The sequence below is a fragment of the Vanellus vanellus genome (genome assembly GCF_965231255.1).
Source record: "Vanellus vanellus genome assembly, chromosome: 1".
NCBI lineage: Eukaryota > Metazoa > Chordata > Aves > Charadriiformes > Charadriidae > Vanellus > Vanellus vanellus.
Genome location: NC_138905.1, coordinates 49985372 through 50129550, shown reverse-complemented (window position 1 = coordinate 50129550; position 144179 = coordinate 49985372). Strand labels below are relative to the sequence as shown.

General features: G+C 38.5%; 3 protein-coding genes across 3 annotated transcripts; all 3 read left to right on the top strand.

The window, feature by feature from the left end:
• Positions 1-38239: 38239 nt before the first annotated feature.
• On the top strand, positions 38240-79551 carry DCN (decorin). The gene is made up of 8 exons (XM_082495698.1): positions 38240-38395; positions 42519-42751; positions 59955-60067; positions 70151-70364; positions 70553-70666; positions 71897-71990; positions 76465-76603; positions 77700-79551. The coding sequence occupies exons 2-8, from the start codon at positions 42547-42549 to the stop codon at positions 77892-77894; spliced, it is 1074 nt and encodes a 357-aa protein (XP_082351824.1). The 5' UTR covers positions 38240-38395; positions 42519-42546; the 3' UTR covers positions 77895-79551.
• A 17719-nt stretch (positions 79552-97270) lies between these two features.
• LUM (lumican) lies at positions 97271-108959 on the top strand. The gene is made up of 3 exons (XM_082487369.1): positions 97271-97423; positions 100501-101397; positions 107923-108959. The coding sequence occupies exons 2-3, from the start codon at positions 100521-100523 to the stop codon at positions 108075-108077; spliced, it is 1032 nt and encodes a 343-aa protein (XP_082343495.1). The 5' UTR covers positions 97271-97423; positions 100501-100520; the 3' UTR covers positions 108078-108959.
• A 13630-nt stretch (positions 108960-122589) lies between these two features.
• Positions 122590-129135, top strand: KERA (keratocan; the record flags this gene model as incomplete). Its single annotated transcript, XM_082498785.1, has 2 exons — positions 122590-123475; positions 128963-129135. 2 exons carry the CDS (start codon positions 122590-122592, stop codon positions 129133-129135), a joined length of 1059 nt encoding a protein of 352 aa, XP_082354911.1.
• Between the last annotated feature and the right edge of the window lie 15044 nt (positions 129136-144179).

The following is a 144179-nucleotide window of genomic DNA, read 5'->3' as shown; positions in this document are numbered from 1 at the left end:
TTAGCAATCTCCAAGTCGAGCCCCAACTAAAGACAAATCCAAGTCATGTCCTTTTGATCTCTTCCCGTCTCATTCTTGAGACCACTCCCTTGATGTTCTGCATACCTTGCGTCATATGAGCTTGCATGGTAATAGAACTTCCCTGCTTTCAAACAGGGGTTGATCAACCCCTCTTGACGCCAAAATCAGTAGCGACATCTTTGAAGGGAGGGTCTGCATGTTGATTAACCTTCACCACTCTTCCCTTTGTAAAATCAGCACTCTGGAGAAACAGTGAACAACAGCCTTTAACTCTATGACAGGAATTACTAAAGCTAGACCAGTGGGCTGACCAAGCATTTGTTTTCAACAACATTTTTGTGGATTATCTGTAGCCTTTCTTTATCTGCATCTGTAGTTCTGTGAGTTGGCTACTTGAAGGGAGTTAAATAACATCGGTGATCAGGGTCTTTCTCTACTCTCAACTTTATTTAAGGTATGTATAATTGGCTGTGGAATGTTTGTTGTTTTCATATTAAAAACAAAACCAAACCAAAATCAGTGTTATGCGAGCAATTTAACTGCAGAAGTCTTTCATGTTTACTGCAGTTGTAATTAGAGTTTCAGCAGACATTTTCAAATATCCAACTGCAATCAAGGAAAAAGTAAAACCAGATAGAAGGCAGTGGAGAAACTATACAAGCAGAGGTTTTCATTCCCATGCAGCATATCTGAAAAAAAGCTACCACAGCACTGTGGCAGCTTGATGTTAGCGACAAAGCCTCAGAGTGTAGACCCTCAGAGTGTAGACCTGCAGGAGATATCCTATGTGGTGAATATCCCTTTTTTCTTTTTTCTGGTTTGCCATTTAACAGTGAGTATTTGAGAGCATTCTAGACCAGTCTGTCCCCTTTGAGAGCGATACTGGAGGTGGCTTTCTGAAAGAAACTGAGGTGCCACAACTGTGAAATCAGAGTATCAGGGCCTGCTCCTTTGCAGCAGGGTTTTCATGATCTTTTCCAGACATGAGATCACATCCACTGCGGAAAGATGGCTAGATACACTGTCCTTGATATGAATGATTGGGTGAATTACAGAACATGAGGGAATGAGGCCCCAGTATATATATATGTACATACATACACATACACATATAGATACGCATATGCATATGCATACGCATGAGCATATTTGTTTTAAACACTTCTTTGCAGAACTACCTTTGCCAGCTGTCCTTGTGTGCCTCGATAAACAAGCAGAACCACTGATTTCAGATCTCCCTGGCAATATGTATCGAAATACAACTGGCAGAAAGGCCACAAGCAGCTGAAGAGCTGCTTTTAATTAACCTCAGTGCGAGACGATAAGGGAAGCACATTTCTCTTTTCCTGTTAAATGAAGATGCACTGATTCAGCAATAATTGAACCCTAAACACTTCGTAAACTTCTTCTGGGAGGAACTGCAAGAAACGCCAGCAAAGTCATCTGTGAGTCATTAGGAGAAGAGAGGCCTCTATTGAGGCCAGTCTTCCCAGTCCCAGATCACAAAGGGAAGGCAGCGATAGTGGCTGGCCATCTCGAGCGTTGTACTTGGCATAAACAGGCCATATTGTGAGTTTTCTGAAGGTAGTTGTTACGAGACAATAGGGTAGTCTGATGTGGTCTAAGATTTCTTAATCAAAGACACTCTCTTCTAACAGCTCTTTTACCCGTTACAGTAGAACTGTTTTTAAAGCGCTTATGTTAGAAAAGCTGGACTGCATTTATGTTTCTGCTTTGTGACTGCCAGAGCCCTCAAGTGCTTTATTATAGTACATTGCCAGTTCTGTTGTAGCTAAGGTGGAGAACTCCTTATGTTTGCAAGTTTGTTTTTTTTTCACGAGTCCATAAACTCTTGCTGGTCTTGCCTGGACTTGCACGTGCCTGTTGCTGATGCCGGATTGCTTTTGTGGTCCAGACCTCGGGTTCGGTGGGCAAGAGGTTCTTAAGATACAACTTTCTGAATAAAACATAATTTCTTAGAAGAAACCTACTGCTGTGTGTACATATGGGCAGCTGTGTAATTCCCTATGGAGAGTCACAAAGCCTGGCTTCACTCCTACCCCTGGTACTCTCCAGCGTGCACTGCAGACCTGCTGCTTTCATGGGAAACAAGGGAAAGAAAGATGTAGGGTTTTAAATAAATTAAAAAAAAAAAAAAAGAAGAAGAAGAAGTAGAATAAAGGGAAAGTGATTAGTCTTTGCAGAGAGGTATGCCTCGCTGTCAGGCACCAGATGAATTAGAGTGAGCACTGGCAGGCAGAATATCCCAGCGAGTATCTCCCCATGAGCCAGGGGTTATATGAACTTAGTTGCTCAAGGGAACATACTTTGGTTGCTGATTCCGTGTCACACCCTAGCAATGTAAACCTGAACCTTGCTCTTGGCTGAAATCTGAGAAACGTCCGCAAGCGTTTCGCTAAAATCCAGCTCTGCTAAAGGAAGGAGGCGGGGTGTGTATGGAAGAAATGTAATCAGAGTCTACTGGCTAACCCAAAGCTGGTTTTGAAAAGAAAGTGCAACGTGCGCATGCTGGATGGGAAGTGATGGAGGAATATCAAGCGGCAGCTTTGGGAAAGAAGGAGAGACTGTGCAGAGAGAATAAATGGAATAAGAAGTGAGGAAGCAGTTAAAGAGCAAGGGGGGCTGGGAGTTCAGGGCAGCAGAAGGGGGAAGGAAGAGGGAGAGGGAGGTAGGGGGATGTCAGATGTGGTTGGGACCAGAGATTGCTTTGCTCTTCCTTCACAGATGTGTTCTGGGTCACAGACCCTGGTCACGGGTCAACAGGGCCCTCATCCTGTCTCCAGTTTAGACAGAAAATTGGGCTAGGGAAGAAGCAAAGTGACAAAGATCACATGGATTTAATCTTTAGAAAAGGAAGTCATTTAAATGTAAGGCGTGGACAAACTGAAGTATGCTGGTGGCCTGGCTGGCATGACATGAGTGGGGAGAGGCCTTGGAGGTGCATGGATCAAATGGACCAAGCAGAGAAGAAAACTGACTGGAAAAAGTGCAGGATTTCATTTCAGTGATGTCCTAGAGGTGGTCTGCTTCTATGACAGCTCCATAACCCAAGAAAAGCTTGATATTGCTGTTATTTCTAGCATCCTCCACAACAGAGGATGCTAAAAAAAACAAGCCGTGCCAACTGGCTCCCCCAGTTAGTTGCTCAAAAAGGAGGGAGGCAGCAAAGGAGGGAGGGATGGATGAAAGGAAAGAACTGACAAAAATAGGCAAATTGCAAGTAACTTGTGGGGAGGGAAGCAAAGACGAAGAAAGTGAGAGACCGTATATTTGTACTTTCCCTACCATGTCTATTTTTCATGGAAAATGAACATTTTCTGGTAACGTTTGGACAGATCTTGCAGATTTTCTGTCAGATAAGCAGTTACCTGACAATGCTGGCAGATGAGATGTGATTGCTCTCGGTCAGAAACTCCAGCCAGGCTGACATGTATATTCAGAAGTCTCAGGAACATCCCTAAGCAACTACATGGTGCAATATACCTACAAGAATCTGGACCTACTTTGTATCTGCTTCATAGATGGGCAACCATGCTTAATGTCACTGTCCTGAAATCCTTACATTTACCGTGCATAAACTAACAGGCTAAAATGTTTGTAGTGAGTAGATCCAACACATCCTGAATGCACAGACAGCACAGACACATGTAGAATCATATAATCATATAATAGTTTGAGTTGGAAGGGACCTTTAAAGGTCATCCAGTCCAACACCCCTGCAAGGAGCAGGCACACCTTCAACTCGGTCAGGTCGCTCAGAGACCAGTCCAACCTGACCTTAAATGTTTCCAGGGATGGGGCATCGACCAACTCTCTCGACAACCTGTGCCAGTGTTTCACCACCCTCATTGTAAAAAATTTCTTCCTTACAACTAGTCCAAATCTACCCTCTTTCAGTTTAAAACTGTTACCTCTTGTCTTATTGCAACAGGCCCTGCCAAAAATTTGTCCCTGTCTTTTTTATAGACCCCCTTATTGAAAGTACTGAAAGGCTGCAATAAAGTCTTTCCGGAGCCTTCTCTTCTCCAGGCTGAATAACCCCAGCTCTCTCAGCCTTTCTTTATAACAGAGGTGTTCCATCCCTCTGATCATTTGTGTGGCCCTCCTCTGGACCCACTCCAACAGGTCCATGTCTTTCCTGTTCTGAGGGCTCCAGAGCTGGATGAAGTACTCCAGGTGTGGTCTCACCACAGCAGAGCAGAGGGGCAGAATCACCTCCCTTGACCTGCTGGCCACACTTCTTTTGATGAAGCCCAGGATACAGTTGGCCTTCTGGGCTGTGAGCGCACATTGTCGGCTTATGTCCAGTTTTTTGTCCACCAGTACCCCCAAGTAATTCTCAGTAGGGCTATTCTCAATCCCTTCATCCCACAGCCTGTATTCATACAGGGGATTGCCCCGACCCAGGTGCAGGACCCTGCCCTTGGCCTTGTTGAATCTCATGAGGTTCACATGGGCCCACTTCTCAAGGTTGTCCAGGTCCCTCTGGATGGCATCCCATCCCCCAGGGGTGTCAACGGCACCACTCAGCTTAGTGTCATCTGCAAATTTGCTGAGGGTGCACTCGATTCCACTATTTATGTTAATGATGAAGATATTAAAGAGTACTTGTCCCAGTGTGGACCCCTGAGAGACACCACTTGTCACTGATTTCCATCTGGACATTGAGCCGTTGGCCACTTCCCTCTGGATGTGACCATACAACCAATTCCTCATCCACCAAACAGTCCACCCATCAAATCCCTATCTCTCCAATTTAGAGGGAAGGATGTTATGGGCAACCATTTGAAAGGCCTTAGAGAAGTCCAAATAGATGACACCATGTACTTCAGTAAAGGAATACTTGGAGAGAAATGTGGCAGCCCCCGCATAACAGTTCTCTTCCGAGCATTTTAGTTTGCTATAGCTATTTACCATGCATGTCTGTGATTTATCTCAGAAACCTTGTTAGGAACTGCAGAATGTAGGCATTTCCCTATCATCTCACCCCTTGCCACAGTAGAAGATGTACTGGAAGATGTAGAAGTAATTAGGACCCCAATAGCAACCATGTGGCTTAGAAAGAGAAATATTACATTAGCACCCTGACCCCTAAAGAAACAGGGAATTAAGCGTGACAGAAGGTGCTTACACTCTGGGAGAAACATGTCATTTTCTTCCAGCAAGAACAGGGATTTCTCCTCCAGCTCACTGAGCACTCTGGGGTGAGAAGAGTGTTCATCCCACCGCTACTGTGGACCTCCATACTTTCTTTTTAGTAATGCACGAGGTGGAAACTTTGTTAAGAAGGTTCATGAAGTTTTCTGGAGCAGGTGCCTCTTTCCCTTGCAAGTTTCTTAAGACACTTAGCATGTTATCTTAGGCACTTTCTTCCAGCATTTAGCATGACCGTATGTAGGTAAAAAATCATCGTAGGACTTCCTCATCATCCTGCTGTCCACAGCCTGTGATGGATTTAGAAAATCACTTTTTCTTCACACTCAGGGGACCCTTTTTTCCCCCTCCCCAGGGCTGTTCTGGGGCCAACGGGCAAGCACCCTCTCATCTTGCTCTCCCCGCAGCAGTGATGCTAGCCATCAGAGGAGGCAACCCGCAGCACAGGCAGGGGACAGGAGAACCAGCTGTGGCTGCCCGCTGGGCTCCGCACAGCGGCCCCCATCCGGTGTGAGGCTCCGTTCGTGCTGGGGGAAGCTCTCTGGCAACCCCCGAAAAACTGGGGCTGTCCGCAGCCATCTTCTGGAGACACGGTATGCTGTGTTGTGGGTTGAGTCAGTTTTATTGCAAGCAGCCCATCTTCAAAACTTAGGCAGCAAGCTTGGCTGCGAGCGGCCCTGCATCTGTGAACAGCTGGCTGCAGTGGTACGTGGATGGCTCCGTCTGAGGGCTTCTGCCTGCTCTAGTCAATACGGACACACGTGCCGTTTGCTGTGCGTGGTTCCTAGACAAGAGCGAGATCCAAAAAAAATCAGAGAAAGGACAGCTGTAAGGGGAGAAATGGCACATCTTGATGGGGACTATGAGACTGCAAAGGTTCTATGCTGTCAGTACAGCTAATTGCTGCATTGATCACGGTATCAGTGACGAACACTGAAACCCCATGAAGCAAAAGGAGCAATGGTGCCACGAAGTGTGAAGCAACCCTTGGAAATGCTGAGCAAGACACTTACTGTAGCATGGAAAGCATCAGGGCAGACTCAGGAGAAACCCATGAGATCCTCCAGCTTTTCATTTTTCTGCTTTCAGACTTAAGTTCCCTTTACTTTGTGCAACTGAAATTGTCTGGAGGGCTGTAGAGAGAGACAGGAATCTGGGAGGAGAGATTATTTTTCAACATAGTAAACCTGGTATTTCCAGAGTTCCCTTGTATGCTCACCATCTATCCGTCTGAGACTATCCAGAGCACTAAAACCCTTTACGCATAAGAGCTTTTTAGGTGCTATGAAGATATGATATCCCCTTCTGAAATTTCCTGCCAGTTATCTTGCAATATTTGATATTACCTTGTTATTTGTGGTACGTAGATAATAGAAGCTTAGTCCTGGATTTCAAAGTTAAGCCTGTAAGATGGCCTGTGGTTTCCTACTAAACAGACATTTGGAAAATAAGACTTATGTGGAAAAGCTGAGAGAGCTGGGTTTGTTTAGTCTGGAAGTGAGGAGCTGTAAAGGCAAATGATAACAGGTATGCCAAGACAGCTACACAGAAGACAGTGACTGATTGGTTCCCCAGATCACAGGGAATAGGACGTGCAGAAACTATTTTGCAGCAAGATGGGTTTAGATCAGAAATTAACTGAACACTGGTATAGCTACTTAGAGAAATTGCAGAATCCCTTTAATCCTCTAATACATGTTCTTTCAAATGCACAGATGTCTGTATGGTGTAGACAGGCTTGAAGCTGCCCCTGAACATGGGGATGGGCTAAATATCTGACCTCTTGAGGCATCTTCCAGCCACCTGCTTCTGTGATGTTACCATAAGAAAACATTAACGTGACAGCCCCTGAAACCTGCCGGTGCTGCAGGAAGGGTGTTTCTAAAGATGTCACTCTACCTGCACTGTCATCTCATGGCCATCAGGACTTGATGTCAGGCAGAGATTGAGCACTGAAAGGGTGGAGGGTTTGGAAACCATGATACCTAAAGCAGTTGAGATGGTCATCAGAGGGAGCAACAGCAGCACAACAGCCCAGTTGCCCATGGTACATGGTGCTAGTGAAGCTCGCTACGAGTATGCCAAGTAGTAGGCTACTGTTGTCCTGTGGAGCCCAAATGGGCCGTGGCTTCCCCTGCCACTCCCACCCACTGCAGAAGGTGGGCATAGGAAACCATATGGGGAAAAATGAGTTCTTCAGGAGAAGAAAGAGCACTGTCTTCCTGCCTTGGCTGCCTCCCATCAGTAGCTCTGATGCCAGAGGAAAGAAAACCCTCGGCTGTTCCTGCTGTGCCACTGTAGCTGTCTTGTCCTTCTCATGTGTCGCCCTCTGCTCCCCACACAGACTCCACTTCGATCATTCCAGCATTTCTTCATTTCCTGAGGTCCTGTGGGTCCTCTATGGGGCAGTTCCAGATGTTTTCGTTTCATGAAGGCTCTAGATCCTATCTGGGTAGAAGTCCTCAGTATCGCCCTGCTGTGGATGGTACTGTGGCTCTGTTGTCACAATAATGAGTTACAGGCTGCTATAGGTGACATGCACTGTATGAAGACAAAATGACTCAAAGACTCAAACAAGTTTGTGATGCAGAGGTTTGGTAGAAGTTTCTTTAAAATCCTTTCTTCCTGTGCTGATGGTGGCTCTGCATTTCCCAATCTTGTACAGAAGTGGAAATTCCAAAATGCTCATGGAAAAGTTTTTCTTGTGGTCTATGACCAAGCCATAGGCATAAAGTACTGGAAACATTGTGAGAGCATTTTACCCGTTGGCTTGGCAAAGAGTAGCAATATTTATTTATTTATTGCCTAGACTGGCTCAAGCGTTTCAACGGTTAGCACCAGGACTTCCCAGACATTTATTTATAACATTTTTTCTATTCCATAAACAAGAGAGTTTGTATTTGTGACTGCCAGCATATCCTTCTGCACTCTGTACTAGTTCAGTATTCTCTTAACAAATCACCCAATAAAACACCTTCCAAATTTCTGAACTAGTTTTGCTTTCTACCGCATCGTAAGTGAAAAGCTTTAAGAAATTGTTTGTGGAATAGGCCCTCTCTTTCTTTTGGGAGCTTTTTCGCCAATGAAAATTGTTCATATAGTATGTGGATTATGATTATTTTTAATTTTTTTTTAGTTTTCATTGTTCTTGTGTTCAGTGGGCTTGAGTCTGGGCCTCAGCACTACTCTCTTGTCCCAAACTACCTTTGGTTAACTTCAAACTTGTGAAACCTCTGTAGGTGTAAAATAGGACCCAGTGCTTCAGATTTAGGGAGGAGTAAAAAGTTTTATAGTGTCTTTAGTTTGCCAAAGACTGGTTAGGTTTACTGATACATGCCAAATAAAAGGAAATAAAAATAAATTATATAAAATATTCCCCCGCTGAATTTGTGCTCAAGACATCTTGTAGCTGAGCTTTGAACTAACTGCAGTGTCAGATAGAGAGGAAGAGTGAAAGGTTGGCATGAATGCAAAATAGAGTTTGGGCTAGTATTTCTTTTTTAAAAATTATGGATATGAACCCTGAGTCTCCACTGCAATTTCCTTGCTCTTGTGCGGTGTCAGCCATTTTATGGTCATGTCTGTGAGAAGGGGAATGATACTTTTTTCTTTAAAAGTTAACAAGAAGAAATTTAAATTTTAGCAGTAGCACACCACAATGAAATGTGCAGTTTCTACAAGACATTTAAAGACATATTTGCTTTTGGTTGGTCTTTCTTGGTGGGGGTGGACTAGATGATCTCCATAGGTCCCTGCCAGCCACAACCACTCTGTGATTCTGTGAAAATATGGACAACAATTTCCTTTTCCTCCTGACAAGACCTTCTGTTCCTTCCCTCTCCTAGAATTCACTTGGGTGCTCACTGGAACTTCTCCGATGGTTATTCTCTGAATTTGACTTGGCCTTTGATATTCTATTTATTTCCCTATTCTAGCTGTGTAAGAAATGTTATGTAAAAATTTATGCAACATCGTTTCATTACTCTACTACTTTCTGCAAAAGGATTTCTTGTCCCATGAAATCTGAGCAGTTAGCCAATATTCAGGGCTTTTTTTGGATTGGGTTTTTCCCCCCAATAAAGAGGACATGATTTCATGAGACAGAAATTTCTTTAACCCAGTCTAGTCTATTTACAATGAATACTAAGTCCCGTTTGCTTGGAAAATAAGAGGTAGATGGAGACGATTTCCTTGCTCAAATTTTCCAAGTCTTCAGTCTTTCTCTTTTAGCACCTTCTCAGGGCCACACTTGTTTCTCTTACTGTTTCCAGACTTTAGTTTCGATCTGTTTCAGACAAAGCAGCCAGTTTTGACCAAAAAAAATGCCCAGTTCTCTACTCTCATCAGTTTGTGGAGACATCTCCACCCATGTTACTCAACCTCTGCTGAGACATCGCCCACAACTGGAGCTCTGGCTTTGAGGGTGACATCTGTCTTATTCTGGGTAGGAGCTCAACAGCTTCTTCCATTTGGCCAAAATGAAGAAAAATTCACACATTCACAGCTTATAAGCATATTTGCCGGCAGCTCTCCATTACATCTTTGTGATTAGTGTATGAAAGATGTTGATTAGGCTGACAGGTATAAAGCTGACATTTAATTTAGCTCCAAGAGAGGTGTTCATAGCGTTTTATTGTCCAACGGAAAACTTAAACATTTCAATTCATGCACAGCTGATGAATGGATACCACCTCTGACTCCCAAAAGCTAACACCCCCCTCCCCCCATCCAGTCATCAAAAAAATGCACAAAAGACAGCTAGGGCCTGATTTTAGTTCAGGACACTTCATTGTGTGAATTGAAAAATTGCACACACATTTCACAGATGAAAAGAGGAAAAATGTGATAATTAAACATTCTAGTTTGGCAATCAAGGTTCTTAAAATCAAGCTGAGTGTCAACAGTTACAAGTTCTTTTGGACTGATATTGCAGCTTCCATCTCTGTGGAAACAGCTGTCATTATAGGCATTGTATTGAATCATGAAAGGAAGGCATGAACTCTGAAGAAAGATTGATTTTCTCTCTGGAAAATTGCAGAACTTTCCTTTTCTCCCAAACTGAATTAAACCAGCAAAACCACAATTAGCTCAAAAGAGATCCCTTTTTTTGGAAGTAAATCTTGCATTTCACTGGACTGACACCTCACTATGAGGTCTGCAATGCCAGAAAAGAGGTCTGTTGACTTTTCCAAGCAGAAAGAAAACACATTTCCAAATGACACATACCTCCTTTCCACCACATATAACATATGTTCTCATCTCTATTAAGAACATTCAAATTAATCTATTGTATTCATGGGAAACATTTATGCAGGCCCTGCACCCCGAAGATCTTTACTTTTACAGTTAGCCTGTTTTCCATGGTAGACATGGGATACGTTATTCTTCTTTCCCGCATAAGTCACTACATATGTAAAATATCACCGGAGGTTCCTTCCTTTCTTCAAGCTGACTTTCCCTGACTCTCCACATTAGTTTGGCTTTTCCAGCACTTCTAAAGCACTCCATATGTTGATGAATAAACCGTCATTTCCCACTTGTAATGAGATTACTCAGTCCTTGGGAGCAGATTTATTAGCTACAGTTATTTCATGTCTAATCACAGCCTTACTTTCCATAAAGAAAACGAACAGGCATAGATTGCATTTGAGAGCTTGGGGTCCTAAATGTTTGGGTTACGTCTATGTAGACTTATTTAGAAGGGAAGCAAAAGGAAACAATAAAAGACAGAGGGAGAGGGCTTTTTACAAACCTACGCTAATAAATATGAAAAGCCTGTCAATGGACTTTCTGCACGTGCTTTAGAGTTTTTACACAGGCTGAATGCACCTTCACCATATACTTGTCCAGCAACGATGTCATCTGTTATGAATAAATGATGGGTGGGAACACAAAAATGCAATGGAGGGAATATGCTACAACAGTGGAATAAACAGGCCTTGTTGTAACTGTGTGGTGAGAGGGAGACTGTGTGTGAGGTTTCTACCACATTTCTACCAGATGGCATGGGCAGCTGTCCTGGAGGAGAAGGGATATGATGGGGCACAGCTGTAACTCTTACCCTCCCAAGTGTCACTCTGATCCCAGAAACATGTAAGAGAGAGTTTTGGGAAAACTAAAATTCAGGTCATCTTCTTCCTTTCCTATCCATTCTGCAGGGTGAAATTCAGAGAGAAGATCCGGTCAGAAACTTCAGTTACAAGGGCAGCTCCAGATGTAGCCTAAGGAGGATTCTTTGAGCATTTGGAGAACTTCCTTCCTAGGGGAGATTTAGACCCGTAATTACGATGCACTGACTCAGCTCCATCTAAGCCACAGCTGCTTCTCTTACTGCTGTCTCCCCTTACCCTGTGTCATTAATCTCTATTCCTTTCAATGTTCCCCTTTGCCTTATCTTTCCTTCTATTTAGTGTTTTCCTACAAAGTATCGCCCCTTTCCCTGACGTTACCACCAACCTGATGTCTACTGCCACTCCAGGGGTCATGTTTGTGGTGTTAAACCCATTCAGGAGTCTCTCTATCTCGCCTGTTTAGAGTAGATGCTTTTTGCGGCAAGCTGCAGCTGTGATTCTTCCGGGACTACCTTCTAGGTTGACGCTGATGTATAGTCGTACTCTGTTGCTAACACATAAATAAATAAGGAACCAATAAACAAGAAATCAATCTTTTTTCAGTTCCAGAGTCCCCTTGTGTGTCTTATTGTATGGCTAGTGCAGTTAGGTGTGATTAAATAATAAAAAAGATAATTTTCCAAGCATGTTAGTATGGATGTTCACTTTTCACCGTTTCCCTTCTCTTAATAAATTTATTGTTGCAGGTTTTGAGAGTTAGTGCTAAAAGTTACCATTTAGTTCAGAATCTGCTATTGTTTGGGAAGAAGTAGTATATTTGAATATAGGCAAATGAGCTGTAAATATTTTTTTCACCATGGAAACCTTGGTTTGATGATGACTTCACTCCTACAGAAAAGTCTAGTGATCTTCTCAGTTTTCAAGGGAGGCATATATTAACAAAAAGATCCCGGCAGTGCTATTGGGATTTGCAGGGCTCGCTGGCTGAGACCTCTCTCACACAGTGCCTCTCTTGCCAAGTTACATGAGAAAAGCAGTATAGTGCTACGCTGCTACAGTAGCATACAGTTATAGTGCCTGGTGTATTTGATACTATCACCTCAATTCAACACATTAGTATATTTGAGATTAGAACTAGGAACTGATGTGGATGAAATGGACAGTTCTGGGCATTCTACCACAACCCAACAAGTAGCTCATGTTTGGTTTTCAAATAAAGGCCAGACCCCCAGCTCAGCACAGGTGGAGAATGTTTGGAAGAGAGGTGCTTTTATGCATCCTAGGAATCAGAGAAGCCTGAAGTCTGCTCTACTGTGGGTGCCTGCAGCACTGCCCGACCTGCGTTCAAACCTGCAGTTTTCTGAGAAGTAGGGGCTTTCAGAGACCGCTGCCATTTTACAGTCTCTACCCAGACCTGGGAAAAGATGTAGAACACGGTATAAGTATTCCACTTCTAGAGTATGAGATGCTTATGAGTTGAGTGCTTAATGCAGCTTCAGCAATGCAGTACCTGCAAGTACCATGTATTATGTACTTTTTTGTAGTCACTTCACAAAAGTTGCTCAGCACACAGTAGGAACAGTGGATGCACTAAGATTGTATCTAATTATGGCAAAACTTTAATTAACCTGCAGTTGTCAACAACCAGGACACTAAACATTAATAAGCCAAAACCCACCAAAAACACCTCTTGCCTTGTAGCAAGGGGAACTAGAGGTGATGTGCATTCTTTCAGGGTTCCTTTCTTCCCTTTTCTGCTTTACAAAAACTTTCCTCACAAAAGTCTCTAGCATCTTTCTCTTAAAGGAACTCTGCTCAATCACATCATGCTTGTCCTTCCTGCTTTCTTAATCCCTCTGAACAAGACTCTCCCTTTCTTTTATTGTTCCCCTTGCTTGCATATGTTCTCCTCCTATTAATCTGCTGACCCAGTTGCTGTCCTTCAGAAGTACTCCCTTGTTTCCATTGTCCTGTTCTGTCATTCTCTCTCTTATGGCTCTTTTATTCTTATCCTTAGTTCTACATATTCTTATCCTTAGCAATATGAAATTGTCATATGTCACTACTTAGTGGTATTATAGTATTTCTTATTTGTATTGTGGTACACTTGTACCACAATTGTACTTGGTGCATTGATCACAGGTCTTGAAACATTAATATAGGCCCTGTGCAAATATCCCAAGATAGACCCCAAGACGATTCCTATTCCAAGGAATGTAAAAGTGGAAGAGAAGAGGCAAGACAAGAAATTAAGACAAAGAGGAAAGGAAGGAAGGAAGGAAGGAAGGAAGGAAGGAAGGAAGGAAGGAAGGAAGGAAGGAAGGAAGGAAGGAAGGAAGGAAGGAAGGAAGGAAGGAAGGAAGGAAGGAAGGAAAGGAAAGAAGGAACAAGAGCACAAGAACTGTAGTGCCACATTGCTTTATTCACTTATCACTGTCTTTTCACATTGAAAGTTTTCTAGCATCTTAAAAAAAAATGGAATCTGAGTTCCTTAATTTTGCCACGTATCTTCTTGTTTTTAGTCTCACAAATTCTGAAAATCCCAAACTACACCAATAAAATTTAACACACTAGTTTCTTTCAAAAGCCAGACTGTGACCAGATTGTCCCTATATAGCATTTGTGGCCGAATTCTTCTGCTTCAGCATGTTGAACCTAAAGGTAATGTAATTCATATAGTTAATTTTAGTTACATACACCAACCATCACCAGGAAAATAAACATAGTACCTCTCAAATCTCACATCTTTTTACTTAAAATAATTTTCCCTGTAGAAACATGTCCACTTTCAGGGTGTGAATTGTTCCTAACACCTAAAAACTAATGAGAAAACTACTGAAAATTATCCCATAGCTGCAGCTGAGAACTTTGGGTTTCATACATGTGGACATGGCAGAGTGGAATTCCAGAGATTTCTGAAAACAAAATTTGAGGTTGGAATGACAGACAGTTTGTGCATTAATGCAAACAGCATGGGCTAAACTGAGTGGCATGTCTGCTTTTTTGATTAAACTGGAATTTCAGCAGCTGTAGGATACATTCTTGATTTTGCTTTGGGAAAAGAGAGTTATCATCTTCTTTTAATTAACAGCGACAGCGTGCAGAGACCACTGAAGAGATTTGCTCTGTGCCAAAAATCTTCATAGGGCATGCAGGGTCTGCTCTTTGAGAAATTTGAACAGAAACGGATAGCATTAAGGGCAAAGTCTACTAAGGGAACATGACTATAGACTCATGAGATGGTGGCTACAGCTGCAAAACCAGGATGGGAAGTTCCCACCCCTCGTGTACTGCCTTTGGTCACTAATTCCTCTCCTGTGCTATCTCGGTTGTGGAGTTACAACTGGTCATGCTGTTAAGCTGTCAAAAGATGAAATGTTTTTATTCTCCACTCTGATTACATCAGTGGTCTTGGAGATGCAGAGAAATGAATACAGGGGACATTCAAGCTGGTTTTCCTGTCATGGCCAGTCCCCTATCTGATTAGATATAAAAAGTCCACCAAGCAACATACAGAAATTTCTTAGGTACCACAGAATGTGTTTTCTCTGTGCAAAGACATCCTTGACTGAAATGATTGCTCAAAGTTTAGCTCGTGCCAAAACCCAACCAGCACTTAGAAAAAAGCCTGCCAGTGTCTTTGTGAAACCCAGCCTGGTAGGTGTGCTCTGAGCAAACCTGAGAGATATTGTTGAGTCCAACAAGAAGTTAGACCTTTTTGTTGTTGTTTTTTTGTTTGGGATTGATTGTGGGGCTTTTTTTGGCAACTATGAAGTTGGAAAACTTAGACTTATGCTTTTCAGTTTGATGGGATTCAAGATTACCTATCCTGCTTTCCAAGGTATTGCTTAAAAGCTTTGTCCAACCATAAAGACCAAATTGGAGCTACTCTTGCTCTTCAGTAAACCAATTTATTGGAATGGGGAAGCTATGAGGGGTCTCAGATCTCAGCGAGTGCAAGTACTACTGAATAGATCACTGACTTTCTCGGGGTGATGAGGTCCCTCTTCTGCATCTTTATTTTAAAAGTGTACAGTTACCTCCTGAATGCTAAATAGAAAGCAGTATCTGTTCCACATCTAGGTTAATGTCCTTATTGCCTCCCTCAAATAACTGGGAGGGGCCACATTACTACCTCTGTAGGTCATCATGCTAGGCTGAGTTGGGGAATTTAGTAATGTCCCAGGAACAAATATCAATCTGCTGTTATTTAAGATGCATATTATAAGCTACAGTAATAGAATAATTAGAATTCTGTATGTCTAATAATTTCTTCTGTCTGAACTAAGCAGCTTAGATATTTCAGTTTTATAAAAGGGATTCTTTGGCAAACTTCTCTGTTTGAATTCCTATGTCAGCTATTTTTTACAAAAAATTTACTTCTGCATATATTTTTGAAAGACTTGAGAGGCTTTTGGCTTGGCATTTTTTCCTCTACCCTACTGCTTGCAAAGATAGTTTGAAGTACATTTTAAAATGTAATTATTTAAATGTCACTCAATAGTGTAAGCAGTGTGCCTGAATACCTGTGGCTATGTAGTCACACAGCTACACAAGGGGGAAAAAAAGAAACCATGGTAACACTGTTACTCCGAAATAACACAGATTGGAATAATCATTTTAAGAAGGAAGAATATTACAGGAATTATGCAATTTACAGATAGGCTAGTATACTACCTGCCAGCAGGCAGCTTTGCCCAGTTCTGTGCAGATATGTGTGGTTACTATCTTTATGACCATCAAAACTCTTTGACAAGAGGCACTATAAAAAGAGAGGCACTAAAAAAAGAAAAGAACAATTCTAGTATTTTATTAATTACAGTAAGAATAATGTCCTCATATTAGCTTCACTTAATCGTTAAAGAAAAGTTCATTTTCAGACACATGGAAATAAATTTCAAAATCCCTCTTCTGATAGAAAGGCAGTACAACTAGACTGGACATTTTTTCACAGTTTGGCATTTTAAAGCCATATTTGAAGCCTAAACTGGTGATTTTAGAGAACTGCTTTTGGTAGAACTTGTTAAGAAAGTAATCAAAGAGGTTAGTAAATGCAAGAAAACTGAATACTGTTGAGCAAATTAATAACCCGCTCCTTCAATCCATTTAGCAAGAATGGCACTTCTAGCTGACAGGAGAGGAAATGGACTTGGTGGTACAAGTTTTTTCTTTTCCTCATTTTGTCTCCTCTGTTTTTCCCAGTTCCTGTACGCTCCCCCGCATCACAGTTCAGAAACATTTTAATGGGATTTTAAAGACAGAGTAAAGACCTCTAACACTGAAATGCAACATTCTTCATGTGACAAACGAAGCACACCTCCAGTAATGGTTTTCATACTGGGATGCGTGAAAGAGAGCAGTAGATATGATTCCTCTTACGCTTCTGAAGAAATGAGGCAAGAGAGGAAAAGACTGCATTTTCAGAGGGCATTATTGATGCTTTATTATTTTTAGATGTTTTTACTTAATTTGATACTCCTTCTCACTTAGCCATGTGCCATCCGCAAGTCTCGTGAAGTCAGCTGGTAGCAATAAGAGCTTAGCACCTTGGAAATTCTTGTCTTTGAGTATCTAACAACTATCCACATTTAATACAATCTTTCAGTATGAGGCCGTGAGGTTTAGCGTAATGCAACAGAGGGCTTCTGGTGCCTTTAGAGGACACAGTTCTCCACTAGCAACTCTCCCCATTTCTTCACACCTTTTGGAGAGTGGTATTCTGCCACACTGCTGCTGCTTCGTCTTCTGCCTCCTCCTCCTTCTCCTCCTCCTCCTCATGTCACAGCAACAGGTTCCTCGATTGGCTCAAGGATCAACAACCTGTTTCTGTGTCAGTGATTTGCTCCCTTCTGCCACCAATACCCCTTCTTACTTAGACCAAGGGCTTTAATATAGTGAGTCCAAATTCAGGCCCGAGAAGAATAAATTTTGCCAGTTTGAGATCAAGTAAATAGGAATTCCTCAATTATCAGTTTCTGCCTTTAGACCGAGGGTGTTTTTTTCTTATTCTCTTTTGACATTTTAGCCTTACCTTTATTTTTCAATAGTTTTCCATCAAAAATTTCCTTCCTTTCGAGAACTTGCAGTTCAGCAACTGTATATAAGCAAACAGAAGAGGGAGGTCCTAAAAACAGCATCAGACACCTCTCTCTGTCTTCAATATACCCCCCCCCCCCGCAAACGCAGCTGTCTGATGATAGTGCAGCATCTGATCACAGTACTATGAGCTTTTCTAAGAGGTGAAATGCTGTATAAGTAGTGAGAACAGTACATTTTCCATTTCGCTTTGGACAATACAAGTTTTACAAAGAACTTGTACCTATGCTGCTGTTTTTACTGGACTTTCTGCCTTCACGTCTACTGAATAGCTTGAGATCTGACTACTAATATGCAGGAATCAGCTGAAAGTTTCATTCGAAACGACCTTTTTGTCTAAAGATATCATGTTACTCCTTAGAGAGTGCTTTCCCATATGCTCTTCAAATTACAGCTGCTCAGACAATCCTTCTACATCCAAGTCATTCAAAACAATGAATATTGTACTCATACTATTGAGGCACAAAATGTCTTTCTATTTCATCAGGAAACATTTTAAACCAATAAACAGACAGGCAGAACGTTCCTAATTAAGGCTGCCAATTTGTCCTCAGTTCACATATTTTTTTAAACAAAATACTATGTTGTTTTTCTGAAGGAAAAAGAAAAGGTTGTGCAATTAGATGTGAAGCCTGAGGTAGCTGCAAAGGAAACCGAAGCTGACTCTTCTGGAACAGCGGGTAGAGGTTTTATACAGTGGGTGTCACTTCTGCTGGCATTGCCCTCCTCCCACAGACTCAGAGATGCCCTTGGCCCTAGTCTGAAAGTATCACTTTTGCTGTGACAAAGGTTTTTTTAATAACTTTTGTTTTGGTTTGGTTTTTTTTCCCCACAGGAATGCAACTTCAGTCTCCTTTTGAGCAGCAAACTCAGTCTCTCAGGTTTGGGTAGTAGTGCTATCATCTTGACTCCTTTCCTGATAAGGAAGAAATTGAACCTCTGATCATTATACTCACTTGGAATATAGCACGAACCCAAGAATCGTTTCACTACGATAACTACTATTAATGCTCCTCCTTAGTAGACATAAGGGAAAAAAAAATGTCCTTAAGGGGCAATATTCATTTGAAGTCTATTCAACTTCAAGAAGTCGAGGGAATTTTCAGTCCTCTTCCATTTTTGTTAGCTTTGCAATTTTTAATTTCTTGTTTCTCTTTTCCTGTAGTTGAAAAATGAAATTATCCCATTTCCCATAGCAACAGAAAACAATGGAAAGCTGTCTGCGTATACATGGGAAAAGGTGAAATGATAAAAATTTGTGTTTAGTGACAGAGAACTCTGAATCAATAATCAGTATAAAAAGTGTTTGGCAGAAATGATGAAATAACTCACTTCTTATGGCACCAGGACTAAAAATGACAAAACAGAGCAGACCACTACACCCATAGAGAGGCCAAGGTCCCCTGCTTATATCTGCAAAACAACCCCCCACTGGAAAAGAGGACAGTGGAACATACCCATTCTTCTGGCTTAAATTTAAATTCATTTTTTATCTTCTCTTAGAATTTTCTGACTGCAGTTATATTTATATTTATACTCTCTCATGCATAAATTGCATTATTCTGCTAAATATTTAAACAGCTGTCATAGTACTAGTTCTATTTTATGATTCTTGATAGCAGAGAGGAGTAAAACTGCCTTTCATTTGCCTTCTGTTAATATTTCCCAATTTTTTAACTCTACCTTTAACTTGTCAGCTGTTTGTTCTCTAATTAGTTTTAAGGGAGCATACAGAATGCTAATATAATTTTAGTTAGCAACCCCAAGCACTGTTTAGTAAATTCGCTTTCTTTTTGTGTCTATTTACAAATGATCGTCATACAGGTTCAGTAGGATTAGCAGCAAAACGTTTCCGAAGGAAGTTTATAGAGACAGCATGTTTGCAGTGCTAAAGGTGTTAAGCCAGGCGTTTTATTGTCTTATCAGCAGAATTTATCTAGCCATATCATATACTTCATGAAATCATGAATGGTTTGCAGCCTTCCATCTGTCTTTTCACCTTTTAATTTTTTGGATGGCCTATGGAAGTAGGCTATCATTCCAAAATAGCTGTAAAAAAGCAGCTGGCACCTAATAAAAATGAATACAAAAACTTCCAAATTGCCTGTTCCTAATTGCCCAGAAAGTGTGAATTAGGCTCTAATCCTTTGGGTACTTAGCTTGCACTTTACTGCAGGCATGAAGGGACCCCAGAGAGTGCCGGATGGTGGACCAGACCCCTGGCTGTGCCTGGTGCCCTGGTGGCTGCAAGTGCAGCAGCTTCACTTCGTCCACCTTCTGCAGGTGCAGTATGGCATCCCCAGGCGACCCCAGGCAGCCCACCTCGCTCCCCCTGCGGGTGAATGCACCCCCTGTGTGTGCTGCCGAGGGGGTCCCCCGGAGAGGGAATTGGCACTGCTCCCATGAGCAGCCCCCAGCTGAACCCCAGACCGGACTTCTTCATTCACAGCCAGGAAATCAAGTTTTTTGGGACACCCCTGGCTCTTGCCTTTTCAACTTTCAGCATTTTACCACGACTTGGAAAGAAACTGGGAAAAAAAAAAAAAAAAAAAATGTGACTGGCCAAATTTAAATGGCAAAAATAAAATGCCCCTAGGACTAAGATATACCTTGACAGTTCATATCTGTACTAGCAGTACACAGCTGGAATATTTATACGTTAAAGATCTGGATGTAAATTCAATTCTTTACTCAGAGCACCTTTTTTAAACCAACAGTGATGTGCTCACAGTAGTCTGAAGAAAAATTCTCTAGCTCTTAGGTGAAATAAAGAGAAATAATCTATTCAATGGTCTTCTCAGCTGTTAGGAAAGCATGAGGAAAATGCCCAAATTATCAAACAGGATTCGATTGTGTGAAATAGTCCAGAACTACACAGAACTAACAACAGCACAAACACAGGATAGAGGGCAAATGGCTTGGTACTAATTCTGCAGAAAATAAACTTGGCACGAGTCGGCTATGTCATGTTATAGGAGAAAAGGTAAAAAAAAAAGAAAAAAGAAAAAATGTCTGCGATATGTATACAGGAATACTACCTGTGAGGTATAAAAAATAATTTTTATAACCTACAGATATAGTCAGCATTGGGAAAGCATCAGCTGGAGTTCAGTTTTGGGCACGGCATTTTAGCAAGGGTGTGGACCCATGGCAAGACGATGGTGGGAAAGATCAGAAGGCAAGAAATCATGGTCTCTGATGAAACACTGACAGAGCTGGGGGCTAGAAAAGCAAGTTCTGCACAGATAAAGGCCTACAAACTACTAAGATTACCAAATGGACTAGCTTGTCTCCTTTGCAGCAGCGGTAGAAGAGGAAGTGATGGGCTCTGCTGTAGCAAGAAAGCTTTGGGGTAGACCGTGGGAAAAAATCCTTTCCAACTACCCAGGAAAGGTCACTTCAGTGCTGCTGGAATCAGCTGCCTGTAGAGCTGTAAGACCTCCTTTATTGGATGCCCCGGGCTGAGCGAGGGTGTCTGGGGTGGGATGTGGTTACAGCTCCCCTTGTCCTCCAGCTCTGGGTGGGAATGGGTTTTGCATCCCTCCCAGCTGCAGGTTTCTTCATAAAAAAAGAAACTGCGGTTCTTACCCACAAGCCAGGAATCATTGCACAAAAGACATAGATGGTTCGTAATTGATGATGCTTGTTTGTTTAGGAAACAACATCAAAGAGTCAAGTATAAAGAAGATTTTCCCTTTTTTTTCATAATTGGGAGTTCTGAGGTACGTTTCGATGTCTGGAACAGACAGGTTTTATGAGGTTGTTACAGGCCCCTTCTCATTATTTACTGTTGGCTATTGCGCTCAAGAAGCAGACTTCAAGAGTTTGGTCCAGCAGGTTTTTTTAGTAATGAGCAAAACAGTATTGAGTTAAGAGTTCAAGCAATATATCTAATAATAGACGGTTTAGATTTTAGCTATGTCTTTTATCGGAGAAGAAAATTATTCCCTGCTAACAATTTCAATTCCGTATTACATCCGCACTTCTTGGATGTATCTACAAGGTGTATCAAGAAATACGAACGTGCATGTCAAGACCAGTATGTTACCTAATATTTACAGTTAGTGGGTTGACTAATATTTATGACCATCTTATAAGGTATAATTTTAACCCAGAATAATGCAAGCAATAATTTATCTGTAGGATCCTAGAGATTGCTTGTCTTCATGAATCATATCCAAAATCTCAAACAGCTGTAAGCATATTTAGAAAATGTAAAGTTGTTCGTAAGAAGAGTCAGCACCTGTCTGTAGATAACTCTATATGAAAATGTGAGTTGGAAATTTCACACACCTACTGTAAATAAAAACTATTTAAACTGGATTGAGTTCTGAGTTACCACTATATTTGGGTGTGTACAAGGGCAAAATATTTTCAGTGTTGGAACATGTGGAAGTTGGTTGAACATGTGGAAGTTGGTTGAAATGAATATCTGAATGTTACCTCCAATAATTTCTCAGCCCTTTGCTCAGTAGAAATTACAATAAATGTCAATATATTTTAAAATCACTGACAGTGAACAATTCAAAGGCAAAAATGATCCATTTTTGAAAGACAAGTTATTTGCCAAGAATGTGACGTAAGTGCAGTGATTTTTGTTGTTTTCTAGTTGCTGCTTTCATCAACATCCCTATACTTCCATGGGTGCTGCTAACTGGAAACTAATGGCATATTTCAAAAAGATCACATGGATGGAACATAAAAATCAGTCTTTCAAACGTCACTTGAATACATACCATTTTAATATTACAATTTATAGCATAGCTCCAAGAGATCTGAAATGACAGCTAAGCCTTATTTTCTTGTTACTAGATAAGCACCTGTTAAGAAACACGTCTGGTCAAAGAATCAAAAGCTTTATAACTTCAAACTTTTAATTGTTTCAACATTTCAGATGGCAGAAGTATGTTTTCTGGCATATCAACCTATACTACTTGATATTTAGAAGTACTCCTAGTACATTAAAAAGCTATCAGTGATATTATTAAGAAAGAGGAGTGCTGCCAAGAAGCCTGTGCGTTCTCTCTGGCTAATACACTGAACGCTAATTCCCTAGCAGTGCCTGGTACTCTGCCTACTCTGATACTCTGCATGTATGCTAATAAAATCAAACTCAGCAGCAACTAATGAACAGCAGTATATTACATGCTATTTCCCAAATATTCCCTATGCAAAGAATGTCAGACCAATCTCATGCCAAGGAAAGATAAAGTATTAGATACTGGAGCTGCGGAAGGCTAAATGGTTTTTTACCATTAGTGGAGAAAAACGCAGTCTGGACAAAGTCCGTATTAGTGAAATTAGTGGTTCTTCTAAATGTGTTCTGCAGAAGTAAAATACAAACCTTTATTAAAGTGTATGTGAGCCAACACTTTTTCAGTACGTGAAATATCTGATTACTCTTCCCGTAATGTTTTATTCATACATGATTTCACAGTAGCTTAAATTTTCTAATACAGTTCCCAAAATACATACTTGTATCCAGATATGTGGTCTCATTTTAGAAGTGCTGAATTCCCACATCTCCCACTGAGCAAACACAACTGAGTTGATGCACAAAATTGACCTATTTATTTATGTTCATATCCAACCTACACTGAAATTAAGGAAGAAAATAATTCCCTTGTGTGCAGTAAGATGAACGAGTTTGCTAAGGCCTTTCACTTTAAGCATCCACTCAAACAAAAGTTTATCAAAAGAATCTTTAAAATGCAAAAAGCAGAATTTGGTAAAAAAGTTTGGGTTTAGAGGAAAATGCTTATTTCTGATCATTGACAGTTATTTTGGAAAATGTGTTTCTACGCCTTTTCTACCGTAATGGTTGTTGATAAAGAACAGTGGCAAAAAAAAATCTGTGTTACAATATTTCTTATTCAGAATATCACATGGATTTTTCCTTCCAAACTATTTGGGAGAAAAAAAAAAAAATCTTATTTTTCAGTATTCTACCATAAGGCAAAAGAGGTGTATCTGGAGAATAACGAAAACACCCTTGAGTAAATGCACTAAAATAATACTATTCAAACTATTTTCATATCTCAGCCTATTAATACAGGCAGTTTTCTCACGGCCTCTCATATAATCTATTTATACTGTGTCTGTCTGAACAATATGTGACTGAGAATGGTATTTATTTTACTTTTACATCATACTGGGAAGCGTTCATTGCCCTCTGTTAAATAAGCATTTAGAACTTCCTGTTTCTTGTGGAAAAAAAAAAAAAAAGTTTTCTTTTAAATTACGGGCAAAGCTGAATGAATTTGGAGGAAAACAACTTCACTTATTGAATAACTTGCTCCAAAGACCATCATTATTTGTTAAATAAAGGAAATAAATATTTGAGTCAAAAACCTTATGTAAAAAAAAAAAACAAACCAACTACATAGCGCATATCTAGTAAACAGGTTTGCCTGCTACTTTATGAACGCCAATAAGCCTTGTGCTTCCTTGGGGGCCCATCCTAGATAACCTACACAAGCTTTCCGACATGCCTGTGACAGCCTTTACTCTTCTGCTCTTATCATACCCTGCATAACCCTGGAACTACACCAGGGCAGCCCCGCTGAAATATTCGGGTAAAGCCCTGTCGGGCAGCAGTCAGTGAGCAGCCAGATTGCTTTTGGTGGCCTCTGTGCGACGTACAATCTTGAAAGGAGTTTAGTGCTTAATGGTATTATTCCAGTGTTTAAGCCACGCTACCTGTCATTTAGAAATTTTAAAAAAGCCCACATTTTAATTAAGTTAAGAAACTTTGAACATAGAATTTGCCTCGTAACAATACAGGTTCCTTTTTCTAGAAGGGACTGAAGAAATTTCTCAGCGTTTTAAGTTAAGAAACTTTGAACATAGAATTTGCCTCGTAACAATACAGGTTCCTTTTTCTAGAAGGGACTGAAGAAATTTCTCTCTTTTCTCAGAGAAAGTAGAAAGAAGTATAACCCTGTGGGAGTGTTCAAGCATACATATTTCTTAAGTCTCGTTGGTGAATAATGGGAAAAGATGTCAGAAAAATATATGTGCTAGGGGAGGAAAACTTTAAGTGATTCAGTCTGGCGAGCAATAGGCGTAGCCTGAACTTTAATCTTTCTCCATCTAGCACTCTCCTTCCCCTTTTTGTCTTATGTTTTTGATTTTCCCCTCTATTATATTTAATATTTTTATTCATTCACAACCAATCTTATATGAGTGAGGTATTATTTTTTTTCACAAGAGATGCTCATTCCCAGATACCACTCATTATTTGGAGCACTATGTACTAGAGCATAAACTTTTCAGATATTCAAGCGATACATATTTTTGCATACTGGAATGTCTTACATAGTGGCATTTAATACAAAAGAAAATGAATGTAACTACTTTGCCTTTTCCATATCCACCCTCCAAGAATGGCTTTCACAAGAAAATATCTGGATTGCAACCGGTCTCTTCAGTGCCAGAAAAAACTTTGCTGTCTCTATATGACTCTACAGTCCTGTGAAATGCAATTTTAAAGTTGCCTGGCTATTCTTTCATTTCTACAAATCACATCATTGTGTGTCCCAGTGTTAATATGTTCCCTCAGTAACTGGTTCATGTGAAATGGATTGCTATAAAATTTGCATCCACTTTTTTATTGTACCAGTGAAGAGGAAAACCCAGGCTCAATGGCATTGCAAATTTACTCCGTAATTTTTTACTTCAGACACATTAAAAGATAGAAATCTTTTGCTTGGACCAAATTAAACAGACCACGAGGTTTCTCTGAAATAATATGCACTTCCCATGAAATATTTACAAATGGTCTCTGCAAGGGTAAAAAGAACTAAATCAGTCAAATTTAAATGACAGCTGTAAACCCAGTTACAGTAGGTTGAACATAGTCTTATATTAAACTTTAATCTGCAATATTTACACCAGACAAACTGAAGAAATCCAAGTCTGGATTCCTGCAAAGAAAACAGTAATTTTTATGCATGACTTTTGTTTGCACAGTCTCAGAAAGATTTGCTACTTCAGACATTTGAAGTAGATGTCCAGTTTCATTCATTCGCTGTTAAACGCAGAACAGTGTTCAGAAATAACATCCAGATTATACATATATTTTTCTTGCTGATCTCTTACTGTGCCTCCAAGACACAACGGAATTTGGCCTCAATCTGATCAGAGCTGTTTTTGCTGGGTTCTGCTTGCGTTAACTGATGTGCCCACACAATCAGTACACAAAAATAGACAAAAGCAACCAAAATAAAATGTTACTACCCCTAGTTTTAGAATAGTTTTCAGAGCTTTGGCACTGATATTCACCGTCAGCCCTGAAGAGGGTATTTAGACATTAACCTTCCAACGGCTGAGCTCACGTTTGTTGATTCAGCCAATCCTGTAGTCTACAGAAAAGCCAGGAATTCAAGATGGTCACTTTTTACACTGTTTTAACTAGGAGATGATGTGTCCAATCTTCCTTCTTGTTTCAGAATATGTAGTCACCTTTTTGATTTGTGAACTATTTTGTTGGATTCTGAAGTAGGAAAATTATCCGCCGGATGTAGATCTTGTTTCATTACTGCAAGTAAGGTAGTCAAAGACTGTGAGGAAAGGCCAGACATTCAAATAATCCACCTCACAATTCTTTAAAATGTGATTATAATGCCACCAAGATGTAGAAACCCTTGGCAAGCTCAACAATACTTTTCATAGAAAGTCAGTGTCGTCATTCTTCCGCAAAAGGGGAAATCAAGCTACAAGATGTCATAAAGTCATCTGAGATAATTTGTGATTTTCACGCGGTAGGTGGTACAGTGCCTTTGTATTGGATATGAAGGTGGAGGTTTGCTCTTTTTTAATCTATTTTGAAGACATGTAAAAGAACATAACACAAGGAAAAAGATTTTTTCAACCAAAGGGCTGTTCATACAAAAACAAGTTTTGCTTTCAATTTTTTAAGGCTAAATATAAGAAGAGATTTAATCACTTTGAAGGAAAAGGTAACTAGACCAAGAGTCAATCCTTTTGAAAAGTCTTTATTTTCAATAAATATTTCCACAGAGATAAAAGTACAAGGCTTTCTAGTGTAGCATACAAGGCGCAGAGGATGATTGCTCAACTCTTCTAGGCTTTAAAGAAACTCATTTAAGGTGTTAGGTACCCCATATTAAGATCAAATTAAGAGAATCTGTGCAACAATAAATGAATCATCAGAAGATTGGGAAAAAAAGTGTGACAAGAGAAAAGGTTAGAGGGTCAGCAGTTGTTTAGAGAATTCTTAGGAAGGAAATGATGACGCTCTTCAAGTATGCAAAAGGTTGCTATGAGAAGACTGGGATGAGTTGCCCCGCAAGAAGGAGAATAAGGAGTAATTAGCTTTATTTACAGCAGAGGCTCATGTTTGATATTAGGAAAGCTTTAATCATCAGTGGAGCTGAGCAACAGTGCTGAGGAGCGGAGCCCTCCTGAATCTGCCTGGGCGCAGGGAACAGAAACAGACGCAGTGGGAGAATCAGCATCTCTGAGAGGTGTTTTACTTGATGCGGCCTCACAGCAGGAGGGTGGACTAAATCATCTCCTTTGTTTTCTCTCCTGCATTACTATTATTAATGTGAATTTCATGCTACACTTTGCACAAGCTTCCAGGGGAATACCACTACTGAGAAAATGGGTGCTGGAGATTCTGTTCTGCAGATGTAGCATGCAGTTTATATACTGTAAAGTGCTTCTGGGTTATCAGCTCAAAAGCATATCAGCATCAGAAGAATGTTTGTCACACTTGTGACAGTTTTTACAGATCTGCAACTCATGACATTTATGTGAGATTAGTTGTCTTAGCTTCCCTTAGATAGAATATACTTTTTTTTTTTCTTTTCTGGAAATTAATGAACACTGAGGGAAACCACTACATTATGCTTGGCAACCCTGTAAACACTAAGTCATATTTACTATGCAATATATAGCTGGTTAATGACTAATGTACATTTAAATAAAAGAGACGTGGGACTCCAGTTTACAGTCACTCTTATTGAAAAATCTTATTGAGTTAAATAGAAATAAAATAAATGTGTTTTTACAGAGATGACTCAACACCCAAGAGAATCAAATAATGAATGAGATTCTTTCAACAGAATTTTTACATGGAACAGGATGTAGAACAGAGCTCTACGGTAAGAATATAATTTTCTGTTAATTTTCGATTTGATTGTGTTGGCTGTTTTAAAAATACTATACAAAAACAATTTTGTTTCCTGTTAATTACTTTCGGACTTTTTCATACATGCAATTCAGACAATCAGATTTCCTATCTGATGATTTTGGGTCTTTTTCTTTTCAAAAAGAGATGGATGATTATAAAGACAAGCAAAAGGATATTTTGTTAAAATAATTTAATTCTTAAGCTTCTAAATAAAAATACATGTGGATATAAAGCCATTGCTCATAGTGATAGAGAATATCCTTGTGTCTAGTTACTGCCTATATTGAGTACACTGTTCTCCAAAAGGAAAGAGACTGGAAGAATTATGAAACTGATGCACAGTTTTCTGCGCCTTATGTAATCATGAGGTGATGGGTCTTGGACTTCAGAAAAACTAACACGGAAATCCAAAATTCAGCAAGCAGTAGATCTAAACCAAAATCCAGCTTTTACACTTAAGATAAGCCTGGGAAGTCTGGGCATAGGGCACACTGTTGGTCAGAGGTTGGTAAAGCTGTTGCATATGTACCATCAGTCACTTCTTTTCACCAGCTTTATACAAACAAAATGAGACTAGGAAAAAAAAAAAAAAAAGAGGGTAAGATCCTCTGTATGTCTAGAAATGTCGTATTTAATTAAATCACATTTTGTACTAATTTGTCGTATAATTGCCAGCTGCCCTGACTCAAGAGTTTATAATCGTAGGAATCATAGGCTCATCACAATATTTTTAATAGTCCCACTTAGCACCCAGCACAAGGCTTATCTCTCCTCAGTATCAAATGGCAATTCTTTCTCCTTTAGAGTACAAAATGGCAAATCCTTAAGTGCACATCACTTTTTAACTGGACAAGATGAAAATACACGCTTAAACATTTGTTTTGGTGAAAAATGGGAATATGTAAAAGACAAAATTCACTTTTTTTTTTTTTTTTTCAGAACAGGCCAAATAATTCTCAGACTGGTAAGGAAACTAATTCCAGCTATAATAAATATTGTTCAAACATTCATTATAAAGCAGTAACTTAATTCTGTTTTTCCTTGATGAAAGATATCTGACATTATTTTTAGAAGCTTCAGACCTGAAATACAAGAATGTGAATTTTCATCTTCTACAGCCACCAATCTTTTATTATAAACAGAAGGTCATATTATGGTTTGATTTTTTTTTTTTTAAATAAAATATCCTGTGGTATAATCTTATGAGAGAAACCTTAAAAAAATAATACTTTCAGACAGGCTGAACCTTCTTTCAAGATTTAAAGAATACTTTTAAAAACTACAAAAACCATTTTGCTGTCTCCAGCATATTTGGCTGTTGCATTTCACACATTTTGTACTTTTTTAGTGCCACCAGTTTTGCTTTCCTTTCATCTGAAACACACCATAATAAATTACCAATTCCCTATTTGAAAAAGAAACCATACAAAGAAGTTTCTTGCTTTGGAAAACAGCACCAAAATGTCTCAACGAACACAAAATCTGAGAGGTTGTGGGGAGATTTGCAGGAAAGGAGGGGGAAGTCCAGTAGATGGTAGGAGCTCCATAACTCTATACTAAATTCATATAAAATGGCTGGCCGGGAACGTTTGTGGAGAGTCAGAACACACTGAGAAATGAAGCAATGTAAAGTGGAGGCAAGGGGTGAAATAGAGACCTGCCCTCAAAGGCACATGTTTTCTTGTCATTATAGTTGAATATTTGAGCTCATCAGACTGGTCAGGCCATTGAGACTCTCAGCCCAGCAATGCCATCACCTGCATGTCCTGGTAATGCTTATAACGAAGGGTATAAGAGATCCCAGTGACTTCAGGTGACCTCAAGTTTAGCACTTCAAGGCCACAGAAGAACAAAAAAAAAGTATTAGTCAACCCTAAGTAACCCTAATTTACTCCTGCAAGACTGCTGTAATCCATAATCCAGAGGTTTATTCTGTTGGAACTGGGAGAATGCAGCGTCTTTGGGACCTGGAAGAAGAAGTGAGATTACAAAATGGACTCGCTGTAAACCACATAGGTTTCCATCCTGGATGTGCGCTTGAAAAATAGATTATGATTACTAGACAGGCACTTCAGAATAAATAGCAGGTGTCCTTTAAACTAAAATATAACCTAAATTGTATCCATAGTTGGATAAGTGAAAAAAAAAAAAACAAAATAAAGGCACAGAAGTAAGGCTTTTGTGAGGCCTGAAAGATTCTGTGAAGTCCTTTAAATTATTAGAAATTTCTTGGATGTATCTTTAAAAGTTGTTTTTCTTTCTGCTATCCTATAATTTGAAAAGTAATTATTTATTTTTGTGATTTAATTCCATTGTTTCTTTTGCCAAATGTTTCTCATTTTAAATTAGCACCAAAATGGCATTGCAGGCTTGAATGGGTTACATAGAGTGTCAACCCCTCCTTGGGGTTTTTAATTTAATTTAATTTTCTAATTCTGACTGAAAGATAGGTAATTCTTCTTGCAAGGCTGATTCAAACAATTGGAGTAGACACAGAGCGCAAGAGCACAGTGGAAGACCTTTAACAACATGACAAATAGACTGTTCCAACCTGTCTAAGTCTCAAGATCCAATTTGCACTGGTTTTGGTTTTATAAATCAAGAACAGTCGCTGAATAGATTTTTGCTTGCAAGCATATGTGTGGCTTCCTCAGAGGTAAGCTTTCCATCTTGTTATAAAAAGCTGATACATTCGTTTTGAAACATCCTATTTAATTATCACATGTATGGTAAAGTAACTCCATCCTTAAATTTAGTTGGTAGATTCAAACCAGTTCAATATACTGAGATTTTCAAAAGTGGTTAGTTGGTGTGGGTGGCTGGCTGTTTTCTCTCTCTATCCTCCAGTACGTTATGCAATACCTGATTTTCAAAACCTGCTCTTTGAAAGTTTCTTTGAAAATCAGATCTGTTAGAGAGATTTTGAAAAACTGTTAATCACTTTTCCAAATCTTGACTTAGATCTCTAAGGGTTTGTATTCCTGATGTATTATGATAGATGAAGATAAGTCAAGAAATTCAGTGGCTAAATTTTGAAATGGCATAAATCACAGAATGCTGCAATTTCAGTAAGATGGTATGGTTTATGTTTCCTGGGGGTGTGTCCCAGCATGCTCATAAATTCATCTATTACACATGCAGATCTAAAAAAAAATAATCAAAAATCCAAAAGTGAGACAAACAAATGCAAACCAAGAATATTCATAATCAAAGTATAGTTTAACTTTTATTCAGCTGCAATACAATGGACATGTGTGTTATCTTCTAAATTAAATTATAGCTGGTCTTTTTGGAAGAGAAGGTTGCTCCAGGAACACAGTATGGAACAAAAAAGTAACAGAAAAACATGTTGTAAAGAAGGAACTAAAACAATGAATAATGCAGAAAAAGGATAGCCTTCATTTTTTGAATTACCAATAGAGTAAACATTCCACTGTAATTCAATAGCTGAAGGAATTGCCATCACATTAAAAGTTTTTACAAGTAGAATTAAACTCTGATTTGTTCAGAAAACCTCACGATGTTTTATCTAGGTTGACTATGGAAAATTACTGTTGAGGAATGTCAGTGCAATTACTTGATCAGAGGAATCCTTTGAAGAGATTATTTATAAGAATACAAATAGAATATGCTTTAAATAGTAGTGAAAAGAAAGCCTGTATCTGGTTAATAGCAAATTAAAATGAGTGACTCTTCAAATACTTAATGAAATGCAATGGATATTTTGAAGACTATTCCCTGAACAATAGTGTAACCTGTAAGTATTTAATGGCTGATGACTCTAATTCCAAATGATCTTGGAAGTGGAAGAAATCTGATTCTATGTTGGTAGAAAAACATTTAAAAATATTCAAGAACTTTTTTTTTTTTTTTAATTCTGAGCTATGATAGTGTGAAAATGAATTTAAAAACTTCTTGTTGCCCTTTTGTTTTTATGAATGTCCATTTCACCACTCAAGAGACTTGTATTTTACTTTTCCATGTCTTCAAATGAGGTAAAATTTGAGTACAGTGTATAGTGTTCTCGTGATCCCTTCTCCATCCTGAATGCTAGATATTGTCTATGCTATTTGGACTCTGCTCCCATATCATTATTTTTCTTTATTATGTTTTTAAATTTTCTCAGTTGCAGTGAGTTACTTCAAAGGTTCAAGAGTTACGAAAAGCACCTCCTTTTCATTTGAACCCCACAGGTCACCCCCTGTTTAGACAGGGCTGATTCTCATGTAACTCATCACCATCCACCTTAAGATACTCAACAGTTCCTCTCTATAGTGAGGTCACACAATCCAAACAAAACTGGTAAGTTTTGTGATGTCATTGCTCATATCTTCAAAGTCACTGTTTCGTATGTTTAGCTGAAGTTAGAAATTATTTATTTCCTCAGCAGATTGCCGACATACAAAACTGAGCATTTTAATACAGGCACACAGACACAAACCCTACAGTAAAGGTCCTTTTTTCCTATTCCATTCCTTTTTTCAGGACTTTTCTCAGTAATACCGTCACTAGCTCCCCCTGAAAAAGTTTACTGTTTGTGATGACTAAATTGGAAATCAGGGATGACCTGCCTATTCACATGTTTTTCATAATCTGGGAATAGGCTGTTCAGAGCTGCACAGGATGTGTCTCATTTTGAATGCTGGTTCATAACCCCTGACTAACAGATGACATGCAAGGAGTATAGTTCCAACATTTGCATGAATTACTGTCATCCTTTTCTAGGGCATTGTGTAATCCAGCTGGGATGATGAGTCTTGTCCAGAGCATGACCTAAGGGCCTTCAAAATGAGAATTAAGGTTTGGATTTTTCATCTGAACCTTGAAAATGGTTGGACTCCAACCCAAGATACTGCAAAATATAAAGAAAGGCCAAAATCTGATGAAACAGCTGCTCACTTGAAATTTCATCTCCTCTTACCTAAACTAATCCTCTTTCCTCTCCAGTCATCACTCCTTCTTGCGTGACCCACAGTCCCAGTGACACTCTTTCCTGGGAAGGTCTTTTCCGTAAGGAGTTGTGACCTCCTGGTACATTTGGTGAGGAGCGTCTGCCAGCCCACACTTCATGTAAGAGATTTTCTGGAGGTCAGGAGACTGCTGACACTCATGCAGAAGCCAGGCAGGAGAAAATATAATGCTGTCTATCATTGATACACAGCAAATGGAGCACCTGAGTACTAATACAGAGGTATATCGGTATGTATGATAGCAAATGCTTTTGCATATGTTTTCTTCACCATTAATTAAAGGCGAAGAGGTAAAGTCAAAGTGAGGTTCTGGCGTCTTTGGTCCATGATCACTTTTACTTTTCTCTCACTTTATTTCTAGGATGGTTAGGAGTTAGGAGGACTCATACAAAGTCTTGTTTTACTTATTTGTTGCATTTTTGAGGGAGAGAGTTAACAGTGGTCTCAAAATGTATGTCTACACAACAAAAGTGTGAGGAATAGTTAGGACAGGCTTCCTCCTGAAGGGTGGAAGTTAAGTTCAGAGCATTTCATAGAATCACAGAATCATTTAGGTTAGAAAAGACCGTTTAGATCATCAAGTCCAACTGTTAACCTAACACTGTCAAGTCCACCATTAAACCATGTCCCTCAGCACTACATTTACAAAAAAGATTTGTAGATGTAGTGCTGAGGGACATGGTTTAGTGGTAACTTGGCAGTGTTAAGTTAACAGTTGGACTCGATGATCTTAAAGATTCTATGATTCTATGATTCTACATGTCTTTTAAATGCCTCCAGGGATGGTGACTCCACCACTTCCCTGGGCAGCCTGTTCCAATGCTTGACAACCCTTTTGGTGAAGAAATTTTTCTAAATATCCAATCTAAACCTTCCCTGGTGCAACTTGAGGTCATTTCTTCTTGTCCTATCGCCTGCTATTTGGGAGAAGAGACAGACCGCCACCTCATTAAAATCTCCTTTCACGTAGTTGTAGAGAGCAATAAGGTCTCCCCTCAGCCTCCTTTTTTTCCAGGCTAAACAACCCCAGTTCCCTCAGCCGCTCCACATAAGACTTGTTCTCTAGACCATTCACCATCTTTGTTGGCTTTCTTTGGGCACTAGCATCTCAATGTCTTTCATGCAGTGAGAGACTCAAAACCAAACACAGTATTCAAAGTGTGGCTTCACCAATGCTGAGTAAAGGGGAATGATCGCTCCCTTAGTCCTGATGGCCACACTATTTCTGATACAAGCCAGGATGCTATTGGTCTTTTTGGCCACCTGGGCACACTGCTGGCTCATATTCAGGCAGCTGTTGACCAACACCCTCAGGTCCTTTTTTGTGCGACAGCTTTCCAGCCACACCACCCCAAACCTGTGATGTTGCATGGGGTTGTTGTGACCCAAGTGCAGGACCTGGCACTTAACCTTCTTGAACCTCATGCCATTGGCCTCAGCCCATCGATCGAGCCTGTCCAGATCCTTCTGTAGAAACATTCTGCCCCCAAGCAATCAACACTCCCACCCAACTTGAGGTTGTCAAACTTACTGAGGGTGCACTCAGTCATGCCGTCCAGATCATTGATAAAGATATTGAACAGAACTGGCCCCAGTACTGAGCCCTGGGGATCACCCCTTTGAAATCATAGTGAGTAGTAAGACTACATCGATATGTGGTTAACTCCTGCAGCTGCTGGGTACACCTGGACAAAGTAACTTAATTCAGGAGAGAATGGAAATGCCAGTGGAAAGGAAAACCAGTGTCCAGCACAGGAACAGATTGGCCTTTCCAAAGAAAAGAGACCAAAGTAAAGGACAAGATCACGCATTGGATACTTCAGCTGAGGACAATTTTAATTTGTTTCCTAGAGTGACCTGTAGATCCCACAGAGTCCCTTCAGAAGAGAGCAGGGAGATGATTGGTACACAGGGGTACATACTCGTGCAGAGTGGGGAAGGGAGAGAAGGGAAGACAGACAGTGATGGAAGAGGCTATTTCTCCAAAGAGAGGGCTCTCTCTTTTGAAGTTTGGTTTTATTTTGTTCAAACAGTTATACAAGAAGTGCTTTCACAGCTATATAAAAATAATGCTACTGGTAGCACATGTCCAAAATCTGATACATTGGTTCTTTTGATCTATAGAAATGTCAAGAATTTCAAGACTATAATTTATGAGGTCACAGAGCACTGAAGGAAACTTTGATACTCAGAATACCCAGAAATTACATTTCTGTCTCTTTAGCTACCTTGTCAGGCTGTGCCTGGGTCAATATTTACCTGGATCAATGTTTACTAAGCTTGGGACAATATTTACTCACATTTTTAGTAGAGGAACTCCTTTGCTATGGTAAATAACAGATTACTACAGGTGATTGGAAGAAATTATTATAAATAGTCTAGAAAGGAGAGGAGGGACAGGCAGTAGTATATTAGAGAATGTGGAGAATGCCATGCTAGGGAGCTAGTAAAGCCCAGGCATGAGATATCAAGATAGAGGATGTGAAGAAGGCCCCTGAGAGGCAGCCAAACAGAAGATCTGGTTTCATCCCTTCCTGATGGGGATTGGCACTTACCTAGCTGATTCATGAAGACTTGGAGGCAGATTTGCCTGCCCCTCTTCCTGACCACAGCAACCACAATAACGCTAACCAGTCTTTGATCATCAAAGCTGGGAACTATTAGAAGGCAGTCCAAAGAGAATGCCTTTTTCTGTAGTGGAAACTTAGAACGAGGAAGAACCTGAATCTCTGGGCCACCATGTTCCTGCAGGACAGATCCTGTTCTCCCGCTTAGGTTTTATTCTAGTAACATTCTGGATTGCAATAAATGCTACCTTTTTTTTTTTCCCCCAAGCTCCCTAAAAAAAAAAGCCTTTCTTTACACCTCCCAGGGGCAGATTGTGCCGACTCCCCGTTCTTCTGAGGAATCTGCAACCTGTGCTGGCAGTGCTGGGCTCCTGCTGGACGTGCGTCTCTCCCAGCCCAGCCCCGCGCTCCAGGAGCGTTTCCCCCAGGGTATGTTTGCTCCTTACAGGGCAGCTGCTCATCTCCTTCCTGCAGAGACTTCCACTGGACCCAGGCAGAGAAGTCAACAGCAGGCAGGCTTCCTGTCTCCTCTGCCACCACCGCCCTTTGAAAGGTCCACAAAATAAGCTGTGAGCAAATGAAGCAGATGCTATCCATCAAAATTTAATAAAAAGACTGTTATATAAATAACATTAACATGCAGTTGCCTGTAACTTTCTGGGAATCAGTATTTGGAGCAGCATGTAGCCCTATAAGTTTGTTAAATTGAAGTAATAAAATCATATAGAAACCAAGTTTGTTCTAATAATGAATTTTTTTTATATTGACTAAGGCGTAGTCAAAGTATGTCAGACTGAGAAGGAGAGTTTATCGGTGCTAGGCCCTGTGTATGGTCCTTAAAATTACATAATGACTTAATATTGTTTATGGGTTGTTTTTTTTTAAAAACATTATTTATCTTCTTAGTGACACAGCAGGGGCCAAAGAGTGGGGTTAAAGGAATACTTGTACCAGAAAGGAACCCACGTTCCCATAAATGCACACAAATGACTGAAAACGATTAATAGGGTACTGCACCAATATTTGGTGTCATAAGTCCTCTCCTATTCAGTTGCTCAGTCCTCCACATACTCCACTTTGCATTTCGGGAGAGCTTGGATGCCTAACACACACCCCTTCTACCTCTGGGTATCGACAGGCAGCGTGTTTTCATAATCCCTAAAGGTGGGAACATCTTTTGCCCTGTGAGCTTCTTGGGATGGACTTTATGGCAGAAAAAGTAGGAAAATTCTCCCTCTACGGGCAGCAGTTCCTCAGCAGACAGACTGGGAGCCCCCAGTCCACCCAGCAGGCACCGTGTGCTCCACCTGCTCTCACTTTGATCTTCATGTTTTTGTTTGACTCTCCCTAATGCCTAAGACAAAAAAGAAGGAGAGATGGCTGTCCATCCCATCCTGTGCCTCTAAAGAGATGACTAAGCTATTAAATTATAACACCTTTCAACCCCATAACAGATATCAGAACAAATGTATTATGATTTCACTGGGAAAGGATATGAATGGGTTTTGTGAAGCAAACTGACAACAAGTTCACCCTGACCTGTTCCTCATCAAAATCTTGCTTTGAAATGTTTTTAAACACCAGATGCAGCTGGTGACCAAGGTTCAAATAACTGACATTACTAAGATGCAGCCAAGATTTCAGCAAGCCTCATGGCGACACTTCTGGACAAAGATAAGGCTTTGTTGTAAGCATGAAAGCTTGGAACACCACTAATCATATGTAGAAAAATGTCACAACAAAAATCATTAGCAGTCTTGAATCCAGTGGAGAGGCAGGGGAAAGAAGTTAGCCGGAGGACTAAGGGTGAATAAACGATCCTTAGCTTTTAGAGTGAACTATATAAAGAAGCTGTAATGTAAGATGTCTGATTACACCTTTGTGCTACACTGACCAAAACTAGCAGTCAATTATTCTACCATGTTTTCTTCCACCAAAGGAGAGCAATAATAAGAGCTGTTTTAATGGCTCTTCTTGAAATTAAATGAAGAGAATAGCTGAAATTTCAAGCGTTCATTGTGTTTCTAAAAATTCAGACTTCTTTTAAACATCATTTCACATTTTACAGGCTTTAATTCCAGATTTGCACCTGGTCTTAGCCTAGGGGCAGAAATAAAAGGATACAAGTCAAAACACAGAGACACAAGACTCCAGTATTTATATAGGACAGCTAACAGCACAGGGAAGCTACACATGTTCACAATGTGTTTGGATTACTAAATAAATAGCAATTATTGTATTTGCTCTCCTTTCAGTTTGCTAGACTTTTAAAATTGCTCAGGGATAAAGAAACTGCATTTTAGCTTCCACTGACATTTGCATCAAAACAGAAATTACTAAAATATAATATAAATCTGAACGAGTCAGATACATTTTTTCCTTTCATGCTTTAAAAAGTCTCCACTGTCTCTTAAAAAAAAAAAAAAAAGCAAAAAAACAACAATAAAAAGCCACCCCAAAAAAACCCAGTTAAAGCTAATTTCCCCTCTGCTTTGCTGTCCTGGTAAGAAAGCAGTAAAAAAAAAGCAAAGTTTATATAAAGCAGTTCTAACCACAAATGTTAGAATTGTTCTACTAATGAAAACATGATTTTCATATATATCAAAACCATGCTGTAGTTTGAAGAAATACATAAAAACTCTATTATTAGACAGGATAATAGTATATTACACTATATACTACTTGGTTTGACAGTGATTATAGCATAAGCAAAGGCAGGTTACTATCTGTTTAAATAGTTTTACCTAAAGCTACCCCCTTTTTCTGATATTAATCTCCACTTTGACTACGTCCAAGATTAATTTTATATCATTTCCTTGACTTACAAATACTATAAACAAGAGGAACAGCCAAAAATTTTTCTCAGTAATGAGTCAGTAAAAAAAACATAGTTAAAACCAAGAAAACTTTCCTAAATATATGTTGTAGGGACATAAATAAAGTAAGTAAGATGAATTAGAGCTAAGCATCTGTCTTATAGTGTACAAGTAGTTCGGGATTCTAAACATATGAAAAAGAAATAAAGCAAATGAAAAAGAGAAAGGAGGAAAAGAAAGCAAAAGAGCTGATAAAGTTTCTGGCTACAATACAGGAGACATATCATTACCATATGATCTAATGTGGGTGTCAGCCTGGATTGTGTTCATTGAGAGAAACCTTATTTTTTAACTGTGCTATGGAATAGAAGCAGGAGGGTTTTCCACCAAGTGACAGTCACTGAGCTGAACTTACCCCCTCCTCCTTTCCACACCTGCAAAGCCTTTTGCCTGGGTTGAATATTTAGTTTAATTACATCTCAGCTTTGAGAGCTCCTGTTGCAAATCCCTGGATTAAAAGGTACGGTTTTCAGTAATTCTCCTGAACTATGCTGCACTAATAAAACTTCAGGCAAGTCTACGGCAAGAACTAGTTGAATTTTAAGAGAAGCAAGGAAAAAATCCTACTAAATGTCTAGCAATGTTAAGTTTTGTATCCAGCACTTTTGTTTCTTGGGAACATGAGAATGCATTCTCAAGGACTGTGCAGATTTCCTACTGTTTATTTGACTGTTCTGTCTCTTGTTTTGATTTGTATAAGCACTGCTATAGTCCTTTCTTTTTCCTTACTGTAAACTTTTGCAGCAGTATATTCTCTGTTTGCAATCCAGTGTTTAGAATCGGTGATGGAGTGAGTGTAAAAAATGCGTGAGTTCTTACATTTCTGTTTTAAACTGCACTTTGTGATTTCTTTTTCATTCGGTTTTCTCCGTGTATATTTCAGACATTAATGAATATAATTTTAATTGCAGAAAAAAAAAAAAATCTTAGTAGTTAGTTAAATGGGCTCAGCATTTGTAGTGCCTTTGTAATGTTAGAAAGTGCTATGTTACAGTGTACAAACATTTAAAGACTGTTCCTATGAATGAAATAGTAGAAAAGAAAATTCCTGGAGTTGAAACTCCTGTTAACAGAGTTTGAATCTCTTTAAAACTTCCAACTCCTATGTTTGCACTTCTAGACTTTATTACACAAAATGGGTAAAACATATAATGTAGAGGATTTTTTTTTTGAAACTGCACGTATTGTTTAACTTGTCTTTTGTGGCATTTTGAGAGGTTTCTGACAGTAGGTGAACTAATATTTAAAACTTAATATTAAGGTAAACTGACAAGAAGACCACCAATACAGTGGTGACGTGAACTGATGAAGCACATTTCCAGTGGTATTTTAAACTGAAATGTAGCCAAGTCTATGCTATAGTTTCCTCTGTTTGTGGAAAAGTCTTTCTCATTGTAAACACATAATTAAAGCAAATTTAAACAGTTATGTCCTGCAGACATAAATATTGTTTCACAGACCTTTAAGAATTCAGATTTTTTTCCCTTCTCTATTTTTTTCGTAAGTGAAATGTAAACTTTTCTTACTAGTACAGTTTTGTATATATTTTTTCTCTAACTGTTTATATTAATTTACACATGCAAACAATAGGAACAGATGTGTGTGCCTGCAGTAAGAATAATTATACGAATAAGGATATTCAGACACATATCTATTCCTATTTCCTGATTAATATGCAGCTTGTGTGTGCTATTTGCTCTGTTTTGTCCTCAGATTAGATGCTTTATATCCTTTGTTGTCCTACAGTTTTCCTCTATACACAGCTCCTACTGATTTCATTATAGTTTTGACAAAAGTGACACCAAAGGAAAAGGCCTACTACAGGCTTTAACTGAGATAAGTGAAATCATCAATATTAATGTGAACAAGAAGTATAGTGTGAAAACACTTCCAAAGTGCCTTTGAATTGTTTGGTTTTTTTTTTTTTTTTGAGGGGTAGTAATTTAACTCCAGGATAAAATCCTGATTGTACATTCTTGGGATGGACGGTGCTTCAGCAGTGCCCCTGGGGAGGGAGCGGGGGGCAATACAAGTAGTTTTAAATATTTTAAAATGTTTTTTAAATATAGGAATATGTAAAAAAGAGCTGGGGAAGCTCTTCAAAAAGTACTGATTGACAGGGCCGTGCCAGGGTTGGTGTGCAGCATTCCCAATGTTTATTGATGTTAATGTACGTTCTGAAAAATAATTTGTACTGGGTAACGTTTTATTGATCGTTTTCACAAGGCAGCTTGTTACAATGTAGGGTGACGATCTAGCAGATTTTGTCTTCCTGTTTCAGACTATTAATAAATCACATTGTTGTATTACAATAATTCATACGTAATAACGATCATTTCAAAAATCTTGTTTTAGTTTAAACCGTGGTAAGAACTCGCCACCGTGTATTAACACCACTTTGCTGTGACATCCTCGCTTGTCTGTGTGTGCTCTGCGTGCATCATGGGGGTGTTGCTGGGGACGGGACCCAGCCCCAGCGTCGGTGGGGGGGTCAGGGCAGGAGGATGGCCCACATGGGGACACAGCCTGCCTCTGCTACATGGCACGGGTTTGCGCAGCACTGAGTTGGGCTAACAGGACATGCCAAAATGATCTGACCCTCGAGCTGACATTGAGGTCTGCAAAACCCCTCAGTGCATGCAGTAGGTAATATGTCTGCTGCAGGAATAGAAAATGCTTTTGGGTCCAGTTAAGAAACCAACTACATCTCTCAAAGAGGCAACAGAAACAGTGCTTTACCTCATGTGAAGTCACTTTGAAGACTTTGGGCCATCTGAAGATGTTAGATACCTGTCTTCCTGTTAGGTAGATGACAGAATTGTAAATTATGATTCTAAAACACTCGGTTATTTTATGAGGTAAACTTACTATCCTCTCAAGACTGAGCCCTAAAGGTTTCTGCAGAGTTGCATTATTGGCATCTGTAGGTAGAAATTCATAAAGGAAATGGAACCCAGGCACAATATAGATTGTATCTAATTCCAGACCAGTGTTTTTATTTATTTAGCTCTTTTTTTTTTTATACTAACCGCTCCTGTTAGAATACCTGGATGTGGTATTCTAGAGAGACAGGCCTCTTTCTAGAGTGTTAGGCACTTTCACCTAACTTCAGCTGCCCATGTTAGTCATCTGCCTGGTAGGTTCCATATGTCAATGCAGAGAGGGAGACATTCCTCTTCCTCTGCCTCTCCCCAGGTTTTTTATCTTTCCATTAGTCAATATGGAGCTGAGAAATGCTATACCACGCCCCTAACTTTTAGATAATTTCTGCTAGGAAAAAAGTAATCCCAGCTAGCACCCAGAAAAGGCATTTCAGATGTTATTGACCTGACCTGAAGAAGCAAGTGAACATTTTTGCTTTCATTTCAAAGAGCAACATCTGTATTCAGGACTATGTCATCCATTTAAAGAAAAGACTTCTAAATAAATGACAAGTTTGCCTTTCCATCACTTGGCAACTCGAAGGCAGGTTTCTTCATATTTTGTGTTGTGGGCTGTTTTGACACCCACAAAAGTTTGTGAAAGAGAAGCTTCGTTATTTAAAATAAATAGTAAAAGAAAATAATTTTCAGAAAATTAGTTGATCTATACAACCTTAATACAAAACCCGCAAACAGCTGTTTTGTAATGTCTCCTTAGCACACAACAACACAGGTAGTGTACAGTGTACGGTGTATTGAAATACATTTAGGCCTATGTTCTGAGAACACATATTTAAGCAGTTTTCCTTGTTAATGTCTATGGCAATACATACTCGTGTAAAGTCGCTCCTGAACATCAAAGTCTGCAGAGTGATGCCCTGAAGTCCCATCAGACAGTGTGCTGACAATACTACAAGCACCAATTCATATGCATATGCAGTGCAAAGCAGAGGATTTTCAGGGTGCATTGTTTATATCATAATATCCCCTAACCAAAAATTTCAAAAGCAAGCCAAGAACATCCAATATAACACAACATCGTATTCCATTTTATTGTGCTGTTTAAACTAGGAAAGAAGTATAGCTCATTTAAACAAGTAAAGATATTCCCTTCTCTCTCCACCCTGTCACTAGATCCTACTCTTCCTCTGTCAGTTTTACTAGGCTATAATTTAAAACACACAACAAGCTGGCACTTTAATAAAATATTTCTCAAGTCATGAAATACTGCATTACAGTGATTTTGGGAACCTCAGGTTTGTCCCCAGGAGACAAACCCATTGCTATGAAACAAATGCTAATGAAATCAAATAGACTGTTACGTTGGCAGAAAACAGACACATGGAAAATGTGGCTTATTGTTTTGACTGTTTTGCATAACAAAGTTGACAGCACTGCCTGTTCCTAATAAATATTACTCTAAATATGCAAACAGATGTGTTTACAGTTGCCTTTAAACTGCTCTGTAAAAAAACCCCAACCACTATTGACAAGCAGTTACCAGACTCCTATCACATAACTGTCCTATTTTCACATTTCAGTTTTCATTTATTGAAAGGAACAGTTATGCAATTGGTGGATATGCTGGACCTCCTTCAGCAGGAACTGTGCAACTATGGGAAACCGCTACTTTTGTTGTAAATCTCCTGCTTTGGTCCCTAGGTTCTGCCCGGAGTTGATGAACTAAGCCATGAGGCTGGCTCTTCTCTTCGTCCTACTGCTGCCAGCATGCTTGGCCAAGCCGTTCCACCAGCAGGGCCTCTTTGACTTCATGCTGGAGGATGAAGGGTCGGCCGATATGCCTCCAACGGATGATCCCGTCATATCTGGATTTGGACCCGTGTGCCCCTTCCGCTGCCAGTGCCATCTTCGCGTGGTGCAGTGCTCTGACCTAGGTAAGCCCAAGAATATCTTCATAGGCTATATGCATATTCTAGCCACAGGTTTGCAGCTGAGATGGTGAGGCTGCCATGCACTGCCACTCCGTAACTAGGTTTTTGTCAAAAGAAATGTGCTACCGCTACTGTTAACTAGAATGTACTGTATGAAGTAGGCCATAAAGCCCTGACAAGATGGACGTTTGTTGTGATCACAAAGAGTGTTTGATTTTTTAATGTATGTTTTGTGTATGTACATTTCATTTGTTCTTTGAAAAAACACAGACTTCTGTTGTAGAGAAAATAGCTTTTCAAGGCTATTCCTTCAAATGCATATTAAATAAATTCGGTGAGGTCAGCTGTGGGGATGGAAACATTTTAAAAGGTTCTAAATTGCATGGTCCAAGCTCCAACACCCTTAATCATACTGTCTAGTACCTCAACACAGAAATCATCCCATTTCCATTGGAATACATGAGCATGGAATAACCAGCCCTGAATCATATATGTTGGAACCAGTTCTTGGAGGAAAGGGCTTGGAAACGCTCCAAAACAATGAACACATTTTGGAGTTCCTTATTAAATGTCTTTCTTAGACACTGTTCAAGCTGAAACCATGAGAACCTTTCTCACAAACTCCCCTTACTCCCTCACGTACAAGGGCTTGTCTGCACAGTCAGACCAGCAGGATGTGAAGCCACGCCTGCATTCACTGTATTTGACTTTCCCATGCAGAAATCTCAAGTAATGAAGTTGATTTCAGTGAGACTGCTTTTGGTTAAAGCCAGTATTATTCAGTCTAAGTCAGTGTGCAGTGCAGAAAATCAATTCAAATTGGCTTTGCTCACAGAGAAATTAGGCAATTTATTCAGTGGACAGACAAATAACTTCTCTTATGATTTTATAGAGTTGGGGTTTTTTTTTAAGTCTTCCCTCAGCTGCTTGAATGTATAGCCGGGTGTTTCTATTTTCCTATGTTATAGCACTGGCTTCGATAATTACTGTAAATCATGGCACAGATTCACCAATTAGGACCTGGGTCTCATTGTGGTGGGTGTTGCATGATTACAGAAAGGAGGGGGAAACATTAGTTACATCCCTAGAAACTTCTGTGAATTTATTAAAGCAAGCCACATTATTACGCAACAGAAACGTTTGGCAAAGACCCAGTGAATAATCCAAGCCAAATTGCACAAATGAGCATGGACTAACCTAGCCATGCATTCATAAAGCTTTCACAGTACTGTCCCTGTTGAAAGGTGTTTTCTTTTTTTACCATTTAGATGCCAGATAGTAGCAAACATGAGGTGGGGAGTGGAGAGGAGGTTGCCCCACATGCCACGAAGGTCTTAGATTTTATTGTTGTTACAGTGGCTCATGCTGATGGAATTTAAGTTATTTTGGGATCTTGTCCCCAGTCTGCTTCAATTCTGCAGAATGTAAGGAGTTTTAACTTGGTAAAAAAGTAGGGATATTCACACAGGGACCCTTTGTTGCTGTACTTGCTCCCATGTTCATTCAGTCCTCCTTCACGCACACATCGTTTCCAAAGGGTTGCACTACAGTCCACTGCCTACAGATGCTTCTGGGTTAATACTGACAAGGAGACTCAGAAATACAGCAATTAAGGCCCCAGGTCTGTGTTTCCCAGATAATTTCAAGAGAGGTGATAAGAAAGAGATATATTTTGAGCTTGGTTTAAACCCGCACGCTGCAGATACTGCAATGAAAAGATTGTGCTTTTGAAGTGGCTGAGCTGATAACATCCATCCTCTGGGCATGAAGGAAGAGAGATCTCCCTGAGCTTAAAATATGCAGCCCTGAAAAATAAATAATATTTCCCTGGCGGAGCTCAAGGAAGTAATAATCATTCAGCGTTCCCCAGCCTTGGCATTAAGTTTCATCCATCCTTGTCAGATGTGGCTACAACAGCCCCTGATGGGTCATGGCCCAAGTGGGAGGATCACCAAGGCACGGGTCCGATGGCCGCTCCTGCCAGCAGGGACAGGACAGCTGTGTGTGCTGCCTGCTCACAGGCAAATCTGCCCTCCGCTCTCCTCTCTTCTAACCTTGAATCCATTTCTGTGTGACTCAGAGTCAGCTTTACCTACTGACTGGAGGAAAGCTGGGAGCTGGCCTCAAAAGCTCAAAACGTTGTTGCAAACTGTGGAGGTCCTGCCAGCATGACCGGGCATCCTCCTGGGCTGTGGGATGAAGGGTGCTTGGGGTGCAGTGATCAGGAAGGCAATGTGCCCATGGGAGCCACGAAACCATAAATGACACTTCCACCTCCCTGCAAACCACCGCTCCTGGCCCGCCTCTCCCTTCACCTCTGGGCTTTTCCGTCCCAACCAAATTAGCTACCTCCCTCCCCCCAAATTATCAGATTTAGTCATCTAGTCCCATGGGCACTAATTGAAGAAAAACTACAGGCAATAACAAGACTCCTCCCAGGGATATATTAAGAGCTTATTAAATTAGGTCCCACAAAGGAAAGTTGAAATCTGGATCAGGATCCTCTCTTCCACTCGCTCTCTGGCACGGAAGGAGGGCTCTTTGCAGCCACGTGCCCCTGGGTGCGGAGGGCATGTCAGAGCAAGGCAGCTGGAGGACCCTAACGTGGGTTACTTATGGAGAGGTCTCCTGGTCCTCAGCATGATTCTTTTTGTTCCCAAAGGGGCATTTTCTATTTTTAAACTCTTGCTTCATCAGGAAAAAGCCAACTATCTGACACAAAGTTATGTGAATAAACTACAGGAGAACTGTCACATCCAGGATCCAGGGATCAGATTTGCCCCTTGTTTCATGAGCACTGGGTAGGAAAAATTAAAAAAAAAAAATCCAAATGAATAAAAACAGTGAAAAAAATGCCCAGCGGTCCAATTACACGCTTGTCAGCTGAATTTTTACATTCCTGTACTTCTAAGCTTCAGTCACATCTTCCCTAAGCACATACCTCCGAATTAATTTATTTTGCCTCCAAGCCAAGAGCTGAGTTAGCAGGAAGGAGAATGTCGTCTTCTCACACCCTGAAGAAGAATTCTGTCTGAGCTGTGGTTACTGACAGATGGAGAGGAGAGCCCCATGTGCCTACCTTATATGAGATGTATTGCCTTTGTGCAACAGGCTCAAGAATCTCATCAAGGAAGGCCACCACGGTATCTTTATAAAAGCACTGCCTTTTCTGAATCTGCCTCCTGTTGCTAAAAGGGAGCCACAGGTTCACTTTTTAATCATGACTCAGTATAAGGCATTGCTATGCTGTAGTCAGACTTTCCACAGGAATCACAAACATCTTCCTTATTAGCGCGCACTACAGGTGTGGAGTAGCTGATATCGCTGGTCAGAGTCAGCTCGTCATGTATTAAAGTAATAAATAGAGGAAAGATGCGCAGTCAGTTGGCCAGGCAAACGTGCCTCGTAAAAGCCCCGGTAAGGATTAACCGTTCCATTTAAAGTCCCATCTTCCCAAAAGGAGTCTGAAGAAAAGGTTCCTCCCAGAGCACCCTGGTAGGCAGGAGGATGCATGTGTCATTACTCAGCCCTGCAGTGGATGCAAAATGCTCCATAGGAGCATTTGGAGGTGGTGGTCAGAGCTTTATTTCACCTTCAGATAAGTCTGGCAGCCCCTTACGATGTGAGCGGTGTCTGTGTTCTGCAGGATGCAATGAGATCGCCTTCCTTGGAGAATTCACAGGATGTAGGGGGGTCCCTCCAGCCCTCTTGCCATGAGCATCCATGGAGGTTTTGTCGTGTCCAAAAAGTGTGCGAAAGATGGATGTCAGTATTCAAAGTTCAAGCAGTATTACAGATTAAGTTGGAAAGAGTGCAGAAATGCAGGGTTTCTCCAGCTGTAAAGTAAAGAAGGATGTATTAAAGCTCAGCATGGGTGTTGGAGTGTGTGTTTGAAAAGCACTTTGAGATCTGTGGGTGAAAAGCTCAAAGATATGTAAAACATTATTCCAGGGATCTTGCAACATGAGGCGTTTTATCTGAACACATACAGTGAACTGTATTAACTGCTGGCTCTTCAACACCTGAACCATGGTAACCTGACAACAGCTAATTTATTTGTTGATGAAAGATGATTTATAAAATCTTCCAGAAACATCTGAACACCCATTTTCTGAGCATTACTCCATGGGAACCTCATCTCTCATTATAAAGGGTACCTTTGGGGTATACCTTGATTTGAACTGCTATTGTCAACATAAAGTCTTTTTTAAAGAAAAATAGTACATACCTCATTGGTGATCAGTCTCAGTCATTTTACAAGTTCCAGAAAACAGATAGTATTACTTACTATTGTGTACTTAGCTTTAGAATCCCTGACATTATTTGAATGTTTACCCAGCTTTCAAAAATATAATTTTTAAAACTAAACATTTAGCTCAAAATTTTACATGTTTCTAAAGATGTAGTAACAGAAAGGATGGATCCTCAAATGGCCAGACATTAACAAATACAATTTTTAAATAAAAAAGTTTTTGTTAATTTACATTGTAATTACTGAGCCTTTAGGACAAGTTATTTGCATTTTTTCCTCCTAACAATAAGAACTAGAGACTTATTCCTTTTATGATTAATAAAAGCTGAGACCCTCATGAAAACCCCTGACCCCATGGAACTGGATCATTTAACAAAAATATTATCAATAAAAACGGCACCATGAATTCTGGGAAAGTATATTGTCACTTATACTGAGAGTAGCCTCTACATCACAATACTGTGTCCTTAAAACTGAAGACTAAATCATAGAATCATAGAATCATAGGGTTGGAAGTGACCTCTGGAGATCACCTAGTCCAACCCCCCTGCCAGAGCAGGGCCACCTTAGAGCAGGTTGCACAGGAACGCGGCCAGGCGGGTTGTGAATGTCTCCAGAGATGGAGACTCCACCACCTCCCTGGGCAGCCTATTCCAGTGCTCTACCACCCTCAAGGTAAAGAAGTTCCTCCTCATGTTTAGGTGGAACTTCCTATACTCAAGTTTGTGCCCATTACCTCTTGTCCTGTCATTGGGCACCACCGAAAAGAGCCTGGCCCCATCCTCCTGGCACCCAACCTTAAGTATTTATAAGCATTGATCAGGTCCCCCCTCAACCGTCTTTTTTCCAGACTAAAGAGACCCAATTCCCTCAGTCTTTCTTCATGAGAGCTGTTTCAGTCCCCTAATCATCTTGGTAGCCCTATGCTGCACCCTCTCCAGCAGTTCCCTGTCCTTCTTGAGCTGGGGAGCCCAGAACTGGACACAGTACTCCAGATGCGGCCTCACCAGGGCAGAGTAGAGGGGAGGATGACCTCCCTCGACCTGCTGGCCACACTCTTCTTGATGCACCCCAGGATGCCATTGGCCTTCTTGGCCACAAGGGCACATTGCCGGCTCATGGTCATCCTGTTGTCCACCAGGACTCCCAGGTCTCTTTCTACAGAGCTGCTCTCCAGCAGGTCAGCCCCCAACCTGTACTGCTGCATGGGATTATTCCTCCCCAGGTGCAGCACCCTACACTTGCCCTTATTGAATTTCATAAGATTCCTCTCTGCCCAACTCTGCCTTTTTGGACAACATTATTTAGCCAAACATAAGCAATGCTGTCATCAAACACAAGTCATTGGGCTTTCCACATGCTAAATGGCTGAATTGTAATACTCTCAAAAGTTGGAGATTGGACTGGAGGATCTATATGGAGTATTACAGGTATTGTCTGTAATACAGAAGTGATCTCAGGTGATGTTAAGTGTCTAAGAGTGATTTGGACTCCTTCCACAGCCACGGGGAGAGTTAGGCAGCTGCTCCGTGGGGCAGTTCATCCTGTCTAAGGTGAATGTCAGTGACGGAAAGGATACATCACTCTTGGAGAATTAAACTGCCAACACAGTGCCTCAATAACCCCTCGAGGCTACACAACTTACTTTCAGAATAATGAATTAATGTGGGATAAAATTAAAGCATGGAAAAAACAAACTCAGGTTACCATGCCATGGATTATTAAAATTTCTGTATATATTCTGCTTAGATGCAATTTTTTGGGATGCCTTGGATTGAAGCTCTGTACTGAGTACATCCTGAAAAATTATGAAGTCAGGAACCCATTAATTAGAAAACACTCTTGAAAAGTTGTCAAGAAAAAAACTATATTGGCCTGGATGTAGACTGCTTTATACTAACAAAAAGTCATTAGCTTTTGCCAGTGTAACAGTAAAAGACAGGCCTTGCTGCATCACAACCTGAATTGCTGATGTTCCAGTTCCAGTTGATAAAAGTGATTCTAGGTGAAAACTAATCCACTCTAAATGCATCCCTTCTTTATTAGCGCTTACTCCAAGGTAACAGTTACCAAGTCTGTATGTTTTCTTTCTTTATTTTTTTTTTTTTCTTTTTTTTTTTGGATTTGTTTGCTTGCTTCTGGCTAGGAAATGCCATTTATGAAAGCCTAGTGACAGGAATGGAAATTCTGACTGCCAACTAAGTGATACAAGAAGTGACTGTTTTCTGGTTTGCACTGTGACAAGAGTTTATTTCTAAAATTTCCCAATGCACAAATAAATATCTGATAGATAGCAGTAAAATGTAATTCAATTATTACAAGTCACAGCAGGTGATTACAGTGCTTCAAATACACTAAATAATCACTGTTGACACCTACTAGTGTTATGGACATCTATAGTATGTGTATTATGTTCTTAACACCTTTATAGGGTGTATTACTTGGTAAGACATATAAATATTTAAAAACGATTCGTGTTGTCACAACATAAAGCCTGTGCTATTCAACTGCAAAAGGTTCCCAGCCAAGACTTAGGAATAGCTAAGGAGTCCAAAGGCTCCTTCCCAATGTTCACTGAGAATCCACTGCCAGCAGGGAAGACACTTAGGATTTTGGGTCCTATGTGAAGCCACCGATCACAGCAAGGAACTATTAATACTAGCCTCCAGCTGCTCAGGATAACTCTGCTCTCAGAGTTGTTACCGTGGTATTTAGGAAAGATTCTAGCTTTAAACAGGTTTTCAACACACTTCTTTAACCCAGATTTGAGAGTGTTCCCTCCTTATCAACTCTGGACTTACTGGTCTCTATTTTGCTTTACCCATGTCCTGGATCTCTCGTGTGATTAAAAGTAAGTGGGCCAAAAGAAGATAATCAGGTTACAGAAAAAAAAAGGAGTAGTTTTCTGAATATACTTTTATCTTTTCCTAAATTTCAAATCTAGGAATATATCCTTCAAAATACGTTGCGATTTTATTTAAACTTATTTCTCCTGCTTTATATGCCTGCCCTGACAAACAATATTGACGAATGCTGGAATTCTAGGTCTCTTTGATTGTGTTGTATTTAAGGGCTCATTCACACAGAGCATTATTGTCCTACTATGTCCACTATGAAAGCAAAGTAGATAGATGGAGTAGAACCTGTGCATTGGTTTCCCTGCAAGCAAAGAGATGGAAACAATGAACACAGACACAAAGGGACCTTAAGACCAAGGACCATACCTGCACAGGCTTTTTTGGAGGAGTGGGGGGGGACTAAGTAGTAATTTTCAACCTATGGGACCAATTATGGAACTCAAACATCTCTGTACAAATGACCCTGTTTTTAACAGTGTTATATTTGCTATATAGGCAACTCTACCGCAAACTTCTTAGGCGGTCAATAGGGAATGAAATATGTGAAAAGCAGTATTTAAAGAATTTCTGTGCTCCCTGCATGCACAGTGAGAGGGCACCCAGGAGAGCGTCCCATACCAGCTTTGCGTTTGTTTCCTGGGATCACTTTGGAGTGCTTTGACTTGCTATAAAAATCTGTTGAGGAGAGGATGTTTGCAGTTTTAATTTCAATAAGAAAGGGAACGCAATAAATACTCATATTTAAAAAAGCAGTGAAAGCAAGAAACCTTTTCTGCCCACCTAACTTCATGGCAACTTTAGGGATTTGATGGCAAAACAACAAATGGACGGATTATTTACAGAAATTCTAAAGCATTTAAAACACGTGCAAGTGTAAATGGGGCTACAGCCTGGTTCTGTAATGCATCAGCAGCACAATAGAAATGTGCAATAGGTCATCCCAGGGCTGGTTTCTGCCTGCATCTCCTGCACCATCTAAAATGTGAAAACCTAAGATGACCTCAGTTTCTATGCTGGAGTGCAAGTTTTCCCTTCCCTTCAACTAAAAAGGCTCTCAATTAATTCATATTTTAGGGTGACATGAAAGGAGAGTGTTTGTAGTGGTGCAATAACCAAACCTTTTGCTGAATATCTCTACCTAAGAGGTGTAGGAGCAAAGACATAAGTGAGGCAGCCAAAAAGGACTAAAAATCTATGTTACCATTCAGCTCTGATGCCATTTCTTTCCTTAAGTTCAATTAGGTCTTCGGATTTGATTTCCACACATTGTATTAATTCTTTACCACTGGGAATTAAGAATGGGAAAGGAAAGGTGAATGATGCTAATAAAGTTTGTATAGTAACAACAGCCCAGAAAAGAAAAAAAAGGCAGATAATAGATACTGAGCAGATACTGGAATAGCAATGAAAGAGGGGAAAGCCAATGGAAGAAGACCAGAAAGATAGACACGGTAGGAACGGTTTTGAGAAAAGAAGGGATAATATGAACACGGGAGGGAAAATCCTGCTTTTTCCAGGGAAGCTATTACAGAAATGGTTAGAAAAGGACCTGTATAGAAAGTTTCAGATACAGGAGTAGTTTGAGATGATAATTGAATGGAAATTCTAGTATTTTCAGGGTTAGGGGGAAAATTTATTTTCTCTTCTTTATTGTCTCACTCTGTGGCAGAGAGTTTACATCCTTTGGACTGAGGGAGATGACTGTTACCTGATAGCTGACCTGGGGAAGGTCACTAAATGACTAACAAAATAAACAAGTGACAAAGCCAAAATATCTAAGAGTTACAAGGGTATATACAACACCATCGAGTAGAAAGAGGGAACTAGCAGGTCTGCAGACACCCCGATTCAGTCAGGAAATTCTCTCTCATCATTTATTTAAATGTTATTCACTATGTCCAGACACAGTCACAGCAGCTCCTTCCATTCCATTGTTTGCTTGTACGAAACAAGGTTGAAAACAACCCTACAACATTTATGAAAAATGGCCATGTTATGTTTAGAAGTACCCAAAATAACCAGGAACATATCTCTGCCCTCAGGTCATAATAAAACTAGGACTGTGCAATGACCGTGTGGTCAGAACAGGAAAGGGTAAGTTTACTTGAAACCAGAGAAGATTCCCCCCAAATGACTCTTTACGGCTACTCCATTAGGTTAGTGCTAATTCTGGTAAATCCCAAAGGGAGCTACCCTTAAATTGGTATCTGTCGCCTGCTGCTTAAACTGCGAACCAGGCAAACATCAAATTATATTACTCCAAAGGATAATTCAAAATGTAATTTGTTAGATAATGCTCACTTTTCCGAGTCATTGAAATGCTCTCTTCTGACTACTGCAAATACTCACAAGAAACAAACGTTTCACCTTAATGCAGGAGCACTCATAGATAGTACATCTGCACTGCATCCACTTTGACTAAAGCCATTATGCACATGGTGCTGGCAGATCGCATGAATCACACACAGCAGTTGCTATTCTCTGACGGAATGTTTTATGTCCGTAACCATGGCAGTGGGGAAATGTAAAGCTGGCAATTCTAGGAGTTCAGAAAGCTCATATTTGATTTTTTCACTTAATGTCTTAATCCTCCAAGTCTCATGATGATTTCAGAATATTTTTCTGCCTTTCTAAGATACTTCTCTGCTTCTTGAGAAGGCATATACCTTCCAGACCTTTGAAATGAAAAGTCAGTTAGAAAGAACACAGAAGTGGAAGTTGCTTGATTTTTACTTTCAAGAATATATCATTACTCTTAGGTATTAGCTTTTGGAGCCAGGAGGCTGGATCTACCCGTACCAAAAATGTGACTAGCACTGAAAAATAATTCATAACATCTGTAGCTTGCAATATCCGTTATACTTAGAAATATGTGTTCACTACACAGAGTGGGTGGAAATGGAAAAGCGCAGTTTTAACAATGCACTGATTTTTAAACCTTTGCTGGGGCCTTTATAATTCCTAGTATTATCATAATTGAGAATTATGCAGTTGATCCTAATGTGTGAATTTATTTCTATTTTTCTGTGTTCCTCACTGTTATGGGAAGCAATGTTGTAAATGTTTGCAAAAAACCCGTGTAGTAACATGTCAGTAGGTCTACCTTTGTGAGAGGCCACCTCAGCAGGGGATGGAGTTCAGTTTCTTGTTTTTTTTTTCCTCTGGGAAGGGTCAGGGGTATACAAAAATAATAATCTGTGATACAAAGAAGTCCAAAATGGATCTTAATGGAACATGACTCTCATAGATTGGAGAGCAGAAAACAAATCCAAAAAATGGTTGTGAATGACCTTTAGAAAGATGTATTTTAAGAGTCTTATGCATTCCAATGGACAGTGGATTTTTTTATCTCTTAGAAAAAAACACTTGAGATAAATAACTCTCTAATTTTTCAGGCCTTTTTTAAAGTTTTTTTTTTTTAATTATTACTGCTGATTTCATAGCAAGCAAGAGGAAGGTGGAGAACAAGCTTTTACTTTGAAAGTGGAAGAAGGAGGCTGTTAGATACTTCTCTGTGAAGAAAAACAATTGTTTCTTATTTTATGGATGGTAGGACGCAAATAATGAAATTAGTCCTATTTGCAAATCCCACACAATAGAGAATAAATTTCCAGTAAATACTAAAGTACGTCGCCTGGGAAAGCATCAGTGAACTTTTTCTAAGTCAAAGCATTCAAAGCTGTGTTAAGCAATTTGCCGTCCTTCCAGAAAGCAGTCCTTGAGTCCGGTTATTTTCCATGACCAAGTCTCTTGACCCCGTAGGCTTGCCATTTCCCTCATTTGCCCCAGAGTCCACTCAGGACATTACTAAGGGCATTCAACCCCCGGGGAGGGTTGCTGGCTGTCAGTGGGATGGGGCAGAGCTGGACTCGGAGCAGGGGAGAGCCCACAGCAGCGTGCAGGGGCAGTGCAGGCAGCTGCTGGAGAGGCTGCCTCCGCCGGGAGAGCCGCCGCTGATGATCACGGTTGGGAATTACACGTAGCTCAGCCCAAATTCCTCAGCTGGCAGCAGCTGTTTGTGGAAACTGAAGGAGTCTTGAAAAGAGCCCCATTTTATGGCCCCTGTGATAATAATCGTGAGTGTTGCAATGTAATAACACATGTATCTGAGCTATAGCGTTCAGATGTCTCTCTGCCTTTTGTCCCCTTCTCTCCAGCTGGGGAAGGGAAGGTTTATTCAGAGGAACAAGCCTCATCCCTGCTTGTCGTAAAGCAGATAGGTGGTGGGGGGGAAAAAACAGATACCCCAAACAAACAACACAAAAAAATCACACCACAAGCTCTGTTGCACTGTTAAAGTTGTTTATAATTGGCACTGTGCGCGTATTTGTTATTTTGTCTATGTGGTCCCAGTGTTGCAAGGATGCAATTCTCAGGGAAGTGTCCTCATCTCTGGGCTGCAGACTCAGACTCCCATATGCTTAGTCTCTCTCACTGGCCCCATAAATCTTACATTCCTTTTCTGCATAGTCCTACGGCTTCAGCAGAAATGTGGCTCCATGCCAAATTGCAGAATAACTCGTGGCTCTTACTTCTGAGAAACTGGAGCAGTGGGCTGAAACCCCTTCATAGCGAGGAGGGTTCAAAAGCCACCCTTCTCCTTTTGCCAGTTCAACAATTCCACCGCTGCTTGATCACAGCTCCTGAAGCTGAGCAGGTCATTCCCTCAGCTGCAAAAGCAGTTTATTGACAGGCTTTAGCCTGTCTTTCACACCGAACCCCTTAGCCTCCCTTCGTCCTCATGCTGTTCCCAAATCCTCGCTACATCTCCTACACCTGTTTGTCTGGCAAAATGGCAGCATACCCTAGTTGGGCTGGTGCAGTGCTGTGCAGGAGATGGCTAGCCACTGATTGCTGCTCTCTCAGGGACTGGGCAATGGCTGAATTACACCAGCCTTGGCTCTTCTCTGCCTAATTTCTGGTCTCATAAAATCTCCAGACCCATCAGCCTTCTGTCCTCTCCTGGAGGTGAGACAATCACAGTTAAACAGCCAGATGCTGTAATTTGTTAAGAAATTATGAGAAAAAACTACACCCCACATAGATAGGATCCCACAGAGATAAGCCTGAATCTTGCAAAGTTACCTTCTCCATCCTTCCATTACGGGGGGATTCCTGGTCGTCTTAACCTCTCCCCACCAAACATCTTCTAGCTGACTGTAGATGAGCCTTTCAGTACTTCCAAAAAGGAGTGTGGGCCCTTGTTGTCTGCATGAAAGAAATCCGTTGATGATCCAGCTCTGCGGGATTTTGATGAATACATTTTGATTGTGTTTGTTATTTCAAAATTCTGTGGTGTAGCGACTAGTGTAGGAAAAAGTTAGAAAAACTTCTGCCAGGGATAATAAAAGTTCAGCTGATCCTGACTAACAAAAGGAAACATTTCAAGCTTACTTACACATTTATTTTTTTTTTTTCCCATTTTGCTGTTCTATTGCATATGCTGTTCTTTATGTGTTTTCATATGCATGCATTTTTACACACATACATGTACACTGGTGGGAATAGTTGAGTGCTACGGGTTGATAATGTAGAACAGAAGAAAATTTCTACTTATAGAAATCTGCAGAGAATAATACAGATGATACCTGTGCTGCAGGAACTGATGGCTGTTCAGCTTCTATAAGGAAGTCATGACTTCTCCCAAAGAAATACTTAAAGTGCAAATTGAAATGGTCTTTATGACTAAGGATACATGAATGGGTTTATTAAATCCCTTATATTTCCAGGATATTTAGGCTCTTAATTTCAGTGTAAACAAGGATTTCACAAGGGTGGAGCTATACCATTTCCACTTATTTGTGAATAAGTAGAATTTTTAAAAAAGCATGTACCAACTTAAATAATAACTGACTGCATTTTATTTAACCAAAATAAATAAAGACACATGTATCTTCAATTTAACATACAGTGGGAAAGGCAGAAGAGTCTAAATCTTTAATCAGTTATAAGTTAATCTTAGGAACCAGAGGCCTGAAATATTTCCAGGGAACTGAATACAAAACTGTGTAGCACTGATTATTCATACAAAAAGTTAGACTGCTTTGAGAGATTTTCATATGGCTTTTTAAGAAGCAAGCTTTAATGTAGAAAAAGTCACAGCCAAGAGCTGGAATACATGCGTAAACTGTTCTTAAAAAGATTGAGAGGTGACTCAATTGACATTTTCCAACACCAGTTCCCCTTTCAGTTGGTATTACATAAATTTCACTGGAAGGCATTTGTAGGTGGACATGCAGTCATACTGTACAACATAGCTTCAGAAGTAGATGGGCATCACTTGAGTTTCTCAGAAATGAGTAGTAAGGACAGCCCACAGTTCCCCTCTAAACTTCTCAGTCTCTCAGACAGAGGAATCAAAAAATCCTCCTGGGAAATAGTAATTCTATGCCAGGAGCCAAGAGGCATTTTAAGTTCTAGTGGGATTACAATTTTCTCAATTCAGTTCAAATTCTGTCACGCTGTCGTGTTAGTTCAGGCTCTCCCATTCATCTGAACTAGCTGTCTATTGACCTGTCCTGACCAGAAAGGTTTGAAAGTTTGCTCTCCAGTCCCACAGGGACTAGTTTGCACTACACCAGTGCTCCTCCTATATTTATTTATCTGGACATACATCTACCTACATAGGCACCTGGACCTGCAAACTGAAGCATAGCTCTTGAAGCCAATGTAGATGTAACACGTGGTGAAACACTTGGATACAGTCCACACCTCAAACATGGTTTAGTCCTGAATTATTTAGCTGCTGATTTTACAAGGCAGTGTCCAGATCTACCCATTTATAAACTCTTCCTCCACTGGAGAACTCCAGTTGTTGTAGCTTTCAGCTGGAGGATGTACTGCACTGCTTAACGATAATGCAATGTCTCTCCAGCACCCGGGGTGCATCCTGTACTCCTCTATGCTTCGCTCTTCAAGGCTCAGACAAGGGAAGAAAAAAAATCAAATATAATTTCTATAGCTGTTTTCTGCAACATTTTTAAAAACAGCTTCAGGAAATGCATAACAGAATATATATGAGATGGGTAATAAAATAGGTTTAACACTTTAAGGGATGACAATTATATTCTTTGCATGCAAAGCTACTTATTGTATTGTACATCCTTCTAGTTTCTAGTGCAAGATAGGAAGCTTTTCTAAATCACATTCCACAAATAGATATCTGATTATTAGATTTGTCTTATCATTCCAATATAAAACATTTAAAGTTTAACTTCATTGCTCTGAGAAATTGTGAGTTCTGCCTTATTCAGGGATAACACTTGAGCTTTTAGAAGCTGACATATAAGGCTTGAAATATACAGTTGGAAATCTAGTCTGAAGTTTAGTCTCTGGAAAATTACCCCTTCAGTGGCAATCCAAGTGTTCTTACAAGGTATGTTCCAAGGGCATCACATAAAGGACAACTGTATAGCTCTCATGTGCCCTAGTTTCTACCATAAGCACTTATTTACAGATATCAGTCTACTAATATAAATGTACTGACAACTAGAACATAGTAATATTACTTTGGAAACAAATAAATAAACTTTTTTTTTTATTTATACGTGAAAAACATTATAAAAATTGCTAGACTGTAAAAACTTCTTGTAACAAAATTATGATCTTGAAAAAGTAGTGCTTTTTGGGAGAGAATTTTTAGTTGCTGACATCATTCTTGTCCACTGAGGACAGAAACTGTCCAAAGACAACCAACATACAAATTATATGGTATCACATTTTTATATATTTGGAACTCTAGTCCTACACTTCTGAAAGTAATGAGGGTTTTGCAACTGCCTTCAGTAGAAATGAAGTCCACGCCTGAATGAGGAGAGATTATTTTAGTAATATGAAGAATCTTAATCTGTATTATATATCCATGCACTGTATATCAGTAAGGTAAACAGGATGAGATGTGAGCTTTGGCTCTTGTCATTTTATGTATGTTAGAAGCTTTTACTAATTAATCCCAGGCTAGATGTATGTGCTTTTTAAAACTTTTGGGTACTGGTGTGATTAAAACTCAGCCAGGTTAATCTATACCGTACCCAGTTTTAATAAATATCAGATCCAAATATTTTAATAGTTTTTTTAGCTGCTGTTAGAGAACTTATGGGTGGGAAAATAAATTTGAAAGAGTAGCTAGGATGTTTTCTAAGTTCAGAAACCAAGCTTTTGTAATGGTAGGACAACAAAATATGTTCTGTACAGACTAATATTATCAATTCAAAAGCAAGATTAAAAGAAGCAAACACTTTTCAAGAGCTTAGGTCTCCCGCACCCATATATAGATAATTAAAAAATCAATCTTGTTTCCAGAATTTGCTGAGCACTGAACAGCAGTAACAGACACCAGTGGGACCTGAGAGATGCTCAACACTTCAGAAGATTCAGACCAGGCACCTAAAGATGAATTGAAGGCCTCATTTGCATGCAGATATTTTTAAGAGTATAGCCAAATCTCTAATAAATTCTTAGGGCATCACTAATTGTAGTAAAAAGCTCCAGTACACATCACCGTGGCCTCTCTAGAGTTTATGGTTAAGTTTTATAGTAGTAACTATAGAACAGTGCTTTTTATGTAGGTTAAAAGGATTAAATATAGTATCAAACATATACTTCTTTTCATGGTTTGCCATAATCCTTCCAAATCAGAGCCACCCATTTTGTTTTACTCTACATATATATTTTTTTTTAAAAAGGACTGAAAGAGAAGTGGTTTTGCTTGACAATGGGTTTTGACAGAGAAGCCTACATTCCAGGTGTGAAAACACATTTGTGAGGAACGTTAAACGTAACAGAATCATGGAACTGTCGAGTTGGGAGGTCACCTCTTGAGATTGTCTAGTCCACCTCCCTGCTAAAACAAGGTCAGCCAGATCAGGTTGCTTAGGGCTGTGTCCAGTCCAACTTTTGAACATGTCCAAGGATGGAGACTCCACAACCTTTGTGAGCAAAACATATCTTATCTCTGGGCAAGCATATCTCACTGTGTTTGCAATGCCATGTTTGAGGTTAAAATATATAGCTTTAAAAAGATAATATATAGAGACATATATCTTTCATCTGAGAACAATATCATGCAGTGAAATCTTGACCAGGAGAATTCAAATATAGCTTCAGAACTACTTGTTAAAAACTTTAATGGTAAAAAGACTGTTCTATCCAGAGAAGTGCACTTCTGTTAGATGCCCATATAGAGACATTATTAGTGTCTATAAATTTTTCCTACCAACCATTCATTTAGCATTTCACATTCTGTTAAAAAAAAAAAAAAAAAGACTAGTTAGAAAAGAACATTTTAATTTTGTGGTAAATCAGAATGACTATAAGAGATTTGCTCTATTCCAAGTCACAGTATGAAAGGAAAGCTGGGTAAAGCAAGTGTTATTTAACACTAAATAATTTCATTTCCATGACTTCATCGGACTTACATATCAGCTATTCAGAAAATAGTCCCAAAGAGAGTCTTTAATTTAAACTGTCTGATGTTCTTTTGGCAGTTGTAGGGAAACCAAGAGATTTGTTCTCCAGAAAACTTGGACATAGTTTCAGATGAAAGAAAAGGGGGGAGGTGGATTGGGTTGGTTTTTTTTAAGGTGGACTTCACTGCAAGTTATTCAGTTGCTGTCAAACAAACAGTATTTTTTCTGGAAATGATTATAATTAACTATCATACTTCTTTCAAAAAAGGCTACTACCTTTTAAATAGCAGGAAATGTCCCCTGTCCACAAAAGCTAACATGCAGTGAAATTAATAAATACCATACCTCTTTCTGAAAGCAATTTTTATTCACAGAATTCAGTGGAATTAAATGTGTTAGAAATAATTTTCCCAAACTCAATCCTTTGCTTCAAGCTATAACTCAGATATACTCTCAGAAAAGGGCATAATGAAAATGTGAATAAATAAATATTGATTTGACATAGCAAAATAAAGCTCCCTTTGACTGGCTGGAGACAGAAATACTTTCAGATAAGTCTTCATAAGCTTCTTCAGGAAATGAGTTCTAGAAATGGTGTTTACTGAAAGGTAAATGCTGCTAAGAAAAGTACTGACCCCTATTCAAAGTTTCTTTCAAAGCCAATTGTGTATTCTTTTCACTGTCCCTAGGTTTGGAAAAAGTGCCAAAAGACCTTCCTCCTGACACAACTCTGCTGGACTTACAGAACAACAAAATCACTGAAATTAAAGAAGGAGATTTCAAGAACGTGAAGAATCTTCATGTAAGTGTATAAATGAACAAACATTTACCAAAAAAAAAGGGGGGGGAGGGGAAGAGAAAATATGATTTTGGCCTGGTACTCAGGTTTTTAAGGAAAACTGATTAACTGCTCTGTGATCTTTCTCCACCAGTCCAGACTACTTATTTACTTTCCCATTCCTCTCCTGCAAACTTACTTCTCATACCACAGAAGTTTCTCATCTCATTTCAGCTATTCATACCCGTGTTCTGTCCATTCAGTCCCCTGGTCTCCACCATAACTTCTCTCACTTATTTATTTACATTTTCAGTCCCTTTGGCATAGTGTCTATTTCTATTTAAAAAGCAGATCCATCTCAACCCTTCCACCTCCAATATTCCAATATTACTGTATTCCTTCCCCTCCCAACTCTGAGCTCACAGAAATTTGTTTATACCGTGTTTGTCAGCAGTTTTTCTATACTAATTTTAGTTTGAGTCTTTTCAAATCAATCTTCTGCCCCCTGCACTACAATGAAGATGTGTTTTTGCAATAACCTTCTCCTAGCAAAACTCCATCCTCATCCTCCTTTACCTGCCAGTCTCTTCCAACACTGCTGTCTGTTTTCCTCTTTGCTGAAATATTTTCCTTCCCTGGTTTCTGTGACTGCTTTTTTCTCTGGTTCACCTCTTCTTTTCCAAGTTTCCATCAGACAACTACCTTCCTCTGTTTCCAAATTTTTGTTTCTCTGTCTGAGGTCCTCCTCCTTTATTTCTATACTTTTCATCAACATCTTAAAATTCATACCTCATAGTCTTGCCTCAATTTTGTTGAAATATCTCTTTCTTTCCAAATCAGAAAAAGGCTATTACTTCTCTGCCTTTGAAAGTAATACCTCGACTCAGGCATATTTCTGAAATATTAATTTTCTAGCCTTTCACCAACTCAATTTATTCTGGGTATTATTCCATTTGATCTTTTTTGATTATAACCAGTATAATCTACTTGGCTTTGCTTTCCTGGCTCTTCACAGCCTCTTTCTATTCTATTGTTTTCATTCACAACCAAGAAGCCAACTGCCACTTTTTATCCATTCATTATGCCAATGCCGTCACCTTAACAATCACTGTTTCAAAGAGAAGTTTGCATTCAGGCACTTATAATTGGAGAAAAAAAAATAATCCTATCAACATTTATTTCCTTAATTACTTGCAAATTCTCTCTTAAATTTTTGTTTTAATGCAACATCAAGAAGACAAGTTTTAAAAAAATTCTTGGAATAGGCACAATGCCAGGCTGTCCATAGTGGAGGGACCTCCTCCATGAGTAAATCATGACGAGGTTCATGTTACCTAATTTTAGCATGGATGTCTATACCTGAGCTAGTTACACAGATAACCTCTGGAGTCAACACAGAGAAGAAGGTATTTCTATGACACATTTCATCTGACTTGGTTTTAGAACGAGAAGACTTGTGCCCTAGAATTCTTTTTGATTCCTCTGTTTCGCTACTGAATGGATTGGACACCCTAATTCCTGCCCCATGTGTTTTAATTTTATTCTACCTTTGAGAGGAGTCCTGTGTTCTTAGGGAAGATCATCTGCAAGGTGCGAAAAAGGAGAAAAGTCTCATCAGTGAAATTAATCTTTTTGCAGTCCTTCTGTATGATACTGCATGAAAAGAATCCAAGCATAGTATTGCGGATGAAAAACACTGATCCCCATGACTTCTGCCTACCTGGCACTCAGCTCAGGTCTCTGCTATACATCCTGCTGTGAGTTAAGCTGTTGTGAACTATGTCATCTCATAGAGGTTAACTCTATGGATTATTTTTTTTTCTTTCTTTTATTACAGTAGATATAATTTAATAGCAAATTTAACAGGTAATTCTTCGGGGAAGAGAATATTTGTTTATCTTGCTCCCAAAAGTATCCTGTACATGCTTAGGGGCCAGCGGAAATCATACAGAAGAGTGACAACCGTAACATACGTTTTAACAAATTACTTTCAAAACAATACAGTTTTCCTGGATTTACTCAAGAACACGAAACGATCCTCTCATCTCCTCCCCAAAATAATAATTTAGTCATGCAGTACATTTATGTAACTAGGCACCATCTTTAGTCTCAGCAGGCATCATTCTTATTCTTGTGTAATATCTGGGAATGATTCCCATTCCCAACCTTACAATTAAATATTCTTCAGAGTCATAGTGAAAAGGGAATATTGTTTTTAGATAAATGTAACTGAAAAGCTTTGTTGTTGACAGAACTCCACTGTCACTTTTGTTTTAAGGAAGTATATGTGTGTGCGAGAGAGAGATATATATAAATATATATAATGTATATGCTTTTTAATTGTAATCCCACACATGGTTTTTATTAGTGTTACACTTGACAGTGTGATGTTCAAAAGTTTCTAGACTTCTTAGACTATTCTAAACCTTCTTTTACTCTACTAAAACAGGAATATTTACATAAATTATTACTACTATTTTTTCAAAATCTAAAAGTATCAGCAACTGCAGTTACCTTTTGCATGAAATGATCACTTAAGGGAACAATTCCTTAAACATTAATTTTCATAGATCTTGAAAAAAAATGAACAGTGTATTCAGTTTATTCCTTTTGAATATTCCTTTTAAATTCCTTCTTAGTTCCTACAGACATCACCAACCCCAGGTGTAATGGTTTTAGAAGAGATTTTCCTGAGCAAGTTGGGTTGAACCTAAAGTTCAACTTGTACTGAAAACCAGACAAAGTAAGGAGAAAAGAAACTTTCTGTGGCTTCTCTCTCAGCACAAATGTAACTGCTTATGCTGAGTGAAAAAAAGAAATGAAAGAATAGTAATTAGTACCTGCAAAAATATTCTTTGTATCAGAAAAAACTTCCTGAGTAGGTAAAAGAGCAGTTAAAATTTGCAGCTGTGGAAATATGGCAAGCAATTAGAAAAGGACACAACTCAGGGAATATTTATCTGCAAATAATAGATGCCTGCCAGAAAACACCAGAGTCAACAGTTCTGGTACACTTGATATTTTTATAGTTTTAAATTTATCCTGGAAAAAGTGGCTAAACTATTAAAGTTGTACTATAAAAACTCAGTGAGATTTCACACTATTTAAAAATGAAAGATAAGAACTATTTTTTACCAGAGGATTTGGGAGAATAGGGACAAAATTCAAGACAGTCTTTTTTTAGGGCCGAGGACTGAGTTTTGCGGTTTCAGGAAACTGCCTGATATTGTGTAAAAAACTTGCTTAGGATTTAGACCTGTGGCAAAACAATCAGCGAGGTGCTGTTGGAGAAGCCAGGAAAAAAAAATCTTCTATGAAACTGTCAGGATTTTCCAGGCAGACTGACACTTCTGGACAGAGTACAGTACTTTGACCCCATGGACGCAATAAAGAATCCAAAACACTACATGAAGAAGCCTTCATGCAGAGTGAAGGAGGAGTCTACAAAAACAGCACATGGAGTTGCATGTTGTGTGGCAAAGCCGAAGCAAACCAGCATAACGCCTGGCACTTGGAAAAAGAGGTAACAGAAACTACTATTAGATCACTGTATGAACATCACAAACAACAGAACAGTGACTGCGGGCTTTTCCAACAGGAATTTTGCAATGGCACAGTGTTAGTACAGCAAAAGAAGATGGATGTGCCACTGGTTTGAAATCAAACAGAACATCGTTTCTTAATTTAAGCTGGCGGAACTATGCAAAGCCATGGTCCCGCATACAACAGTGCTAAAACCAGTTCTACTGATATTGAAAAAAAAGACCTGAAAGAAAAGACATAAAAGATTTAAACTTGGAGCTTAAGGTTATGACCATATCCACACCGAGGGATTGTCAACACGAAATGTCCGGGCAAATAAACTGAAACACACTTTGTAGTAATATCAAGTGGAAAAATAATGTATTACGTTGGCAAAGTTTCATGCACTTTTTTTTTTTTTTTAATCAAAAGAAGGCTCCCTATGGAACAACAAGTGCCCAGATTAACTGAAGAAAAGTCTAAGAACATCTTCCAGGGATACAGAAAAGCTCTTAAAAGATCAAAAAATATTAATGAAAGAACACAGTCTTCTAATGACTCATTACAGCTTCAGTTCCCTTTTCCCAGACGTAATTAAAAGAGATGTTAAATAAAGATAATGCTCTGCAAATCACAGAATGAAGAATCAGTAACCACCGGCATACTGTAAAAAAACAGAGACAGATATGTCCGTCCAGTTTCTACGTCTGAACTCAATTCCCACTATCATCAATGACAGACATTCTTAACAGGACTGAGACATACCGTTTTTTAAATGTTTTGTTTCCACTTGGTGTGGCTGTAGGTTTCTAACAAATATTCTGAGTAAAAAAAGATGTTGATCTTTCTGAAATGCAGCACTCCCTCAGAGCACACGCATTTCCTCAGACTCTTCTTTGCGTTGTGCTTAACACACAATGAAATTTTCCACTGAAACAAGCCAAATGCAACACAAAACACACATGCAAAAGATGCAAATGTGCAAAGGGTAAAGATCTTTTCATGTGAGGAAAACAACAGAAGAAAATACTCCGAGGTCCTTAAAATTTTGGAGAGAGTCAGCATACTAAGCTAATGAAAAAGGACATTTTACACAGTACAACAATAAAATGCCCAATTGTGATAAAATAGATGACCCAAATGCTTGCCTCAGTAGGCAAAGACAGGGTTGAAAGATTCTATAGAACTTTAGAGCGTTAGGATTATTTATTGTTGGAGCAGGAAAATGTAGAGCCAGCTGTTCCCTGGTCATCTGTGCAAGTCGTGTTACACAATACTTATCCGTGAGAGTTCATACTCCATGCAAACTCGATCCGCAGCAGGCTGCTTGGCTTCGCGGGGTTATTCAACAAGGTGCTGTGGATGTGATCAAACAGCTCTCCACAGTCATCTTTCATTTGCACTGACAGGCGGTTGTTTCAATGCCTTGCCTTCTCCTTCCCTCACAGTTCATTCATCTCTTCCCTCTTGTTTCTATGTCATCCCTTTTTTCCTTGGCTTTCTTAGCTGTGTCCACTTGATCCTAAGTTTGGTAAAGTTACTACCAAACCCTACCGAAGACTTTAAGTAAGAACAAATAAAGAATAATTCCACCGTCATGTTTTATTACACCTTTGCCCTTTTCCTGCCCTAACTGTAGATCAGAGGGCCTTCAGGAGACATAACATCTGGAATTCTGTTCAGAGACCTCCCTGGATCCAGGCACTCTTGGTTCCTTCGAGTTTACGAATGTTTATGATTTTTTAAATTAATTTAAAAACGAGTGCTTATGTTGTAGAATTCTGTCTCTTGGTATAACACAATTAGAGAAAAAAGTCAAGTTCTGTTTTATATATATTTTGGTGTTCTTTGTTGTTGGTTTTGGTTTTTTTTTTCCTTTTTTCAAAGTGTACATCCAGTCCTAAAAATTTGGCAGAAAATCTGGACTATATGTCTACGTTATGAGTATGACTTAACAACTAAAACCATAAGGCAAACAAAAAAAGCCAAATTTATTATTATTTTTATTTGGAAGCCTGACTCCTGAGCTTACAGTTCTTAAGGCATTACTGTTCCTAGCAGAACTGTAATAAAAAACAGGTAATAATGGAATATATAACCCAGGAAATTAAAGAAATTCCATTGGGCAGCAGATTGACTTTTCAGTTTAAACCCTGAAGGACACATGCATCATTAAAGATTTGATGTTAGGTAAGAGTACCAGCCCCAGCTGGCAAAACAGATGTATCACCATGTATTATGTCTGATAACAATTTGCTCATCATTTTACAGTTCACTTCTGATTTTGGCAAGGCTCTCACTTTAACCTACTCTAATCTAAGAAGAACGGAAGTAGGGCTGAAAACCCCTCAGAACAATCTCCTGAGATTTTCACATAATGAAGTTGCATTAAAAAAAAAAAAAAATACAGTCCCCTGCTCAACACCCCTAGAGACAGGGCAAAAATTCTAAGTTTTGGTAACCCCAAGAACAAACCTATGCTAGTTCCTACACGATTCTACACACTCCCTCTGCAGTTTGTCAGGGTGTATTTTGACAAAAGCCTGCCAACAAGTGTTCCAAAATTTTTCTGAATTGTGAATCCTCCTTTTTGTTTTGGGAATAAATATTTGAGGTAGAAACCAGGCCAGAGGGAGCTAAATGGCCAGACTCCCACTGACTTCAACTGAGCCAACATCTATTCCTGTCATACAGTGATTTTTTTTTTCCTTACTACACTAATATCAGAGGTGTTTCAGTAAAAAGTAAGCCATCTTTGGAGCAAAACTTTGATTTTTTTTCTTTAAGCACTGCGCAAACTGCTAGTCATGATAAGGTAGTCTATAGGTATTACCCCAGTGCCATATTATAGCAGAGTCAGCGTTTACAGTGCAATGTTTACACGCTATATATGACAAGGGAGGTTTATCTCCAGCAAATGAGGATGGAAGATAATTTTTCTCTTATCCATAGGCAATAGCTATGAATCCTCTAAGCCTGACTAAGTGATGACTAATACTTGGTGTATTTGTGCCTCTTTGTTTTCTCTTTCTTGCTTGCTTCTTTTCTTACCTGTAACTAAATATCTTAGCACCCATACCAAGTCATGCTGAAAGCTGTGCATTGGTGGGTTCAGCCTTTTCTATTGCGTATTGGTGATAAGCTTCAAATTTTTTTTATTTTATTTTATTGGGGGGGGAGTAAATTTATTTTAAAAGAAATATCCTTTTCTCCACCAAAAATGGAAGTGTGGAAGAAGACAGATTTTTGAATAAAACTACCAATTCCTGTGACTCTGTTTCTTCTGTGTTTCTTCTGTCTGTGACTCTGTTTCTTCAGTCTGCCAAATCGTTCCATACTGGTAGCATTTCAAGACCGTGGCCAAGGGCTCCAGCACTTTAAGCGTTTCCAGGTTGACCCCTATTTTTCCCTCCACGTACTCCCCATAAAAAATTTTTACATATCCTTTGACAAGGTGAATATAATGCCCCATCATGCCATCTGGGCTTTATTCAGGATCGTTAGGCCATGTGGCATGTTTTTGCCTAACATCCCTTCCTCAATAGCACTGCCTGCAGATGTTTTCCCTAGGTTTTTCTCCTCTAGTTCCTGTTTTCACTGACCTCTAAATTCCCCTGAGTTTTCCATTTTATTTTATTTTGTTTTGTTTTAACTTTTGTTACATGCAAACCATACGGGGCACATTCTGAGGAAAGTAAACAGCAGTGCTCCAAGGCTAATAACTTCATTCTTTAAGTCCTGCATATAATAGAGTTATTGTGAAGTGGGAAAGGAACCCAGGGGTTATGGCTTGCCAGGTGCTATGCTGGTGTGTTATCCTCATCACTTGCTGTTGCTCTGGGAGACGGTAAAACTGTAAAACTTCTCTTGCAAATACTAGTGTGTGGGTTTATTATTTTTTTTTTCTTTACAGCTGCGCAACAGCGTGGAAAAATAGTCCCGGTTTAAAATACCGGGAGCAGGGACCTGCAGAGTGGGGTGTAAGTGGGAATTGATATTCTCGTACAAAAAAATGTTTAAAACTACAGGCTTGTGATACCTTCCCACTTTATACTGCTATACATAAGTTCCCACTGTGAAATCGGTATTTTTAAGCATACCTTTGATAGATACCATCATTTCTAAGTGAGAAACTTTCTGAATGTTTGAATGAAACAAGTTCTGTGTGTTTCCCCAAGATAACATTTTCATATTCAGGAGAAAGCATTGGGAAAGCAGAACAGATTAATCCTAGATACCCAGATAATTTCTGGTTTTGGTCAGAACTATCAGTTCTGCTCAGAAGAGCTGTAACAATCCTCTTAACATCGACTACTCAGAGAATATTTACATTGCAGTGCCTAGCTGAATGTATATCTATCTATTTCCTGCAAGAAATATTTCACATCAGGTCATCAGCTGTCATAATCATAGCCCAAACATTTTTTATCTAAAAGGCAACAAATTTAAAAAAAAAAAAAGAAAAAGAAAAAGAAAAAGAAAAAGAAAAAGAAAAAGAAAAAGAAAAAAAGATAAGGCAGACTTTTAACTGGAATAAATGACCAAGCAGTACAAAGCAGGATGCAGGATAAAAATGTCAAGTGCTGATAAGATCAGTCTAAACTCATTGAATGTTGACTTAGAGATCTATGGAAAAGAAAGAAATCCATGGTAAAATTAAGACAAAAAAAAAAAAAAAGGAAGAATGTAATTAGCAGTAGCACATTCAGTTATTGAATTATTATGATAAAAACAATGAAAGAGATTCATCTGCATAATTCAAGCTGTACCCCTCATAATAGCTGGGATTGTTTCCCATGTCCTAATAGTGTGCACACAGCTGTGTTACGCTATGCTTTAGCATCTACATCTGTATCACGCTTCTGGCAATGATGACTCAGGAAACCACACCCCATTTGTACCCTATGTGTTCTCATGGAGGTTCTTATAGCTCAGGCTCAAATAAAAGAGACTTGGGGCCATGGCTTCCACTGACCAATATATTTATTTTGGGAGAGGCTTATTGTTAAGGAAATACTCTGCTGAACTGTGAGTGACCTTTTCTACCTCCTCTTGCAAATGTGTTATTGCTAGCTAGCATACAAAATTGAAACCAGATATGCTCAGCTTTATGCATACTCAGCAAAACCACATACAGAACACGCTGCTTGCTTTGCTCATGATGGTCTGCAAGAGGAGTCCATTAGGGGAAAAAACACACATCCAATACCATTTTACACTATCTTCTCACCTCTTTTTCAGTTTTCATGATAGAGAGGTGGTGTCATAGATGTGGATACACTTCTTGGCACTGCTTTAATACCGAATTGATTGTGGAACGAGCTGAATGCTCAATTTTCCTTTAAGAAGCAGACTGAAGTGTAATTCTGAAAGTATTAAGAGTGTGTTAAAATACCCTGAATCATAACCATAGTATTTGTAATATAAAAATTTGTGGTTTAGCAGCAACTGTTGTCTTCTGTTTCTGAAAATAGCATAACAGTTAGTGAACAAAGATGTTCTACAGCTATACTCTAGTATTAAATGTAAATAGATATTGATACAACCCATTCTACCTAATTCGTTGCACAAACATGCAGCACTGTAAGTCTAATGAGTAGACACCAAGCAGATGAAATTATAAGATTAATTCTCGTATGTATCATATCTGAAAACCTTTCCATTAGCTGCATTACTGTTCTGACAGTAACAGGGCTCTCTTCTCCATTTTTTGTGTCATGATTGGTTGATCAAAAAGAGAGTTAGCAATAATGTAAAATTTCAGAGGAATACGGGGACCACCTATAACAGGTGACAGAGCTTTTATGGAGGCCTTTCTCTCCTGACAGTATGAAGAGCTAATTTGATTAGAGCTACCCTGAGTCTAGATACCACAACTGTGAGAACTAGATTAGGCACCTACTTAGTAGACAAAATGAATACAGTCCATGATCCGTAACTGCAGGACTTAGAGTATGACACTTCACATTGCTCCCCTTCCACACCGAGTTATGCTTACAAAAACAATAGCTTATATCTGTGCAAAAAAAGAGGTTATTATCAGACAGAAGTCTAATAAGTGCAGTCTGTAAGACTAGCAGCAAAGAGGTGATGACATACATATTTTTATTAAGCGAGGCTGTGCCTTCACTGTATTGAGTCACAGAACTTTCTGTTCAGGAGAAACTGGTTAGGACAGTTGTGTGATGATTGGTAAGGTATAAAAGTATCCTCAGAATAAATGAAACCAGGAAAAAAAAAAAGCAACTAAAAATGATAATGTTGGTTTTATGTGAATGACTTGTTCTTCGCGGCTTTCAAGTGGGAGGGTTGTACTTATTCTTGCATATAAATTATGGATGTTAACAGAAGCTGTGTATACCTCAGCAATGAAATAACACTTGTATATGTAATGTAGGCTTTGTTTACCTTTCACTGCTTTCAGAAGTTCTTAATCTTTTTGTTTTAGTACCTCATTGCATTTTCTTCAGCTCACTAGATTGGCCATCAAAAGACACTAGAAAAAAATAACCAGTTTTTAATGTTTAATTCCTAAAATAATTTCTCTAGTGGTCACCTGAGATCTCCTTCATTATTACTCCACAGGCATTGATCCTTGTTAACAACAAAATCAGCAAAATAAGCCCGTTAGCTTTTGCTCCTCTGAAGAAACTGGAAAGACTTTACCTGTCCAAGAACAACCTGAAGGAACTCCCAGAAAACATGCCGAAGTCTCTTCAGGAGATACGGGCTCATGAGAACGAGATCTCGAAGTTGAGGAAAGCTGTCTTTAACGGACTGAATCAAGTGATTGTCTTAGGTACGAGCATGAGAAATTATAACAAAATCAACTCAGTGTTTTTTCAAGATGTTGTTTTTAGTTCAATCAGTGATTTTATGTAGAAAGCCAAGAAATGCTCCAATAAGTTGTACCTCCAAATTAGCTTTGAGCTGAAGGATATAGGTACCTACACTGCAGCACAGCTCACGACCATGTTTTGTTGGCAGAACTAGGCACCAATCCAATCAAGAGTTCAGGCATTGAAAACGGAGCTTTTCAGGGGATGAAGAGGCTCTCCTACATCCGTATCGCAGACACCAACATTACCAGCATCCCAAAAGGTAAGAAATTCAATGAATGTTTCAGAGATTTGTACAGGTATAATACAGTGACTTCTAGTCAGCTGGGGAAAAAAAAAAAAAAAGATTACAGAAGCCTTTTGAGTCAGTCCTTAGAGTTTCCATTACTTGACTACTTCATTTTCTGGTCTGTTGACTTTTATTAGTTTGGAAAATTTGGGTTTCTGTTATGAGACCCTCCACAAGAGGTGCACTTACAAAACCCAGCCAGTTTATGTTATTTTACTTTTCTTATCTCCTAGCTGAAATATAGCGAGGAAGAATGTTTTCATCCTCCAACCCTGTTTTGTGAGCCTGATCAACCTTATACAGATGTAAATTAATGTAGAATTAACTGCAAGCATAAAATCAGCCCTCCACAAGTCTGTGGGTTTGAAGCCAAAAATACTATTACACAAAAGAGAAACATTTGCTATTTTTAAAAGTACTTCATTGCAAATTGCTACAAAATAAGAGCAACTTCGATATAACCTATTAAAAAAAAAAAAAAACAAACAAAAACACGAAACAAAACAAACCAGAATGGTTCCAATCGAGAGGAAATTACATTGACTTTATTCATACTTTAGCCAGCAGATTGTTTTGAAATAGCTGAAAAGATTCTGAAAGTTAATACTAGTTGTTATTTCTTTATTCCCACATTTCCTGTTTTCGATGTTCCTTTGAGGGACCTCAGATAGTTAAAATATTTGGTTCCAATTATTTTTTCCTGATAAACAGAATTTGCAAACTAGTATGTACCCTACCTAAAATAACATTAAAATTATTTTACCTCATTTTTATAATCTCATTTTCTGCTGCTATTACTTGTTAAATATCCAGGTGCCAAACACTTGTAGATTTAGGTATGTGCATAGTCTGGCAAAAATGAAGGCTCCTTCTCTTACACTATTATATATGTCCCATTTAGATAATCATGAAAGCTAGCATTCATATCTGAGAAGAATTTCATTCAGTTTTTTTTTTTTTTAAGAATAAACTGTTCTATGATGACCTTAGGAGCTCGGTCTTATTTCATGCCAAACAAATTGTTACTAGCTGTTTTCAGTTTCCCTGATTGTGAAAGTTCCTTGTTTCATTCAACGAATTGCTCTTGGCCATGTCTAGCAAAAATCTTTTTGTTACTGTAAAAGAGCCTCAGTGTAACACAAGTCCTTTACAAAAAGGTAATTCATTTTTATCAAAGTAATTTAATGGTGTTCTCTCTTTCAGGCCTTCCCCCATCCCTTACTGAACTTCATCTTGATGGCAACAAAATCAGCAAAATTGATGCTGAAGGTCTGTCTGGACTCACCAACTTGGCAAAGTAAGAATTCTTTTCTTCTTTTCACATAAAATTGTAGTTGAAATTGTAACCATGACACACACAGTTAGAAAACATCATTCTAGGCTTCATGTGTGTTATCATCATCGAAGCAGCACATAACAGGAAAAGCTTCTATGGATTTTTGTACTGACTTAAGACAGCAAAACACTTGTTTTTTTCTAACACTTTGCAGCTGTTTTTAATTATGGGTCATGTATGCCCAGGACAACTGTTTCTTTGATTAAAAAAAAAAAAAAAAGAAAAAGAAAAGGAAAGGAAGATAGAGAGAACAATTAGATTTTTTTAATTATGTCATGCTGCTTTCATTGCATATCCATCTTTGATTTAGGCAGTTTTCTTGGGACACTGCAATGCTCATGCAATTTCCTCTGGAAACTGAGGAAAAAAGCACATGGGAACCAAAATTGCTTTCAATTCCTCTGTTTCTCAAGAAAGGCGAGTCTGCAATGACTCCAAGAAAGTGACAAAAAATAATCATAGAAATAAAATAAAAAGCACCATTTTTCAGGGTGATTGTACCTTGCTAATCTGTGAATATGTTGTTGGATAAGTTTCCCTCTAACTGTAGGAAAAAGTAAGAATTCCTGAAGAGCAGTTATAGACATATAGAATTATTTGTGAATTAGTTCACATTAGATAACATACTAAAATAGTAAAATGGGCCTTTAATACAAGGTATTTTAATACTATGCTATACTATTTTAAGACTTTTCTATGAAAAGAGAAGCTTAATTGATCTGTAAGACCATTAATCAGATTACTGTATCTAGTTCCTCGATCTTCATCTTAATCCTTCTGTTTAATCATCTTCATCACTCTGCTTGTCATAAAGAAGGCAGAAAACAGAAAGCAAAGAAAGACTACTGAGCAACGGGAGTTATATTTACCTCTGTTTATAGTAGCATGGACAGCAATTTAATGCATCGAAGTATACAGTAATTTAACACGTATTTCGAATCTGGCAATTCCAGGTGATAAGGCTTAGAACACCTTTCTAGAGCTTGTGAAATAAGACAATTCAGTTCATGTTTGATGGTCATATTTGATCACAGATTCATCCCCACTCAAAAAAAGTCTGCTCCTGGATTTTAATGAAAAAATATAAATACCATACTTATAGGCTAGGGGGCTACGAAGCAGTTATCGCTAATGACAGAGGCTTAGTATAAATTATGACATCCTCCAGAGAAATGGCAAAGAAAACTTCCAAAACCAAAATAAGATCATAACTACTCAGGTAGAGAATAATTTATTGGAGGAGGGAGGTGTGGGTGAGTCAGTTGTCCTGCAGATGACCCAATTTTCACATTCACACTTAGAAAACAATACAGGCAACATCACGTGGACAATATTGTTGGAAGTCCTTCACAAGACACAAAGTTTTATGTAGCAAGTGCTGATGGACTACTAAAAATATCTAACCTTGGGCTGCTTCCATTGTGGCTGCAGTGTGCGGAGAAACCAGATACTCTGTTGATCGTGGTGTGGAAATGGGGAGCTGCTCAGAGCAGGAACGAAGTGGTAAATTGCTCTCTGGCCTGCGCTTAAGCAGGCAATCTAAACATAGTAAAAAAAAATAAATTGAAAAGTAAGGCAAAATACAGATTTGGCAGAAAAAAAAAAGGAGGGCACTGAACACAACAGAGCTGACAGATGAAGAAAGGAGAGAACTACAGGAGAGCTTCAGGACAGCATATGTAATAAATCTAAGGGGCAATATGCCCTTTATGGCACACAAACATGTTACCAAAAGGTAGCTTTTATTTACACATTTAAGACTTTAGGAACATCAGTATGGGGTCAGACCACTCTCCTCCTGGATCGTGTCAACGCATGCTCAAGAGTCTAATAGTTGCCCTAAAGCACAGGTATGCTTTGAGAAACAGGTCACTTTTCTGACAGTGTTAAGGTGTCTTGAACTGTAAAAGAGCTCAGTGTAGATCTCTTCTCATCCTCTTTTGAATTCCTGAGTTCTAGCAGACCTCCAACATTTGTCCTTCTTGTGTGTTTGTTTTCCTTGTAAAGTTACCCTTAAGTACTCCAAAAGTCTTCACATAGTGCTGCAGTGGGAAAAAAAAAAAAAATCTCCTTAATGTAAACCCAACAAAGACTTTGCTGGGTTCGTGCAGGAATGAGCTCCACAGGAGGAAGTCCACATTACACAGCTGATGTTTATAAAGTCTATAGCCTAATAAAGTTTACTGGAAAGGTCTAGCTCTGTACAGTGGAAGTTGCATCACGCCCTGAATAATGATGTTGAGCAACATGAAGTTTGTTAAAGAGCATATAACAAAAAAGTGGGAATGGGCAAGCAGGGATTTTGAAGGCAAAAGAAAGTGAAAAAAACATTTGAGAATTTCTTAAGTTTTTTGAGAATTTCTTAAGTTTTTAGATACGTTTTTGATGATGCTCTTCAGTGATTTAGAACACTGTGACAAGGTCAACTAAAACACTGGAAATATGTTGTCTATTCACTAATATAAAAGGAAATTGTATGTCAATATAGTAAGCAAGAGTGATTTTTCAAATTCTTCTCATTTTGTTCCCATGGGAAAAAGACGAGACATAAAGACCATATTCTTTCCTAACACACTTAATCACACTGTATTTTTCACACTAATATTGTCTTATTTCATTTGTAAACACAGCCTGGAGTGAACGGGATCTTGTTTGTAATACATTTAGATGAGATGTAATTACATATAATTTCACTGCTTGTGGGAGTTCGGTCCACTTTTCTATAGACTCCTCCAATTTTACTCTTCCCCAAAAGAGTTTTCCTTCATGAGCTAATCCTAAATTGGTCTTGTCCATTCTCATGTTGTGTAAAGGTGTTACTTTTGCTTCAACAGACCAATATGAAAGTCTAACTTGCTTTGTTCATGCTGGTCTCCCTAGGTGTGCTACATCCGCTTATAGACCTGGTTATGTAGTGAGCGTATATTTAGATACGTGTCAACCAAGAATTTATAGCCTTCTGCCAAAATGTGGTATTTTTTCCCAATACTTTTAAAGACATTCACTATAAGCGCCCGTAACTGAAGTCCTAAATAGACATTCTATAGATCTTGCTCTGTAGGATAAAACCCCCCAAGCTTTACCAAATCTTGATGTATTCTACTCAAAAATGAATTTTGTTCTAATAACTTTTAAATAAAAATTCTTTGTGACCAAATTCTAGCAAAGGTATGGGATACTGTGAACTGATTTCTGAATGAAATAAATTCCTGTTGATGTCAGTGGGAGATCTCATTAATCTCTCCTTTGTCATTTAATACTTCAACAACATTGCAATGTTTAAATGAGTATGATTATGACTATTTGTATTAAATACAATACTAGTTAGCAAGATTTTTCTTTGGCTATTTATTTTTAAAAGGAAAAGTATAAAATGTGACTCCATTCTTGGACAGCATTATTTCTGGAAACATCTCTGCCATAAAGATCAAACAAGGATTTTTAGTTTTGTGATTTTATACCAGGTCCAGATTCTGACTTTTGAAGCTGGCACAAGCCACAATGAATTACAAGTAGTACATTACTGTGAATCAGACTTTATTTAAAAGTATTAATCGATAGAAAATTATTTTATCACAAGGATTCTGATTACCTATGTTAGATTCCTTAATTGATTCAGTTGTTAATAAATCTCAGAGCATTTTTTCCCTCAAAAATCAAAAAAAAGTTTACTGAAAGAAAAAAGATAAAGCAAACTGGATGAAGTAGGTTTAGCCTTTATAGAGATAATTTTCTCAAAGGACAACATTTCTGATGATGACTACTTGTGCAGAATTACCACTGAACTGCTTACTGCAACACAGAGCATTGTAACTTATGAGAGTCTCTTGAAAAAATTCTGGTTTGATAGTTGCAAACTGAAATACTATTAACACAGAAATACACAGATAGGACCAGGTTTTTCAAATTGGACATCCCACTTCTGTGTCCTGCTGAACAGATCGTTATGTATGGCTCAGCTCCTATTTCCAGTCTGTAACGTGTCTCTAGCTACACAAGTATCTTAGAAGGATGTGGTGAAGATTTAAACTTAAGAGTTCTGGATCACCCTGGGTTATGTAGTTTGACAAAGAATGTCAAACAATCAGTGTTCCTAAAGTCATGCAAGAAACTCTTATTCATCTTTTAAAGAAAGATTGGTGCCTATGGAGGTGCACAGCACGTACTTACAGTGGGATTAGTCATATAGCTCATGAAAGTATGCAGCATCATGGGCACAACTTGAATGCAATCATGATGACATCAGATGTTAAATTTGTTTAGAGACGTTTATCTAAACTACTTCTCCATGGTGACTTTGTACCTCACGTTTAATTCTGAAAATTAACCTGGTCTGTTCTACAATAGTGTATAGAAGGAATAAACCTAAGAAAGACGGTTATGGGAGCGAGTTTAACATATTTTTCGGGGTTGTTTCTTTTTTTTTTTTTTTTAGATTGGGTCTCAGCTTCAACAGTATTTCTTCAGTTGAAAATGGCTCTCTTAACAATGTACCTCATCTGAGAGAGCTCCACTTGAACAACAATGAACTTGTCAGAGTACCTGGTGGGCTGGGTGAACACAAATATATCCAGGTAAAGTTTATCATACTGCCTCAGAGAGCAACAGTTGAAAGATTCTGAGTGGTATTTGTGTGGTTATTTGGTCTTGAACAGAAACATATACAGTATTTGTGCAAAAGGTAACTTGATGCAAATTTCATAAACTGTTGAATAAGCATGGAAAAGTTGCAAACTGGAAGACTCAATCTGATTTTTTGTGTGGGTGTGGTTACGGAGGTGTGTACACCTGGAGGTGTGCATTCGTATCTCTGTGTGTCTTAGGGGGTGCCACAAATATGGGATCACTTGTGTACTTTGATTTGCTCTTTACTAAAAAAATACTCTTGAAGAACACTTGTTTTGTGGAATTTTTTTCAATTCTACTCAGTGACATTTTGCAACCTTTCCCAAGAACATTCCCTTTGGTATCTCACAGAGCTATGTCTTCAGGAGGGCAAAGAGACGCAATATGCATTTCACATCAGCAGTATTTTTGAGGTCTATGAGGCTGGATAGCTAGAAATATGGCTTCTTGGAACAAATAGAAATCTGTCTTCATTTGGACTAAGGTTTTACAGGAAGGAAAGCTCCCAAAAAGTGAAGACTCCCAAATGTAAATCACCACTTGTGTATAACTTGGGAAAAATCATCAGAAATGGTAACTCTGGAGCAAAGTAATATCCATCAGCTATTTTAAATCATCATTAGTGATTACTTTGGCTCTTAGTCCTGTACAGTTGCACTCGTGAGAGAGAAAGCATTAGAGCTGGAGAGAAACCAGTTAGCACCAAATACATTCTATATATACAGCCCATGCTTCTGAACCACAGCATTGTCTTAATAATTCCACATCTTTGACTCCTTTTTTTGGTTACACTGTGATCAAATGATGGTAATGTTATTAGATTGCCTTGCACAGTTTCTGCTCTTTCTGTAGAAATTATTTCTAATTGGGCATACTCTAGGTATTGCAAAAAGTAAGCAGAACCAAGCATTTGTTTGGAAAAAAAGGATATATTATTAGTCTGCATAACATTGCACAATACACACTGAGTATTTCACAGCAAGTCATTTATCTTCTTTGCCACAGTAGCCCTGTTTCTCACTTTTGTACTTCTATGCTTTTCAGGTGGTCTATCTTCATAACAACAAAATCGCTTCAGTCGGTATCAACGACTTTTGCCCTCTTGGCTACAACACCAAAAAGGCTAGCTATTCTGGTGTGAGTCTCTTCAGCAACCCCGTGCAGTACTGGGAAATCCAGCCCTCTGCTTTCCGATGTATCCATGAACGCTCTGCAGTACAGATTGGAAATTACAAATAGATGTCTAAAGAAGGGGCTCAGTTGTTTTTCAGCTAAAGTACCTGTTGTAATAGGCCTGTTCAAAAAATTGTCGCTCACAATTAACGCCAAATACCAGAAACTTCACTTTAAAGTGGAGATGGTCCATTGATGTAGAATAAATGAATCATTACAGATGTACAAGATCAAGCATACCATCAAAATAATTGCCAACTGTGCTTTAAACCGACTTATTTCAGCCTTCTTTTCCAGCATGCTTTCTGTGGTATTTTTCAGTTTCCTGAATGCTACAGGTTTTCAGATTCCACTGTATATGAGATTCGGAGTAAATATTTGTCGAGCTATGATATATAAAAAAAAAAAAAAGATAGTGGTTGTGGTTATTTTTATAGCCACACATGAAAAATTAGTAGAGGGAAAAAAGACTCTCAAATCATCTTGAGACTTGAGAAGGTGAGAGTTACCTCCTTTAAATTTATTTCAAGCCCTGGAGGTTTAAAAATATCCACTATAACACTAAGCTAATTCTGAATGTATCTATTTAGCAGAGGCAAATAAAGTTGTTGTTAATGCATTATTTTGGGAAAAATAAAATCAATTCATATTGTACACATCGTTCTTTTAAGTTTGCCATTCTTCTAAACTAATGCTGTTCAGGATTAGCCTAACATAATCCTATTGAACAAAATAATGAGTAGTCTGCAGTACAAAACCCATAAGCTATGTCGGGAGCTCAATGACTAAATTTTTCTAGGGCAAATCCCTCTCACCTTAGTCACAAGAGCAGTTTTAATGACTTCAGTGAGACTGCCTTGCAGAGTATAGTATTAGGGTTTAGTCATTGGCATCAATCTATGTGTATATCTAAACCAAAAATAACAGCAGTTCACTGTTCACTTGTTCTGCATTGTACAATTGTCAGCATCCTGTACTGGTTTTGGTTTTTAAACAAAGTTTTTAATTGTCAAGTAGAGATATGCAGGCTCCTCATCTGAAGAATTTGTGCAATTTAGACTATAAACAAACTCATAAGTATAGCAAAATAGGAAGTGAAGTAACTGCAAGGCCTAGCTGGACACTGCTGGGGTATCATTCATAGGAGTATCTTCTTAGAGTGATTTGAAGCCCTCTGCAAATTGGGATTCTTCAACCCATACCAGTGGCTAGCAAGCACATCAAAGGTAGGCTGCACATTTCTACTGTCAATCTACAAAGCTAAACATATACTCAATAAAAAAGTCACCTTAAAAGAATCTTCTGCAGCCTCTTAATACTCCAAGGTCAATCTCTCTAATTTGTAAAACTTATATGTCATTTATATTAAAGAATAATGTAATACAGGCAAACTCCAAGGCGTTTGTCTTTATTTTCTGTTTTGACAGCATAACATAGTGTGTCACAACTTTAATTATGTCTTGAAAATTGAACATCTTTGGCATGGTGATAGCTAAAGTAAGAGCAAGCTGCGTGAAATTCTCTTGCCTCGAGAAACTTTTTCATGCCTAACACTCACAGGTATTTTTTTCTAGAAAATGAATATGTTCTCTTTATTCACATCATTTATTCAGGTGGTAAATAATTGGAAACAATTATAAATCACTAAAGCCATTACACAGAAAGTGTTTGCACTCTTGTTATCTATATTCTTCATGTAGTAGCCAATGATTACCCCCATTTGCATCTGTTTTTTCTTCTGGGTTTCATATTTCCTAAGCTTTATTTTCAAATAAAAATAACAGCAGATGACAGCCTTCTGTTACTGGAGAGGAATACCCTCAGAAAATCAGCAGTTAGATGTTTTCCTTTTGATTTTTGGTTGGATAACTGCTATTATTCAGAGAGGGAGATGTGCAGAAAGGTAAGCACTGGCATTTCAATAGAGAACAAAGACATTGTCTTAGCTTGGACAACTCCACAGAGTTTGTATGCATGTGGTTCAAATAAGCAGATATAGATACAACGTACAAGAAGAGATTTGTACAATAAATAATAATTACTTATTACTTAAAATTCATATAAACATATACACAAAACTCCCATTTCTCACTCCACAACTTTAGAATCTCTCCATACTAAGGCTTTTCTTTCAAACCAGAAGCAACTTAAAGTCCAGAACAAAATATTGGAGCCTGGTCCTCCTCTGTAATACCTATGGTATGTCCATACCAAGCCTGCTGCCCTCTGTGCTAAAGCACGAGCTATTTCTCATAAAATACATTCCCCATTAACAACCAAGGGCTGCAAAGGTAACAAGACTTTCCCGATTCCCAGTCCTGCGCAATAAAGCAGAACAAGCAAATCCTGTAACATCCTTAGCAAGATCATGACAAATTCAAAAGGTAAACACACTGTTGGTTTTCCAAAAATTGTGCCGCTATACTTACAATTTCTGACTGACAGGACCCTATCCTAAGTTTTCTCCACACACAGCATCTGCAAAGACTTCAAAGCAACGGGAAGCCCAATACTTTTAAAACTCCTTTTCATATAAATACAGAACAGATGGCTCTTCAACTTAAAAAAAAAAGAAAAGAAAAAGAAAAGGAAAGAAAGAAGGCCTACAGGAAAGGGTCTCTTTATCAGGGAGTATAGGGATAGGATGAGGGGTAACAGTTTTAAATTGAAAGAGGGCAGATTTAGATTAGATATTAGGATGAAATTCTTTACCCTGAGGGTGGTGAGACACTGGAAGAGGTTGTCCAGGGAAGTTGTAGATGCCCCATCTCTTAGAGGTGTTCAAGGCCAGGTTGGATGGGGCTTTGAGTAACCTGGTCTAGTGGAAGGTGTCACTGCCCGTGGCAGAGGGGTTGGAACTAGGTGATCTTTAAGGTCCCTTCCAACCTAAACCATTCTATGATTCTATAAAAGAAAGAAAAAAAGAACAAACCCAGAGAAACTATAAACAGTTGGGTCAAAAGAAATAAGAGAGCTAAAGTAGAAAGCCTTTAAGCCCAACAGTGCATGTCTGATCCCTCCATAAAGATGGTAAACAGTCACAAAATAACCTGTAGGACTCAAACACACAGAGGAATAAAACTTTGCTTCCTGCTGCAGCCCAAGGCATCTTATCGCTTCCTGCATCCCTGGGCCATGAAGGGGTCGCTGCGGGCAAGAGTGTGACCATCTCTCTGGAGTGAGAATAGACTCTCCTAAGGAGTCTGGAACAAAACATATCCCAGTAATCTGAAAATTCAAGGTGGTGGAAGCAAGAGGTATGAGAATAAAAAGGTGTAGTTACAGATCCTCAACTGTAAGAATGATTTAACTGACATACAGAGGCTTCATATTTCTTCCACTGAATATCAAATTATAACAAATCCAAATGAAAACAGTAACACTTGCTTGCCTTTGCTTTTAAAACTAATTTTCTAATAATGTTTTAAAGTTCTATCTTTTTATGATAAAGAAAGAATAATAAAATTAGAGACCATAATATATTTTCTGCCATCTTAAATTGATAATGCCTATGATTCATCACAGTATCTAAGAACATGCCTGAGTAAATGTTTTAACTTTCCTTTTTCTTATTTAAAGAGCTTTTCAGAATTATGGCCAATATTTTCTGCTACTTTTGATATCTAAATGCATCATTTTTCCTCTCTTCATAAATCTTATTACAGTGTTAATTAAAATCCCTGTAAGAGGCTTTTAATTAAAGAAAACAGTCCCTCCTATCTTCTGCTAAATTGACTAAATAAGTTGGAAATGAAAATGATGTCTTGAAGAAGCAATGCTTCTTTAAGTTTTTACTGCAGTTTGATGGCAATACTGTGAACTTATTCTTTTGCTTTTGTAGTATATTTCCATTTTTTCTTTTGTTAGTTAATGTTCTATCCCTCAGGGTTAAGCTTTCCAAAAGTACCTACACATTTTTTTTTTTGTTAGGAAAACCATATATTACTAAAGAATGTTATTTTTCAAAACTTGACTACAAATCAATTAGTCCTTTCATATATGCTTGTCTTTTAAGGCCAGAAGGGAGCTGGCTGGTGTCTCCTAAAGTGTACCAGTTATGGACAGTTGCCGTGTACCTGATTGGTGATGTATAAGTGACATTGAATCTAATTTCATTTCCAGGAAAGGTTCATCTCTTAAATCTCTGGCAACAACATGTTGCTCAGATTTCCAAGCCTATAGATTTTTTTTTCAGTTGCCTTCTCAGGCTACTTCTCAAATCCTCTAAAAACAGCTCTTTGACCCATAGCCTGGCTTTTTTGACCTACCAGTGAACCACTTTGCTATAAACTCTTTCTGCTTATGTTTGCTGCTTCTTTTAAACAGACGGTATTATCTACTTCAGAGTCATATATATAATCTAGTAGAAAGCTGAGAAATTGCTTTGTTCAATGCTAGTATTAATTTAATGCCTCTATAATATCATATGGAAAATAACTAGAAAAGATTACAAAAGACTTTCTGATCCCACTGCTACTCTGAAGTGCCATCTAGTGTCACCGAGGGACAGCACCAAAGGTACTGTTCACAAATTGTGAAAACCAGGAGGAAAGATGTTTATGAGGCTTTATAAAAAGAGGGTATGCAAATTCACATACTTACTCTGCTGTTTCACTTTCCTTTTAAAAAAAAAAATATATATACTGCATAGCCGTAAAATCAATGGCCTTTTTGTACATCCACAGTCAAATATTCTTGCTTTGTACATGGATGTTATTTTGCTCATCCTCTCTGAATGTCCATGTTGCTCTGAAGTCTTTTTCACTAGAGGGACTGGCCTACATCGCTGTAATTTTTTTTTTTCAAAAGAAGTGGCCTTACTTTTCACAGTTGTTACCAAGCTATTGCTAGGTGGTTGGGTTTTTTCCATTCCAAATTTTAAATCACCAAAGGGCTTTAGTCAGTGCTAATTTAGTTGGAAGTAGTTTATTCAATAAAAAGAAAAAGAAATTAAGGATCATGTTACTGAAAAGTTTGCACGGCACTAAAGGGGAAACATGAGCTGTGAGATGTTCAATATTAAGTGCATTGACTTCAAACCGAAATAGGGGAACTAAAAATAGTTGATAAATTTTAGTGTAAAGCATTACCCTGACAGTGCTCCAGCTGCTCCAGCTGCAATAGAACAAAGTATCTGTGCATCTCCTGAAAAGGCACAGAAAGTATTTTAGTGTTTGAATTGAACTCAACACAAACACTCAATCAGCTAGACTCATCAATGGATACATTTAAAGTGACATAAAACAGCCTTTGGTCTCCTGCCCTGCTTCCTGCTCTGGAAGTTCAGGGCTGTTCGTGTACCATAAGTGCCTGAGCATCAGTCTGGATGCAAGCACTATGGAGGGCTGCTTGCCCTGCTTGTTAAACTCCACACTTTCCTTTTGGAGATACAAATCTGTAGTTTCTTCCAAATTGTTTCGTCAGGCTGTTCTCTTACTCAGTGTGCACATTGTGCCACTCGAAAGCTTGGGAGATTACCTCTATGTGAGCGTCTTAAATCAGCAGACCCAAAGAATGTTAATGCTCTGTTACTGCCTGCTTAAACTGGGACTTAACTTACATCTGTGGGAAAAAGAATGGATAAAAGTATAAAAAAAAAATAGTATTGCTTTAATCATATATACATGTGCACACATTTTTTTTAGATTATGACAATATTAAAAAAGCAAGAAACAAAGGGAAATAACAACAAAATCAAAGAATCTGCAGTGTGATGAGAACCAGTGATAGTCATGTTTCTGAATCCGCATGTGTGGCTGCAGCAAGCGACACAGGGAAGAAGCTTTTGGAAAATAACAAACATTGTAGGCCTCTCATCTGCAAGCATTTACGCACATGAATAGTTCCAATGTTTTCAGTCAGAGGAACTGAAAGCTAAAGATGGGCACTCAATTTTGAAAGGAAATTAAACAAAAGATGCTATCCACTGTCTAAATACAAAGTGCAGTTCTTAAACATACAAACAAAAAACCTATCATCTAAATCACCTCCATCCAGAAAAGTTTCCTCCAAAGAGTTGTCTCAGGTACTGTCTTCGGCTCACACCCAGATGGAGAGAAGATGAATACCTCAAATTATAATTTCTGGTGATAAATGGTGTGATATTTTTCTTACATGCACAAATATTAATCAGTATTTTTTGTTGCTCCTAGAATTTGGCAGAATGGACAGTAGAATATGTACTGCTTTACTCTGTATAAATGGTTACAATTTACAAAACTTTGTATTTTCATCTCTAACGTGAAATCAGGCAAAATTCCAGGCTATTTTTTTGTCCTGCTCTTTATGTCATTGACTCAACACCATTGAGTGTACAACTTATGATAAATCATACATGTAACTTTTATTCATTTTCAACTAATGTATAAAACTCCATATTATATTTGAATGAAAAAGCCTTAAGAATTTTGTTACTCTTTTTGAAAACTTCAGGTTTGGATGTTAACATTATTGCTTCCAGATGAAGACTTTAATTGAGATGAATTAGGCTAGTGCTTCTCCGCACAGCAACTTTTTGAAAGTGTTCAAATCCTAATATAAAGGCATGGAAAATAGGGACCATGTGTCTGCTACTAAATGCATGTTAGAAACCCCTTTCAACAGGAAAACTCAGAACCAATTAAGCTAATCATGTAGTGTTCTGCTGATGAATCCTTTCATCTTTTGATTTCAAGGTATTGACTCTTTTCAGGAAGCAAAAGATTAAAAAGAATAAACTAAATTCCAGAGGGCAGAAAAAAAGAAGAAATTTCAAAATGCATAAAATAATCTTGACATAAAAGACAAAATCATTCTAAATATTGCTTGGCTGTGCTAGAAACTCTAGACAACCGAAATGCTTCAAAAGGCTCATTCACTTCTGAGAATAATCCTTCAGAAGTTTGTCCATACACAACATTCTCATGTGGAAGGAGAAAGTGGATATGTTGCAATGAAGTCTTAAAGCACTGTCTTTGAAGCATTGGCTAATGGAGAGCGATTGAGAGATCCTAAACCTCAGGCCATTTAATATTTCATCCTGCCATCACCAAAATTAAAAAAAAGGATTAACCTCCTGGGTATTTTTTTCTTTTTTTTTCTATCCCTTACTGCTCATTTCCAGCACCAAGTTCTTTAAAGACATGCCAATCATTTTTGATATCTAGTAGGAGCCACTGCATGTGTAGGTTACAGAGATATAGAGAAAATTGTGTGAATTTCTGTTCAACAGATGCAGATAATTGGATTGTTATGGAAAAAGTTAAGTAGTTAGGCTCCTTACTGCTGTCAAAGGACTAAATTACTCTGAAATGGTAATATTTCCTTTGAACTTCCTTGTCAGAATTCTGACCCACAGGATTTCTGTGTTCCCTACACCTTAGGCAGTGGGAATGTGCTCACACTATAGAAAAATACAACTGCCCAATGATTTCAGACTATTCTGCAGAGCCGAAAAAAGAAAAAGACAGCAGGAATAGGAATTGGAGAAGACATGTCCCATTTACCAATGCTCTGCCCGACAGAGGATGAAGCTGAGGATGCCTCCCAACCCCTTCCACCCTTCCTCACAGTTCAGGTGAGAGAGAGGAGATAAAAGAGCTTTCTAGCCACTTGGCTACCTCACTGACAGCTTCTGGGCTAGTATGAGAGCATGTGTGGTAGTACATGAACATACGTGAACCTTATGAAGGTTGAGGTAATCCCAGTATCAGTACGGACTGGGTGATGAATGGATTGAGATCAGCCCTGCAGAGAAGGACTTGGGGATATTGCTGGATGAAAAATTGGATATGAGCCGGCAATGTGCACTTGCAACCCAGAAAGCCAGTCACATCCTGGGCTCATAAAAAGAATCGTGGCCAGCAGGTCAAGGAGGGTGATTCTGCTCCTCTACTCAGCTCTCATGAGACCCCACCTGGAGTACTGCATCCAGCTCAGGGGCCCCCAGCACAAGAGACATAGGCCTATTAGACCAGGTCCGGAGGAGGACCGGGAGAATGATCAGAGGACTGAGACACCTCTCCTACAAAGAAAACCTGAGAGAATTGGGGTTGTTCAGGCTAAAGAAAGGAAGACTCGAGGCAGACCTTATTGCAGCCTTTCGATATGTACAAAGGAGACTTATAAGAGGGGTGGAGAGACTTTTTACCAGGGCCTGTTGTGACAAGACAAGGGGCAACAGCTTTAAACTGAAAGAGGGTAGATTTAGGTTGGATGTAAGGAAGACATCCTTTATGTTAAAGGTGTTGAGGCACTGGAACAGGTTGCCCAGAGAAGTCATGGATGCCCATTGGATGCATCACTGGAAGTGTTTACGGCAGGGGGATTAGACTAGATGATCTTTAAAGGTTCCTTCCAACGCAAACCATTCTGTAATTCCATCAGCAGTACCAGGGCCCTGAGTACACCAGGAGGCTCCTGCTGCCATGACCATACTCTTTCAGAGCCTCTCCCTGCCTACACATCTACCACTTGTTGTGCCAGGAGATAACATTTAAGTTCAGGTCCTTGTCCTTTCCCTGAGCTTATTGTCAGGGTTCAGCAAAAGAGGACAGCTGTGAAGAAGAAGGCAAGCTGCGAGCTAGCGGTTACAGACGGCAGGGCAGCAACCTCATGAGCAAGGTGCACAGTCTCACAGCATCTAATGAAGAAGAGTAGAGCTGGTTTGGTGGGTGTAACCAGGGTTGGCCAACCAGTGACAGATGTCCACTGATGAGGCGGGTCCAAAGTCAAGCTCAGATATCGAGTCAATAAGATAATGTCAGGTACAAAACCAGGCACAGCTTACCCACAACACAGCTAGGGCTGGGGTTGCAGCTTAAATACAGCTGCTGCGCCAATGGGTGGAGGCAGCATGGCTGGAGAATGTGTATGAGGCTGGTTGGGGCAATCAGAACTTGTTGGTGTGCTCAGGACCTGTGACATGGTGTGTCGCCAAATACAGAGCTTGCAGAATTCCCCCGTCACTCCAATGGCCTTGTTTGCAGGCTTGAAATGTGGGAAATAAATGAGTTCTTCCCTGAGGACACTCTCGGCTCCAAGCTTAACAGGCAGTTCAGGCAGATAAGATGAGCTTTACTAGGCTGAGAGACACACAGGCGTGGAGTAAAATGTTCATCACTACCTGAGTGAATTAGGAATGCAAACACTGTTTTCCAAGACCCTGGAGGGCACATTTCTGAAAATATTTTGACATGTGAGTATGTGACAGGTCATTAGTGGTGGCTTTCAGGAGAAGGATATCATCCTCATTGGTAAAGCAAACCCTTTCTTCCCTTCACTATGCTTTGAATCAAAATCTTGTGGGCTATCACCTGTACATCTGTTCCCCACTTGCTTGAAAGAATGACCCTCACATGGGTTCCCTAGAAAAGTCACCAGTCTGAGACAACACAAATTGCTGATGGTTCTGGATGTAGGGCACATGAGGATGCAGGCTCACACATGTGCTCAGAACCAGCTTTGCTCATTCATTAACACTTGCATGCCTCAAAACTCCCTCTTACTAAGTTCCAGAAAAGGGTAAGAGTAAACCTTGGTAGGATAGGAGAAAAGCACCCAAGCCTCACCAAAACTCTTTTACAGACAGTGTGGATCTTTCTAATGTGATTGAGCTGTTTATATTGTTTTCTGGCACCAGGTATTCTCAGGGTTATTCAATTATTGTTGTGCTAAAAGTTCCATAATAAATTCAAAGATTCAATTACTAAAACACGGTGTAAAACCCTTTCGTTCAAGAGCAAAGTTAGTACAAATACGTGATGCTCAGCTCTGGAAACAAGAAGGTCCCATTCTGCTTTCATGAGACTGGAATAGGAGCAATGGATTTTGCTATACCACAACTGGCTAGGCATGTTATTGAAGTTATCTACGGGACAGGGACATGACCTAAATTATAGTGTGGCTCACCGGTACTGCTGTAGCTAAGTTTGTGTCAGCAGTTCTATGCGAAACCAGCTTTTCCACTTAAAAATGATTACTCTGCTAAAATGTGGAATCAGATCTTATTTCTGGAATATATTTGTTTCTCTTTTGAAAGTTAAAAATAATCCATGTAACTTCTTCAAAACTTCATTATAAAGCACGCGTGACATATGCACCTTCACACACATGCAAACACACATAAATTTTGAGAAAATGGTGAAAACAATGAAGTTATGATTTGATAAAATGTAAATAATGGATCAGCTTATTTCAGCACATCTTAGGACCTACATGTCTATTTTCTTATTGATAGCCCAGGTTATATTTCAGAGTCTAAAGCTGCATCTGTATTACTAAGTGAAATCATGCCATTTTCCAGCTCTGGAACAACTAGCGTGACTTAGCCCCATCTCTACTGTAAGGCTATCTTACCCCATGAAACCAGGTGGCTTCATTTAAACTCTTTATTGACAGTGGTTAGACCCAAACCATGGCTAGGAATTGTTCAGTTCAGGCTTGAATCACGGAAAAGCCCATTCTAACTTAATACTATAAAAAATGACTTGCCAGTGCCAGGGCCTCTATGTGATTTACCAGTGTAGGTAGAGCCTAAAGAGGAGATAAGTCATCCGTTTGGTTCTATACAATAATTTTCAGTGTGGTGACATTAATATTTTGCATTGATCTAGCCGAACATTGACAATGCTTTTACCTGCTTACTATCTGAATGCTTTCCTATTTTTGATTCTCAGTCAGTTTTAATGCTCTCTTCATCCCTCCACGGTGAAGTCTATCTCTGTCTTTTTGTATCTTTGAATAGCTGATAACATGGAGTTCTGATCTGACTGAGAGTTTGGAGGAATTACAATATTTGATTGCAATATTTCACTTTCCATACCTACAATCCAGAAGAAATTACAACCCAGCATTTGAAGAGAGAAGGAAAGCGTCTAGTTTAGCTTCATAGTGCTATTCCAAAAAGGCACAGCATCTTTGAAAATGTTATTCTGTTTTGTAGTGTGATGTATCCATATAAGCAAAAGTAACTTGAAATATTGAGAAAACATGAAAAAGAATATTGGGAAGCTAAAGGGATAGATGTTGATTCTAGTTTTTGGTCCAAATCAGTTTGCCATTTAACAAAAGTGTATAAATACACAGATACATAATTATCCAAATACAATTGCTAAGTGCTTACTGAAGTCCAAAAAATACAAAGAGGTAAAGAAAAAAGAGTCAGGCTAAGTAGACAGAGGTCTAAAATCTATGGGAGGTGAACAAGAATACTTGGAAAGTGGTATATTCTCCTTAATCAACACAGGATGAGGGAAATGTTGTTGCAGCTTGTCCCTTCTTGGGTTGGGTGGAGAGCAAATTAGATCTTAAGCACTCTTATTTCAATTCAAAATAAGCTTGTGATGTGAAATCTCTTAAATTGTTTCTGTCCTTTCCAATGTCTGTAACTTATACAATTGTTTATAAAATCTATTAAAAATCTTTGCCTGACTAAAACAAAACAAAACTGTTCAGTGAGGATTCAGGTGATGATCTAATGGAAACAGAGGACTCTTTTCTAAATTTTAATTTGACCTTCAAAAAATTCCTTATTTTGGCTCTTTTATTATTATGTTTTTAGAAGTGGTAAGAAAATGGAAAATACCTGTAGAGGAATAGATCGTGACTGTCTCCAGGTTTGCACATCTCATTTTGCTTGGCTTTATTTCTGTGACCATTTCTTTGCAGACATTGTGCTGAATACTCAACTAAGAGCAGTCTACAGGGAAAACTGTTGGAGAAAGTACCGTTCAGACAGTTTACACAAAGTGAAGCTATTACCTCACTTAGGAGAGTGGCTGTCTCCTGGACTGGAGCTCCAAGGGCACAATTCAAGTGCCGAAACTTAAGTGTCTCATATCATTCTAGATTGCTTATATGTGGCTGGCCTCCTGTCACTATTTCAGGAGAGGATAGACTTCCTCAAGATCCCCAGTCATAGCAGACAGCCCCACTTGGATGTGCTGGACAGTCCAGGCAATGTCAGACAGCAGTAGGTGCCTTTGCATCACAGCTGACTGAAGCCCCTTGACAACAGGCAATTAAATGCAGATGCCTTATTATTAGGCACTGTGGAGTACCGAGTCATCAACTGCCACTCACTCAAAAAGGGGACAGTTCTTTAAGTCCTTTCTCATAACTTATACAGATGAGCTGGATACCCGAGAGCATCTCAAATGATACTAGATGCCTACATTTAGGTAACTGAATACTGTTATGGTGTCTGCTTTAGAGAGTTGAATCACTCCCTACGCTCCAGAACTCTATGTACTGGATCTCCACTGGTCATGAGGAATACTTGGACTCCTAGCACACATGTAGACACCTATGCTTGCTGTCTCACAGGACGAAAGTGTGAGATACAGCATCTGAGACCATTTATAAAAACGATACTCTGTATGTCACAGAGCAGTGGAAGTAATCTTGATGAGATATAATACTGAGTAACTTATGAAATAAATAGCTTTTCTAATGGAAAATTTTATTTTGTGAGATATTGCTAGCAGTGCCAGGTAGCCAATAATAAAGCATTTTTAGCGTTTCTCAACACTGCACAAATCTTAAGACAAAAGGTATTGCATGCAACGTGAAGTAAATCTACTCTGGACCTCCTTATGATTAATAAAGACAAGTTAATCACTGGATTGGAATCTGGTGGTTGCTGAAGCTGACCATTTAATATGGTCAAAAGCATATTTCCAGCCAGTATTTCAGAAGAGCTCAATGTCTGCAAACAGGAAAAATATGAGCAAATTTGTCTGGGAGGAAAAAATTAGAAGAAAAATAAGAATACCTATACTTAAAAATAATTTAAGAAGTTGTCCTCAAATATCTTTCCTCCCCTGATTTTGCAACAAAAAAGCCCAATTTCAGACATAGGATTGTTTCTTTCAGTAGAAAAGTGGAATGCAATTGGACGTGAAAAAAAAATATGACATGAAGAATGAGGAAATATAAAATATATTTAATAGTGTCTCTGTACATAATAGTAATAATACAAAGATGAAACTGAGTTGCACTGAAGATATCAGTGACAGATCCACAGATAGCATGGCTGAAGATATTTGGAAGAATGTGAAGTATATGATGAGGTAAATAAGTTCTAGTAATGTTATAGAAACACAACTAAACAGACATAAAACAGTGGGTAGAAATTAAATAAGTAAAAAAAATAGTAAACATTGTTTCTCTGCATTTGAAAAGGAGTAGACTGACGTACTTTCATCAGGCTGATGTAATTTTATCATATGAGGATCATCATATTCTTTCTACAGGGAAAAACTAAAGCATATTTGTTAGAGATAAATATTTTTAAATTGCATTGTCATAACAATTTGTACCTAAATGTCTTAGGAAACCATCTAAGAGATCTTCAGTTCATTTACAGCCCATTTTCATGGTCCTGGGAATACCAGAACACCAGTGCATTTTTGGCGTTCATGGACTACAATAGGTAGATAATATATCTCAAGACTATTAACCTGCCATAAGTCCCAGGAAAAAGAATGTAAAAATCTGATACAGCATTCAGTTGGTAATGAATTAAGTGACAACTAATGCTAGAATAGATACTAATAAAGAACTAATGAAATAATATATATCATCTAGCAAACCTTTACTTGTTCATGAGGTCATAAACTTGGTGGATAACAGGGTCTTCTGTAGTAGCAGTAGATTTTTCCAAGGTGTTTAATTTTAAAAATGACAATGAGCGCTACTTTAAAAAAAATGCACATTAAGTAGCTCCCAAACTGTCCCATCTTCATGGCAAAGACAATTTACCACCATGTGGGTACGCTCCAGTTGAGGGTTGCATCAACTGGCAGAAGCCAAAATGCTATGTGAACGATCTGGACACTGTGCTCAAAGTGAAGAGGTATGTGGCTGCACACCAGACTGCTGCGTTCTGCACAGGATCATAGAATACCTCGAGCTGGAAGGGACCCATAAGGATCATCGGGTCCAACTCCCTGCTCTTTGCAGGACTACCTAAAACTCCACCACATAGCACCATACTGCTGTACTACTTTAGGTAAAGAGTTGCAGTTACAGGAACTCACTGGAAGACAGCATCTCATGGAGAAGCAGCATGATGCAGTAAACCAGCTTTGCAGGAGGCAGGAGTTCCAGCTCGCACTGGGATCTCCCAGAGCAGACTGTCCTAGCAGATGCATGCACAAACAGAAGCAGCCAACTCCCCAGGACCTCACCCTACAGCCTGTGAGCTGGAAGCTACTGTTCCTGTACCAGCTGGCAACCCTGTTGAGTTCGTAAAGCTAAAGTTTCCTGGTGTTTGTGCTTCAATGAGAAAGAGAAGATGACTGATGTACTGAGTGGGGATGCCCTGGGTCTGTGCTAATTGAGCAGAGCCTCCTTCCTACCAGCCTGGGAACCAGCCCTCTACTTCTGGGTGCTGCCTGCAAGTACACATAAGCAGACACAAGGATGAACGTAGCGATAAATAAGCCTTATCCAACTGGCAGTCTAAATGATGTCAGCTGCTTCCTCAAGATGCATCCCTCTGCCCACAGATGGGAGTGCTGAGTGCCCACCATAACCTGCCAGATCCTGAAACCAGCCTGGGCAAAAATCAACAGATTTTTGCATCAAGCTAGAAAACTGCCAAACTTTTCATGTCTTAGATGATGTTGCCTGGAGCATATGTAAGCAAAGGTGTTTTGTTGAACTCAGTACAGCAGTAACAGGATGAAGTTTAATGGTTTATGTTATACAGCAGGTCGGGGTAGACGATGTAAGATCCCTTCTGACCTTAAACAGCAGTGATCTGAAAGCAGATAGACATTGCTAAGGTTCAGATTAGGGGAAGATGTTTAGCATCCAATGATTTCAAAGAAGGTCTATGTTGATACAGCATTAGTATATGCAAACAACAGGCAGTGAGCTAGCCAAGTTTGCCAAGTCCACCTCTTTCTTTTCCTATAAATTATCTGTACTGTTTAAAATGTAGAGCTGCTACTATAATTTTTACCTGTAACCACAACTTTCCCACAAATTCAACAACTCCTTGAGATCCTCTTACATTCTTTACAATAAGAATCATTTGAATTGGTTCACGTGTCAGGGCCACCTGATTTACTTTCTTTTATACATAGACCTGCACATTTTAAATGCTGTAACACAAAGCACAGTACATAAGTTTAGGAATCTGTTTTAAAAAAAAAGCATCTTGCTTTCATCTGTGCAGCTCTTACCGTAAAAGAGGTTTGACCAAGCTTTGAGTCAAAGCAGAGGAATTTTACCATTGACAATTTGAATCCATTTAAGTGCAGTCTAGTACAAAAACAGTCTGAAAAGCAATGGCGAGGAAGCTAATTGCACTAGAATACAGACGCTGTCAAGTTTGAAGCAAAACAGTGAGCGATTTTTCAAAATGACAAAAACAAAGATCCATGCTCAACTAAAATATCTGTTGTGGTCTGCTAATAGATTGTACCACTGTTACCATTTTTGTAAATTTCCAAAGCCGTTATTTCCTTTTTAGGAGAAAGGAAAAACAGGATTTGGATCACCACAAATTTTGTAATGCTTATAGTATGTACTCTAACACTTTCCATTTAACATGTAAGTGCAGTGTAGAGGCTGAACAAATAAAATTTCGATTGGGAGGAATGGAAGTTTTCAGATGAAAAAATAATAAGCACCTACAGCCTTCAGAATCTGGAACTGAATTGTTTTTAGTGGAACTCATTTGATATGAGTCAGCCTTAAGTAATATTTTCAAACTGCTGCAGGACTTCACAAAAACATTTATCTAATTATTACTGGAGATGTGATCCAATATCATATTTTTGTTTATTCACTAACAGGCTAACAGGCTATATATTCACTATTTAGAGATATGGAAAATATCATGCGCAAACACTACATTACCTCTTAATTAAGTGGCTCGCTGTATGGTGCCCTTTGGCCTTTCCCCTTCATAGAAATTTCTTTACCTTCTGCTGCAGAGAGCCAATTCAAGTGAAGCAGCCTTCATTTCATCTTGAGAGTAATATTTAACTTAAATCATGTGGGATCAGTGCAAAAACTCACTAATCATTTTATGTGGCAGTGTGAAAAGATCCACAAGCACTTCATCTGGGGCTATATGCTTCTACGCCCCAGATATCCTACAGTTTTAGGCACCCAAATCTCTTGGTTCTTTGGGTAAAATTCTGCGTACCAGTTGTACACACAGGTTTAAGACTAAAGGGAAGCCGTCGGTTTAGATAATATTTATTAGGTTTTAGTAACTTGAGTCTTTTGGGAAAAAGGGGATTAAAAGCAAACAGATTAGGAGGACTTCCCATTTATGCAGAAGTGTGTAGAAGTTATAAAGAGGATAGTTGTGCAGCAGAGAAAAGGCAAAAAAGATATCACTGATGAATGAAGAGGGAAAATCATGGCACTGTAACTCAACAATATTTGAAAACTAGATCTCACCCACTGTGCAGTGTTATACTTGCAGTGAGCTCTGCTTTGAGATTCTTTCTCTGCAGCCTACCAGAATTCTTGGCCATCTCCATCCATGAAAATATGAATTAACAAGAAAGGAGATTTGAATTAAGTCAAAAGGAATATTTCTGTTCATGTATCACAAGCTGAGGAAAACTAGATGAGAACATGGTTTGACCACATTTCCCATTAAAGAAAAATGAATAAAAAAGGAATGACAGAAAATTAAATTTGAAGAAAAAAAAACCTTAATTAGGAGTGCAGTTGAAATATCAATATGTCCTGACATTATCAGATATGAAGCATATTCATAACTAGATTTCAGTGTAGATGTTATAAGTGAATTTACACAGTTTTGTGTGTTCCTTGGAAATGAGCTAAACTATGTTCACATGCCATTTAATGACTTCTGAGAGCTACCAAAGAAACGTCAAAAAAAACCCCACAAAATAGGGCCAGAAAGAAGAAAAGACCCACCCACTTTTCTACCCTTTGCTGCATAAGCATCCATATCTCCATTTGCTGGGCTTCAGTCCCTACCTGCTCTCCCAAACAGAGGTTTATGAGGTGGGTGCTTCATGAGGCACAACAGTAACATTAGGAAAGCATACAAAATGATGCTGAAGGGAAAAAATTAAATAACAGTGCGGTGAGACGGCAAAAGTCTTATTAAAGAAAGGGGAAAATCTATTGGTTTATACCTTATCCTTGGAAGGCACGTGATTCCTCATCTTGACTGTGCAATTTACGTAGCTAATTTAAAACAGTCAGCAAGACGGGAACTACGTGAATGGAAAAATCTCAGCTGAACTTTAAATGACCCAGTTTTTTACCGTATGTTAATTGCAAAATATCATCACATTTGTTTAATAAGATTTTTTCCATAGGTTGTGAAGATATGCATGCTTTGTATTTCTGTTAATAGAATGAGGAAAAAGATGTATACTGGACCTACAGAAATCAATGTAATAAACAACTGGTGCATAAATATAACTGTGCCAAAAACGTTAAGCCTGCGCTGTCCTATATTTGCAGCCAATATTCAATTATATTTATACTGCAAATGTAAAGCTATATCTATTACTGGAAGGTCAAAATATGTATTAATTTATTATAATACTGAGCTTGTCCTTCAAAACAAATCTTTAATCAACTAGTGCCTTTCCCACGAATTTTAAAATTCTCTTTACAAACATTGCTTCCTGCACTTTCTTCCACAGAGCAAACCTCAGTATTGCCTTACAGGGCATCCCGTTCTATGTTCAAAATCCTTTCTTTATTCCAGTTGATCTCTCGCTGAATCCTCCTGCTTGTTGCCTCATTTGCAGTTAAGGCTACAGTTTAGGTTTTCCTTGGCCAGCTGAAACTAATGAAGCAATTTTCAGATAAGTATCATACTGTGCATGAGAAACTCCATCTGGTCTCTGTTTGTCCACACGCAGAACAACAGCAGCTTTGTCCACTTCTGCTTTTCTAGTTCTGATACACATCTTCACCTACTTAGCTTAATTCGCTGTCATAACCACACCGCTTCACATGCACTTCTTTGCATCATTCAAATAGTAATGTAGTTACGGTCTGTCATCAGCATCTCTTTCCTAATGTGTAAATGATTCTTCCGTGCCAGGGGGACAGGAATGATGTTAGAACATCAAAAGAGTAACATTTACTCCCTATGGGTTGCACTGGCACTTGGCACTCTCTCTTGAGCAAATTTGTTTGCTAACAGTGTGATTGCGGAAGCACAGAGGTCTGTAGTTGTTTGGCATCTTTCCTGCTCTCAGCGAAGGGCACTGAATTATGTCAGGCCTTTCCCTGCTCCCATTAACCTGCAAAGGCATGGAGGCCCAGAGGCATCAGCAGCAGATTTTGAGGGAAGGCCACATCCAGGCTCCTCTTCTTCAGGAAGCTGCTAGGGTTCTCCAGCGCAGCCACATCCTGTACCATGACTTCTCATGAAGATAGCCAGTTGACAACAGACAAAAAACTTGATCTGTACCCACAACAATTACAGTTAAATACAGTTGAACACACAAGACGCTTTAAAAAAGCTTGAGCTTGCTTCCTATATGCACATTTCACGTTCGTCCCCATCCAACTTTACAAGAAAGAAGCTGCTTCCCATAAAAAGGGAAGGCATCTACCATTTAGAGATAAAGGAAGGTTCTTATGGAAACATTAAGACCCACTTTAAACAGTTACTGTCTCAGTGCGTTATTTTTTGGCATTGCCTGGTGAAAATAACATCTCATCCAAGCCTTAAGATGCATTCTTGAACTACATCCATGGAATAAGAAACAGACAACGTAAAGCTGAGTAGTTCCAGATTCTGAAAAGCAGGAGAAAGCTGTAAGTGCAAAAATGAACAAATGTATAAAGTGAGTTTACAGTAACTGCTGAAAAACCATTCCTGGGATGTGTTTTTATTAAACAAACATGCATTCAATCACCAAAGAAAATCTCCAGACCAAATAAATTCCAATGCTTTGCAGAAGACCCTTTGAACTCGGTATTCAATGTTGTGGAAAGGGTTATACTTCAAAGATAATCCTGCGTCTTTGGTTCTGATCCTTAAGCTAAAACTTTTATTAAGGATATTTTACTGCGGACATAAGATAGTTAAAGAAAAAGGCAGAAAATGAATGAGTCACTTGGCTGAAGAAGCACAGCAGCATTGAGGTCTGAGTGCTATTTGTTAGCTCATGTCTAGCAGTATAAAATAAGTTGGAAAACAAAAGTCTGTTTGCAATTTGTTTTACAATCTAAAATGTTTTCCCTCTAAAATAAAAAAAAAAAAATAAAATCCTTGTATAAGACTATGGCTAGTGGTCTAAACTTTCTCAGGTTTGTGAAACATTGATCATTCTTCCATCCCACAGGAATAACAGATGGGTTGTCCTTGCACAAAATATGGTATCCACCTGCACTTCATTACAGAGCTGCATTTTTGTACATGCCACACCACAAGATCACCATGATGACATAGCAGCTTCGGAGAACAGCGTGACTAGGGCTTTTTTTTTTTGCCTTTTTTCTTTTTTTTTTTTTTTTTTTTTTCTCTTGTAACACAGAGGATCTGGCAGACTTTTACCTCCTGACACTGTTTACAGCATATATTGGTCGATACAGTCCCTTATTGCATCTGCTCTGGGAATTAAGGAAAGCAGCTTCAAGGCAGTAAGGTAAGTGCTGCTGCATGTTTAAACTGTAATGTTCAGCTATTTAAATGTAGCTGTAATGGGAACGTGAAAACATGTCAGGATAAGTTTGCCAATTTGTAAATTGAACGCAAATCAACGGTTGCTTAGTGGATTCGCTTTCTCAGTTTCCTTAAAACAACCTCACATAGTTTGTGCATCAGTATTGCACTTTTTTACAGTCTGTTTTGTTCTATTTCAAAAGAAGAGTTGATCTACAGTACAAATAAATTTTTAAGAGCACTCACTGCTTACTTATTCATTCATAATCTACTAGTGAGAGCTCCACAGATTCCATTTGTTAAATCATTTTACTTCATTTTCCAACCTAATATTTAAATAATTAATCAAGCAACAATGAAAGGAAAATTATAGGCATTTTGAAATATTTAGTTAATTTTAAAGCACATTTTAAATATAGTACTGAAACTTTTACAAATTAAATCTTTTGCACACTGTGTAAAATGTTATGCTGCAGAATTAAAGTATATTTAGTTTAAGGCTGATTGAATAATAAACATATTTATTTTGTTTCACAACAACTTTAGAATTAAGGTTGTATAGACTAGCTCCAAAATAATTTGAGTAGCTTGTCTATTCTACTGTAGTAACCATTTTTCCAAAATAATGGATTTGCCATTTAGTATGTTTTGGCAAGTTGCCTGAGCAACTTCACAAATATTTTCACAGGTATTTTACAACAGAACTGATTAGAACAAACACGGGCTAGTTCAAACATGCTGATGTTATAAGATAAACATCTAAGAATGCATTCTGATTTTATCTTTTGGATTCATAGAGTTCAGTGCAGCAAACAAGCATGATCTGTTTATCTTTTACACTTCTGACAGAGAAACATTTAGATATGTGAATGAGAAAGCCATGAATAAAACAACTACACAACATACGTACTTTACTGTTTCATTTTATGTCACAGACATGCTCATATGTCCTTGCACTACAGAATTGTCATCTACATTTTAAAAAGCTGTTGATAAAACAATTCAAAACACTCGCAATCTGACTTTTTAAATTACTTCCAGGGTTCTGCAGAGCAGTTAAAATTTGTGTACTCTTTAAAAGAACTGACAGCCTATGATATCAATAGTAAAATTTAACATTGCAAATATAATTTGAAACTAGAAGTACAATAGAATTTGAATTTAAAATAGGATGTTTATGCTACTTTATCAGTCAGACTATGAAATAACACAGAGCTGTAAAAATGTCCCTGGAAGGCCAAAGAGTGTAGTCCAATAAGACACTCTGTCTTATACTTTGAATATAGAAGCAGTTAGTGCCCCATCCTTAACGTTTAGTACCTAAATAGGACCAGATTTTGAGCTGAATAGTGTCACTGTAGTGTCTTTGCTTTCAGAGGAGCTGTACTTATTTATACCAGCAGGGGACTGAAGGTTGAGTTTGCATGTGCTCATGCAGTAATGAAGAACAGACAAAGAAAGTTACATTGATAACTCATATTTCAATGACTGCTCTGTCCTATGGCTTGTAATTAGCTAAATGTGATGGGACCAACACCATGGAAAAGATATGCAATTGTCCTCGTTATTTGGCGGGCAGCAGCTTAATATCTAGCAGAGGGACTTTATGGGTGATTGGCTGGAGATAACACATGGACATTTTTTTTAAAATCTTCATGCTGTACTGCAAGAGATCAATAGGCCTTGCCTAGAGGTATCTTAGTTGAGGTTATTAGCCGACTAGAATGTGATGTGGCTTTTATCTAGTCAATAAAAGCAAGGAAATTTAGAATTAGGGAAGACTTTCTAGCTATGGCCCTGTATTTTAACACTGTGTACTAATCAATGTCAATAGCAAGACTAACTTTGCTGGAAGATTGCCCAGACCTGAGATGAATGTCTGGCGTTCTGTTCAGAGGCTTCATGTACTTTCTGAAATTACCTGGCAACAAGAAGGTTCTGAGGATTTTCTTAATTGTCTCACTCTGAACTGTAGTTGAGTACACCGAACCTTAGCTTTTACTGGTGAAAATCAAAGTAAAGTCACTGACTCCAGTGATGATAAACCCACTTTTCCAACACAACATCTATCTCAGTAGTAAGAAATAAAGCAAGATATTAAAGTTCACGGATTAGATTCTTGTGGAGTACCTGATGAGAAAGGTATGCCATTAAAAAGTAAGGTGAGACCACTCATATTGGACCACAGCAAAACATCCCCAAGGACACTGAAAGTCCTTTTACTCTATGTGAACTGAAAGACCAACTAAGTGAAGCCACTGCTTTATTGTTCTGTTGATTTAGAATGGGCATACAATGTAATCAACACTTTTATTTTTATACACAGAATTTGCAAGAACATTTGAACTATCTGAAATTCAGTCATTTCAGATCCACTGTAGATCCATATTAGATAAACTCGTGCACACATATGCAGTGCTGGTTGTTTGACATTTCCAGGAGAATATGGTATATATTTCTATTAGTTTGTTCTTTAGGTGAATATGATACTTAGTGGATCACGCTTTACTGGGCATGATCCATGAGAAGAAGATATTTCAAGCTACAAGCAACAGAATATACAGCAGATCATTACCCTCAGTTTGTAACTTTCCTGGCTTTTTCAAACTTAAGTCAAATTGCCACATGTTATTTAGATATGAGGCAATTCAGTATATTAGGAATGCTTGACAGCATTTAAATGGCAGAACTGCCTCTCAGCATGGCCTCTCAGCAAAACTGAAAACTTCTGTGCCAAGTTTAAAAAACTTGGACTTTATCATCGTTCTTGTGACTTAATGAATGAATGCAGGAAGATATAAAGAATGTTTTACTTACAACAGCAGAATGGCCTGCAATTTTGCATTGCAAAGACAGATTATAACAAGACAGGCACCGTAAATTTGTAGTAGTAACAATGCAATACTAACAAACTAATGTATTTTATCTGAATTTGTAGCTTTAAACAGGAAGCCTAAATTAAATAGTTTTAAATTGTAACATTTATGTGGTAAAATTTCAAATATTGCTGAAAAAGAAAAAATTGAAGTTATAACTTTTTTGTTCACTTTCACCACACAGGGACAAGACACATTGCAAAGATGACTTTAAACTCGCTACCCGTCTTCCTGTTATTGATTAGTGGCATTTTTTGCCAATATGACTATGGTCCTGCAGATGATTACGGTTATGATCCTTTTGGGCCATCCTCGGCAGTCTGTGCCCCAGAATGTAATTGCCCCTTAAGCTACCCTAGTGCCATGTATTGTGACAATCTTAAACTGAAAACCATTCCGATCGTACCAAGTGGAATAAAATACCTTTATCTTCGAAACAACATGATTGAGGGCATTGAAGAGAACACATTTGATAATGTAACAGACCTACAGTGGCTGATCCTAGATCACAACCATTTGGAAAATTCAAAAATTAAGGGAAGAGTCTTCTCTAAACTAAAGCATCTGAAGAAACTTCACATTAACTACAACAATTTGACTGAAGCTGTTGGACCACTCCCCAAAACTCTGGATGACCTGCAATTAAGTCACAACAAGATCACAAAAGTCAATCCCGGTGCACTTGAGGGGCTGGTGAATCTGACCGTCATTCACCTCCAGAACAACCAGCTGAAAGCAGATTCTATTTCTGGGGCCTTTAAAGGCCTGAATTCACTTTTGTATCTTGACTTAAGCTTTAATCGACTTACAAAGCTACCGACAGGCCTGCCTCACTCCTTACTCATGCTGTATTTTGATAACAACCAGATCTCCAATGTTCCTGATGAGTATTTCCAAGGTTTTAAAGCCTTGCAATATTTACGTTTATCCCACAATAAATTAACAGATTCTGGAATACCAGGCAATGTCTTCAATATCACATCACTGGTTGAGTTGGATCTGTCCTTCAATCAGCTGAAGAGCATTCCAACAGTCAGTGAGAACCTCGAAAACTTCTACCTCCAAGTCAACAAAATTAACAGTGAGTTAAATTTGCATATTTTTAGTATTATTTACCACAGTCCGGAAACTCGTGTCCAATGCAAGTATCTCACAGGTTAGATCGATCAGTCTGAAGAAATGGTACTGGTTAGGCTGTTGGCACACTGACATTTCTCTGACTGTTGTCCACATTAATGCTAAAAGACAGACATTTATCTGATAGCTACAAATTAACACTAAAGACAGAAATTTCTGTTTTCATACTAATGTGGGTACTATTGGCCAAATTCTCATCTCATGTAAATTGGAGTAACTCCATTGAAGCCAATGGAGTTGATTTATACAACTGAGGAAAAAACAGTGGGAAAAGTTTAATCAGTGTGTATCATAAGCCAGCAAAAAGAGACAGACATTAGCCGAAGATCTGACTATATAGTACGTGTAACCTTTCAGAAGGCTGGTAGTGAAAGTGCTGGAGGGAGGAAGAGAGAGAGGGAGAAGACTACAAATTCATAAGGAATCAGGCACAAGGCAGAGTGACAAGGATACAACAAGTAGCTGCTTTTTTCTCTTTCCCCCCTTCTCTCATGCAAAATCCCTCCAAACCCATCATGAAATCCAAAGAGCTGCCCCTGTTGTTTCTTCTTTTCGTTCCCATTTCCCATATCACATGATCAGGTGGCAAGCTTGTCTCCATTCAAGCATGATTTGAAAAAATGTTCTTTCTGAAGTCAATAAATGTCACACCTTGCATGAGATCGTGGAGGTTTCTACTGAGACAGGGCTTTTATGAGGCTGTCCTAATCCTGGAATGGGAAGGAAGTGTTGGAGAGCTGTAGAGACCCCACCACCATGTGAGAAACTCTCCAGCTACACCTCTGTCAGCAGTGGTCCCTGAGGGAGAGGCAGATCTGTCAAACATAATAATGTTTCTGCAGGAGGACTTACATCATCTTGCTATCTGTCATAAATTAAACCATAAACCCCTCTCTTCTGTTTGCCTGCTTGTAACCAGCAGGGGTTTAGGTTATCAGTGTTAGCTATTCCATACATAGTTAACTCCATACAGACGTAGCCTTTAAAGCCAAATATTTGCAAAAATTTAAAGCTGATTTTACCAGGCAGAGGGAAGACCTTTTGAAATGTTTTGTATTTACTATGCTTCACGTTTTCCTCAATGTTGTGATTTTTTTTTTCCTATTAAATCTCAGTTCCTTGTTTTGATGAGGGAAAATAATGAGTTAATGCTTCCTACCTGAGGCATTGCATACAGCGACCTGTAGAACTCTATCAGATACTCTCACTCTCCTAAAAGAGCTAACAATGATGATGTTTAATTTCTCATAAGATATATGAGGCAAGTTTCCTTGCTTAGAATGGTTGTTCTGAGCCTTCTGCAAGATACCCAGGTATCAAGTTTGCTTTCCATTCACATTTCCAAGGACTTTTGAGCAATTGTGATGACAATTTAATTTTGTGATGAAAACTGTATTTCCAGGGTGCTGGTTAGCAGCAGAGGAGGATGGTGTGAGGAGTGAGTGTGCACCGGCTACTGCTGCACTGTCATTGCTACCCTATGGACTGATGCAAGAGAACTCTGATTTACTGTTTTTGCTTACCCATAAAACCTAGAAGACTTCACTTAGAAATTTTCTCCACTATCTAATTTCATAGGCATAATATTGAGTTCCTTAGGATGTTATCTGTCAATATGTGGGACAAAATTTAGTTAGCGATAAGAATTTCAGTTTAATGAAGTACCAGCTACAGGCTGATCAAAGTCTTTGTAGTTCACTATTCATTACACCTGACTTACAGCTGTGAGCGCTTACACAAATTGAGTTGATTGACCTTTGTGTATTTGAGCTGCAAACAAATAACCAGTTTCTTTTTTTAATAAACTATTGTAATTTGCCAGAGATTTGTATAAGGATGACTGTAAACAGGGCCAGTTTCCCTTCCATACCATGACCTGTGGTACACATGTACTGTGAGAGGAAGACTTCTGTATTAAGGGTAATGATAATTTGTCCTAAAGTGTACAAAAGGTATAATCTTTCAGTTTTTGCTTACATAGCTTTAAGTTCTCACTTATACTGAAACCTAACAAATATATGTCTCCAGAGTTCCTCATTTGCTACTGTCTCCCTTTTTCTTAGGTAACTTTAGGCTATCAGTTAATTTTGTCAATTTAATTTATCAATTAATTATTATATTTGTCTAAGGAAGAGTAATCTGGTTCCAACCCTTTTGATATTACCAGAAAGAAAGGAAATATATCTCTAAATTATTGTCCATGAGTTTCATCCTGGGCTTGCTACGTTCATTATGCACTGCCATACATAAAAATATTACTTGTTTGAGAAATATCCTCATTTGAGTGACCTTGAGGTTTTTGAACAAGAGTAGATGAATACATACATAAAAAAAATTGTGGCAGATTTCACTTCACTTCAGTAAGTTCTGTCTTCATCTGTGATAAATTGAAGCACATCCATTCTATTGAAAGTGAGTTAGGTATCAGCTGTATACTCAACCTACTGTACCTGTTGCTAGTTGGATCTCCAAGCTCGCATAGGACCGTGGAAGGTTTATAAAAACCTTTGTTTTCTCCATAGCTTAAACCTAAACTGTAACTTCTAAATTGAAACTTCTTTTTCTGATATCCCTTATAATAATAAGTTTTAAGATTTAAGATGTAATTTAAGGGTAGAAATTTCTGCTTAATAACAACAGTGGTTTGCTTTAAGATGCCATTAACATTACATACATACATATATAGATATTTGTTTCACAGTCTCCTAAAGGCAAAAAAAACCCTCTGCAGGATGAAAAAAGTACAGGAATCAAAGAGGTTCAGTGATACAAGAAGAGGGTCGGAAGGCAGACTTCTCCATATTTCATTTGTATTTGTAAACGATTAAGGGGAGAGTTGTTTCTACATGAAACCCCAGAAACAAGACACCATGTGAATGGAGTATAATAAGGTGGAATATGAAAATGGACAGTTAAAGGGCCACATATTCTTCTCCAGTCCATCAGCTGGCTTAGTACCTGTTCCATAATTGTACTTATTCTAAACAGAGTTAGATGGGGACGTGCTTTATAGTCTTTTGTCTGGGTCACTCTACTAATCCCAAAAGGATTTTTTTACAATGCCCTGTGCAGAAATGGCTCAGATATGATTACTATGGGACCACAGACGAGCAAGGTTGACTATAGGACTTCATATCTCATTAGGATTGCCCACTGTATTGCAGGCCTGAACATGGAATCTTTGCACAGTTAATCTTCCTCTCAGCTAAAGGCTGCTTACGCTCCTGATGTGCAAGGGGTACCCTCTCACCTAGTCTATGGTAACAAAAATAATTCTATCTAAAAAATAAGTGTTTCTATGCTCTCATTTTGCTGCATAGGTGGGGGGGGGAGGGGAAGAGGGGAGGAGAGGGGAGGAGAGGGGAGGAGAGGGGAGGAGAGGAGAGGAGAGGAGAGGAGAGGAGAGGAGAGGAGAGGAGAGGAGAGGAGAGGAGAGGAGAGGAGAGGAGAGGAGAGGAGAGGAGAGGAGAGGAGAGGAGAGGAGAGGAGAGGAGAGGAGAGGAGAGGAGAGGAGAGGAGAGGAGAGGAGAGGTCATGCCTGCTCTTGCTTTATTTTTTTTTTCCCTAGATATTTCAAATACTCAGGTAGTTCGTTAGAATATTAGAATCTCTTATGACAACAGACCCTTTCAGTAAGAAAATAATTGTACAGATGAAAATCCAATTTTTATCCAATCCTTCTTGTTCTCTCAGTGTCTGACTCTTGCAGGAATTCTGTGTTGGGAAAATATGAATGCCACACTAATGGCAAAATTCTAGATATTCTGCCTCTGACACTGAATATTATAAATTCAGGAAGATATTTTTAACACCTGCAACACTAATAAGTGTAATAAAGTAGGAAGTAAGGTACTGACATATTTTATGCAACAGTGCTCTAGTCTCACTGATTGCAGTTCCCATACAGATCATATAGGTAACAGAAGATCAAGTGCATTTGCAAGACCCACTTATCTTATTTTCTGCTAGTGGAGACTTCCATTAGAAAACAAACATTTTTAATGTGCTTCTAACAACTGACAATTAGATGAAGCATATAAAATATTAGTACCCAAATGTGAACAGTATACACCTAATATTGGAGCCAAATCCCACTGAAGTCCATGAGTTCCTTTGATTTCTGTGAGGACTAGATCTGCATCTACCTCCAAAGTGGTTCCAGGCTCATAGATAGTCAGCACAGCTGAGCATTTTAGTAAGAGAGATAATTTTTGTAGTTTAAATACATGAAGTTTACATCCTTTGAGTAGTTAAGCATCTACCCAACTTGTATGAGCATACCTTGTTTTGCAGCCAAATGTTACTTTATTCTCAAAAATAACAATATAAAAAACCTAAATAAGTAAATTTAGAAAGTTTTTCAGTGTCTGCCTTCAACAAAAATACACTTACCATGTCATTCCTGAATGACAGAAAACAGAAATAAAATCTATATTAGAACTCATGCTTATTTTAATCTTTACAAATTATACCCAAACTATTTGCAGAAAACTGGACCTAAATAGTTAATGATATAGCCAGTAGGCCAAGCAATTGAGTTTAAAGTCTCAGGAACTTATGTTTTTATTCAGCAAAATTCCACACAGATCTAATCCTATAAACATCTCTCAGATTATATGATCAGTTCACTTTAGATGGGACATTCTCAATCAGAATAGTATCAGAATTGGTCTACAGGCTTAAAATTATGCTATATTGCAATAAGAACTGCCCAATAAATGTGCTGTTAAGGGTGTATTTTATCTCTCCTGCTTCCAAAAGAACGTTGTACAATATACAAATTCTAGGAAACTGTTTTGATTTACTTTAATCAAATTGGTGATCAAGATTTGAAATACATTTCTCTAATCCCTACTCAAAATAACTTATTTAGTGAAAGATACATAAATCTTCACCCATTCTTCAACATCATATCTCTGTCTCCAAAAAAATTACCTAGGCTCTCATGCTTTAAAGACCTGCCTGTACGATGGGTGTACATTTATACTTAGTTTACATAAGTCATGTTTCATCAATGATAGCAGATTATTGTAATGCCAGTTCTGAAATAATCCAATTGAAGTTAAAGGGGAGATATGAAACATACTTCCTCCACTTCCTTTACTACTACAACATGATGTAGGTCATCATATTTTCTTAGGTGAGTTGAATAGCCATGCAGAAAAGATATATAAATCGTTGTTTTCAAAAGTCCATTAATGACTTATGATTGCTAGTTGAAATGGCACCTGATTTTGAGAACACTACCTTGATTTCTCAGAAGCTATGAGAGCTAGTCCTTTCCTACATAAAAGCAACTGAAGATATGAAATTTGTCCCTATACTGGTAAATGGGTTTGTTGGAGAAGTCCCTTTAAAATATTTTCTGTATGAATTCAGTTGATGTCAATGGCCCATAGAAGAACAAGCCTCTCAGACTGTTTCTTTAGTAATGATGGAGTTTTTCAACAGGCTAATTCTCTCTCTGACTCAAAGGAAACACAGGCATGAATGAAGGATCCTCTTTGCAGAAATATATGGTGTAGTATGCAGGGACATTAGATTTATTCACATACAACCTCTCCTGAGGATAGATGCATGACAAAGGTCTATAATATGTATGTGTGTGTGCTTACGTATACTGAGCACTGAATTTCTCTGCTTCGTGTAATTTCTAGCTTACAGTTCATACTGCTCGTAAGAAACAAGACAGAGTTTCTACTCAAGACCTGTCTGGTGTTATGTGAACCAAATCATACTTCAACTGAATAGAGACTATATATATCATAATATATAAATTACAATAATTATGAACTTTTTTATAATTTTATTTTTATTTTTTTTTTACATTTATACTCACCTTCTAAGCTTGTTGTTCTGGAAAGGTTCAACTGTGCAATTTATATGTAAATCTCCTCCCCAAGCCCAGCCCCAAATTTCATTTTGAAACTAGTAAACCAAAATAGCACATCCAAAATATACTTGACACAGACACCCTTTGGACTGCTTGTTGTTAAGGGTAAGGTTGTGTAATTGTTTCAATTTCTCCAGAAACTTCCTTCAATATCTTATGTAGCATCGTTTTACCCTTCCATCATAATGTACCCCGCATGATTGATTTCTCCATCCACATCGTCAGTTTTAATGGAGATTCTTTTTTTTCCTTTTTTCTAAATGCCAGATTAGACCTCTATATAAAATCTGATGTCTTAAAAATAAATGGGTACTGGGAGCACATAGGATTTGAAAAGCTCAGTCTTGAAATTCTGCACCTCTCACAACTAATGGAAAGAACGTCTAGCACAAGCCTCTCAAGTTCCAGTAAACTCATGGGAAATTACACCAATGGACATGCAAAATATTGAAAAATGGTAGAATAAATTTAAGGTCACAATTTCCAAATAAAATTTAAAAAACAGAAAAATAATGGGTTTGCCCTATTTGTCCTAATTATTCATGCTTTCCCTCATTCATGTTCCCTTTGTTTTAGAGTTCCCATTGAGCAGCTTCTGTAAGGTTGTTGGGCCAACGACCTATTCCAAGATCACACATTTGCGCCTCGATGGAAACAATATCACTCGGGCTGACCTGCCACAGGAGATGTACAACTGCCTTCGGGTGGCTGCTGAGATTTCACTGGAGTGAGACACCTGGGAGCATCCAGTTCCCTTCTAGGGGCGGTACCTACAGGAATTACATCATGATAGCTCTTCAAAATTAGGATATGCCTTTAAAAAGTGTCAATCTGCATATTATCCATTCTGTTTGTTAATATTTAGCATGGACTTGGCAACCTTAAGGAAACATGCATATTTTTACAAACGGTTGTATTTAGAAAGCACAAGAATGACCAAATGTGGTTCAAAATATGCCTTCATCTGGCTAGGTAAGCTGGCGAAAAGCATTCAACCTCAGAGAAATCTATGCCCATGCATGCAATACGTGCCAGCTGGTGCCAGAATTACATGAAAGTCAGGTGGGTTTCATCAGGGTGCTGAGCAGTATGGGCTAGCCTGTGTAAATACAAGATTCTTCTCCAACCAATCCAACTTTCTTAATTATTCATGCCTTTTTGATATTGTTATCAATTGCAAAGGAAAAAATTGATATAAAAATCTAAGAACAATTTAAAATATATTAAAATATGTTTTTAGAGGCCATGACATTATTAAATTAATGCAATGTGTGAAAGATAACAGGGAAACAAACATTTTTCAGGTTAAAAAGTTGTTTACTCTTGTTTTTGTCATACTTTCATTTAAACTTTCATGGTAAGATTTTTATCCATTGCTGGTATAATTTTTATTTCAAAATAAGTCATATATACAAGTATTTTAATTCAATTACTTGCATGCTATTTTTAACCAGATTGTAGAAAATAAAACATAGCAAATAGTATTTTTGTGTCCATATCATTGTCAACTATGTTTCAGTCTTCTATAAATGAAAAAAAAAAAAAAAGCCCAACAGGTTAAGACAAGATAATCTAAGATATTATATTATTATTAAAATTTATTGTAAGGTTAAATAAACTGTTTTCTTTACTTTCAAGTTTCAATATGTTTGTAAACATATAATTTAACATACCCCACTGCATTTGTGTTGACCATTAAATAGATGCCTTATGGAGTTTGCAGTATGGGAGCCACAGTACTATGAAATACTACAAATTAATTTCTTGGCATTGTCAAAAGAACAATGAACTCTCTCAGAAGCCACAGGCAATGAGTAGAATGCAGCCCTAGCTACTTATGGTAGAGAGACGGTAGTATATTCTATTTGGGAATGAATAGTCCAAATATTGTCAGCCTCCTGGAACACACACTGAAATAAATGTCTCAGTAACTGAGAGCCATAAATGGCTTGCTTGCAAACACAGATCATCCCATGAGTACTATTTTCTTTTCAACTACTAGGCTATTAAACACTCGAACAGAAACTCTTCTAGTTTCCACAACAAAAGCAGAAACTATCACCTCTGAAAAACAAAACAAAACCAAACCAAACCCCACACCAATCCATTTAGCTGGCACATTGCCAATTCCAGATGTTCAGAATCAATACACAATTCACAAAGAAACCTGGGACTAAACCAAAAAGAGACATGCAGGAGACAATAGAATTATTTTCCTCCTCATTTTTGTCATTTTGGGATTCATAAGTGTTATTGCTTTTTTTATCCACATACAGGAAGGATGGAAAGTAACTTTTGTTACAAGTAAGCTAGAATTTTCAGAGAAGAATGAAGTCTAAAGCTGGGATTTTCTGAACACATCAGAGTGGGAATAACTATGGAATAGCCCCTAGGCATTATAACACAGAAGAAAGAAGTTTATGCAAAAAAAAATCCCACAAAGAATAGAAAAAGGTATGGGAAAGAGCATTCAAAAATTTCCAGAGAGATTTTAACTCAACTGTTCCCATCACAGGAAAACACACTAAACGCCTCTAGAGCACAAATTGATACTGAGATGTGTCACCACATAGCTGTGATCTAGCAAACAGGATGGAAATGTTTTCTTCTTTTCAGTTTGTTTCGTAAAAACCAGTTATCTTTACGAAAAATGAAACAGTGTGAACAGTGAGACTGAGAACAGTCCACCTCAGGACAGATTAAAACCTGTTGATGAGGGTAGTATCTGCATACTTATATATTGCAAATAAAGCTTCCACAGATGCTCACGAAGCATTCTGAGGTTCTCTTCAAGGAATAGAGTAGAAGGAAGCCCTCTGTTAAAATAGCAAACAGTACCAATGACCTCCCTCAGAAACTGAGGAACCTTCACCTTGCAATGAACACTTGGACAGCTAAGAGAAAATGGTATTTGGCAGTACATTTTTATCTGGAACACCTCTTTCCTGTAGTTCAGAAATTCCAAGTTAGGTGGGGAGAGATAACATTGCATAGCTTGCTCTTCACACTGTCTGTGAAAACAATAGAACTTGAGGTCCTTCTGCTAAAGGATAAATGGGACACTGTACCTCTGCTTTCATATTGTGAGGCACAGAAGCACAGGTTTCTGCTTCTGCATTAATGAACTGGTCTAAATCACTACAAAGACTGTTTAAGCTCCCAAAATCTGTGTCATGCAGAACCAGATAGGCAACATTATACATGTACCTTAGTTCTCAGTTTATGAAAGCCACATGAATTGTTTTCTAGGCACTAGGCAGAAATGTCGGTGTTTGGGAATACTTCACAGGGCCAGAGCCTTGGAAACTAAATCACTGTAACACAGTTTCTGCACTTCCTGGAAAGAAAGGTGGTGGATTTTGCTTATAAAGCCCACGGCATTGTAGATACTGAAAAACATGATGCATATATCCCTGTTCCCATCTAACCTGATCATATTGTAAAAAACTTATGTGTACAGGTGCAAATATGTTACTTAAAAGGAGGCAGACGTGAACAGATAACAACACAGCTGCAGTGGTATGAAGACAGTGGACTGGATAAATTAGCTTGAATTTAACTCTGTTCAGGGCTACATAATATGCAGCCTACAGTATAGCTATACGATTTACTTAAAACGGGTGTCCCTCCTTTCGGGTCAAAATGGGTAAATTTGTCATGACACTTTCATGTGAAGTTTCATATGGAAGAATTTACTAAAATCAAGATCTTTTGGAAAGACATGAATTTTAAAGCTGACATAAAAAGGAAAGTTTGCTACTAATGCGCTGAAAAGCAGTATTACAAGAACAATATAAAATATTAACAGACAAAAACTTTACCCATGAAATTTCAGGAACTGGTCTGCACGTGTGTTGTACAGCCATTCACAGAGATAAAGGCACCTTTCAAATAAACAAGTATTGTCTGATTTAAAAGTAATTTTTTATATTAAATTAAATTAGAGAAATTCCCTAGAAGGAACAGGCAGTGACTCAAGTGAATGTCTGGGCATAGCATAAATCCTATGTGCCCTCTACTGCTTTATAGAGTCCAGCACAGTCAAATGGATCAAGATAGGAGTAAGCGGTGGCTGATTCCAGCTGCCCTTCTAGTGCAAGGAACCTGGCAAGGTCCCATCCCTACTCGCAAACCTTCAGTTTTAATGAAAGGGTATAAAGAGGGAGTTGCTTAGCATAAACCAAATTCTTTTGAAAACTAGGAACAAGAAGGCAAAAAAATCATTAGGAAAGGCAGTCTGAATTCTTCTATGTACAGCTGCAATAAGCATAGATTGAAGATGTTAAAGGTTGTGAGGTTATAAAGCAAAATCAAGTTCAATGGAAAGCCACTAAGAGAACTTCCCTCAGCCTTCTCCTTTCCAGGCTATGTCAAGCCACTTCCCTTAACCTCTCTGAGTATACCATATGCCTTAGTCTCGTGATTTATTGGCAGTTTTCCACTGCCTAAAAGAGCACTATAGAAAAAGGGGCGAGATTCAGAGGGGCACAATGAAAGGACAAGAAGGCAAAGGAAAAGTTCCAAGAAGAGAAATTCGGGCTGGACATACAAAGAAATTCTTTACAATGAGCATGTAAAGCACTGACACAGGTTGCTGTAGGAGGCTGAGCACTCTCCATCCTTGGAGATTTTTAGAACTCGCATGGGCAGCGCCCTGAGGAACTGATCTGGCTTTGAAGTTAACCTTATTTTTAAAGAAGGATGAACTAAAAGACCTTCAGATGTTCCTTCAAACTTATTTATGATTTCTGTGAATCTGTGGTTCTAAGAATATGAGTAACCAATGGGGGACAATATCAATTTTAATAACCAGCTCTACAGCTGAAGAGTTTTGTGCTAAATTCAAATGGAAAATTGATTGTTTCAGGTTCCAGTCCATAATTCAGAGTCCCATGATACTCACAAAATCATAACTCAGCTAACATTTGGATATAGATTCCATAGGTAAAGACTGTGAAAACTTTCTTTTGATGCCCAAATGTCTGCAGCTGGTTTGGGCAAATCTGTTCCCATTTTGATACTTGTGAGCCTCTCAGTGTTGGCAGAGAAGTCAGAGATCCATCCCACCTAACTCTTCCATGTGGGACAGCACTGATAAACATGCTTAGACATCTACACAAAATAAGGGAAACAGTCTATGAGCTACCATCCCAGTAGACAGAGTGCTCATAGAGGACATTTTAGTTCTAAACCTTTTTTCAGATTTAGGTATTGAAGAAAAGACTCTCAGCCTGTAAGAAAATAACTTAATAGGTAGTCTATGGAGCTTCCGTGGATAAAAATCTCTTAAATCTTTTCTACATGGTGTGAAGAGTTCAGCATTAGCTAGCACAGAGAAAGGAGTGCTAACTCTGTACTTCAGGACACTCACTTTGAATGTAGGAATGTCAGGTTCAAATGTCTGGGCAAATGATTGCTTCATTATGCAAAGCAAAACAGCCTTAAATAAGAGGCTGAAACACTTTTAATCACACTATACTCTGCAGCTTCCGAGATAAAGTTGTCGTTGTGGGCTAGACAGGAAATAATTGTGCCCACATCTCCACATGCTGCAACCACATGAAGGATCCTACCAGTCCTCTCTCAGACGTGACCTGCCCGGAGTGCCCAACTTGAATGAGTTCAGAGGTGATACTGAATTGCTTTAGGCTGTGCTCACTGAATCACATAAACACTTTGCCCTGAAGATCTCAGTTTGGATACTTTAAGTTATCCTCAGTTTGATAGCTTTTGTGGACCCTTAAGGTTATAGCTGGTTTGGGGTTGTTTTTTTTTTTTGTTGGTATCTGTATTCCTCCATCAATGTATATGAAGGTATAGGCATATAATCAGCAGCTGAGGATTTCAGTGAGCAGCAGCATATCTGAAAAATTATGTATTGCTACTTTCTGGTGTTATAAACCACAATTCTTAGTGGGTGTAACCCCATCTGCATGTTTTTTTGGGAGGAGTTATCTTTCTTTTCAGAATTTCAATCAGAACACACAGCATTTATAGCAAGTCTTGATTACTTGAATTATTATTTAATATAATCCCTCTTATGCAGTACCTCTGTGGTACAGCATACCTTTTTATTCTGAAATTGTTAAACAAAAGCAGAAAAAAAGAAAGTCTCAATTAAAAGGCAGTGAAGAAATGAAGCAAATACATGAAAGGAAAAATGTTATTTATAGTCCAGAGGACAGTGTAGAAGCACAGAGATTTCTTCAAATGCACATGACTTCTGAACAAGAGGAAAGCTTTATTTTAGAAAAAGTATTACTGTTCCGGCAAGAGAAGGCAAAGCAAACCCACCTCTCAAGAAGAGATATAAAGGACCATGGAGTTTTTTATTCCCTCCAAGAAAGCGATCTTCAGAACAGTGTCTAATTCCATTGTTATGAGATGTTTAAAATTATTTTAAAATATTCATGAAAAAAATCCCATATTGTTTGAAATGGTTTATAAGTGCTGCCTATACGTTCTGTCAGATCTGGTTGTAACAGTTAAACCACCATAAGATCATTCTGACAAACATAGAAGACATTTTTATAGTTGCAGAGAGATCCCTACTATAGTATCTCAGCGACGGAGGTGGGAAAAATGACCCAAATATCTTCTCAGAATCAGACCCTGCAAGTGTTGGTTTCTTTTGTTCCCCAACGGACAGGCACGAATGCAAACTGTCTGGGATACCAATGTGAATTGTAGCCCATTTCTTTGCCAGAAAACATAACTAGCTGCTTAATAATACAGAATTTGCTGACTTCAGGTTTCTATCCTTCATCAGACATGCAAAACCTCACATATCTCCTAGCTCTTGAGGAACTGCTTGCTAGGTCCACCTCTGGGCATAACTGCACTGCCTGCAAGGCAGGTAATGTGCATTTTCTTAATAGACAGAGGGACTCCTCGATGGGGTTGATGCACCAGCACTCAGCAGAGAAGATACTACTATATCACTGACCCGAAGAGCTTCCATTCCAGCAGTTCCATGCTAGTATGGAGGTTGCTGCTCCTGTTACCTTTCCTGCTGCAACTCAATCACTTGTATTGCTCAGTTAGCACAAGGGTTTATGGCTGCGAAGGTGATTGACTTAACGTGTAGCTTCTGGACCTGCAAAGAGAACGGGCTGTTAGATTTATCTATATGGGCAGCTACACTGTGCAAAAGAACATTTTCGTCTTTATCCCTTGTCTCCTAGTGTGGGGTAAAGCATGCAAGACAGCAGTGTTAACTGGTGAACCTGACCAGAGCACATATTCCAAAAATTACAAAAAACACTTTGCAATATATTGAGTGATATCTGTAAAAATATATTTCTATTGAAGTTAATGGTTTTATCAAAACATGCATAAGACTTCAGACAGAAGTACTAGAAGTCTTTAAAAATGTCATACCTTAGAAACCAATCTAATAATAAGCTGTCCTCAAGATAAATAAGGTCAAGTGCTGTCTTTCAAAATTCCTGTTTTCATCAACCTTCCAGAATCTCCTTGTGTGCATCTGCTATCCATCTTACTCTGTTGACTGGTTTCCAAACTAGATAAAGACAGGTTTCCTGAACTTCATATTTAGACTTCAGCATTACGGCCATTTTGCTGCCAAGAAAAAATAAACAGTAAGACTAATAAGTTCACAAAATTACGTGCAATGTCACATTGATTTCAAAAAGGGGTTGTGTTTCCATGGTCAAAAATGAGATGTTTTTATTCAGGTTCCTAAGTTGGGGTAAGAAAAGTAATTCCCTGCAGGATTTTCATTCTCATTCTAGATTCAAGAGGATGACAGATACATTGCTCCTAACGAAAGCCACAGCCCTGAGATGAGGTGTATATTATACACAGAATGCAGAAAGGAACTAGACATTTACATCTGGGATTCACAGCAGCCACCATGATAAGTGGGCAATCATCTAAGATAAGAGTAAGCAGTGCTGGAACACAACCCTGACTGTTTAAGACCTCTGGAATGTGGCACAGTGCTTGGGGAGGGATGGATGGATGACTTCTCCCTGGAGCTGGGTTCCAGAGCTGTCTTCAAAGAAAAAGGTGGTGTCAGTTGGCACTAAAGTGCTGGGTGTTAAGGACTTTCATTTATAGCGTAAAGACTTAGTTTCAACATGTTCCATCTGAAAGGTTTATTAGTGACTGGAGTATTCATGGTGAGTGAGATTCTAGCTTCAAGTCAGGACACTGGAAGAAAACTTGAGGGCCTTGGAAAATGCCAACTCTTGAAAATTATGACCAAGTTGACAGCTTAAGAAAAATATTCACATATTCTAATGTTTAATTTCAGTATTTCCCAAGAGTATCTGCATTAAAAATTAGACCAAAGAATACTGCAATTAATGGAAAATAAAATAAGGGTTGGGTTTTCATATAGCTTATGCCATTTGGCTTTTCTTTTTAATATATAAAAAGCACCTGAACCTTGAATTTCTCATCTGGCAGAATCAGTATAGCAGAGCTTTACTATAAGGGGACTAAAATATTTTTTTCATTAAGTTGTGGGAGTACCCTTTTATGAAACCCTTGTTTATTTTAGAGGGCAGATCTTTCTGCAAGTCTAAGCTTCATTGAATTCATCATCCTATTGTGGGAATCTAAAATGAAGATGAGTTCAATTCAAATATTTTTAGACTTCGTTAACAACAGAACAAAATAAGAGAACAAAAGTAACACTAAAACCTCACAGCCTGTTTTCACTACCTTTATGCTATCTTAGAATCTGTAATCCATGATGGTTTACTTTTCAAAACTGCAGAATTACAGAATGGGTACTGAATGACTAATTCATGTTGTAATTTACCATTAGTCGTCTGGAAAATATTAATCACCTAAATAGCCACAGGCAGGCCCAAGAACTCAATGTATATGTGTAATTGATAAATGCATATTAGATATTTAATTTAAGGTACATTTAGCATATATGGTTGTACACCTAGCATTTTAAAAATCAGGTCCCTGGTTAGGAAAGATTTGTTTCAGTGTTGAAATTGTTAAAGCATGAAAACAAATTAAGGTAAGGGATTGACAGCCACGTTTACAGAGTAGGTAAACTAAACCTAGCTGGCCAAGATAAATACCAGATCTTGGCTTTGTGTCATGGAACCTTTATGGTGTCCCTGTGGTTAAGAATCCAAAATAGAGGGAGAAAGGGAACAGACAGCCAAAAAATTCCTTAATGAAGCATATTCAGGAGAGCACTATATTTCGCATAAAAGCTGAGCCCTTTTCCATAGTTGTTCTGTTCTGAAACGTGTTGCTCTGCAAGGATCTTTTTAAGCTGAACTACTCGGTTCTCACTGTGGTTTTTACAAGGGGGTGAAGATGTGCAGAAAGTAAACTGTTAGAATTTTGTTTCTGGCATTTTAGAATAGGATCTCATCTTCCTAAATCCTACAGAAACAAGGGGTCAGGTGACACTTACATTTCACAAATTAAGGCAGCCCAACTATTTTCCAGGGTTCCTTTAAAGAATGCCTCCTAATCTAATCTGAATGCTTCCCGGGTAAACTCCCCATACTTTAGCTGCCTGCATATACACAGAAATGCTTATTTAAATGAAATATGCAATTTCTCCCACTTAGAGGTCTAGGCAGGCAATTCCAGGCTTCTAGAAGAGGTGCAGATTTCCTGCTCCTCTGTTGTTTTGTTTTGGTTGTTTTTTTTTTTTTCACCAGGAATGACGTTGAGTAAAATGCGTCCCTAGGAGCAGGGTCTGGAACATCTGTGCTGGTCCCTTTGATCTGTCTGCACTGTCCCTTGGGCTAATCTGAAGGGCTCACTCATCTGCATTATTTTAGACTCTTGGGTCTTGCCGACCTTTTGCGGCTCCTTTTTAAAAGGAGTATCAGATACTATTAATTGGGATATACCACTGTCTGGTGATCAGGGAACTGTTTGGAAATAGAAGCTTTTCCTTTCTGACTCTGAGTAAAACTCAGAGCTTCCACCTCTCTATTTCAAGCAGCAATGCAAAAAAGAGAGAGCGATCACCACTAACTACATGCCAGTCTTCAGAACTGAAAGAGGCAGACTGAACCCTGAGTAAACGTAAACACCTGCTTTAAGCGGTCTGCATGGCTGTCTGGAGATACCAGTAGAGTGTATGGTGAAGGGTACATAAACTGGACTTACTCTCTTCTTCAGGTTTTGAAGCATCACCTTTTCGCTAGTCATCATGAAGGGAATCTAAGAGCATGTTTCAGGTAAACTGCTTGTCCATTGGAGCAAAACACCTAGAATTTTAGTAAAGTCATACCCAAAGTCGGCACACTGGATTGCAGCCTTCGCTAAATGGAGTAATCCACAGGGCTGGTGAATTAGCTCTGCTTGCAGTATACTCCTGGGTTTGCTGGTGATGAACTATACACATGCTTGATGTTTAACAGACCTTGCTTTGTATTAAATCTGAGACATATGGCAGCCATTACTGAAAGAAAGCAACACATTTTTTCACTGTCAGCAACTTCGATGCTGAACCAGAACAACAGCTCTTGCAGCACTCCCAGTTGTCCATGTCTCCTCCCAATAGGTCTTTATAGTCTATCTTTCTAGCCCTGCTATTCTTTCTCAAGCTTGTGGACTGTTCTAGTCTCAAGCATGTACATCACCCTTCTCAAGGGAGATGTTACCACCCTCTGTGGTTGTTGGTGCTCTTCACTTTTTGATTTTTTTTTTAATACAGATTCTCTTATTACATTGATTAGCAATGTGGATTGCCAGGAGACATATGGATGAAAAATCCTTGAGACTTCTAGCTTGAGACATCTTCCTCAAACTAGAATACTCCCAGCAGTATTTTTTAAAAGGACTCCAAAATTCACAGAGTGGGCATTCATAGTATTTTTATTGTAATAATTTTTCCACTTCCTTTTATTGTCATGCAAATACCTTGCATACTGTTTCTTTTGGGGAGAATGTTCATGACCTCAGGAGCAGTTTGTGTTTCACAAAGTGAAATCAATAGCTTCACAAGTTAAAAATGACCTCATTAACACAAAATTCTTAGCCCCCTCTTACTGAAAATAAGGCCCTGGAAAGTATCTCAGGTTGGATACTCAGAGCAAAAAGCCTCCCAAACCATTAGTCATTTTTTTAAAATCTTGGCCACGGACTTTATTAGTCTGTAAAACTTTATCACCATATATTGCACCCTTTAAATAATAAATAGTAACACCAGATGATGGAGGGCTGAACAAAACAAGAGCATGATGGAGAATATGTGTGTAATCTTGAAGGTTTCATGGGAAGCAGGCCTTTCTGCAAAGTCTGCTTAGGCACCCACTCGATCGCTTTTACCTGCAGAGATCTTTCCAGAATTTTTGAGCGCACGTGAGAATACATATCAGAATCATCACACCCTTTCCTCCTGATTTTGAGGACGTTTCTTGCCATTTTTTTCTGCTTTTTGTTTTCATCACAATAAATGGCAATTCACATTATTGAGAAAGTCTTAGCAAATGTTCTTGCCGTTTTCTTCCCCAAGTGACGAACTGCTTCTTTGAATGGGGTGGCAGCGTATGTGTTTGATAAGGATCAAAGCCCTGGCCTCCAAACCCTCGAAGCGCAGGCTGTGACGTGCCTCTCCTTTGCTGAACAGTAGTTCATACAAACAGTCCCACTGCCTGTCACAAGGTAACGGGTAAGTCCCTGGGCCAGTGGCTTCTGTGATAACATAATGAACATCTGTGCATGATCAGCAGGTTAAAGGGTAAATTCAGACCCCCACGAAAGACAAGATAAAGCAAACTCTCTTTCTTTTGTTAAATGTGCAACATCTGGCAACTTGCATTTGTGTCACAAGAGATATCTGTCAGCAGGACTCCCTATTGTAAACTCTTGAGTACAACATTCATGACGGTCTCAGGTTTTTCTTTAATGGTGAACAGACCTCAGTGCCTCCATATGCTCTCTACACACCCTGTGAAGATTGAGCACAAGCCCAAAACAGTTTTACCTTGCGCTGTCTGGCTATATGGGGGTCATACATGCACTTTTCCTGGTGAAGCCTCCTTAAATGACTCGCAGCAGAATGCACAACTATTTTAACCTTCATACAGCGGTGCCTCTGCCTCTCCCCACCTCTCTTCCGTGGACTGCAGCTGGCAACCCTCCTCATCATTAATGTGTGGTACCACATCTCTTGTGAGAGGTCAAAGGAAATATTTTCAGGCCTAGGTGTTTAAAGTGACACTCATAATGAAAAGGTTAATACATTACATCTAATTTTTGTGCTAACAATTAGCGCATCTGCTTAAAGATAGAACCTTTATTTTTAGGTATAGGTGTAAATTAAGGTAATCTAATTTAAACTTTTGAAATATTCAGCTCAGTGTGCATGAAGGAATCAATTTTATACTTGGCTTATAAGAAAGCTCTAATAATCTTTAAGAGATGTTGAAGTGTCTGGAGTTCTAGCACAGTGAAACACTTAAGCACTAGTTTTATTTTTAAGTACAATACATACTTAAGCCATGTAAAAATTACTGTTAGTAAAGATGTATTTTTTCCTAAACAAAAAGCAAGGCAGTACAACCAGATACTCATGAAAAAAATTTTATGACGCATTCAACGTTAACCTTGAAGTCAGTGGAAGCTGCCCATGTACTTAAGGGTGGTTTTCCTTTTTTTTGATTACTTATCTTTTTGTCTACTCTACTTCTAAACTTCTTTTGAGACATTCTCAGTTTAGGAAGCAAAGTATTAAACGTTATGGAATAAGTTGTTAGAGGTTTTATTGTTAAAATAAATTAGATTAAACAGAATGAAAAATAATTAGATAATTAAGTTTTAAAACTGATACAAACTCATAAAAGACACCAGGATATATATTCTGTTTTCTGGATTTTCATTAACTTTCTCCTTAAAATACTTTTTCCATTGTTCTGGTTTTAAACGTGGCTAGTTTTCCTGATATTGTTACTTTAAGTTTGAACCAAAAAAAGAAAACAAAAACCTTCCAAAATACTTAATGTGAGAAATATGTGTCTATGCCTTGGATAGCAAGTTAGCTGGAAAGAGTTTACTTTAGATCAATAATAAAACAAGATAATTAATTGGTGCCTTGATAATTAAAGCCAGACCTCACTGCAGGAGGCACTGGAGAGTATGATAACTTTGTAGAAATATATGTAAATATCTCTCTGAACAAAAAAAAAAAAAAAAAAAAAGATATGGTTTAATCTTTAAAGAAATGAAGATATGTTATTAAAAAATTCTTAGCAAATGCTTTTGTTATCTTCTTCTTCTAATCAAGAATTATGTCTTTAAATGGCATGGCAGCATCTGCATTTGATAAAAATCAAATAAAATATTTCCGTAGAAACAGATGGCACTGTTTTTAATTTTTTGTGGCCAGTTCAGGTATTATGAGAATGAATTATGATGTAAGCCAGCTTTGCATGTAAAGTATCTTCAGACAAAAATTTTGAATAAAGGTACATTTTGTGTTACCTGTTTCGTCTACACCAGTTCCTCTCATCTGCTAAAACGTAAAAATCAAATGCCTTCAGCTCTGTGGCTACTTGATCTTAAAGTCAGGATTTCCTGTCTTTTCCTGCGTAGGTGCTGAGGTGCCTTAGTTATTTTAGGGGTTAAAAGCTGTAGCCACTGATGCGTATATATTAGGCTGTATTCATAGAACACGGCTTGTAGCCTGACTCAAGCTATTACAGTCTAACAACAGTGACCAATAGAAAGAGAAGAAGATCCAAGAAAGCTGAGGTAAGCCCAAACTCTGAAGCAATGTCAAATTAGAAACAATAGCTAATAAGGTGTGTATAGTAATACATCTGGGAATACTAGCGTGTACTTCAAGTTTTATATGCTTTTAATTCTTAGGAGAACAGGAAGCAAACACAGTGGTTAGCAGCCAAAGGCTGTGAATTTACAGTGATTTTTAACTGGTTTCAGATAGCTCCAGGAACTTGACTAACAAGGTAAATTACTTTATATTTCTTTTTTAAAATGTTATTAAGGTTATGAATATTTACATAGTGAGAAGGCACCATTTCACCGTGCAAATTAGAGATGTTATTCTTTAGAAATGTTTTATTAGTCCTTTTTTGGAATGCTTCCAGATAGCAGTTTCTGAGGCTGGAAGATCTGTAGGATACTGCACTTGTTATTGCTAATAACAATGTTGAAAACTATTAAATGACTACATATCATTTGCAGCAACTTAACTGAGCTCTTAACCTTCCTGGTGCACCAACCTTATGAGAGAATTTACCTCTTATTTAAATAGTATTTTTGCCAAAACTAACCTCCTAATTTTGACCAGAAATTTCAGCTATCAGTCTCTTGCTTCTGCATTGCAAAATGCTTGCTAAACTTCATGAGAAAGCAAGCAACATAACAGAGTTTGTGAAGCCCCGTCTCTGTGCTACACAAATGTTTTCTTTTGGAGTAAATTATTATTTTGTTCATCATTTAATGGTGGAAGAGGCTAAACAAAGCAAATAATTAAGTAGGTAAAATACGTGCACCATGCAAGAGCGTATATGATATAATTTGATTAGAACTTACTTTTTGTGTCATTTAGATCAGGCATTTGTTTTGGCTGTTTGCTTTAGAGAAGGAAATTCATAACTTTGGCTATGAGAGAGTGAATGAGGGAGGGGAATGGATTACTCAAACATATTCCCTTCAAGCTTTTTAAGACCATGCCCAACAAACAGCTGTTAAAACACTCTTTGATCTTTCACTTTTCTGTGATGAGAAAAGACCCTGGAAAATCTGATCCAGATGCCATTATAATTTAAGAGAGAGGAAAAACAGAAAAGAGGGTATGATTAATTTTAAAAGGAGGAATGCTGAGTACAATAGTATTTATATCATCATGGTATTGATAGCTTTACTGAAGATGGTACATTATATAAAGTAATTTATAGCTCTGAACAGGAAAACTTAAATAAATTTATAAGAAGCACTTTCAGGAAAATGATCCATGTTTCCAAGCTCTTTGAAATGACACTTGCATGAACATCAGTTAAACTGGTCTTAAAACTGATAAATGCGGAGTCTAAGTTAAATCAGGAAAATGTTCTTCAACATAGAGCACTGAATTGTTCATACCTCTTATATTACTGTTCAGTTTTTCCTTAACATGCCATAGGTAATACCACAGAGGACAGAATTTGACTGTTTATAAAAGAAATATTCTTTTCTATGTAGCACTGCTTTGTTAATCTATCTTGCTTTTAGAGAGTTCTGTTAAGACAGCTAACTGTTTTTTCTCCCTTTCCAAGGCAGAAGATGACTCTAAACATCTATACAAGCCTTTTGCTCTTGTTCTTGGTCAATTCTGCGTGGGCTCGAACTGTGAGACAAGTTTATGATGAGCTGGATCCTGAGCATTGGTCTCGCTACACTTCTGAGTGTCCACGAGAGTGCTTCTGTCCTCCTAGTTTCCCCAATGCGTTATACTGTGATAACAAAGGACTTAAAGAAATCCCTGCAATCCCAGCAAGAATTTGGTACCTTTATCTTCAAAACAATCTAATTGAAACACTTTCAGAGAAGCCTTTTGTGAATGCCACCCATCTGAGATGGATAAACCTGAACAAGAATAAAATCACTAACGGCGGGATTGAGAGTGGTGTGCTGAGCAAGCTGAAAAGGCTGCTTTACTTATTCCTTGAAGATAATGAATTGGAAGAGGTGCCTGCCCCGTTACCAGTGGGCCTGGAACAGCTAAGACTGGCTAGAAACAAAATCTCCAGAATCCCAGATGGAGTCTTCAGCAACTTGGAAAACCTTACTATGTTAGATCTGCACCAGAACAGTTTGTTGGACAGCGCTCTTCAAAGTGACACCTTCCAAGGACTCAACAATCTTATGCAACTCAACATAGCAAAAAATTCGCTCAAGAAAATGCCTTTAAGCATTCCAGCCAACACACTGCAGCTGTTTTTGGACAACAACTCCATTGAGGTGATACCAGAAAACTACTTCAGTGCAATACCCAACGTGACTTTCCTTAGACTGAACTACAATAAATTATCTGATGACGGTATTCCCCCAAACGGGTTTAATGTTTCATCTATTCTAGATCTACAGCTGTCTCACAACCAGCTCACTAAAATTCCACCGATCAATGCTCATCTCGAGCACCTTCACCTTGATCACAACAGAATAAAAAGTAAGTGTGTATTGTCAGTGTCGGATCCCACCAAGACATAATTATTTTAAAATGTCTACTTAACTATAAAAAATGCTCTTTGAAATAAGGAGATTAAAAATGTGCTATATATTATAGGCAGATGAACAAGAGGACCTCCCATGGGCCAGTTTTCAGGTCAGGTCTAAAATATGACAACCAAATATGTGCAAGAAGTAATACCACAGGTGAAAAATGTTCATATGCAAACAGAAAGACCACTTTATGAGCAGATCACAAACATGAGTGGATTAAGGAGAATTTGTGCATTCACATTTTACTATATACATGCCAGTAAACATTTTGTGGGAAAAAAAATTGTTTCCCACAGAAAGGCTAGGAATAAATAAACAAGAAACAACAATAAAAAAATGGGTGCAACAAGTTAGGATATTCAATCCACATCTGTATGACTGTTAGATTTTCAAAGTTCCTGAGCACCTTAGAGACTTCACTAAAGAAACAGAATTGCTGTATGCTCGGTTCTTCTGACTATCTCTCTGCCCACCCAAATTATGTAGTAGGAGCTTAAGGTGAGGCACCCTTAAAACAGAATAAAATGTTGGCTGCAGTCAACGTAATCTATTTCAAATATGTCTAACTATAATGTGGATATTGAATATTTCAGGCTTGAATATCCTCCCCATCTTTTGTTTACTGTGCACAAAACGCTGACACTCGGGTTTAGTCTTTATGACAACTCTTTTCACTGACTTTACAGAAGCTTGACCTACTAAGGTTTATCTCCCCAAATGTCTTCTAACATTTTCTGTTTTGCATAAATGAGACAAGGTTTTGTACCCATGGCAACAGAAGCCTGTTGTCATGTCATAGTTCTGCTACTAGCACTACTTCCAGATTCATCCAGGTAGAGCAGGGATGTGGTGGTTGGGGACGCTGGGTAAAGTATCTGCCTAGTAAATCCTACAGATCTTAAATCCTTTGTTTCATGCCAAAAGCCAAAATCAAAGTGATGACTGTATCACTGAACAGAAGGTAAACAGGCCTCCGCGTTTGTCTTCCTGTCATGGTGATTTAATAGAATAAATGGTTCTTTACTCCTGTTTCGTGTCACTGTAGTTCACAAATATGCTAAAAAAAATGGTTTGGCTTCTGAATGAAAAAAGGACATATCAAAGGAAGAAACCTATTAAAACTTTAGCTTAATTCACTGCATTTTGAAAAAAAAAAACAAACATGAAGCCTTTTAAAAAAATCAGTTTTGTACAACTGGCACATATTTAAGTGCCTAGCGAGAAGTCTAACAGTTAATTAGAGTTAGGGCTTATGACACATGGTTACTAAACATATTTCATTGACTCCTGGTTACAAAGGGATTTATTTTAATTGATTCACTGCAGGGCCTCAGGTGCAGACTTTATCTCCTGTTGCTTTAAGTGGACGCTGAATTGAAATCAATGGAATGTAACCTCTCCAGTTTAAGAGGTGTTTTGTGTCGAGGTAGTATTTAAAAAGGTGACAAATTATCGTTCTTTCCTAAATAAGTTTTTAAAAGGTAAAAACCATGCAAGTCAACCTGCATAGCATGTGCAAACTCAAGTCCTGTTTTACAATGACACATAGGTACCCATGAGCCTAAATCACAATAGTTTTCCACAAGCCTTGTATTCCTTAATGCCTTCACCACTTTTCAATATTCATTGCTAACTTAAGCACAACACTGCTCCTAATTTAAAAAAAAAAAAAAAGATTTTATTCTTAGTAACTATATATAAAGTAGTCAAAAATATTAAGAAAGCAAAAAAAAGCTTTTATTCTTAGTGACTATATATAAAGTAGTCAAAAATATTAAGAAAGCAACCTGAGACCTTAAATTAAATGAAGGTATTATGTAAGGCACGTTCTACCACATAGCATAATTGTTGAAGAGGTAAGGCATAATGACAAAGTCTTCATGAGACACTGCTCTGATAGACGATATCTCAAAGAGCCTCTAGGATCGCAAACAAAGCATGTAATTCCATCAGGCGTCGCTAATAAGATATGGCACTAATTCTGCAGATTGTTTTTGTCATCAACACAGGTAGTTGATGATCAGTCATTACTTTAAGATAACCAGTGTGAAAGATTTGAAAGAAAAATAACTGTAAAAGCCTAGATCTGGTTTCTCCAAAGAAGAGTCCTCCTGAAAGTTTACTTTTACCTGTGTGGTACAAGCCCTTTTTATAATATTAATTAGATACCCCTTCACACCTGCCAATTGCTGCTTTATTTTCTCTTGGTGGTTCATAGCTACGCTACTGGCATTGTAAGAGCTCAGACATCAAAATTTCTATGCAAATACTATTTGCTTACTTTTTATTGTATGTTATTTTCTAACAACAGTTCTTCATGTAAGTCCAAGGCTTTATTTCTCCAGAGACCGTTTATGAAGATATAAGGCAATATCCTGAAGCCCAGTGAAGTCAATGTTAGCTTGATCATTGGTCTCAGTGGAACCAGGATTTCACCTGTGGCTCCTTCCCCAAGGTTCTCAATGTGCAGAGGCAAAAAAGTACTTGAAAGCTGGAAGCAAAATCAACGTAAAACCAAAACTAATTATAGCTACAACAGATATGCACCACACTTGTTCCATGGCATTTTAAAACACACGTGTTTACATATTTATTTGAGATACACATACAAGGCTTTGGGAAGATGTCAAATGATGCAAAAGGGAGTGTTAGAGGAAGCAAAAAGAAGGGAAGGCATGGAATGATGATGCAGTGAGTGAGCAAGGGTAAGCAGGTGGTATTACAGTGTTATCAAAGGAGCGATAAAAGGGAGTGAACAGTAAGGTCCCCTAGAAGAACACCAGGAGATTGGGATAGCTCCTTTGAGCTAATATTATTCCATGTCTGGAGAAAGGGAGAAGCCCTTGGGCCAAGTAGCAACGCAAGACTATTGGAATCCACTATAGAATATTTGGAAAGAAATGGTTGATGTTACAGATCCTGACTTATTGTCAGACCCCTGCGCTGTAGCTGGTACTGGCTTCTTTGCTGGAACAGCCCAGAAAGGTACAGGTTTCCAGGCTGATCCGTGGCTGCTGCAGTTAAATATTATGTGAAAAGGAGGAAGGAAGTCCAACTACTCAAGTTGGACTACAGTGAGTGCAGCTAGAGGTTAAAAGAATAGAACAGAAATACCCTCACACTCGTATATGTCAGAACACACCTATCTTCTAGATCAACTTTCTGAATTTTGTAAATTATGAGTTTTACTGGAAAAGAAACAGGATCTTCTGTGGTTCTTCAGCAGACATACAGTATTAACCATTAATGAAAACCTCTTTGTCAGTTTTCCCTTATAGCAGCTCGAGTGTCTCATTTTTAAATATTACACCACTTAACAGTACTGTTGACAACAGGTGAAATTCATCTTCTTTGACTTAACCATCCTAGATTTTTGTACCTAGTTTGGGTTAGTCATACAGACCACCTACTCAATTAATGGGAAGAGATAAGCAATTGCAGAGGGAAAATCGTCACACCTTAGAGAGCTGAATCACCTTTTGGAAGTGTTCATCTCTCTCCAGAGTTTATAAACTGAGCCTAAATAGTTTATTTAGACTGACACCCTCTACATAGATCAGTTTAGGGAGGGTGAATTGTACCCATGTAGATGGATTGCCCTGTCCCTCCTGCTTAAGCAAAAGTCAGATACATACCATAAACAGGATCGCAAGTGAAGAGAAAAGAGAGAGGCTTTTACTCCTCTGATAGTTTGGGTAGGATTTACTGTTCATGGGAAGAGAACAATAAAAACCCAAACCACTTCATACCACACATCATCAGGAAATAATTTCTTCATAGGTGGCCTGTGGTTAGATAACTGCTGCCTCATTTTAAGGTTGGAGTAATTAACCCAGTGAAAACTAGTGCAGTGGGATGGTTTCTTGGTCAGAGAACACAGAGATTTAGAACACCCTTGAAGCCTCCTTGTCTCCTAAGGACAGCAGTGCTGACCTGAAAAGGCAGATATTTTCTGCTACATGGTGTTGATTCCCTTGTAAAACTTTTAATAACTACTTTCATAATGAGACCTCACTCTCAAGCTTCCTGCTTTATAGCTTCACAGATGAAAAAAAGTTGTAGTTTGTTTCTTCCAAGAATATCAAATGCTTTACAAACATTAATCAAATTTCATAACATAGGCAAAGACTTTTTGATATCATGGATATGATAAAAGTTTTAGGCTTTGGCCAACTGGAAGTATTTATCTAGTTTTCATGACAGAGATAAGGTCCATTTCCCAGATTTTACAAACATCTGGGCAATATTTCAAAATAGGGTGGGTTTTTTTTGAGGGGAGGGGGAGATCATTTTTTTTTTTCATCATAACATTTAACTGATTTGGGGAATTGTAATGAAAAGATGTGTGCATATTATTTTTGCTAAGTATAACAGGAGAAAAACTTTGGTAGAAATCTTTTCTCTTCCTATTTCTGAGCTGTTAAAAACATGTGCTTAAAAAAACCTGTTACACACACATTCTCCATTAAACCACTTTTTGCAGGTGGTCTGAGGCCAACAAGATCCTCAAGCAGTCAGACCAATCACTAAATACCATCACTTGGTCAAAGGAATTTGACATCTTTGATAAAGAAACATTGCTTCAATGTTTTATAGAATAAGGCCATTTTGAGGTTGAAATAGGGCAGTGGCAACCTCACTGTTCAACAACTGAAGACAAGATGTGAACGGCATTTTAGCCAAGTGCAGTGTAGAGGTAACTTAGGGGAGACAATGTAAAGAACCCAATCTATTTAACTTATATGATAACAGATGATGTTTTAAGCTATAGTTTCAAACTTTACCTGAACGGAAACAATCTACGTGTGTTTATAAAGAATTTTAAGGACTTGTTTGCTTTCAGATTACAAAGAAAAATATCCCATTGCACAATCTATGTTCTTGCAGTTAAAACCAACTGTACTGAAGAATTTGAAAGAACAGGAAAGTACAGATGTTAAAAATTACAGACACTATATGAAAAGCTCCTCTGATTCAATACTGATAATTTCGAATGCAAGATCTTCATTGGGGAATATTATCAGCTAAAATTAATGTACTGCCATTGCAGTAAGGTGTTTGAAATCCCTCAGCACTAATTTTGTTCTACTCTCTCTGGGAGGAGAGAGCTATTTCTCAATGAATAGTTACCCAGTAGTTCTCTAAATTACTTTCCTCTCTGTCCACAGAAAAATTATGCATCTAGTGGTCTTTATTCATAATTGCAGTATATTAAGTATGTGATTCACTGATCTAGTTTACATTGTGTTAACATAATTTTTTGCTTGATCAATAAAGCAGTTAGTTGTTAGTTTGGCATTTTCCAACTCTGATAGGACTAAGTGCCTCCCATACAAATATCAGTAGAAATCTGTTTTATTTGTTTTCTAAATTAATTTGGTCTTCATGAGCCTTTCCCATGGAAATTACCTAACATGTCGATCTACATTTTCAGGTGTCAATGGTACTGAAATATGCCCAGTCTCAATTGCTGTAGCAGAAGACTATGGTTTTTATGGCAATATCCCTCGCCTCCGATACCTTCGCCTGGACGGAAATGAAATTCAACCTCCAATCCCATTGGACATCATGATATGTTTCCGACTACTTCAAGCTGTTGTCATATAAAGATATCACAGATGTCACTCTTGTTCTGTGAGAGTGCTAAGATACAAGTTTTGCTGGAATTAAACTTGTTCTAAGTCATAAATCAAGAAGTAACATCTTTATTGTGACTTTATTTTTTCTTTGCTTGCATCTTTTCTACAGTTGAAAAGATCGTTCTTCTTTCAGAAGAAAGTTTGGTTGGACACGAAACATGTGCTTAACACTTTACCTAAGAATTCCTGATGCAAATATGTTGAAAATCGTCTGTGTCAGATACCAAATATTCCAAAGCAAATTCTTGTCTACTCCCTTTTTATTGTCAAATGCTACAACATCTGTCCTCTTAACATCATTGCTACAGACAAATTTTATTTCCTTATTGTGTTAGATAGTAACTAACACAATGAATTTGGGTGCACTTGGCTGAACATATATGCTAGAAAAATCATGAATTGCCTGACTACTAGTTATCAGAACTGCCACTGTCTTTTTTAAGACAGTGAGTAATGGTGAACAACCACTTAACATATAAATAGCTCATAAATTGTTGTCACCCTGTGAAGACTGGTACTTGTAAGGCATGAATGAAGTATATGAGGCTCAGAGTCCAAAGCAGTATACTCAATACATATTGTTGAATGGATTCATTCAGTGTATGATTTCAGAATTGGAATACACTGATCCAACTCAAATACAGGGACAAAGGAACACGAGATGAAATCTTGTTCTATCAAAGTGCTGATTTTCTGCTGTTTCATTCGTCAGTATTCCATTTCTAGTTTTGACACCATTTCTTTCTGTAGCTTTGGGATAGTCATTGAATATTTGGTTTATTTTAGTTTCCATAGAGATAAAACCAAGAAGAGTAATGATTACATATTTCACGGACTACATGCTTCACAAAAATTGGAATGGCTCGTTAATATAATGGTGATACAGGGAGAATTAAGAAATTGAGATACATCCTCTCCCAATTATTTACTGTACTAGTCAAATATTTGCATAGGAATTGTATCAGTTTAAGCAAATATGATCAACTCAGAGCAATATTTAGCTATCTGCTGACTCATATACATGTACATAATAACACTGGATTTTAAAGAAGTCCAGTATTTAGAATACAGCACATTCACAATTCACTAACAAGGGAGATATTAATGGGCATTTTTTTATGAAATCTGGTTGTTTTTTTTTTTTTTCAATTTTTATAAGATAATATTGGGATTTAAATACACAACTTGAATATTAGAGTCAACTATTCACTGGGAGAGTATGACATTTGTGTTTCTGATAGCTAGGTCAACAGGCTATCCATCAGCCATATTATTTTAGTCTTCTTGTATTTGTAGATAGAAACAATTAGTTGCTCTTCGATAGCTTGCATCTATTTCTAACGTTTTAAGACTGGCCTCAGTAACAAGCATTTAAAGGCTATGCATGTGGTATAGTTTTTTCTTTGAAGATGAAGCATTTTCTTCAAGGTAGATTTTTAAAAGGGTTGAGATCTGCAATTTCTGACATTCAATCTCTTTTTATCTGAAAATGAGGCCTTATTCAGCTCCAGTGTGCTTGTGGAAACAACCCAGTATAGAAACTCAGCATAGAAATAACCGACTCAGAAATCCTATCCCAAAAATGTTTATTTTTGCAGTTCTTTTTATGTGATTGCTGAGAAACTCCTGCCCTTCTAGCAAAATATTTTCTGTACCTCTGTGTTCAACCTATATGAAAAAATACAGATTTTAAATGTTTCTACAGTATGTATGCATGTTTATCTATGCTCTTTACTCAATAATAGCATAGTAATTTATTTTTTGGAAAAAAAATATGTGACAATACTACTAATTAAATTATAACAATAATTATCTGTTTTTACTTGGAAATTAATTTCTAGTATAAACAAAGAACAAATATACATACACCAAAGTGAATATTCACAGACATATATTATTAACTTTTTTTACATTTCTAACTGATTGTACAGCAAACCACCTTGAAGTTCCAGCCAAAAATTATCACCCTCTTAGGCACTATATAAATATTAAACCAGAAAAGCCTAACCCTTCCCCAAAGAGATGTCAAGCTTATGTATGAGAAGGGATGGTACATAAAATCATATAGGGACACTGGAGCATCAAAGTACTCAATGTTCTTGATAGGGGCATTATGTGAATAAATCAGGGGCAAATAATCTGATGAAATCACTTTTAGTAGTTATCTTCCACCAGCTGGCTTGATATTAATGGATTTTTCCAATCCACTCTAGGGTGGAAAGCCTTATAAATTAGTTCTTCAAAGGTCAGTACTATCTTATGGAAAAATCTTTGGACACATGCAGATTGAAGCTCAAGACTTGTCCTTTTCACATGCCAGTTAATCTGAGTGAAGGCAAACATTTGTGATACATCCTTGGACAAACTTTTATTGGGCTGAAGAGCTGCAGCTGCCAAGTGCTCTGTGTTCTATACCTTTGATGCCACCCACTGACTCCACATCTGGGAACTGTTTAGTAAAAAGCAAATCCTCAGTATCCTCATTCAGGCTAGTTTGTCCCATCTTGATCCCCTCTCCCAGAACCAGCAGTATGAAGAAGAATGAAAAAGAGTTGTGTTACTATAGAGACCTTCAGAAGATAAATCAGCCCTGGTTGGGGTTTGAGCTGCTTTACTGCATGCATGTCTCTATTTGCAACAGTTTTAATGTTCTCACACATTTGGGAAAGTTGGTGAAATTTCCCCTCAGATTACAATAGCAGGCCTAAATTGCATTATTGTGTGGAACTAAACAATGTAGGCCTTCAGACACACCTCATTCAATCCATTCGTTATGCCAGAAGACTATAAAGTAAAATGTAAAACACAATGTCTTTTTCCCTATGAATAACATCCCTAAAACTATGTAAAAAGCATCACTGTGCTTGAAAGTCTGGTGTTAATTCTTCCTAATCCAAGACTGGTCTAAGACTCCCCACTGATATTTCCTGGTTCAGAAAAAATTGCAGTCTCTTCCACTGCAAGGAGGAATGGACCTCTTAACTCTCCTGCCTGAACACACAGCTGCCTTCATAAAGTCGACATTTGTTTCACTTAATTGTCAGAGCACATCACAAACAGTTTTCAATGGAACAGCAGGTACAGAAACACAGACGTTTACAAGTATGAGAAGCTGAGAATGAAGCAGGTCACCTTAAGCACACTGCAGTTGTGATCATTCACTAACCAAACCACAAACACCTAATGCTTTACCAGAAATGCATGTTACATATGAGTTAATTTTGAAATCACGGTCGTTAACACAGATGTGCCATCACCTCAGCCCAGGGTACAGACAGTTGCTCTCTAAAGGAAATCATTACAGCAAAGTGAGAGGCTGAAGAACTGGGAAGCACCCAGAGGTTTCTGACATGTCTGCCAGCTTGATTGGAGGCTGGATGCTGGATCTATCAAAAGTCTGTGGGGTTTTATAATGCAGCTGGCTCTGCAGGAAGAAAAAATCCTTTATAGATGCTGCCAGCATAGTTAAAAATTCAGCCATATACATGAATCTCCCTGCTCCATACTCTGCTCTGGCATTTTCTATTTCTTTCTCAATATGCCAAACAGTTTGCTACCACTTTCTTCTTCAACATTTTTAACGAAAAACACCACCACAACAATCATCTGCAGAGTTGCCAGTGATCACAGCAGCTTGTATGACACTTGAAGGAAGAAACACAACACTCAGAGGTAAAAATTTGGAAGAAAACTAGAAAGCCAATTTGCATGTTTGTAGTTAATAACTGCAACACATATCTGGCGTCACTGAAGAGTTTTTCATTCACCCTTGCTGCACCCATATGGTTTCCAGTGTTTGCCACAAACACTTGCTGTCATTTTTCCAGCCTAGTAAAACTATTTGTGGATATTATATTGCAGCTAGTTTCATTATCTATCTGGAATCAGATTACTGTAACACCTAAACTGCTGTGTTGGTTGTTGAACAGCTAATATCCCACTTCTGCCCTGTGTGGCAGAGAATCTTTGCATTGTTGGAGTCAGCAAGTAAACACACTCCTCCATAACTGCATTTTTTTCTCCCGAAATGCTGAGCCATTTAAACATAAAGAGCAGCTCTACAAGGCACCAGACTGTGTGTGCAATGATTCTCAGGACTAGAACTAACCTCTTCAGGTCAAGCGTATGAAGCAATATACACCATTTGCATCATGTTCTGCCTCACTTAATTTACCTTCTTTCCCATCAGTAGAGGTAATATTGCTTCTTAGTCCTGTGCTTGCTCTGGTTCAAAGAAATCTATACCGTAATGAATCTGAAACCCGTCCCAATACAGTGGTTTCTTACACCCCCTGCACTGCTGCCAACAGCCTGGGTATTCTTCTTACTGCTTTTGTCTTTGTTTCTGTAGCATGTGCATTTGGCCAACCTACCTGCCTATGAGCTTGATTTAGTTTTGTTTCTTTAGTGCTTTCTAGCTTAAGCATATTTATGCATGCTGCGCTAATGGCTGTTCTGATTTCATCTGTTTCCTGGCGGTTCAGCTGCATCTGGTTTTCTCTAGGGGAAGCGCCGGCCCGACTGCCGCGCACGTACCGCAGCAGAACAGCATGCCCCACGGCTCACGGCGTTCACACCTCCTCCCACCCGCGTGCAGGGACCCAGGCTGATGCTGTCAGGTAGATAAGGTATATCTGGAAATCTCTTTTACGAGGCTTCCCCTCCCAGCCCCCAGTCTTTTTTTTTTGTTGTAAGAAAATTAGTGAAGAAATTGGAATCACATCTTCCGCAAACAAAAGCTGTTCCTAATTAGGGGCTGGGGCAATGAAAGTTACATGTGGAATCAGCAGCTCTCAGGGAAGCTAAGGTTTTACAGTAAGTCATTTATTCATTAAAATGCTCCATCACAGTTTTTCTGAATTACTAGTAAATTCAGGAAAAATATGCAAATAGTTTCAGCCACAGGACACTAACAAAAAAAAATTAAAACAGTGCTCATGTTTCTTATTTAATAATCCTGTTGCTAAGACATCCATGTAGCATGATATGCTCTCCTCCAGGCAATGAAACCCTGGAATTTGTCTGAAATTATACTCCTACTACTAGGAAGCCTATTTCAAGGAGGGTAATCTCCTTGTGATGCTCTGCTTTGTTTCAGGACTTGAAATAATCCACCAATTCTCTACTTTGGCAGTGAGGACAGCCTTCATCGCATTATGGGATCTAGGCTCAAGTCCTTGTCTGAATCAGAAGCACAGTGAATTGGCGTGTAGATTTTTTTTTCCCTCTGGGGAGGCTGTTTTGAGCACCAGACTAGAGGTTCACTCCGTTTTGTGAATCCTAAGATTTGTTTCTTTTAATGACTGGAATTACTTCAAACAAAAAAGATTGATAGCAACCCTTCCCAACACTGCTTAGCAGCAGAATAGGCAGGAGCTGCTCTGCTGAAGTTACAGCTAAAATATCTTCCCTGAGGAAGCCACCAGGCATAGGGCCCCCAAATTCCCTGCTTCTGAATTACTGGACAAATGGGGAAATGAAAGCTGTTGGTGAAGATTTTCTCTGAAGGTCATGGTGTTTTGGATCTTTTAAAAAGCTAATCATTTATGTGTTTGTTTTGGTTTGATGTAAGTTCTTTAACATTCAATTTAAAATGCAACATATAAATATGGTGTGAGGTTTATTTTCTGTTTCAATAAGAAAAGAAGATGGAAATACTTAATTCTTAGTCAAATAAACATTTTTATATTAATCTGACCATCAAACAAACAAACAGAAAAGACAATTTTCTGTTCTCGAGCCAAGATTTCCGTGCTTTTCTTTTTGTCCCCTGTTGTTCGTTTTTTACATTTGCATTCTGTCTGGTATCACATAACAGACTTTCCAGCTATTGAAGAACATTAAGAATGATTTCAGCTGCAGTATTATGCATCCTTCTTATTCTCCTCAAAGCATCAATGACATGTGTATTTTCCTACTTTTGCGAGCTCTGGGTACAGGCCTCCTTTTTTGTACTTTTTCAATCACAGTTGTTGGCAACGTTTGCACAAGATGCCTGTGCAGGAAATACGGCATTCCCAGAGACTCAAGGCTTTCTGTGGTGCCTGCTTTTCTTGTATTTAGACATCTACTGCCTACCTTCTGAAGTTCTCATGGGGCTTATTCCTGGTGGTTTAATACTACCTCAATACTAGGATTTTTCCCAACATCAGTACTGGGAAGGATGGAACCGGATGAGTCCTGTTGCTGCTGGGCTGCTTCTAACACGGGCCATCTGGGTTGATGGAGGAATTACAGCCTGTAGACCTTGTGTCTTAGGAGCTGAAGCAGGTGGCCAGCAGCTCCGGGTTATGAAGAAGTTGAATTGAGTGGTAGTAATCAAGGCAAGAAAGGGGTCCAACAACTAAGTGAAGCCTATTTTATCACAAACATGATGTAGAACAGAAAATCATCCAGTGCAAGGCAGATGGAGACAAAGATGTAATTGGGGCAAACTGTCAGCCTTACAAGTATGCGCATATACTAGTATAAGTGAGAAACACAGAGAGGCAACAATTACATCTGTGTGGCCAAGGACCAACAATGATGTAAAAAACCTGGAGGATCCTAATACTTGACTGAAGTTCAAAAGCCCACCTGATCCATTCTGCTTGGCACATTAGATCCCTTTAACTATTCCACCAAATTTAGAAGAAAAAAACCCTAAATCCTCGGTATATCAGCCGTGCTTTGTGTCAGCAGTCATACAGGACTGCTTCCTGAAATATAATTTCTGTTATGGCAGACCTTCACCTTAAATGTTTCAAGAAGAAATTAGGAGATGTGTCTACAGCCTCATCTATTTCAGTGTAAGCAAACAGTCCCCTTTAGGTGGGAGCTGCATGCACTCTGCAGGGCAAACATACTTAGAATCACAGAATTGTAGAATGATTAGAGTTGGAAGGAACCTTAAAGATCATCTAGTTCCAAAACTTCCTGCCCTTGGCAGGGACACCTTCCACTAGATCAGGTTACTCAAAGGCCCATCCAACCTGGCTTTGAACACTTCCAGGGATGGGGCATCCACAACTTCTCTGGTCAACCTGTTCCAGTGTCTCACCACCCTCAGAGTAAAGAATTTCATCCTAATTAATCTAAATTTACTCTCTTTCAGTTTAAAAACATTACCTCTCATCCTATCACTACACTGCCTGATAAAGGGTCCCTTCCCCATCTTTCTTGTAGGCTCCCTTTAAGTACTGGAAGGCCGCAATAAGATGTCCTCAGAGGCTTTTCTTCTCCAGTAGTAGCCTCCCTTATTTTCATGTTTTCTTCAAGCAGCCATCCACACAGATTGAACTATCTAAGTGTCCATGAACTGCCTGGAGAAAAGACAGCACACTTGTACTTTCCTTCCCACAAGGGAGTCCGGAGGCTGAATGAGGGGCAAGGGAAGGAAGGATCCTGGTTTGGCTGGGGAAATTTTCATGGCAGCCCCTGGTGACTGGAGAGATGAGCCAAACCTCTTAGATTGGGATTTCTCAACTAAATGTGGAGAAAAAAAGGTCAACCTAAAAATAGGTAATTCTTCTTAATTAACTTTTAAATTTTAAACATTCATAGGGTTTATAAAATCATAGTTTATCCATGTGCAATCGGACTAAAAATTTCAGTTTTTTAACCAAAGCTGAAATTCTCTATAATCAGTGACTTGAGGAACAGAATTTTAACATCGTTACTACCTCAGCCTCACCTGGTTTAGTGCCACTTGTTGCTGAGTCCATGTAATGATGTGCCACAGCTGCCTCTTGGGTCATGTTAGTTCAAATCATCAGTGCAGATGGGAGAGAGATCTTTGGAAACCTCTACATGAAGCTTGGCCAGTTTGCTGCTAAGGCGTAAAACCAGAGGGACTTCAGAGAGAAGAACCAGTGGAAAACTGTGAATGCAGAAATGGAAACATTTTTTTCCCCAAAACACTCATTCTTCTGATTGCACTGACTGACTTCACATTTGCAGAGTTTTCTGCATTTTCAAATGTGTAATGATTTGTCACTTCCTGTTTACCTTCTCAGAGGCAAACAGTAGGTTGGTCACATGAACGAGTTTGTGACGTTATTTTTCTTTCTATACTGACCATTGTGATCAGGTCTAAACAGTTATTGGTCAGCTCTTCCAAGTCTCCAAAAACTGTTTAAACATAGCAGTTCAGGCACAGGCCAGCAGTTATAAGTGCTGCTGAAACACCATGTAAACATATCCTTTGTTTAAAAAATCAACCAACCAAACAAACAAAAAAAAAAACAAAATAGGAAAAAAGTGCATCTCCTTTGAAAGCTGTTGCTGTTTCAGGGACAATATGTCAAATACTCCTACAGTTTTCATTAACTTTTTCATCATTTCAGAAACCATTTCTAGAACAGTTCTGATGAATTCATGCTCCTTATTTAATAGAAAATAAACTGAAGCAGCATGTCTTACCATTAGCAGACAATTTGAAATATTTTAGATAAATCTTTTCGCATTGACCTTCTAGAAGACACATTTCTTATTGAATATTTGCATCCCATTGAAGTGAAATCACTTAAAATTTCTAAATTGTCCTTGCTCTGTGTGTGTGTGTAGAGACACATATTTTAATTTTAAGATTGTTTTCAAATTCAACAAAATGCCTGAAGAACAGGGAATCACCTGAGCTGGTGACTGCAGTGTACTGCAGTTTTGCTTGCTGGGAATGGAAACAGAGAACACAAGTCATGAGGAGCGGCTGAGGGAACTGGGGTTGCTCAGCCTAGAGAAAAGGAGGCTCAGGGGAGACCTTATTGCTGTCTACAACTACCTGAAAGAAGGTTGTAGCGAGGTGGGGGTCAGTCGCTTCTCCCAAGTAACAGGCGATAGAACAAGAGGAAATGGCCTCAAGTTGCACCAGGGGAAGTTTAGATTGGATACTAGGAGAAATGTCTTCACCAAAAGTGTTGTGAAGCATTGGAACAGGCTGCCCAGGGAAGCGGTTGAGTCACCATCCCTGGAGGTATTTAAAAGACGTGTAGATGTAGTGGTGAAGTACATGGTTTAGCAGTAACTCAGCAGTGCTAGCTTAATGGTTGGACTTGATCTTAAAGGTGTCTTCCAACCAAAAAGATTCTATGATTCGCTGGAATTCCTGTTCTTTTAAGAGACTAAGCCCTCAGACCAAAGCCTATTAACTTGTCTGAGGATGAGTAGGACATGCTGAAGCCCTGTGCCTTCTACAGTTAAAAAAAAAGCTGAAAGCACTGCAAATTAGTTATCTCGTACAGCCCTTGACCAGGATTAGGTGGTGCTTTCCCCTCTGCATCAAAAGGTCATGGAGTTACATTGTCAGTTGTTGCTGAACTGTGAGCAAATACAAACACTGTGGAAAGCGAAGTGATAAAACCCGGTCATACAAACAAATGGGAAATCAGTTAATAATTTACAGTCAAAGTGGCTGTGGGCAGTATTCTTTACTTAGAAAGGTATATTAGCCTTTGCATATTGATGGTATTTTCCATTTGAAAAAAAAACCAAACAAACAAAAAAAAACCAACGCCCTTTTACAGTACTGTAATTGTGGGAAAACTACCTGTTTAGGGAGAAATATTAGAGATCTCAAAAATCTGTGCAGGAACTTCAGCCACAGTTGGCATCAGTTTTACATAGTTATCCCAGATATATGAAAAATCTTTTGTTGCAGCCAATAACTGGCCAAGTAACAAAACAACTGTATTTGTCATTTGTCATATCGCCGATATAACCACAATTTGACAAGGAAGGAGACAAAGGAAGTCAAATACTAGAAGTGAGAAGATGAAAGACAAGAGAGGCAAAAGAAAGAATTTGGGATGGGGGGATAAAAGAGAAAGAAGGAAAATAAGACTAATTTGGAAAAGAAAGAAGCTTGAGAGATGCTTTTTTGGGCACCACTTTTCATGAGAATAAAAGGAGGGGGAAGGAGACACAAATACCTCAGATTTGTGTTTTTTTGGGAGGCAACCTGAGAGCCTGGAAGCTTGGAAACTACTGGTGCACAATGCCTCTTGTAGCAATGCAGTGGTCCTTCCTAAAACCCAAGACTTATAACGTCTCAGCCTATTATAGCATTACTTCTTTTGGGAACTGGCAGGACAGCAACAGCTAATAGTAAGTGCTTAATATTTGTAATGTTGTCTAAAGCACTGTGATTAATACATAATCCAACATTTGAGCCCCGTCCAAACACAAAGAAACTGTGCCGATGTGAAAATAACACCCATGGGCTTTCTTCAGATCACGCATTACTGTATTCTCTGCACTGTTTCATGCTGATGTGGAGTTGCCTTTTAGAATGAATTCCAGAAGGAATATGGTAATACGCCACAACCATGAAGTTCATTAAAGATTTGTTGGAAACCACATGAAGAGACAACGTCAGCTGGCAAATCAGCTCTGCAGTGTTCTCAGGCTTAACCTTTATCCTGTAAAACATATGCTTCTCCATGTGCTTAGTTTTATCAGCTAATGTTTCAGACACTGGTTGATATAAGATCAATAGTCTACTAATTTTCAGTGGCCCTCTAACTTGTTGGGTTTTTCAGAAGTGCTATGGCTCCTTAAATACTTTCAGGTGCTGAATCATGGCTCAGATGTACTACAAGCTCAAGAGCACAGTTTCGCTTCTTGCTAGCCTCCACTTAACATCATGCAATGAAAAAGTCCTTTTTTTTTTTTTTATTTTTGGAAAAAAGAGTGCTTATGCTGAGGGAGAAAAGTCAATATTGGATGAATAAAAATACAATGTTTAAAGAAGTTCTAAGTACAGTCCCAACACTGGTTAATCATAAAACCTTTACTCTTGTAAATGGGGTGGCTTTGCATGTTCATTTCATTCATGACAGGTAGACAACTTAATCTTGATTAAATCTAAATTCAGGTTGCAAAATACCAGAAATCCAACTCGCAGGGTTTTTTTTCACTGGAGAATGGGTTACCTTTCTTTTTTTTTTTTTTTTTTTTAATGGCAGGTAAACATCTCCTCTTACATCCTTTGGGGTTCCAGGAATCTAAGAGTGAATTGCTTATTACATGGATAGATTGGGTTACTTTGGTCCCAAATGGATTCTGGTCAACAATTTGACAGTAAAAACAACAGCACTGTTTTGAAGCGGCCATGACAGCGATAGCAACAAAATTCAGCTGTTCCCTCATCCTGGGCTATGAAGTCAGTGAAGGAGTTGTTCCCAGACACTGAGGGTGACCTTATGGGCTCCTATTAAAAAATGAAGGGAAAAGAAAGGAATAAAAGGAAAATTGTGTGTCCTTTTCTAATTTAACAATATCTAGAGCAGTGCAACAAGAGATTAACTTTGAGGGCTGAATTTCAGTGACAAACAGGAGGAAAAACTGGGAAGAAAGGACTCAATAGCTCTCTACCCACAGTATTGCTTTTTGGCTCAACCTTAGCACAACAGCATTTTTATTTCAATACATAATCTAGTTAAAGAAAAATAATGTTGTTCTGGATCATGCATTCCCTCTCCACATCTCCACATCTTGTTGCCAGAATCCCACAGTAGTAGGGTAGTTCTTTGTGTCAATAGCACATGATTGAGTGATACGTATGTTCATTTCAGTATGTTGTTTCCCAATTAAATATATGTGTAGCACACAAAAGAAACATACTGCATACACTTAAGACACAGGGTAGTGAATAAAAGATATTATGAAATAAAGACATTCATGAAACTGGTTTTAGTTTGAGATAAAATGAAACTTTTAACCATAATCAAGGCTTCAAGCTATTCCGGAAATAATCCAAGAGAAATGAAACGAGAATGAGATACATGAAAGCTTCTGGGTTTGCAATAGTAACAGCTGTGTCTAGAGAACCTGGGCAAGGGGGGTTGTTATTCAAATATATCTGTTTTAAATAGCATTTTGAATTCAAGCATACATGTCTGTCCGTTACAACAAAGGAAAAAAACAGGGCTAAACACACAGGACAAACACCATATGATCTTCAATAACCAGTCTTATAATCAAACACTATGTAATTAGTGCAAGAATTGAATGCCAAAAATATGTTGTGATTCCATGAAATGTACCCCTAAGGATTTGTGAAAAAGAATAGATATTCTAGGACCTGTGCCCATTTACCCCATTCTGTTCCACATGAAAGAAATTATATTAAATCAACTGAATATCTGGAAAAAATTAAATCATCATCTCTCATTGGCAAGCCTAAAGGAAAAATTCACAAGAAAGCACAGTTTTATATAATAAAAGTTCTCATGTTTCATGGAGCAAAAGGGAAAAAAATAACTGCCAAAGGGAAAGTTTTTGCTGCCTTTGGTTATTCTTCTTCTCAGACAATATATTATCTTTATTCAATGATCTGAAGTTGCAGACATGGTAACCAGAGTTATTTAAAGGAAACCGTTTCAAACTCTATCGCAGAAAGTCCTACAGGAACAAACTTTTCTCTTAGCAGCTGATACAGTGACAGTCATTGGCACTACACAGTAGCAGCCAAAACAGACCGGTCCCCTCAGCAGGATTCTTTTTAATGATAGAAATGTCTGGCTTTTTTACTACCCTCGACTTCTGTTTAAAGTAGCATGTGGGCCAAAATCGGCCTTTGTTAATGGTGTTTCAGAGGTGTAAACGAAAGCAAGGACTTTCTCCAGCAGACCAAGCTCACCACAGGCTCCAAATGATTGACCTCAGAGACGGCTTTAGTTTAGTGATGGAGTTTTACAAGTCACACTGCACTGTTCTTTATTTTATATTTAGTTTTGGCATATCATCCTTGTATATTAGTTATCATTAAACCACCATAAAATGTCGAGGGCTCAACTTTCAAATAATCTGCACTCTGACGTGAAAATCTGATTATTTTCACCAGCTGAGGCTGTGCCCCTCAGACTTTACTAAGGAGAAGCCATAATCTGTCATTACTAGAGATTACAAATGAGATGCACACTTACATGTCTGCATAACAGAGATAAACCAAAATTTCTGTTTTCCTTCCAGAAAATGATTGTGTGAGCAACCGGTGGTTCAGTATCTTATTTATCGGTTTAACAGTAACATCCATTCCTGTGTCTCCTCTTACATCTCATGTCATTCCGGTAGGTCTTAGTCCTTCCCTCACTCTCTTCCACGCCCTACTGATCTCCCATTGCTCATTTTCTTTAGACAAGTCAATTTATTCACACTACTTGATCTTTAACTTCTGTGGTAAGGATTCCACAATCTCCTGCTGAAGGCTATATTAAAGAAACTAGAATTTGTAATTGGGAAACATGAAGCTTACCCTTTTTCTTCTGTAATTTTCCATAATGCTGTCTATGTATCTTCCTTACTGCTATTAATTTCTCTCCCACTCTTCTTTTGGAACCCTCCTTCTTTCTGCTGTGGTCTGAATTTTGTCACTACATGCTATACTGTTTCCTATGCCTTAGCTACTATTCCTATGCACGACTTTTGCCAGTATTTTTATAAAGCCTTATAATTAGAATGTCTTATTTCTGGTCTCCACTACAGAAATCCCTATTTTTTTTTTCTATTTTGCTCCTTACAATCATTCAGATCCACTTCATCGGTTAAAAATGTACAGTTTCAGATCATCTTCCTTGCATATCATTTTGACCACATCAGGCTAGATCTGAACATTTCCACTTGCTCCTTTTCTCCAGCTGATGAAATTCAAGCTTCTGATCTTCATGTAGGACTTGTTCATTTGGAGCAAAAATCTCAGTTACTTGCTATCACATAATCCCATTCATACATTTCTGGGATTTTACACTAAAACTACCAAAGGCTTTTCACTATCACTGCACATTTGGTGCAGAATCTATTGAAAACTTAGAAAACCTTTAAGTTCCCACCTGAATTTATATGTGGCAAGCTGGCTCTTGCTGTGGTGCCAGCAAACTATTTTTTTTTCTGGTTATTTACAGTGGACCAACTGACTTACAAAAGGAATCAGCAAAATAACTGTGGGCATGTGGGCAAATAGCACTATAATCACCACATTGCTCATCAAAGGATGGAAACAGAAAGCACGCACCATTTATACAATGAAATTTAACGCTGTTCCCCTTCTGCTTGGATGGAGAATTCTCTTTTGCACCAGACCTGGAGTAATTCCCTCAGTTTGAAGCTGCATGAATCTGGATTAATCTGGGCTTCCTGGCTTCAGGAAACTTGCACAAGCTGAAACTTCTCCATGAATGACTCCCTCAGACATTCATCGGCATAGCTTTGTGCCAAAAGAGGACATTAGCAATCTTGAGATAGCATTGTGACACACTACATCTGCAGTTGCTTTGAACCCTAAAACTTTTCTTTTCCCTTACATGTCTCATCCAGTCCTTGCGTATTTTCCCAACGCTTGCTTAGATGTAGTGTTTGAGTTTTGGTTTGTCTCTTCTGGATGATTCACTTTGGATGAGTGAAATTTCACTCTACAAAGAATTTTACCTGTATTTTAGCTATATTGGCTGTGCTAGATAAAAGGTCTTTCACCAGCTAACTCTGATCCTGTTTCTGTTAATGGCAACACAGAGATGACAGAGCTCACAGAGCAGAGGCCACATAGTAAGTTGTTGCAGATGGTGAGTTGAGCAAATGCTGACTGCAGTTTAATTTTAAGCAGTAAAAGTCATGTGGAGGCAATGAAGCAAACCAAACAAACCCACCCCCCCAAAAAGACAATCCTGCAAATCAGACATTTTAAGGCCATTTGATTACATTATCTTGAGGTTCTGTGAAGTTACCAGGATCTGTCTGTGTGTCTCTATGCGTGTGTACATGTGCATATGTGTGTGTGCATAAATTAGAAAAACATTTTTGGAAAACACCTCACACATTTCAAATAGAAACTGAAAAGCAAGGTTTTATTACTTCAATTCATCCAAAAATAATAAAAAAATATTAATTTAGGACTTTTTCTTGGATACTTGCCTTTAAATACATCACTGATGTCTGACCTGTAAAGTGGTAGAGAAATTCATGTGTAGCTCTTCAACCAATGATAATTTCCTTTATTGTCATGCTAATAGCAATCTGCACTTTTGCTGAACTGCTATCTAG

Excerpts from the sequence above, each read along its gene's own strand:
- DCN (XM_082495698.1), top strand. The coding sequence starts at position 42,547 with ATGAGGCTGGCTCTTCTCTTCGTCCTACTGCTGCCAGCATGCTTGGCC. Across the intron at positions 70,667-71,896 it reads CATTACCAGCATCCCAAAAG|GCCTTCCCCCATCCCTTACT; the intron begins GTAAGAAATTCA and ends TCTCTCTTTCAG. Across the intron at positions 71,991-76,464 it reads GGACTCACCAACTTGGCAAA|ATTGGGTCTCAGCTTCAACA; the intron begins GTAAGAATTCTT and ends TTTTTTTTTTAG.
- LUM (XM_082487369.1), top strand. The coding sequence starts at position 100,521 with ATGACTTTAAACTCGCTACCCGTCTTCCTGTTATTGATTAGTGGCATT. Across the intron at positions 101,398-107,922 it reads CCAAGTCAACAAAATTAACA|AGTTCCCATTGAGCAGCTTC; the intron begins GTGAGTTAAATT and ends CCTTTGTTTTAG.